The 144,179-nt window shown below is 41.2% G+C and overlaps 2 protein-coding genes across 2 annotated transcripts; one reads left to right on the top strand and one right to left on the bottom strand.

The window, feature by feature from the left end:
- Positions 1-50,223: 50,223 nt before the first annotated feature.
- Positions 50,224-66,596, top strand: LOC126344215 (small nuclear ribonucleoprotein Sm D1). Its single transcript, XM_050002003.1, has 4 exons — positions 50,224-50,461; positions 50,783-50,859; positions 65,975-66,172; positions 66,286-66,596. Exons 1-4 carry the CDS (start codon positions 50,448-50,450, stop codon positions 66,354-66,356), a joined length of 360 nt encoding a protein of 119 aa, XP_049857960.1. The 5' UTR covers positions 50,224-50,447; the 3' UTR covers positions 66,357-66,596.
- Positions 66,597-85,662: 19,066 nt separating this feature from the next.
- Positions 85,663-108,888, bottom strand: LOC126344130 (uncharacterized). Its single transcript, XM_050001996.1, has 3 exons — positions 108,685-108,888; positions 86,180-86,274; positions 85,663-85,926 (listed from the first exon to the last, which is right to left on the bottom strand). The coding sequence occupies exons 1-3, from the start codon at positions 108,727-108,729 to the stop codon at positions 85,758-85,760; spliced, it is 309 nt and encodes a 102-aa protein (XP_049857953.1). The 5' UTR covers positions 108,730-108,888; the 3' UTR covers positions 85,663-85,757.
- Positions 108,889-144,179: the final 35,291 nt, after the last annotated feature.

Below are 144,179 nucleotides of genomic sequence, written 5' to 3'. Positions count from 1 at the left end.
AGGAGATACAGGGATGATGACTAATTTCAAATACTTCAGGTTACAGTATTTTCTATTGGAAATGAGGCACCACTTGATAGTAGATTCATATGCAGGACAAAAATCCCCACGTAATCAATCTTGATGAAGATTCATACATGTCAGAAGATTTCATGAAATCGTAGGCTATCAGTCCTTTGCGGTACGTTTAGTTGATCCCACATTGCTCTGCTGGAAACATCAGGTAAGATACAGTTTTTTTCGTCATTAGAAATAGAAAGCTTGCTAGTTACAGAACTCATATTATACCAAAAGTCAGAAATTGATGACACACAGTTTTTCAGTGTCTGAGGATCCTGCCATTTTAACATTGCTTTAGAAGTAACAATGAGCGTCTACCAAATGCCAGGAGCCTGGTGTGCGTTGTTTTAGACCATAGAGAATGAACTCATCCCATATTTGGTGTTTAGTGTGGTCATACTGTTCTTCTGAAAGTGCCCTGCTGGCTAAATGAAAGGTTTTATAGATTGCACTGCGCGGTTTTTTATTCAAAAGATTCCGTAATTTGTCCACAAAATTTTTTCTTCTCTTACCTTTCACTTATTGTGTACGGCTGCTTCGAAATACTCTCCTCCACAATTAATACACCAATCCAATGCCGTTTCCACTTCCGGATGCAGTCTCAGTGGGCCTCTTGCTGGATCGCTCGGATCTCAATCTGCGAATTTTCTTCTATCTCATCTATCGTTGCAAATCTTCGTCCTTTCAACTTGGTTTTCAACTTTTCGAATAAAACAAATTCTGCAGTGGTAGAGGTTGGACAGTATGGAGCATGAGACAACACAGTGATTTTGTTTTCACTGCAACAGTCACATACTAACAGGGATGAATGTGCAGGTGTGTTATCGTGATGCAAGAGCCATGAATTGTGTCGCCACAGTTCAGACCGTTTCCTTCTCACATTTTCTTGCAGGCATCGCAACATACCCCTATAGTACCATCAATTAACAGTTTGTCCCTGTGGCACGAATTCATAATGAACTAATCCTTCAAAGTCAAAAAAGACTGTCCATATGGCTTTGAGATTTGACCTGACCTGACGAGCTTTTTCTGATCTCTGAGAACCTTTCTCGACTCATTGTGAAAACCTCACCTTGGTCTCAACATCATAACCGAAGACCCACGTCTCATGACTATTTGTGTGATCCAAAAGCTCTTCACAGACTGCGAGACGAAAGTCTTTCAGACCCTGGCTCATGAGCCGTGGCACGCACTTGGTGGCAATACGAAGCATACCAAGGTGCTGTGTCAGGAGTTCATGACATGATCTGACTGAAATGTTTCATTCTTCTGCAATCTTTCGGACAGTCAGTGTTCGATTGCCATGCACAGTTTCGTTGACGTTCCTGACGTGAGCGTCGTCGGTAGACACTGAAGTGCATCCAGAACGAGGGTCGTCTTTAGTTTCCATCTGGCCATTGTTAAACCGTGTGAATCATTAGTAACACCGAATACGACTTAAGCACTCATCACTGTAGGATTCCCTGCATCACCTACTATGTCCCTGTAAAGGTTTTCTCTAGTTTCACGCAAAGTTTAATGCAGACGCGTTTCTTCTCTAATTCGCAAACTGCGCGACACAATGTTCTACTCAATACAGCATTGAACAATAATTAAGAGACAAACAACAATGAAACTTCCGGCAGTTATGAATTAAACACAGGCGTGTGCAGGGATGCCAACAGCATTTCGCTCCAACACACCACTGGCGCGGAATCCCGAAAGTCCAAAATTTTTGAACAGACCTTGTATGTCTGTGTTGTGGGAACATTAGCTAGTAGCTTTTTATGCAGGTGCAATTTGTTCTCATTACTGCTCTAATTGCAGAATAAATAATGTAATGCTGTGTGACCTAAACCTGATATTATGAATTGCTCTAAACGTGGTAGGTAGAGAACACAATGTAAAGATTTTCAGACATTATCTTCAATCAGAAAAAAGCATATAGGTTATACATTTTTGTCTAGAAATTACTGTATCCTCCACCTCACAAATGTCTGAGATGGCTTTTTAAATATTTTTCTTATACTCGAAAACAATTGCAGAAAAGTGTGTTGTTCGAATTTTGTAGCAGTATAGGCTAAGTAAAATCGCTCCTGATGCAAATAACGGACTAATGAGTAATGTATGTATTTTACATGTAAAGTGGCAGCAGTGAATAGTCTAAATGGACAGATGAGTCAGAATAATTGACAGTTTCAGGTAACCATCTTACCATAAAAAATTATACAATAAACAGGCTATTATATGCTATTTCTCACAAAATTAATCTGAAATTGTGTGGGTTGTCACTCGCAAAGTATGTAAACTACTCACAGTAATTGTATTGTTGTTCTTACTGCATGTCAAAGATCAATCTATGCAAACATGTACAAGAAGGCCTTCACATCATAGTGCAAAATGTGCCCCCAGAGGTTCAAAGTATGAAAATAGTAAATGTTTTGTTCTCAGGGGTGAGTTTGGCATATGGAACCTATGGAAGAGCATTAGATGAACAAAGGCACACAATTCAGTAATGCTGTAGCCAGTTAAATAAATTAACAGACATTTGTTGTAAAATCACGAGATTGCTAACAGTCATAAGACGATTTGCTATATGTACAGGACTGAGGAATGGCATGTGGATATATTACTTGGTGCCTCCATATGCCCAAGAAGAAGAAAACTAGATTTCATGGTGTACATTATAACTAGATGGTTACTTGGTGTTGTAGAGCTGTATTCATATTACCCCAACAATATCTACTGTTGTACATAGTGCGTTAACAGCATTAGTTACACATTATAATTGTTGCTAAAAGTATTATATTACACTATAGAACAAGTTTATGAAAGATGCACACGTTCACTTGAAATGCGCAACTACTGCTCTTATTGTTACTGAATACACAATACGATTTACATATTCCCACAGTAATAAGTTATAGGTGAGTTTAGGAAAAACGCATGAGAGGAAGCAGGCTTCTACTTCTACTTATTCACCAAATGAAAGCAATATCATATTTGAATTTTAGACTGTGACTGAACAAACACCTTGCTAGAAGTATCTAATAAAGAATGTTTTGGAACTGCAGTAAGTGTTTGCTACATGAAATGTGTTACTATTTGACAATATTGAAAATATTGCATCGAAAAACGACTGTAAGTTCAGACATTTCTTGTATTTGCCACTGCAGCACTGTGTCATAGGAGAGAAAGGCTGTTTATTTGCATAGAAATATTCTGATTGGCAGTCAAATTTACTGATCATAGTATTTTTCAGAGGTAACAAATAAGGAAAAGCCATCTTACTTGGAAATTATGTAGTGTGCATTATTTGCACAATTCCTATAAATCAGTTTACAGGAATTCTATGAGACTTCGATCGTCAGGCTGCTGATGACCTCACTGCTGATTGCCCATCAACTCCTCTTGATTGCCATGCTTGAGAGGGCTTAATGGATAGGCACCATCATGCCTACAGAGCACATAGGGTATTTCAACCATAGCCAGCTTCATCCATATAACGTTTCCTATTTGGAAAAACAATCAGTGAGGGTAAGATAAACTTAGAGATGCAGGTGTGAAAGGACCTATATGTAAGCACAAATCTGAAACATACAAAAACATTTTTAACGCAGTATGTACAAAAGAAGATATTGTTAGGATAATATGAATACAGCTCTGTACTATATATATATATATATATATATATATATATATATATATATATATATATATATACTTTACTAGGACTTTATGCCACTGTTTATTTTTCAGAGTTCTAAAAGACTGAATGTATGAAGAGTGATAAGCACCATTCACTATTACCAATGGATCATTCTTTGTTGCAAAACATTTTCATTGGCTATGTATTATTAGTGGAACTTTATTTGCTATGTTTGCTACAGCACTCAAATCAAGTTTTGCCAAGACATCACTTTTGATTTTTAGCTCTGGGATGATTATTTCTCTACATCTGAATGAAATAAGGAGGTGCATAACGTATAATTAGCTCAAACAGAGCAATTGACCAATAGTTTGAAAACTCTTTGATCAAACAACAAACATTTATTGTCACACTCTTTACTAGGGGTATCACATTTATTACATCAATAATTGTACATACAATTATGTTACAATACATAATTTTAACCAGAAGACAGGTGAAACTTAGACTGTCCAAATCTATGAACATTTATACTTTTTCATTTCAGTTTTTCATAAACACATTTATTACATTTTTCTACATGAAACAGTGTATTGATATTACAGTTGCGTCATTATAACGTAAAACATGATACTTTTAATTTAAACTAAGTTTTTAACAAGCCTAACTACCCAGTTTTATGCAGGGAGCAATACCAACATAAAATAATCTCCAGTTTTCGTTCTTCGTTTTTTAAGATCATTAATATTTCGTGGCATAAATTAAGTCTTCACAATGGAGCGACTTGGTAACTGTGTTTCAAATAATAACATCTCAGCCTTGGGTTATCCAATACATAATAGGTGTTCTGCATACTTTGAATTAATACAAATTTTAAGTCAAGCTGTTTTTCTTGGAGATTGCCACGAATTTCTTTTGAGTTGGCTTCTGTTGCAGTAAGAGAGACGAACTTTGACACTGCTTCATCCTAGCATTCGCCCATAGTTTGCTGGGAAAATGTCGCTTAAAAAAAACGACAATAGGATGGCATCTGGCATCTGCCATGCACTTGATTTATGATACAATACAAGGTCTTGAGGACATTTTCAGGTTGATTACAGCAATGGGTCAGTATGAGCAACAAGTCACCGAGAAGCATGGAGATAGTAAAAGGAACATGGCTCTCTATACTCTTCAGATTCTTACGACTCTGATCATGTTTTACATGCGACAAATTGTAGAACACATATTAGTTTCATGCCATAGTAAAAAACAACAGGGTAACAGAAACATTCACATTCACATAAATTCATATTACACTGACTTGAAAAATGTAGACAAACGTAAATTCCGCATGACATGTCACTACCAATGAAACTATACATAGAAATAACTACTTGACTATAGTACAGAAGGTAACTGAGAGAAATACACTATGACATAAACGGAAATGATACTTTCATTAAAAAATAATAATTATGCTGAAGTCACCATCATTTATGATGGTCCTCTGGACATTACAAAAAGCAGGACATGGTTCCCAATAGGGTGTGTGATCACCAAGAATGGCAGTGCTTTCTCTGCCACATACTCCCATGTTGGTCACGAAGTTTCTAAGTTCTTGTGGTAGGGTGTTACATTTCTCCACAGCTGGATGGTCATTGATATCTGTAGCCATGCTGCAGTGTGTCTCCTCAACATGTTCAATGGGATTTAAGTCAGTGGAATAGGCAGGCCAACTCATTTGCCAAATATCCTCCCATTCCAAGAGCTCCTCCAGCTGTGGTGTTCAATGTGGTCATGCATTGTTATCCATAAAAATTAAATCATGGCCGAATGCACTCCAGAAAATCTAAACATTAGGAAGGAGTACAGTGTCAAATTATATTGATTGGTCACTGTATTCTATGCAAAGATTTGAAGGCAGTATGCCCTTGAGACATTGTGCCCCCTATGCAATGTAGACTATCAAAATTATAGGCAATTTCTTTGGTGTGAGTTAGTCTAGGTGTTATGGTGTGGAGAGCCATAGTGTTGTACAGGCATACAGTCTTCCAATCTTTGAACACAGTACACTCACAAGACAACAACCATGGGGCACTACTCCTTCCATATGCTTGTCTTTTTAAGAGTGCATTCTGCCCTGGCTTCATTTGTATGGATGATAATGCATGGCTGCATCGAACACAGCAGGTGGAAGAGCTCTAGAAACGAGAAGATATTTTATGAATGGGCTGGCCTGCCCTTCCCTGTGCCTTGATTGTCATTTAGCATAGATGAGTGTGTTGGGGAGACAAACTGCAGCACATCCACATGCAGCAACAAGCATCTTGCAATTGTCAACTGTGCTGGTGAATGGAAAACCCTACCACAAACACTACATATCAAACTTGAGGGCATTATGGGAGCACACTACAGAGCATGGTCATCGGAAGTGACATGTCCGGCCTCTTGTAATTTTCAGAGTTTGGGTTGCAACTGTAAATATGTAAATATCAACCATCCTATATTAATGGTCACTGAACAATTCTGTAAAACTGCCTTTCTTAAGAAAACATCTTTAATCCTGAACTAAAATCAATGTGATCATACCTCATAACTGAGCAAAAACTTTACACCATAATGAGAACACGAGTTTGATTCTTCAACCTAACATCTATCTCTGAGTCTAGATTTTTTGTCTATTTTTGGGGGTGGTGGGGTGGGATGGGGGTGCGCTGTCAATATCACATTGACCCACAAAAGGGGAAAAAATTTAAAACACTAAAGATTCCAGGCAATGAAATAAGCTACATGCAAGCAACAAACAGCTAATTAATGGTATCTACAAATACTGCTCTTTCCTTTCTTTTATTTTAGAAAATATGGTTAGTGTGTGATAGTGCCCACCACCATCCCACAGAATACTGGCTAAGGTGACGGACTTATCTGTAACATATCCTGTGATCTACGTTAGATTGATACGTGGCAGTCTGTTTACAAGTCTATGAATGTGTCCTAAGTAAATGATTAATTTATAGGATAGCCTGATGTCGAAGTTTTCCATTACAAAGATACAAACCGTTATGAACACAAGAAAACATACTGTAAAAAGGTTTCCTAAGAAACTAAAACATTACTGTCGTAGATACACGCACAACATTAGAGTTCATCATATTACATTGCATATTTTCTGCACCTGTACCTTTTGTTCATCTGTGTGTTTTCGTATATTCTGAGATCTGTCACAAATCATACATTGTTTTTTCTCTGCCTTGCTGTTGCTGTGGCAAATGCACATGTGTTTCCATAAGACAGGGCTGTGGACGAAAATCTTCACACATACATTGCAGAACACTACACATTTGATCTTTATTTAAACACGTGAACCAAAATAAACTACATAGTTCTCAACTCATATCAGAATGTTTTCATTAGCTGTTTGTAACCTCAGTCATCACTGGCTGCCTACGAAATGGGGCAAATATTTATTTGTTTATTTACTCTTCATGGATAAATATAAGGATTTGTTTTGGATAGTTTACATATTGATCATTTCCCCTTATAAAATTGTGGGAAGCAATTATATGCGATAGGCCTAAGATAAAAAAAATTATGTTGCTTTTTTGGTACATGTAAATACTATTTATATGCATGAAAGTATTCTACTCCTCTGAGAGGAATTCTGTAATACTATAAAAACATTTATTGCTGAGGAATTCCTTCAAGGCAATTTCAAAGCCGCTTCCACTTCAGCTTTTTAAATTTTTTTTGAAGTTTTTTTATAAAAGTTGATCCCCATGTAAATGGGGCTCTTGTCTGCACCTTTTGTATTATTTCTTTCCAAGTGATAACCAATGTCCCTCCTGGTATTGTAGATATGCACTTCTCTATTTAGATGACTGTACCTTGTATTTTAGCATCAACTGAACAGTTTTATAAATATCTAGTGATGGGGGGGGGTGTTAGTAGTTTCTTAATTTTGAAAATTGCTTTGCTGGACTCATTATGTCTATGGATTGGAATGACTTGATGTCGGGAAAATAAGCATTCGTTAACTTCACTACAGAGACATTGAACAATGCCTTCTGAAAAGCTAATGTATATCTTTGAAAGGAGCACAGCCACAGTACCTCTCCTGATGTATAAACAAATAAAGGCATGTGTGTATGTACAGAGTATCTTCAGTTCCAGAGATGAAAAACGTTAATGTTAGAATTACGAATAAAACAACAAAGATTATTTCCATGTAAATGCAATGTAAGATCAATTAATGAAGCTAAAATTGTGACATATTAACCAATGAACTACAGAGAAATTACAACAGTTGTACAATGAAGAAAATAATTGAACAATAGACTTCGCCAACATGTTCCAAAGATATGGCTGAACAAAATAATCTTGTCTTAAAGAGGTTCTAAAGTACAAAGAGACTAGATACGATAGTGATATTAAGCTGGTGGGTGAAGCAGCTGTGGTTATACAAAGTAAATAATTTTTAACATAACGAGAGAAATTTTAGTGATTAAAATAAAAGAAATGGGACATGTGAGTAAGAGAGGTATTTTACTGCATGGCCTGGATGGGACTATAAGTTGAATCAGCAATTAGAAGTGGTGATGAAGGGAATTGTGTCTGATTGTTGTTTATTAATATTTATATTATTTCTTGGCATAAATACTGCAGTAATGTATGCAATCACTGTTTTGGTGCTATCCACCCTAGAAGGTGCTATCCATTCACAAAAACTCTTTCTCCAACTCAAACAAGCAATGTTGGTCAGTCATTATGTGGTAACTAACAGTGTGACAGTGGACAGATGGGGTGGAAAAGACACAATCGATTTACTCTAATAATAAGCATCACACTTTATAGTGCAAACAATTTTAGCAATTTTACAGTAATTTCAACACGGTCCAATAATGCGACACCATGTTTCCCTATTTCAGTATCATAGCTAAACCACCCCTTCCCCACTTTGCGAGGATCGTTGCGAACGTGGATAGATGACTGTGCAGTACGCCCATTCATTGTTAATTCTCGAACACATACACCATCAAAGTATATTAGACCGTGCTCTACATATTTCTAACACCTCGAGCATAGTGCTTAATTTACGATCTATCTCTTTGTGTATGGGAGTCACAGAGCATTCTCGCTGTCTTAGGGTAAATTTAGAGAGTGAAAGACCCTCCTCACACTGTCATTGACCACTCCGCCCTGCAGCACCGTTACCGATTTAGTCTGCAACCGACCAGAAGTAGGCCACTATACTCCATGTCTCGTGAATGACTGGAGCTACTCGAGACCTCAGCCATCCAAGTACACAAGATTTCTCGAGATGCGCCCATGTCGAGGAGGTTAGCACCCCATATCCGTGTATAGTAACAGATTTGAAGGTGTCGTAATGTAACAGTAGACGGTTAAGCAGAACAAGAAATGGATGATTTTTATGGCGGTGGAGCTCAAGATGGGTGGAGTGCGACGCATTTTTACATAAATCAAGCAAGCTATCAACTCTAAAGTATTGTTCTAGAGTCTAGGATCCGTACCTGGAAGGTATTGGTAAGAGAGAACATAAACACACGCATTCCTAAGGCTTCAACGTTCTGCACTTAAAACGAGCTTTAATGTTAGATCACTTGCGTTTCCGACCTATCAGTCGAATGGAATGTAGCGCTGTTAATATTTGAATGTAAGAAATATATTTGAAGCCGATGACATACATCCTTCTTGCAGGTTTCTATACGATAAACTGTGGTAGCAAACTGTAAAACAAAAAGCTACTTTCTTAAAACAGTGGCTCTGTGTAATACATGCAAAATATAGCTTTCCAGAGTTATACTATGCCTACATCAGTCCTATATAAAATGATCGTTAGTAACGGCGAATACCTCTTACAAGGATACAGATAAACACATAGCAGCAGTGTCCAACATGTGAAAATTACAAGCCATTCGGCCACTAACTCTATAAACAGGACATCCGTCAGGCAAATGTATACACGGGGATTGCAGTGTCTCACAAGTGCCTATTGCTAACTTAGTTATGAAGCTGAGGTCTCGATTTTACACCCAAGATACGACAGGGGGATGGAGTGTATCGCATAAATCAAAGTTCATTTAGAGTAATGTGTCACGTTTCATCACACATGAGATGAAAGTCCTATGATGACCGACAGGTTTACCGTTAATGATCGCAAACAGACAGTGCTTTAAGTCACATACAGAACACGTGACTGTATACGAGTCAAACGCAGTTTATGTCACATGATTGATTTATCCTGACAGAACAGTGGAAAAATTGACCTGTAGCAACTGCCCCCTCTCTAGAATGCATCGTCAATTTACCATTAAATCGTACCTCGTTACAGCACCATCTCAATCGATCACCCCGTCCACTTTCTGTTATCCTTTAACACAGATGCAAGTAAGTTTAGAGGTGGATGGTTCTGTGTCTTCCCGAAAAGCATGAAGTACAGTAGTCAACTCACGTGTTTCACGGGTACCTCAATAGACATACAGTATAAAGCTACCTTGACGGAAAAAAATTGATCCAATTCCCTTTGCTTCCATGTCGACGTTTTCTCGGCTTCCCCTTGCTGCAGCATACTTGTTCTGATGTACAAACTGTTCTGTGCAAATCAGAAGAAGCGCAAGTGCTTCCTCAATTTCCCTGCATTTCGGTGTATATTCGGTCAATTTATATCTATACCCTGTCACGTGCGTAATTCTAATGATTTTATAGCAGTTCTATCCATTTGATAATGAAAAAATAATCCCTAAATGTGGAGTTGAGTGGATACAATCAATACAGTGCTATATTACACCCATCCGATCAGTACATTTGGGCTAGATGTTGCCAGCTGCATTACATTTAAAAGCAATTTTAGAACACAGAACGAGAGGTTATATACCTCGATTCTTAGCCGAATCACTTTCAAAATTCGATAATTTTATTACGAGGGTGCATTGTGGGCTCTGTGTAACCGCACTGCTGTTGTGATAATACACTACTGGCCATTAAAATTGATACAACAAAAAGAAATGCAGGTGATAGACGGGTATTCATTGGACAAATGTATTATACTAGAACTGACATGTGATTTCTAGCCAGTCAGAGATATGTCTCTGGATTCTGTTGGTTGAATTACTACTAAGTACAAATTTCTGCGCTCTTTTGTTTAGATATGACATGATCCTTCGGTTGGCTATACTATCAATCGCATAAAACTTCTATTTGTGTCGGAATATACTATGATTCACACAATCAAATGCCTTAGATATGTCATAGAAAATACGTACTCATGCTACTTTGTTATTTAATGAAATAGATCGGTAGTTACTGACGTCTCTCTTATCACCTTTCTTAAATAAGGCATATTTTAGTCTCTCTGGAAAAATTCCATGAGTTAGTGGTGCACTACATGTTTCGGACAATACTGGATTTATTATACAGGAATAAATCTTTAGTACTCTATTGCAAACACCATCAAAACCTGAAGATCTTTTGTTCTTGAGAGAATGTATAACCCTCTTAATTTCAGAAGCAGAAGTATGTTTAAGAACCGATTATTAAATACTTTTTCTACCTGTGACTTATCATTTATAACCATTCAATTCAATTCACAATGAATTTTATCCTCTTCTGTGGTTGGCTGTCCTGTCTCTTGCTTCACTATATTCCATACTGCCTTTACTCTATTGTTAGATTACTGATTTAAGACATTATGTGCAAGTTTATTGATTTAATAATTACCATTCTTAGTACTTTTTGGTGGTTTTTGCAGTGTGCAACTGCTGCAGGGTCTTTACTTGTTCTTGGCGAAAGATACATTTCCCTTTTCTTTTCACAACATAATTTGATGCCCTTAGTTATCAATGGTTTTTTACATGGCTGTTTAATGTGCTGCTGTTCTGCTCTCCTTATTTAATCCTGGTATTAATAAATGGTTTCTTTTCATTTTTACAACTGTGAGGAAGCCCTTGTGGGTAGAAGGTACCACTAGAAAGTATGTTAGAAATTACTGCAAAAATGTTTGTAATCTGATTGTAAACATTGTTTAATCAAAGCATCATGCAATTGTATTTATATCACTGATTAATATTATTGCGTTGTCTACTCTTTATTTTTGTTGCACACCAGATATGAGAGCTATGGACTTCCAGTTCTACATCTACATCTACATGAATACTCTGCAAATCACATTTAAGTGCCTGACTGAGGATTCATCAAATCACCTTCACTATTCTCTATTATTCCAATCTTGTACAGCGCGAACACTTATATCTTTCCGTACGAGCTCTGATTTCCCTTATTTTACCGTGGTGATCGTTCATCCCTATGTAGGTTGGTGTCAACAAAATATTTTCTCATTTGGAGGAGAAAGTTGATGATTGGAATTTCGTGAGAAGATGCAGGTATTTGTTCGTGGAGCAGATGCCTCGTGATCCAAATCGCTTCCAAGGACTACTGTAAAGTTTCGTCACCTGCACTGTAGGAGAATCATATCCCACAGACATCAATCAGAAGAGAGGGTCCCTGTGTCATTGTATAATACATCGTTGTTTCTGCTGTAACACATTAAAGCGGTGTATGACTACAGCTGCGTACGCGGCCATCATTTTATTTTTTCCACTGCAACTTCGAGGTCTCTGTCAGTTGGTAAACTGACATTAACACGTCCCAATGCATCGGCTCTCACTGAAAGCTGGACGTCATACGGTCTAAACTATGCTGCTTGCACAACACATAGCATGGTTGACATAAAAGATAAAGGTTATGTTCCTTATTGACAAAAATGTGGAATACATCGCAACATATGGAACTCGAAGAGTTGTGGCATTGTGGGCCGAGTCCAAACAGTTGATGAAACTGTGATAGTTGCTAACACATCCGGTTTTTTGAACAGTGTTTATAAAGAGCCAATTGAAATTATATGCCAATCTGCTTCCTCCCCCCCCCCCCCCCATGAACCATGAACCATGGAACTTGCCATTGGTGGGAAGGCTTGCGTGCCTCAGTGATAAAGATGGCCGTACCGTAGGTGCAACCACAACAGAGGGGTATCTGTTGAGAGGCCAGACAAACATGAGGTTTCTGAAGAGGGGCAGCAGCCTTTTCAGTAGTTGCAGGGGCAACAGTCTGGATGATTGACTGATCTGGCCTTGCAACATTAACCAAAACGGACTTGCTGTGCTGGTACTGCGAACGGTTGAAAGCAAGGGGAAACTACAGCCGTAATTTTTCCCAAGGACATGCAGCTTTACTGTATGATTAAATGATGATGGCGTCCTCTTGGGTAAAATACTCTGGAGGTAAAATAGTTCCCCATTCGGATCTCCGGGAGAGGACTACTCAGGAGGACATCGTTATCAGGAGAAAGAAAACTGGTGTATAGGTAGGTTAGAAAATTTAAAAAGGGAAACAGATAGGTTAAAGTTAGATATAGTAGGAATTAGTGAAGTTCGCTGGCAGGAGGAACAAGACTTTTGGTCAGGCGAATACAGGGTTATAAACACAAAATCAAATAGGGGTAATGGAGGAGTAGGTTTAATAATGAATAAAAAATAGGAGTGTGGGTAAACTACTACAAACAGCATAGTGAACGCATTATTGTGGCGAAGATAGACACAAAGCCCATGCCTACTACAATAGTACAAGTTTATATGCCAACTAGCACTACAGATCATGAAGAAATTGATGAAATGTATGACGAGATAAAAGAAATTATTCAGGTAGTGAAGGGAGACGAAAATTTAATAGTCATGGGTGACTGGAATGGGAAATGAAAGAGGAAGCCATCTGGTAGAATTTTGCACAGATCAGAACTTAATCATAGCTAACACTTGGTTCAAGAATCATAAAAGAAGGTTGTATACATGGAAAAATCCTGGAGATACTAAAAGGTATCAGATAGATTATATAACGGTAAGACAGAGATTTAGGAATCAGGTTTTAAATTGTATGATATTTCCAGGGGCAGATGTGGAATCTGACCACAATCTATTGGTTATGAAATGTAGATTAAAACTGAAGAAAATGCAAAAAGGTGGGAATTTAAGGAGATGGGATCTGGATAAACTGACTAAACCAGAGGTTGTACAGAGTTTCAGGGAGAGCATAAGGCAACATCTGACAGGAATGGGGGAAAGAAATACAGTAGAAGAAGAAGGGATAGCTTTGAGGGATGAAGTAGTGAAGGCAGCAGAGGATCAAGTAGGTAAAAAGACAAAGGCTAGTAGAAATCCTTTGGTAACAGAAGAAATATTGAATTTAATTGATGAAAGGAGAAAATATAAAAATGCAGTAAATGAAGCAGGCAAAAAGGAATACAAACGTCTCAAAAATGAGATGGACACGAAGTGCAAAATCGCTAAGCAGTGATGGCTAGAGAACAAATGTAAGGATATAGAAGCTTATCTCACTAGGGGTAAGATAGATACTGCCTACAGGAAAATTAAAGAAACCCTTGGAGAGAAGAGAACCACTTGTATGAATATCAAGAGCTCAGATAGCAACCCAGTTTTAAGCAAAGAAGGGAAAGCAGAAAGGTGGAAGGAGTATATAGAGGGTTTATACAAGGGCGATGTACTTGAGGACAATATTATTGAAAGGGAAGACGAAGTAGATGAAGATGAAATGGGAGTTACGATACTGTGTGGAGAGTTTGACAGAGCACTGAAAGACCTGAGTCGAAACAAGGCCCCCGGAGTAGACAACATTCCATTGGAACTACTGATGGCCTCGGGAGAGCCAGTCATCACAAAACTCTACCATCTGGTGAGCAAGATGTATGAGACAGGCGAAATACCCTCAGACTTCAAGACGAATACAATAATTCCAATGTGAAAATTACCGAACTATCAGTTTAATAAGTCACAGCTGCAAAATACTAACGCGAATTCTTTACAGACAAATGGAAAAACTGGTAGATGCGGACCTCGGGGAGGATCAGTTTGTATTCCGTCGAAATGTTGGAACACGTGAGGCAATACTGGCCTTACGACTTACCTTAGAAGAAAGATTAAGAAAAGGGAAACCTACGTTTCTAGCATTTGTAGACTTGGAGAAAGCTTTTGACAATGTTGACTGGAATACTCTCTTTCAAATTCTGAAGGTGGCAGGGGTAAAGTACAGGGAGTGAAAGGCTATTTGCAATTTGTACAGAAACCAGATGGCAGTCATAAGAGTCGAGGGGCATGAAAGGGAAACAGTGGTTGGGAAAGGAGGGTTGTAACCTCTCCCTGATGTTATTCAATCTGTATATTGAGCAAGCAGTAAAGGAAACAAAAGAAAAGTTCGGAGTAGGTATTAAAATTCATGGAGAAGAAATAAAAACTTTGAGGTTCGCCGATGACATTGTAATTCTGTCAGAGACAGCAAAGGACCTGGAAGAGCAATTGAACGGAATGGACAGTGTCTTGAAAGGAGGATATAAGATTAACATCAACAAAAGCAAAACGAGGATAATGGAATGTAGTCAAATTAAATCGGGTGATGCTGAGGGAATTTGATTAGGAAATGAGACACTTAAAGTAGTAAAGGAGTTTTGCTATTTAGGAAGTAAAATAACTCATGATGGTCGAAGTAGAGAGGATATAAAATGTAGACTGGCAATGCCAAGGAAAGCGTTTCTGAAGAAGAGAAATTTGTTAACATTGAGTATAGATTTATGTATCAGGAAGTCGTTTCTGAAAGTATTTGTATGGAGTGTAGCCATGTATGGAAGTGAAACATGGACGATAAATATTTTGGACAAGAAGAGAATAGAAGCTTTCGAAATGTGGTGTTACAGAAGAATGCTGAAGATAAGGTGGATAGATCACGTAACTAATGAGGAGGTATTGAATAGGATTGGGGAGAAGAGAAGGTTGTGGCACAACTTGACTAGAAGAAGGGATCGGTTGGTAGGACATGTCCTGAGGCATCAAGGGATCACAAATTTAGCATTGGAGGGCAGTGTGGAGGGTAAAAATCGTAGAGGGAGACCAAGAGATGAATACACTAAGCAGATTCAGAAGGATGTAGGTTGCAGTATGTACTGGGAGATGAAGAAGCTTGCAGAGGACAGAGTAGCATGGAGAGCTGCATCAAACCAGTCTCAGGACTGAAGACACAACAACAACTTGGGCTTCTCTTAGCAGGATGTAGAAGCGTGTACTATCCGACATACAAACAGAAAATTCTTCAGTGCGGCCAGTCAGAGTGTTCGAAAATCGTCTCTGAATGCGATATATCGTAGGTGTCGGTGCTCTACTAAGGGTGGCGCTACCTGCATAGTGTCCGAGGACAGCAACTGTGATGGGCGGCGTATGTACCGAGTACGGTACGGAGGCCTATATAGAACGTCGATTTGTAGCCTTGCCATGAGTGCTCAGCGGGACTCAGCAGCAGAAGAAGCGTTCCACTGAAGATGGCGAACAATGGATCGCTGATATAGTGAATCGAGTTGATTTTAGAATCTAGCAGCAAACCCGAAGAGACTTTCAACACCCATCCACTACTTTGCATGTACCATACAGTACATTGTGAATGTAGGTAGATGACTGTGCAATACGTCCATTCACGGGTAATTCTCGAAGACATACACCAAAGAAGACCAGACAGCGTCCTACAACGATGCAGTTAGGTTATCTACATATTTATAGCAATTCGATCATAGTGCGTAATTTACGATTATGATTGCCCATTTTCCCTATGCAGATAAGAGTCACAGAGCATTCTCACATTCTTAGGATGAAGCTGGAGATTGTAAAATCTCCCCACATTATCTTTGATCAACCCTCCCTGCAAAACTTTCACCGGTTTAATTTGGAGCTGCCACGAAGTAGGAGGTTACTATATTTGCTACATTCCACTTCTCGTGAAGGAACAGAGCAAGCCAAGTTCGTAAATATGGTTCAGGAAAGACTGTTCTGCACCAGTTTTATTCACAGTGCCTATACAAGTGCACAAGATCTCTTCAGATGCGCCTATGTCGAGGAGGTTAGCGACCCACCTCGGTGTATAGTAAATATGGGAGTATTGCGACGATGTAACAGACACATGGCTTATGCATGATGGAGCTCCAGATGGATGAAATTTGAAGCATTTTACTTAAACTACCTGCACTGTCAATTCTGAAGTATTGTTCTAGTGTTTGGGGTCTGTACCGAGAAGGTATTGCTAAGAGAGAATTGATCTGGAACATAAACACATGCATTCCTAAGGCTATATGGTTATGCTTTGAAAACAAGCTATAACACTAGAGTGGTGCAATCTCTGACCTAATAGTCGTTGGAATGAAGCGATGTTAATATTCCAATGTAAGTAATATATTCCTAGCCCACCCGGCTAGCTGCGAAGTCTAACGCACTGCTTTCCAAGTTAGAAGGTGTGATGGTCCCTGGCACTTATCCAACCGGCAGATTAGTGTCGAAGTCCAGTGTGCCAGCCAGCCTGTGGATGCTTTTTAAGGCGTTTTTCCATCTACATGGGCGAATGTGGGCTGGTCTCACTTATTCTACCTCAGTTACACTATGTCAGTGATTGATACGCAAACACTGTTTCCATGTATGCGTACACCATAATTACTCTACCACACAAACGTTTGGTGCTACACTAAACTGGTATGAGATGTACCATGGGGGTCCACTGGGGGCTGAACCGTACAATAACCCTTGGCTCAGTGTAGGGCGGCGGTGGGGTGGGTGGACTGCTGTGGCCTGTTGTGGGGCTGTGAACCACTGAGGGCTACAGCAGGACGAAGCCTCTACATCGTTTCTAGGTCCCCAGTTTAATACATAATACACAATATATTCCTAGCGCACGACATACATTCTCCCTGCAAGTTTCTCTATGATAAAATATGGTGGCAAACGGTTAAGTGATAAAACTACAACATTGCGCACCAAAGAGAACATCCATTCCTTGTAACACAAACACTACATAGCTTCCCAGAAGTGCATGAGGCCTGCTGTTTATGAACTTCAACCCCAAATACGGTTCGTAAAATACGATATATTCACAACAGTTCTATAAAATGATCGTTGGAAGCTGAAAATGCTTATGAAGAAACAGTGACGTCTAACGAGGAAATAAACAACGCGATCAGTAGCCAGAGGAGATGTAACAATCTTACTGCAGTTTACCAGTGCCGCTGGGAAAACCTCCTCTGGAACACAGAAGGCATAGTCCAATGTTAGACTGTACTGTTCATGTGCAGAATAATACTGCTGTTTCGCCTTGGTGCCAGGTCTCAAGATCGCCTCCTCTCTCTCCACTATATGCAGCATCAGTCCATTCTCCTCCTCTGAACAAGCAATTTCATTGATTTTGTTCATTAGTCATTTCATGGTATTTGTCTCTAATTTTATATATTCTCAGTCAGTTTCCCTAATTTACTAGGTTTTCATGATTTTATACATTTCATCGTATTTTCCTCAATTATTACTTATCTCACATAAATTTTTCCTGATTATACCAGGTCTTCCTCGAATGTTACCGACTTGATGTCATTTTTCCACAGTTTCTCATATGTATATGGTCATATTGCTGACCTACCCACGTGCTGTTTGATTTGTAATGAGAATATTTGCGCATCTTATACACCAAATGCTAAGACTCACCCTCTCCCCAATGATAAACATGCATGTATTTTGGAAAACTATAGTAACAGTCGATTGGTACCTATGTGAAACTGAAAACTCGATTTATGTCCAAGATGTGACAGAGAAATGGAGTAGTTCACATAAATCTCCGTTTGTCTAGAGGAGTGTACTGAAACAGACTTTTCCATCGATGGACATGTTTCATTGCTCATGAATTGGAAGTCCTGTGAAGACTGTGGTGTGGAGAGGTTTGCTGTTAACGATCGCAGGTAGATAGTGCTCTAAGTCATACGCAGAACACGAAGTTGTATACGAACTGATTGCAGTTTACACCATACAACTGATACACCCTGAGAGAACAACGGAAAAAAAAAATGTTTAAATGTGTGATAAATGACCTCTCTTTAGAATGAATCATCAGTCTATCATTAAATCATACATTGTTGTAAGCCCTCCCAACCGATAACTCCATCTACTTTCTATCATCCTCTAACGCAGATCCATGTCAATTTTGAGGCAGGTGGTTCTCTTACAGATTTTTATAAAGTGTCCTTAACTAAAGAACGTTGCATTAACAGTTGAAGGACTGCAATATACAACTACAGAATGGATAGCAAGTTTGGCCCTATGCAGGACCATTTAGGTGCTTTAAATCCTAATAATCAATATTTACAATGTGTTTCTCTGTACTGTCCACCAATCACAACTATGCGATGTCAGCTATCAAATACCTTACAAACAGCTGCTGTATAGTTTACATTCTACTGTATGTCTATTGAGGTAAAAGTGATACATGCAACTTGACTGCTGTCTTTGATGCATTCCTGGAAAAAAGAGAACCATTTGACTCTAAATTGACATGGGTCTGCGATAAAGGATGATAGAAAGGAGATGGAGTGATAGGTTGAGAGGGCTTATAACTAGTTATTATTTAATGGTAGATTGATGATGCATTCTAGAGAGAGGGAGATGGTGCTGCATGTCATTTATCATGCAAGTAACCACTTTCGCAGTTGTTCTCTCTCTGTCAGCCATATCTTTTAACGAAATATCAATCTCCCACATGCACAGGGAGAGACGATGATATTAATAATATCATATGTCTTACAGAATTTATAAAGTCATGCATAGTATAAATCTGGTATTTACATTTTTTGGGCTGTTACCTTAAGGGACTTCGTATCTGGCGAGGCATTTGGTTACTTTAAGGAAATTATAAAGTGAGAAGGCGGGTTTGTGAGAGGCAACTCTTCATACTCTGTCGTGAGCCAACAATGAGTTTAATATTTTAGTCCTGTGATGCATGACATAACAGGAATTAAGTTGATTACAACAGATTTATTTCTACCTGCTGAGAAAATACTTTGAGGAAATGTAGCCTATGCCATACTGTGACAGGATATCCACAACAAGTAACGATACTTCACCGATGTGAAAAAGTGTATATAGCTCGATTTCACCTGTCTTCGAAAATAACTTGTATAAAAGGGAGAAATCTACACTGCGCTTGAGGAATTCGAGGTGTATGATCAACAACGCCACTGTCTTGGATTGGGTAAAGTGGGTTTTTTAAATTGGAGGTATCTATGTCTGGATGGTATCGGTTAGAACTACTAGATAATCCAAATCTCACTGTGTGTTTCACAGAGCACTGCGGGAGGCTTCAAGGGCAGTCACGAGGAGTTGGCAATCGACAGTAATGGATCAATACTGCCTGTGATGGGCGGATACATACAAAGAATGTGCCAGCCTGCGTGCTCTTCTCTGTGGTAGCGAGGGCTACAGTCTGCGTCATGTAGAAAGGCTGTGCTGCTTTCAGCCATTCTGCATATCCCCCGCCGTTAACTGCTAGCAGCCAATAAGATTAATTCTCTCTCACAGCAGCTAGCCACGAGTTACAAACTGGATTGCGAGAATCCCTCTCCCACATACTGTGCTGTTGACGTATTTCAAGACAATGCAGTTTCATTTACAGAGCGAGTGAATTATTCATTCAGATGCCGATGCTGCTTTCCTATAACAATATAGATGTGATTGTGTATCTGTAAACGTTTTAGTGTGATTCCCAATGAACATGTCAGGTGATGGCAATAAACGTGAAAATCCCCATAAGCAACTCCAATTAAATTGCATGTCTATAGGGTATCGCTTTAGTTGTGCGACTGGATTCGTGATTTCCTGTCACAAAGGTCACACTGTGTAGTAATCGACAGAAAAATGTCGTGTAAAACACAAGTGCTATCTGGCGTTTGCAAGGAAGTGTTGTAGATCTTCTGCTGTTACTGATCTACTAAACGATTTAGAATACAATCTTTGCAGCCCTCTTAGATCAGATACATATCTGTATGGTGAGAGAAGTGGCAATTGACTCTAATTAATGACAAATCTGAAGTCTCCACATGAATACTAAAAGGAGCCCACAAAATTTCAGTTACAGGATAAAACATACAAATCTAAACACTGTAAATTGAACTATATACTTAGGTATTACAATTTCGAATAACTTAAGTTGCAAAGATCGCATATACACTACTGGCCATTAAAATTGCTACACCAAGAAGAAATGCAGATGATAAAGAGGTATTCATTGGACAAATATATTATACTAGAACTGAAATGTGATTACATTTTCACGCAATTTGGGTGCATAGATCCTGAGAAATCAGTACCGAGAACAACCACCTCAGGCCGTTCAAATGGTTCAAATGGCTCTGAGCACTATGGAACATCTATGGTCATCAGTCTCCTAGAACTTAGAACTACTTAAACCTAACTAACCTAAGGACATCACACAACACCCAGTCGTCACGAGACAGAGAAAATCTCTGACCCCGCCGGGAATCGAACCCAGGAATCCGGGCGCGGGAAGCGAGAACGCTACTGCACGACCACGAGCTGCGGACCCTCTGGCCGTAATAACGGCCTTGATACGCCTGGGCATTGAGTCAACCAAAGCTTGGATGGAGTGTATAGGTACAGCTGCCCATGCAGCTTCAACACGATACCACAGTTCATCAAGAGTAGTGACTGGCGTATTGTGACGAGCCAGTTGCTTGGCCACCACTGACCAGACGTTTTCAGTTGGTGAGAGGTCTGGAGAATGTGCTGGTCAGGGCAGCAGTCGAACATTTTCGGTATCCAGAAGGGCCTGTACAGGACCTGCAACATGCGGTTGTGTATAATCCTACTGAAATGTAGAGATTCGCAGGGATCGAATGAAGGGTAGAGCCACGGGTCGTAACACATCTGAAATGTAACGTCCACTGTTCAAAGTGTCGTCAATGGGAACAAGAGTTGACCGAAACGTGTAACCTATGGCACTCAATACCATCACGCCGGGTGATACGCCAGTATGGCAATGACGAATACACGCTTCCAACGTGCGTTCACCGCGATGTTGCGAAACATGGATGCGACCATCATGATGCTGTAAACAATACCTGGATTCATCCGAAAAAATGACGTTTTGCCATTCGTGCATCCAGGTTCGTCGTTGAGTACACCATCACAGGCGCTCCTGTCTGTGATGCAGAGTCAAAGGTAACCGTAGCCGTGGTCTCCGAGCTGATAGTCCATGCTGCTGCAAACGTCGTCGAACTGTTCGTGCAGGTGGTTGTTGTCTTGTAAACGTCCCCATCTGTTGACTCAGGGCGTGGCTGCACGATCCGTTACAGCCATGTGGGTAAGATGCCTGTCTTCTCGGCTGCTAGTGGTACGAGGGCGTTGGGATCCAGCATGGCGTTCCGTATTACCCTCCTGTACCTACCGATTCCATATTCTGCTAACAGTCATTGGATCTCGACCAACGCGAGCAGCAATGTCGCGATATGATAAACCGCAATAGCGATAGACTACAATCCGACCATTATCAAAGTCGGAAACGCATTTCTCTTTCTTACACGAAGCATCACAACAACTTTTCTCCAGGCAATGCCGGTCAACTGCTGTTCGTGTATGAGAAATCGATTGGAAACTTTCCTCATGTGAGCATTTTGTAGGTGTCGCCACCGGCGCCAACCTTGTGTGAATGCTTTGAAAAGATAATCATTTGCATATCAAAGCATCTTCTTCCTGTCGGTTAAATTTCGCGTCTGTAGCACGTCATCTTAGTGGTGTAGCAATTTTAATGGCCAGTATTGTATAATGTTGTGTGGAAAGCAAACCAACGACTGCGATTTATTGGTAGAAAACTTCGAAAATGCTACAGGTCTACTAAAGACACTCCTAAAACCGCGTTTTTCCGCCAACTTCTGAAATATTGCTTTCCAGTCTAGAATCCACAGCGGATAGGATTGATTGAAAAAGTACAAAGAAGGGTAGGTCGTTCTGTGTTATCACGAAGTAGGGGAGAAACTGGCACAGATATGATACGCAAATGGGGGTGGCAGTCATCAAAACAAAGGCGTTTTTAGTTGTTCAGGATCTTCTCATGAAATATCAGTCGCCACTTTCCTCCTCAGAGTATGAAAATACACTCCTGGAAATGGAAAAAAGAACACATTGACACCGGTGTGTCAGACCCACCATACTTGCTCCGGACACTGCGAGAGGGCTGTACAAGCAATGATCACACGCACGGCACAGCGGACACACCAGGAACCGCGGTGTTGGCCGTCGAATGGCGCTAGCTCCGCAGCATTTGTGCACCGCCGCCGTCAGTGTCAGCCAGTTTGCCGTGGCATACGGAGCCCCATCGCAGTCTTTAACACTGGTAGCATGCCGCGACAGCGTGGACGTGAACCGTATGTGCAGTTGACGGACTTTGAGCGAGGGCGTATAGTGGGCATGCGGGAGGCCGGGTGGACGTACCGCCGAATTGCTCAACACGTGGGACGTGAGGTCTCCACAGTACATCGATGTTGTCGCCAGTGGTCGGCGGAAGGTGCACGTGCCCGTCGACCTGGCACCAGACTGCAGCGACGTACGGATGCATGCCAAGACCGTAGGATCCTACGCAGTGCCGTAGGGGACCGCACCGCCACTTCCCAGCAAATTAGGGACACTGTTGCTCCTGGGGTATAGGCTAGGACCATTCGCAACCGTCTCCATGAAGCTGGGCTACGGTCCCGCACACCGTTAGGCCGTCTTCCGCTCACGCCCCAACATCGTGCAGCCCGCCTCCAGTGGTGTCGCGACAGGCGTGAATGGAGGGACGAATGGAGACGTGTCGTCTTCAGCGATGAGAGTCGCTTCTGCCTTGGTGCCAATGATGGTCGAATGCGTGTTTGGCGCCATGCTGGTGAGCGCCACAATCAGGACTGCATACAAACGGGGCACACAGGGCCAACACCCGGCATCATGGTGTGGGGAGCGATCTCCTACACTGGCCGTACACCTCTGGTGATCGTCGAGGGGACACTGAATAGTGCAGGTACATCCAAACCGTCATCGAACCCATCGTTCTACCATTCCTAGACCGGCAAGGGAACTTGCTGTTCCAACAGGACAATGCACGTCCGCATGTATCCCGTGCCACCCAACGTGCTCTAGAAGGTGTAAATCAACCACCCTGGCCAGCAAGACCTCCGGATCTGTCCCCCATTGAGCATGTTTGGGACTGGATGAAGCGTCGTCTCATGCGGTCTGCACGTCCAGCACGAACGCTGGTCCAACTGAGTCGCCAGGTGGAAATGGCGTGGCAAGCCGTTCCACAGGACTACATCCAGCATCTCTACGATCGTCTCCATGGGAGAATAGCAGCCTGCATTGCTGCGAAAGGTAGATATACACTGTACTAGTGCCGACATTGTGCATGCTCTGTTGCCTGTGTCTATGTGCCTGTGGTTCTGTCAGTGTGATCATGTGATGTATCTGACCCCAGGAATGTGTAAATAAAGTTTCCCCTTCCTGGGACAATGAATTCACGGTGTTCTTATTTCAATTTCCAGGAGTGTACTTTGTTGGCGCCAGCCTGCGTAGGGAGGAATGACCATCATAACAAAATAAGAGAAATTAGAGCTCACACTGAAAGATAAAAGTGCTCATGTTTCCAGCGCGCTGTTCGAGAGTGGAACTGTAGAGAAATAGCTTGAAAGTTGTTCGATGAACCTTTTACCAGGCAGTTAACTATGAACTACAGAGTAATCTTGTAGATGTAGATTACTTCACAAGCAGTCGAGAAGGTTTGTTTCCCGCATTTATAACTTTTTCAAATGTGAATCTGAAAGCGAGACTTCTGTTTCTGACATTTTGAAGACTGAAAACGAACTGCAGAAGCATGTTTCTGCAAGAGAACTGTACAGAGAATAGTAAACAAAGTGTTGGAGCTGTAGATACCTCAGGAAAATTTGTTTTCGAATAGCTTAGATACAAGGTTTTGACACCATGTTTTGCAGCCCTCCTTGCTTGAAATGTACATAAGAAGGGACTCCTCGACATCACACAAGCTTGTTACAGTTATACCTGAGCAAATTGGCTTCAAATGTAATGCTTCGTCAATGTAAATAATTTTAAAAGACATTGGTTTCAAAACCGCTAAGAAGAGAGTTCTTAATTGAAAGAAATAACGTAGAAGCAGTAAGAACCACGTATCTTATGAAGATGCACGATACAAGAGGAGGAGGTAGTTCTTGAGTGTATTACCTTGATGAAACATGGGTGAAACAAAATCATTCCAAGAATACCTACTGAAAAAATGAGTGATGATACTGGCAGTTTTAAAGTCCCCATAGGAAAAGGTTCTAGGATACTTATTCTACATGCGGGATCTCCTTCTGATTAGGTTCCTGAGAGTAAACTTGTATTTAGGTGTAAGAAAAACAGTAGTGACTACCTTTCGGAAATGAACGCTCTCACTTTCAAGAAGTGGTTCACTGCACAGTTCTTGCCATACCTTGCTTCGAAGTTGGTCATCGTAATTACATGCCAGTTATCATTCATCTGTTGTAGAGAAAAGACCAGGTAAGGGGTATTACGCCCTGACAAAAATAAAAATATTCCGGACAATATAAGCCGCACTCGTGCTGGAATCATGCAGCTCCTTAATTTATAAAAGTCACGCGACAGATTATACAAATATGTCTTTCTTGTATGTGAATGGCGCCACTCTGTTTTGCTTTTACTCACACATTAGTGTCAGTATAGCCCGATAGAACTGATTTGTGCACAGGTCACAAGCTATATGGAGAAAAAAAAACAGTCAATATAATAGAAATTGAAACTGCTCTGGATGAAGGAACAGACAGCATCCCAGTTCTGCGGGGGCGTAAGACTCTGACTGAGAGGTGAAGATGGATAAAAGCCTTGAACCTATGATTCTATATTTACAATCACATGGTTCAGACATGGACTCGAATAGCAGATGATATTACGATGTAGACTTTGAAACAAAGTAAAGTAGTAATCTTTCTTGGTTTTAAGGACTAATTGTTTAAAAATGTTTTTGTCAACATTCAGTTGTGTGTGTAGTACATGAGCTTTTACTGATTGGGAATATCTAGCCCATGAAATATCAACACATTGCCCAAAGAGTTATTAAGCTTCTCCCAGCATGTTGTATGCTCTAATTATTCGTGAGGATGCCGCGGGATAAATTCGTCAAACACGCTAATATTTCGACAAAGTAAACCCCTGTCATTTTCAAGATAGGAATTGGAAAATGCCTTTAAATGAAAGGGAGGGTTACCTGTCGCGATATCGACGGTCTTTGACGTTGTCGGTCAGCATTCCGTCGGGTTATTCACAGAAGATGGTTAATTTTTTTCTTGTTCAGTGGATCATAAATCCATTCTCCCACTGTAATGTCGAACGAATTAGCTTAAATTCATAATTCCTGTTGACTCCGAAAAATATGAAACATTCTGACAGTTTTGCAATAGTCTCTTGCACAACTCTTTGCTACCAATAATTCTTTTTTACGTTGAACTGCAGTTAAACACGCCCTCAAAAGCGCATTACACACATTAAAAACATATTATAACCAGTAGAAGCAGTTACCAAACCAATATAATGATTTCGGTCTGAGTTTGAAGTTTATTTTCTTGTGTATTACATTTTTTCTTATAATACAGTTCAAATGGCAATAAATGGCAATTATTGCAACCATTTTCGATGATCTTGTCGTTAGCAAATCGTCGTTTTGAGAAAAATTCGGCTTGACGTCTTCACAAAGCTGCGTCAGCTGTTCTCGCATTTCGACATCACACAGAGAATTGCTGTGCATCAGTGGACACAACCTCAAGACGTGAAGTAAGATTTCTCTTGTGTAGACGAGTAATCGAAATAGGTTTTAATATGTATTATTGAATCACAGATTTGAATGTATAATACGATGCACCGAACGCAAAAGATGCTGATTGTTGTCCACGGCAACACAGTTCGGCAAACACGGAGTTTGTTTGCTGCCATGCATGAACAGACCTCGTCTCCTCCTCGCTTCCCTATCGTCCGGCCTCTAGGTGCGGAAGCGCCGTCCTATGGGGTATAGTGAAGTGGCAGTGTCCTGGGTGAGTGGGGATAGAAGTGGACGTGTGTGTTGCATGAGAGGAGATTCAAAATGGCGGGTGATTGTGCTGGGCGTATTGATAACATTGGAATTCCCACCACTCCAGTCATCTCTGATGCCCTACGTGGCTGGGGGTGGTACTCTGTGCCGTGCACATGCTTCCATAACTATGGTTGTGGCCACATACTTCCCAGAGTTGGCGCCGGCACCTTATGAGGGGATTAGGGTGCTGCGTTTGGACCACAAAAGATGAGCATGCAGGATGTGTGAGTCTTTCAGTGACCTCTGACATCTAGTCATAACAAATACTGCTATGGACCACACCGTGGTTTAAGTGTGTCGTGTTTAGTGCTTCTCAATGCATCGCAGTGGACTCTGCCTTGTGTTGGTATTTGCTGTTGTCTCTATTCAATCACACAGTAGACCCATCCTCCTCCTTCTGAATGTAGTGGAGAGTAGTCATTTAGGAATTTTTATAGTGCTTTAAAAACCCAATCGCAACATTAAATTACCAATTGATCGATTTATTGTTTCCTACAATTGTACTGCGAGCAAACATGTGTTTGATACCGAGGGCATGGCCTTAACATGTGCAGGTCTTACCCAGCTGGAGCAGATGGGGCTACTCTGTTGTTGACAGACAGTGTGTGTCTCACAACTGATAGTTTGTGGATCAGCAGGATTTTTTTTTCACCTAATATTTTTAGTGATAACGTTGTGATGGAAGAGGATGTGTGTAGTCTGAAACGTTGGTGTGTACTACAGATATATTTAGCGCCACGATATATGTTTGGTATACATTTCATTACTTGATTTGTATAATGTTTGAGTGTGGTACTCAAATGTTGAAAATATGTTTCATTACAAAGAAAGATCATTGTAAGCTGGAGATGAGTATTTTAAGCAATCTGTTTCACTCCAGTAAATTGTTAAACAATTAATTTGATAGGGTAGTGCTAATCGATTATTTCACTCTATTTCTGGTATTGAGATTGCATCAGCTCTCCCTTTGTCTCCAGCATTAGCCAATAGGAACACTGTATTTTGAGGAGAGATGAAAACCTCTGTCTGCATGTTTTGAAATGTTGGTTCACACAAATAGGGACTGGCATCTTGAGAAAGACAGAGGCAGGAAGTGAGACTGGAATATCCTGATCAACAGAATGCTGCTGCTTGATGATTTGTTTGGGGGATGCAGGATCAAAGAGGGCCGACATGAGGTCCACGATCGACATTATTTAGTAGCGTGATTTGTAATTAGGATATTGGGCGATTTTGGCCTTCATGGCAGCGCCCTGACCATAGACACATGCGAGGGGGACCCGAAACAGTAGCTACTAAACTGCACTTCATTCCATTCATGATCAGTAGACCACATTTGCAGGGTTTACTTTCAGTGAAATATACTGCTGTATGTTTCTCGATCTATACAAGACAGCTTGCCGCTCAGATTTTGAATTCTTCCGTCTGCAGAAAGTGGTGTTGGGTTTCGAAATATGTCATGACCTTTTAGGTATGTAATTGTTCTGGTTTTCCCATCTGTGCTTAAATGCCAGTGTGCTTAAGAGAGAGAGGAAAATAAAAAATAAGATCTCTAACATTCTTTACTCTGGCAGCAAATATAAACTACGTCCACTCAGTGTTTCCATGCGGGATCAGAATAAAAAAACGCCGCAATTGTTTAAATATTCCATTCTGCATTTTCAGCCACAAATTGTTTAAATAAACAATATTCCACACACTGCAGTTAAGTCTGGCTAAATAAATAAACTATATTTCAAAAACCACTTTGTATCCTATAACTTGCTTAAATAAACAATATTCCACAATTTTTGTAATTTGCTTAAACAATATTCCATACACTGCAATCGATTTAGGCGCAAAACTGCCAGTCAACTGAGTCTTTTTCCCACCAATTTCCTGTGGGGGAGGGGAGGGGGCTGGGATTTCCCAGAGTTAGAGAGCTTAATTAATTGGTCGATTTAATTAATTATTCAATCAAATTAATATCAAAAGTTTACTTGTATCGACGTGGGAAGTTCCCAGAGCGATGGGGGTGGAGGAGGAGGAGGAGGAGGAGGAGGAGGAGGAGGAGGAGGAGGAGGAGGGAGGGGAAGTGGATGGAGAGGGTGAGTGGTGGGGTTTCTTGGAAAATCACTTAACCAAACAGTAGGTTAAATACCTGTCAATGAAAAGGACAGATTATCCCCAGATGGTCATAATCCTCTTAGCAGAACAGTAGGTCCAGGACCTGTCAATCGAAAGCACTTAATAGGTTTACCCCTGAATGTATACTTGCCCTTGAAGTAGACAACACACAGTAACAAACTGTCATTATGCCAGCTTTGTCCCCCTACTGTCGTTGTTTTCATCATCACTATTGCGGTCACTCAATGCTAACCAATCATCACTTGTGCAGCCAGCAATCATCTTACCCATCAATCATCACTTTCACTGTCAGTCATCACCTTCATTGTCAATCATTGCCTTCGCTGCCAGCCATTATCTTCATTGCCATCACCATCAGTCATCGTAAGACATTGTGTTAGCTATCAGCAGCCACTCATCACCTTCATCACCTTTTTTGTACCTTTGTATCACCACTGTCAACAAATTTCTTCCAACTTCATTGCTGCTCCCCTCATAATCTAAAATGTACCAACTCCTGACTGCAACATCCACAAACATGTACTTCCACCTGCACTCCACTCCCACCTCTACTTATTCCTTTATGCCCTATTCACCATGCCCACCTGTTCTCCCCACTGTCTCCATCTTCCTCACTACTCACATGGCCTCATCTTTCTTCCAGCTTACACACACTACATCCGGAAACTTACTAGACTATACCTTTGCACATAATATCACTCCAGCATGTGTTGCTGCTCTATTGCCACCTTCGCTGCCACTTCTAACACCACCAATGGCGTCGTCAGCACCACTGCTATTATCATTAGAACTGCAACCATCAGCAGTGTCACAACATGTATTGCTACTCATTTGCCACCTCCTTCATCACTGCATCTAGGTCCAAAAGCAGAGGCACCAACCAGAATTACTTCAGCAACAATCACACCTGCACCAACTTCATGCACAGCAGCTTTTTCTGCATAAGCCACATGCACAACATCTTCAGCTCTGTCACCTATATGAAAAAGACTACATGAAAACCTGTCCCACTCCTCAATCAATAACCTCACACAACCCATCTCCAAAAATACCTGCAAACTACAAAGCACGAACACTACATCTACCCCTGAAACCCAAAATGCCCACAGCACTCCCACATACCTGAATCTACGCACTCCACCCCCATCTGATCCCAAACATCTCCCCCAACAGATTCATTTATTGTATCACATCTGTACATCAAACTTGTCAATCTTAAAAATCTTATACTTTGAAATGCAAAAGTACTTGCAAACCTCAACACATTTCGTTCATACCCCATAAAGATTTCATAATCTTCAAGTCCACAAATACTGATTTTCAGTATACCTGCTGTATAGACCCTGCTGCACAGACTCCACATTGCCCACATTCCTCCCTCCTCCCACTTAGCCTGCCATATCCTAGACAACCTCAACCTGCTACTGCCCACCAACTTTCATTGCTGTGGTCAAAGGGTTAATCCTTAGATCACAGTAGGGAATATTGGGTGTGAGCTAAATTACAACCCCAACTCTAAAATTCGAAAATTCCTGTGAATTCACACCATTCTGGTCCAACATTTCTTGTCTGTATGTTCTCTGAAGACGCATCTACCACAGAACACCTCCTACAAAATGAAGCCTACATACACCACTGTAAAAACAAACCAGAACCTTCGAGATCAAGGGTTGACCGTTGGCCGTACTGCAGCCACAAATGCCTGCTCTACAATGACGCTTCATCTCCAGACTGTAAAAACCCACCCATGTGCTCCCACTGCTATATCAGTCACCTGTACCAAAACTGTGCTAACACTCAATCCCCAGACCAATGAAACACTTGCAACCAGACCTATCCCGCCTACTCCTATAAGTGTAAATCAATATCTTCATCAACCATAAATGATTATTAGTGGATGAAAGGTTATTTGGAAAGTGATTTGCAAAAAGAAACTGGGGGGAGTTAGTCAATGTGGAATTCTACAGTCTACTGTAAGTTTCGTATGCCACAAAATTTTGCTGGGTTGCCATCCAATTTAATTAAAATTTGGAGAATTTAATAGAGGAACTGAATTAATCACTGAATTTCTAAGCATAACTACCATGTTGACATTAATAAAATGAATATGGAATGAACATATGGGAAAAATTTAAGTACAAATGTGAAATCAATTGAAATAAGAACACCGTAAATTAATTGTCCCAGGAAGGGGAAACTTTATTTACACATTCCTGGGGTCAGATACATCACATGATCACACTGACAGAACCACAGGTACATAGACACAGGCAACAGAGCATGCACAATGTCGGCACTAGTACAGTGTATATCCACATTTCGCAGCAATGCAGGACGCTATTCACCCATGGAGACGATCGTAGAGATGCTGGATGTAGTCCTGTGGAACGGCTTGCCATGCCATTTCCATCTGGCGCCTCAGTTGGACCAGCGTTTGTGCTGGACGTGCAGACCGCATGAGACGACGCTTCATCCAGTCCCAAACATGCTCAATGGGGGACAGATCCGGAGATCTTTCTGGCCAGGGTGGTTGACTTACACCTTCTAGAGCACGTTGGGTGGCACGGGATACATGCGGAAGTGCATTGTCCTGTTGGAACAGCAAGTTCCCTTGCCGGTCTAGGAATGGTAGAACGATGGGTTCGATGACGGTTTGGATGTACCTGCACTATTCAGTGTCCCCTCGACGATCACCAGAGGTGTACGGCCAGTGTAGGAGATCACTCCCCACACCATGATGCCGGGTGTTGGCCCTGTGTGCCCCGGTTGTATGCAGTCCTGATTGTGGCGCTCACCAGCATGGCGCCAAACACGCATACGACCATCATTGGCACCAAGGCAGAAACGACTCTCATCGCTGAAGACGACACGTCTCCATTCGTCCCTCCATTCACGCCTGTCGCGACACCACTGGAGGCGGGCTGCACGATGTTGGGGCGTGAGCGGAAGACGGCCTAACGGTGTGCGGGACCGTAGCCCAGCTTCATGGAGACGGTTGCGAATCGTCCTAGCCTATACCCCAGGAGCAACAGTGTCCCTAATTTGCTGGGAAGTGGCGGTGCGGTCCCCTACGGCACTGCGTAGGATCCTACGGTCTTGGCATGCATCCGTACGTCGCTGCAGTCCGGTGCCAGGTCGACGGGAACGTGCACCTTCCGCCGACCACTGGCGACAACATCGATGTACTGTGGAGACCTCACGTCCCACGTGTTGAGCAATTCGGCGGTACGTCCACCCGGCCTCCCGCATGCCCACTATACGCCCTCGCTCAAAGTCCGTCAACTGCACATACGGTTCACGTCCACGCTGTCGCGGCATGCTACCAGTGTTAAAGACTGCGATGGGGCTCCGTATGCCACGGCAAACTGGCTGACACTGACGGCGGCGGTGCACAAATGCTGCGGAGCTAGCGCCATTCGACGGCCAACACCGCGGTTCCTGGTGTGTCCGCTGTGCCGTGCGTGTGATCATTGCTTGTACAGCCCTCTCGCAGTGTCCGGAGCAAGTATGGTGGGTCTGACATACCGGTGTCAATGTGTTCTTTTTTCTATTTCCAGGAGTGTAATTCAAAGCATCAGGAGGTTACACCTTAACACAAAGACTAAGATAACCAGACAAAAGTCTACAAATATAAGGCCTGCCTTTTGCACTTCAGAAATGGCAGATGGGATTATTAAAAATAATCTCACAAAAGGGGAGGTGTTTGTCAGAGAAACAGTCATTACAGATAACATAGTATATTAAAATGAAACATTATATTAAAAATTCATAAAGTAATTTTAAGCTATGATCTGTCGTTGCTTGCTATTTAACTAACTCACTTATATTACTATTATATTGTGTGCTAATGTACAGTTCGGTGATAAATGAAAAGGAAATCTTAGGTGTGCATGGGAAAAGTTCACACAAACATACTAGATTTACACACACAAGAACACAGATAAAAAGAATTTTGACTATCACAATAAGTCAAAGGCTCAGAGGTTCATCCTTATCGCTGGAATTGAATTATTGTGAATGCGAGTACTATGGAACACGTTTGAACAAAGAAATCTGTCTGCATCACCTTGCAAATGAAACTAAGCTACACTGGCGTGAAGCACCCTCAAATGCTATTAAAAATTCATGTTGTTGTTGTTGTTGTCTTCAGTCCTGAGACTGGTTTGATGCAGCTCTCCATGCTACTCTATCCTGTGCAAGCTGCTTCATATCCCAGTACCTACTGCAACCTACATCCTTCTGAATCTGCTTAGTGTACTCATCTCTCGGTCTCCCTCTACGATTTTTACCCTCCACGCTGCCCTCCAATGCTAAATTTGTGATCCCTTGATGCCTCAAAACATGTCCTACCAACCGATCCCTTCTTCTAGTCAAGTTGTGCCACAAACTTCTCTTCTCCCCAATCCTATTCAATACCTCCTCATTAGTTACGTGATCTATCCACCTTATCTTCAGTATTCTTCTGTAGCACCACATTTCGAAAGCTTCTATTCTCTTCTTGTCCAAACTAGTTATCGTCCATGTTTCACTTCCATACATGGCTACACTCCAAACAAATACTTTCAGAAACGACTTCCTGATACATAAATCTATATTCGATGTTAACAAATTTCTCTTCTTCAGAAACGCTTTCCTTGCCATTGCCAGTCTACATTTTATATCCTCTCTACTTCGACCATCATCAGTTATTTTACTTCCTAAATAGCAAAACTCCTTTACTACTTTAAGTGTCTCATTTCCTAATCTAATTCCCTCAGCATCACCCGATTTAATTTGACTGCATTCCATTATCCTCGTTTTGCTTTTGTTAATGTTCATCTTATATCCTCCTTTCAAGACACTGTCCATTCCGTTCAACTGCTCTTCCAAGTCCTTTGCCGTCTCTGACAGAATTACAATGTCATCGGCGAACCTCAAAGTTTTTACTTCATCTCCATGAATTTTAATACCTACTCCAAATTTTTCTTTTGTTTCCTTTACTGCTTGCTCAATATACAGATTGAATAACATCGGGGAGAGGCTACAACCCTGTCTCACTCCTTTCCCAACCACTGCTTCCCTTTCATGCCCCTCGACTCTTATTACTGCCATCTGGTTTCTGTACAAATTATAAATAGCCTTTCGCTCCCTGTATTTTACCCCTGCCACCTTTAGAATTTGAAAAAGAGTATTCCAGTCAACATTGTCAAAAGCTTTCTCTAAGTCTACAAATGCTAGAAACGTAGGTTTGCCTTTTCTTAATCTTTCTTCTAAGATAAGTCGTAAGGTCAGTATTGCCTCACGTGCTCCAACATTTCGACGGAATCCAAACTGATCCTCCCCGAGGTCTGCATCTACCAGTTTTTCCATTCGTCTGTAAAGAATTCGCGTTAGTATTTTGCAGCCGTGGCTTATTAAACTGATAGTTCGGTAATTTTCACATCTGTCAGCACCGGCTTTCTTTGGGATTGGAATTATTATATTCTTCTTGAAGTCTGAGGGTATTTCGCCTGTCTCATACATCTTGCTCACCAGCTGGTAGAGTTTTGTCATGACTGGCTCTCCCAAGGCCGTCAGTAGTTCTAATGGAATGTTGTCTACTCCGGGGGCCTTGTTTCGACTCAGGTCTTTCAGTGCTCTGTCAAACTCTTCACGCAGTATCGTATCTGCCATTTCGTCTTCATCTACATCCTCTTCCATTTCCATAATATTGTCCTCAAGTACATCGCCCTTGTATAAACCTTCTATATACTCCTTCCACCTTTCTGCCTTCCCTTCTTTGCATAGAACTGGGCTGCCACCTGAGCTCTTGATGTTCATACAAGTGGTTGTCTTATCTCCAAAGGTCTCTTTAATTTTCCTGTAGGCAGTATCTATCTTACCCCTAGTGAGATAAGCTTCTACATCCTTACATTTGTCCTCTAGCCATCCCTGTTTTGCCATTTTGCACTTCCTGTCGATCTCATTTTTGAGATGTTTGTATTCCTTTTTGCCTGCTTCATTTACTGCATTTTTATATTTTCTCCTTTCATCAATTAAATTCAATATTTCTTCTGTTACCCAAGGATTTCTAGCAGCCCTCGTCTTTGTACCTACTTTATCCTCTGCTGCCTTCACTACTACATCCCTCAGAGCTACCCATTCTTCTTCTACTGTATTTCTTTCCCCTATTCCTGTCAATTGTTCCCTTATGCTCTCTCTGAAACTCTGTACAACCTCTGGTTCTTTCAGTTTATCCAGGTCCCATCTCCTTAATTTCTCACATTTTTGCAGTTTCTTCAGTTTTAATCTACAGGTCATAACCAATAGATTGTGGTCAGAGTCCACATCTGCCCCTGAGCAAGGCAAAATTACTAAGACTTGTGAAAACTTCAGGAACACAAATGTTAACTGTATAGGCACAAATAGCAATAAAATATCATGCAGAATTAAGAATAAAACATATTGCAAATGGTACTGAAATCACCTCCATGTGTTATGAAAGAGGATACATTCTTAAAACTGAAACGAAATGAAAAGTAGAAGAAGTAAAACACATACACACTAGGAAAGTTCACACACACATTCCATTTAAAAGAGAAGTCAAATAAGTGACTTTTTACCTGTGCTAGAGTAATGAACTTTTTACACCATGTGTTCTGCTTACACAATGCAAGAACTGGAAAAAACTTACTACATACAGAAAAATATGCACTTGATCATACTCTAAGAATTCAAATACCAAAGTTGAAAATGAACTAGTAGATCAAATGTGTACATCTGTTAGAATACCTACATAACCACCACACAATAACACACTCACTAGTGCCAAGTCACTCTTAAAAATACCATCTTCACTCACCAAAGGTCCAGACTCAAGAGCCAAGAGCATTCTCTCGCTACAACGAATTTCTCCCAGGTAACCAGAAGAGTCCAGACAGGAACCTTCACCTCCAACTTAACTACTGTCGAATCACTACCGAAAGGCTACAGATCTCTTCGCCTCGACTGAGATACCTATGTTGGCTACACTGTTGCTACCACAGCAGACAGCCTGATGCTGTACTGCTACGGTATGAAAGACAAATTCAACAAACACACTCACTCAATCAGTCATACATATGATTTGGAGAGAAAGAAAATTTGAGACCAGAAAATGTAGGTAATGTACACAGGATTGGGTGCTTACTGGAAAAATTGATACTTTAATGTAATTGTGTACCACTGAATGGGAATAAACATGAAGTACAAAACTAAATTACAAATGATTGAGCATGACAGTACGAAATATAAGTTAAATAGTATGGAGTGAATCTAACAGAGAGGTTCAACCACACCTGAATTCTAAAGCCCAATCCATTGTATTGACACATCACTTAATTCACCCTGCTCGCACTAATGAAGATATTGTTCACTTCATTACCACTGTCCACTGGCATTCAAAATATCGACCCATTTGAGCATTTATATACCCTCCACCAAGTTATCCTACCTGCATGTTCCACGTTCAGTGTAAACACCAACATCACATGGGGATACCCTTCCCTAATACTTTCCCACTGGACACTGACCCCAGAGCACTCATCATCACTCCACAGTATTGCTAGATACTTCTCATCATCACAACCCTTTCAGATGACACCAACAAAACATTTTCTTTCTCTCTAACTGTAAGTTCACTCCTGATCCCCATCATCCATCTACTGCCCACCAAGATCTATTCACAATTATGCATTAACAGGAGCTACACATGATGCAATAAACGACGTCAAAATCATCTTCTTCAACTTATTGCCTCCAAGCAGCTCGCCATACTCATAGCGTTTATCACATCAGGTCATTTTTTTAAATATCACCCTTCTCTCACCATTATATATTTTAATATAAATTTTATGTTTTACATACTGTAAGCTGAAGAACAGCTCATTGCTCCTGCCAGCCCACTCCCACATGTGAAAATTAAACGATAATAAAAAATCACCTCATCTTCAGTAATGCAGTATGTTCCAAAAGTGTTGTACCAGAGGGTACAGTCTCTGTAAGTTTCACACTGCTGCAGTACTGATAATATTGTAAACATATTTTGATGTCAATACAATGATATTAGTTTTTGTGTTAGTCACTGAGTATAAATATTACATTATGGGCCAGAAGTCCCCCATTCGAGGAAGTTTGGCTGCCAAGGGCAATTCCTTATTTCATTCAACACTACATTGGGCAGCTTTCGTGTCAGAGATAGGGATGAAATGATGATGATGACAACACAACACCCAGTCCCTGAGTGGAGAAAATCTCCTGCCCCAGCCAGAATCGCTCCTGAGCCCCTTAGTGTGACATTCCACCGTACTGGCCACAGCAAATGGGGGCGGACATAAATTTTACAATGAAGTGGAAATGGAAAATTTATTTAAGGCTTTTGAGATTTGAAGCTACTCTTAGCCGAAATATAATCCCATATAATTCTAAACATGAAAACAAAGCAGAGCTATTAAAATAAGGGCATTTTCTTTATCATGTACTTTTAGGATATTGTAAGCAGCAGACAGAATTTCACTAAAAATTAGAAATCGCTCTTTAGGAATTCAGTAAGCATATTATACTTGCAATAAAATATCTGCACACACCAGGTATCTTGGTGTTATTTATAACTTAACAGAACTGCCATGTCACCAATGTGTATTTGACATCTGTATAGAGATGAAATATAGCTCAAAGGAAATTCAAAGTCAGTTTCAATTGAACGAAAAAGATTTTCGAAGGACACTCCATCCCCTTTGAGAGTACCTTTAAAAGGGTGTTTATCTCATCATCTCAAATCATTTTTAAGAAAATGCAGTACAATGCCCAATATCTGCGGGACCATTTTCTTTTTGTTAACGTCTGTGAGAGATCTTGCACTAAAAATTTGAGAAACTACATTTATGTATATATGAATTATTTCAGATACTGCCATCTTGAAACAGTTGCCAGTAAGAATTCTGATCAAATCTCTGGAAAAATTTGGTGGCCTCCAAGGTCAATGTTGGAAAAATGGGTGTACAAGTTCTTGTGTCACGTGAAAAAGCTAATTTCTTCTATCTTTATTCAAGTTTGTTGGAAAATTTATTAGTTAAATATAATTTTATGATGCAAATAATTATTCTAGATTAGTTTTCTTTTCTACATCGTTTACAATATTTACTGTGAAATCACCAGACACCATTACTGGCTGTTTTTTATTTAACAGACAACTAATAAACAAGATGCCTCAATAACAGTTCAAAGTTTTCCTGTGGAAAACTATCTACAGATACAATATCATAACAAGTTCTGTGGACAGTCTTCTTTGTTTAATATGAGTATGTAGTTTTTGATGCTTGTGGACATATAGTAGTATATATTGCTCAGCAGCATCAACAGCTACTACAACAGCAATAACATCAAAGAATATGAACTCAATAGCAGAAGACTGAAGATGCGGTGAAGTGGACAAAAGGAGAGCAGTGCATACATATCAAATTATCAATGAACAGCAGAAACAGTGTAATGGAAGCAGCAGCATTACTGCACCCAGAGGAAGAGTCGACGGCTACAACAGCAGTTATGTTAGCAGTAGCATCAACAATAGCGGAAGAAATAGAATGCAGCAGTGGGAGTAAAAGGAGGACAGTGCCTCCTTCTCATCTGAAGGATTTTTTAAGAAAGGGAAGGAAGAAGAATTGCCCAGGATAAATAACATTTTTAGCAGTGTCTCACCAGAATGTCCACTCACTAATAAACGAAGTGCAACAATTAGAAATTGAACTGGAAACTGTTGCTAGCTTTGTTACTCACATTACTGAATACTGGCGTAAAGGAACTGAATTTGAGTACATAGTTTCACTTTCTTATCAGTTAGTGTGTTACATCAGCACGTTCTTAAAGAGAGACAGAGACTTGTATATTTTTATTATGAGAGGACTTCAATTCATAGTGGGAAGTGATATGATTTTTTCCAGTAAGGATGGAGTTAAAAGAAGATGTAAGACTTGAAAACTGATTATACTTTTTTTATATATGTCTCTTAATGATGATGTCAGTATCTTTTTTCCCTAAAGTAATGCAAATGCTAGACAATATGTCTACTGATAAAGAACATGGTCTAATGTGTGGATATTTAAATACCAATTTGATGAAAGCGGATGCAGTCAGCAACGGTTTCTTGAATATACTGCAAGTTGCGGTATCTCACAGTGGGTAACAAGTATAAGAAGAATAGCCAAAAACTCACCTTCAATTATCGAACACACATATCAACCAAAAATATTGTGAGATAACTGTTAAAAACCTTGGGATGTCAGACCATTTCTGTGGCTCAACATGTGTGAGAATACATCTTTCAGATTAAGAATATTTCAACCCTAGAGTCCCTCAATATAGTGTATTGGGTCCAATACTGTTCATCATTTACATTAATGACTGACAATTGTGGGTAACGTCACACAAGGTGAAAAAGCGTTGTCTGCTGATGACAACAATATAAAATAACAGATAAGATACCAGAAATATTAGAACTAAAAGCTGGCGAGGCGCTTATAGTGGTCAACAAACAATCAGGTAGCTCTTAATATAAAAAAGACTAATAGGATGAACTTCTACACACGTAAAAAACCTATTTCAAGAAAACTTAAATTAGATTATATAACCATAGAGGGTGTAGGTAGCTCAATTTATTTTAATTCATGTTGATAAGCATTCGAAATAGGTTGAACATATCAGAGTACTTGGAAGAAGAATTAGCCCAACATGCTATGCTCTATGAATTATAACCACAGTGTGTAATAGCTCATGCCTAAGAACTACATATTTTCATACATAATTTCTATCATCAGTTATGACATAATACTCTTGGATGCAAATGCTCAGACTATGGAAAATGTGTCCAAACTACAAAATGGGTCATCAGAAAAATGAACGAGATTCACAGAAAGGCCCACTGCATTGACTTACTTGAAAGAAAAGGACATCTTGGGAGTTCCAAGTGAATACGTTTAACTACAGAACTTAAAGAGAAAAATAACTCCCTACAGATTCACTAAACCAGATGGAGTGGTCACGTGACTTGGACAGAAAGAATCAAGTCAGACTCAAGCCATTATGTTTTGGCAAGAAGACACACCAAATAATATATTACAAAAAGAAATTGCAAACATGAACAGACAGTGTAAATTTAAAACATATAATAAGTAAACTTACTAAAATATTGTTTATGCTCAGTTAAGGATTTCATACCATACAAATTATGACCTTTAATAATCAGGATGAGTAATAACAAATTGGCCAAAGAGAATGGAGTACCTGTGCCTGTAGCAACATAATAAGTGACTAATTTGTAAATTTTTTCATGTAATTTAAAAACAAACTGTAATATCAGAGGAGTTTTGTGATTTACTTCTATTGTCTTAATCAGTTATTTCGTTTCCTTTAACACTCCAGTTCCAGGTAACACACACGTGTGCAGTCTGCATTTTCTATATGATTCCATGTGGCAAGCTGTCTGTGGTGGATATAATTTCTGGGCTATTTCTATATAGGATCCTCTTCTTTTGCTCCGTGACACAAGGAATCCCATTTACATGTTCTCACGTTTCATGCTTGACAGAAACAGTCAAGTTATGACATGGTTGTTCACATAGTAAAATACACAACAGGCGCCACTTAGTTGTATGCAACACACTGTTGCTAACAATTTTTAGCAATCTTATAAAATTTACTTATAAGCAGCAAGAAAAATCTGTAAACATTGATTTTCACAATTTAAAATCAAAATGTATATTTACACCACAAATTGCATCAAACATATTATACTACTTCAATTGCTGCATAACTAATGTTATTATTTTCGAATTCTGGATGTCGCTTAAAAAGGATATGATCATCTGAAACTGATAAGGGAATAAAGTAATACAGTGTCCAAATTTTCTTCAAACATCCCTCACCAGCTACCGTATCTCAAAACATTCATTATATGGTGTCTGTTGTTTTGGACTTTTCTGGAGCTTATATAACTAATTTCCCTCCTGCTTCATAAGGTTTCCGTTTTTCTTCAATCACCAATGTAAAATCAAATTTAGATACGAATGCTGCACCACTTGATTATTTTGAAATATTTTTGGTGATATGTTGATTCATTTTGTGGTAACTGAGACAAGTAAGTATACAGACTAGGAAAATATTAAGTTGTTCAAAAATAAGAACTGAAAGTCAAAAAAGTGAATGGCTGATAGCGAAGATGAAACGAATAGTTTTCGTAATTATTTTGTTATTACAAAGTATATTCAGTTTTCCTGAACAAAGATAGTACTTGTCCGAATATGAAACAATCTGTGTTCCAGTTTTTCTGAAAGTCATACCTTAAGACAGATTCAGACTGATTATGAATTACTGACGCTTTTCAGATAGTTCTACTTTCAACCAAAAAAATTCATTCATTTCTAAAGTTAAGTAAAGTGTACAAAGTTACTGGATATTTGTGAAACAAACTCAGTTGAGCTTTGATTCTGGAGAAGTAAAGTTTGGCATGGATGAAAGCTTATTATTATTCAACAAAAAGCTCTGCTAGAAACAACATATGTCAATAAAAAGTCTCGGTGTGGTATAAAATCATTTGATTATGTTTATCCATTATGGATATTTTAGAACCTGCTAATTAAATGCAAATACATAAAACTGCAACCAGTCACTTTTTTGAATAGTTATTTATTATTCCATTTTATGTTTTTTAGTTTATATAATGAAATTATCTTTGCACTTCACACATTTATCATTGTGCTGTTGTGAAAGATGTACTAATGTTAACTCAGCACTGATGCAAGTACTGTTGGCTGTTTGATGTTCGTCTTTTACTTTTTTTGTTATTTGATTAACTTATGTTTGTGCATCTAGCTTTTTTGTTGGTCTACGGTGTAAACTGAAATAATGTTAACATGGACTTTTATAACGCCTGTTGGCTGTATGGTCTTGTATGCCCAAAGCCAAAATAAATAACTGGGAGTGTTTTCTCTACTCTAAAATTAAATATAAAGGCATGGGGTCAGTTCCAAAGTTCAAACACAGCGTGCTGCCAATCGATAGTTTGACAAAGAATGTTGTTCTATAAATTTAAGATGTAGAAGGAACCAAACAACTATTTGACATGTCTTGGACTAAAAAAAATTGTTTTGCGAAAGGTAGATTTGTAAAATTCTGCTAAACATGTCAATATACTTGAAACAAAATTTTTATTCAGTACTACTGACCAAATTTGCCTTATTAATCTTCTTCATATGAACATTTACGTATATTATTTCATATACAGAACTAACAGATCTTGTATTATGTCATAAAAGAAACAGAACATTAGAGAATACTCCAAGAGCATTGGAATTTCGTAAACCGGGCCCTAATGCATAATCCAGCTTAAAGTGCACATTTATATTGTGATGGTGCCTTAGTTATCTGCTGCTGTATAGTTGCTCTCTAATTGGTGCTCCATATGAGCAAACCAATTGAGAAATTACCTAATGTTACTCATACTTTAAATAACTGCATTATGGATATCTCTGTTTAAAAAGAAAAGGGTTGAGCTGTGCATATCTGCTTTCATACTCAGCAGCCTACATAGTGCAAATAATTAGCTTTGGTTGTGACCCTGTGGCCAAATAGCCTATGCTAGAAGATAAATGAATAATTTAATGGAAGAGGCCCTATTCTAGTGTCTGTAATTGCTGTACACAACAGAGAATTTTATTGAATAATGTTTAAACAAGAAAGTGAAATTCAAATAAACAGAAACTGGTCCTACTATAATAAAGTGTAATACAGACACAAATATTCTTCTGAATTCTTCTAAAATGCAGTAAATTTACGTTGAGAGTGTTACAAGAATGGAAACAAAATCACCCAATTAAATAGTCATCAAAGACATGCAAAAGCTTTGTCCACTGCATGATCACAACACACGAAGTATTTGCCAGCTCAAATATTTCAGAGTTCAGTATTGCGATTCACAAATCACACTTAATACAAAGAGTAGTAGCTCATACCCTGTCTGTTCTCAATTCCATAATGCAATCCTAAAAAGTTAACAGTTCCACGTATTCAGACATCATGTGAATTAGAATCCCTTCAAAAATAGGAGAATAGTAGAGGCTGTTAACTGTCCAAACTCTATCACCAACACAAATGAGTATCACACCTAACCACATGCTGGTCAGCCTTCCATCAGATCTCCATTTGAAATGTCTAGAATCGCTCTATTGATCTCTTCTACTCGAAAAATCCCAGTTTCCACTTGGTTCCCATACTGTTCTGTTACTGTCTGCTTTTCTATAGCTGAAGGCTGTCCCCAACAAAAATACATCATTCTTCAGGTATGATCTCACACAACCTGACCACGTCCTCGGCTAAAGTAATATATTGTAACAATACTTAGATAAACGAAATGTTGTAAATGTTCATTCATACTCAAATCATTTTTAATAAATTACAAATAATGGTATGTCCATAAATAAATAAACTAGTATTCTTACACAAGTGCACTCACTCTAAATGACAACAGATTATCGCTAAATATTAACTTCTTAAATTTTCATGATGTATTCCTAATTCCAATCAATAGCTAAGAAATATTTGGTAAAAATAGTTCATTAAGTTAATACACAAGTATGAAAAAATATTAAGTATTCATGCTACATTCAATTTCTTTGTTATTGCAGAGAACGTGATTTTCTGTCAAGCATTTGAATAATGAAAAGATAGAAAAAATGTAATAAATCACGAAATAAAATAGATACATATATGTAGCTTTCAGAAATTGGCTGTAGTGAAATGCTATCATCTGAGAAATCGTTTGTTGAAATCACACAAGGCATTTAAAAATTGTTAACCCAGAAGTTGATTGTGAAAATGTTCAGTCACATTTGTTGTGTTATACTGCCGTAACACTTTGTGGTATGTTGTTCAGAAACACCATGTCACTATGTACAAAGTCGTTTTTAATTTGGGAAAGTTAAGTCCAGTGTACATTTATCTGATTTCCGTTTCTGGTTTTGTAAGTATGGACATTAGCGCTGGTTTTATATATATATATATATATATATATATATATATATATATATATATATATATATATATATATATATATATATATGCATTGTCTTTGGCATTAACAAGAACATGGAGTATGTACAAACTGAGAACAGTAAGCGTGAAGTATTTTTTTTGCTTCAAATTGTTTTGTAGACCAATATTACATCTTATTACTTTGTCCTGACAGATGATGAAATTCTTATCTCCATCAGAGTTTCCTACAGTGTCAACCGATAGTGCAAGTGTGGATACAAAATGCATAATAGGCTATCAACTGGTGGTCTTGACTAACACAGCTTTTTAATTTTCTTCTCGAGTATAAAACCTTAGATAACTTATTGCAAACTTTTCTGTTGAGTGTTACAAGATAACGTGTTTTTGAGATGTATGTCTAACAGTTTTACTGACTTTTACTTGAGATTTTGCCTGTCAGTATCACGATTCCTGCTGAAGAAAAGTATCTGTTCTGTTTTATCGTGGTTTAGCTTCAATCTATTATCACTGAACCACTAATTTGCTTCATTCATCGGGAGCTCAGTCATTTGCAGTGTGACTTTTCATCTGTATGACATGTGATGCAGGTGATGTCATCTACATACAGCATTACTTTATACAGTACAAGACTCGGCCAGTCAAATCACAAACAGGAGAGGTTATACCACAGAGCCTTGTGGAACTCCATAACTTACTTTCAGAAAATAAAATTTTGTGCTTCGATTTATTATCACTATTTGTTTTCTGTCAGGTATGTATGATTTCAAAAGCGCTAGTTCATTGTAATTTATTCTGTAGTGTTCTGTTTTTTTTTAATTAAGGTATTGTAGAAATCCACTAGAGTGACATGGGTGTGTTATCTATTTTCGAAGACAAGTAATACACAGAACACAACTTCTTGAACTGTCTTAGTTGTAGATAGTCATTTCGAAACCAATACAGAGACTTGTTTAAGAGGTTTTTACTTTTTAAAAAGTCTTTCAGTTGGTTTTTTACTATGGCTTCAACGATTTGTTGGTATTGGCACTACTGCAACAGGTCTATAGTTTTCCGTTGAGTTTCTATCTTCTCTTTTCTGGAGAGTTAAGATGTTGGTTACTTCAAGCTGCCTGAAAATGCATTATTTTTTAACGTTAGAGCTATAAGGAACCTCTGGGGCTGATTGATTGTATTCACTATTATTTTAAGGATAAAGTTAGACAAACCATAGATATTCTCTCTTCTAGATACGCTCACTTTGAAGAATACATCTATTATGTACTTAGAGTAGACTGTTTTCCCCTGAAATGCTTCTAAATTGACGTTAGCTCCTTCGTTCCAAGAACTGAACACTCTGTCTGTACTTCCATAATTCCTGCTTGTCTAGACTTCATCTGTTGTAAAAAATTATCCAACATTTATGAAGGAATTATTAAACTCACCTACACTTAAGGGAATGGGCACTTTTTCTGTAGTGGACCTAGTTTCTGTTTTAATTAGATTCCAAGTTACTTTAAATTTGTTGCTGGAATTTAAAAATTAATCACATTTGGCCTTTCTCCTAGCAAGAATCAGCTCTTTTCTGTATATTTTTTAGTTTGTTATAACCAGGTGTAGAGTGAATATGTACACAGGATTTTTCATAACTTATTGTTAATCTATGGAGATAAGGTATACACAAATTGTTGGAACTTTTTTCTTCTTGTTGGTATGAAACCAATTCTATTTTGTTTTGAGTGGACAACAATCCTTAAACATATTTACAATACCATTTACAATACCAGATGCTGACATTATATTATCTCAAAGTATCTAACACAAGGTTGATGTTTAAAATTATCCATCTTTATTACTATCACCAAAGATAAGAATGTTATATCTCGTCTCTCTAAATAAAAAAAATTAACAATCTCTCTACAAGGTCCTCTGTAACTTGTGAATCAGTATTGGGAGTGAATGCTAAGGAAATCACAATAACCAAACGTTCAAGGAACTCAACAGCAACAGCTACAAATTTTAATCATTGAATTAAATGCTTAATATCTATTACACTAACCTTAAGTTTCACATAAGGTGTTATGAATATACCTACATATCCTTCACCCATATTGAATCTAAAAAAAAAAGCAGATGCTATTTTTTAGCCGTAAAGAATGTACAATTGACTTTCATCTTTTGTGAACCAGTGCTCATTGAGACAGAGAACCAGGCAACGTTTTCCATATTAACTGTATATTTTTGTGGAAGGAAGAAAGAATTTCAGTATTCATCCATAGCTAACGTAGTTCAGATTTTGCATCACTTACTAACTGATCAAGATTTTCGCATTCACAATTATTTTGGTCAGCTTCTGGGTACATTACATCATGTCTCAAAATAGATCCATCTTTAATGACCTCGATGTCATTGGACATTAAACCTGATCTTCCTTTCAATTTAAAGTCAGTATTTTGTAAATGAGCTGAGTACCCATGTACAAATTGTATGGGCCCTTTTACATGTTTCCCTGATCTTATCATGGAAGTGCTATTGTGCATATAGTGTTTACTTCTCATTTAGAGCTTAATAAGTATATACAGTCACTGGCAAATTTCTGTTCACTCAGTCTGTTCATACGCAAACTGTGAGTAGTGAAGAATATTACGACAAGAACTGCTTCCTTATTTTGCATTCCAGTCCAGAAAGGATGTGATAAAAATTTCCTTAAGTACAATAATTCCTTACAGCCCCTCTGAATAATGCACATAGTCACATTCTACCTTAATTTCCAAACAGAAATGCAATAAAAAGCATATGAGCAGTGCATATGAGCACAACTGCCTATGTCATCCTAGCAAATCATTCACGGTAAAGGCTGTTTTTTGGCGCTCTCGATCAATTGCTCAAACGAACCTAGAAATCCTTAAGGTGGGTTCACACAAGCATCAAAAGTGTCGCCACATCTGGTGGCATCCTGTAGCTGATATGCACTAGCATGTGTGAACTCCCAGTTTTAGTGGCGCAAGTTAAGAGACTCAACTTTTGTGATGTCACAAGAAGTTTATCTTGGTTGTACTTTGTTGCGACACTTTCCTACCACCACTGCTCCCTGGCGACAGTATTTCGAAACGCAAGCAGTCTGTCGCAGTAATCATGCAGTATTTCCTGCTGTACTCCATTCGATTTCAGTTTGTTTTTATTTTATTCCTGAAAAAATGAAAACAGTGGTCTACTGATACATTTTCACAGCTTCTAAACCTTCAATAACAGCAACCTATGTTTGGATTCTACAGCACTGTGTGTGTGTGTGTGTGTGTGTGTGTGTGTGTGTGTGTGTGTGTGTGTGCGTGTGTGTGTGTACCTTCAATAACAGCAACCTATGTTTGGATTCTGCAGCAGTGCGTGAGTGTGTGTGTGTGTGTGTGTGTGTGTGTGTGTGTGTGTGTGTGTGTGTGTGTGCGTATGTATGTGTGTGTGTGTGTGTGTGTGTGTGTGTGTGTGTGTGTGTGTGCATGTGTTTGTGTGTCTGTGTGTAAGCCAATGACATATCCCATGAAGGAAAAAATCATGGAGGTAAAAATAAGAGGATATTGTCATGACGTCACAAACTTGAAGCCGATCCAAGTGAAGTTCCGCCGTGTTAGCTACCCCAAAACATTAGGTTCTAGTGGTTTGATTGTGTGTAGTCGTTAAGTGTTGTCATAAAAAAATACCAGCTTCCGTCGCTTACGAGTGCACTAATCATTCTGATTGTAGTCTAAAGTTTAAACACACCACATTTCATTCGTAAGTGGACTTATTTAAGTGCTATTTTCTTATATATACTTGAAATTCTGATGCACTGTAAAGTTTTACTGTATGGTTTTATTTATGTGATTTGGCACTAGATTTCCTGTCAATCCAATGCGAAGAGCTCTCTGGAGGTGAGCAATACACTTGGTTTTCCTTGTTTGATTATTCACAAGTAACTGAAACGTCCTGGCAAGAAATATCTTGAGAATGGGGACTAATGTTTTAACACGCAATAATTTATTATAAAAGTAAGGTAACTACGTGTAGTTAATTAAATCTTCGGTAAAATGTGTGGAACACCTGTTACAGTGGCTAAATTATAAGTACTTAAAGGGTTACGTATTTGTTAAGGGAAAGTTCTGTATCTAAGTAAAGGCTATTTAGATCATTACATTGATCACTGTGTTGTCATGTTACCCTGTAAATTGCTGTTATTTGCCACACTGAATGTCACTTGATCAGTACAATTTAAAAACAAAGCAGATGTGTAAACTAAAATGGGTCTGACAATCTTAAATTCACTTCTTTTCCTTCGTAATTTAAAGAATCTTTCACTTCTTGTTTATATCATCCCTGCATACATCTATGGGACACCAAAGGAAATCAGGTAAGTTTCTTGCAAACATGAACATTTAAAATTTACATTTGACTTGAAAATGCAACGAATACAAATCAGTGCCTCTAAACTATCAATCATTGCTTTTGGAGTTCTGGCTTTATCAATTATCGACACAAACACAATGAAAGTGAATAGAAATGGAATTGAAAGCACTCTTTTCGTAGCACATACTTCTGTTCTCGATTATTCGAAGTGTATAAACAAAAAGGCATTACAGTACTGAGGCCAGAAGCGTCATATTTTCGTGTTATATTACTGTATCGAATACGCATTTAAGACCAGAAAAACGTTTGAAGTTGCGTTCCTTATGCTGTGTTTTTCACTAAAACAGTGTAGCATTTACTATATAAAACAAATATCGCGTGCACGCGACAGAAATAACGAACAAGAAGCAATTTTTAACACTTGTCTGCTAATGTTTTGGAGGATCCAGGATGGCGGCAGGCCCCGCCCACTGGCTTCAATACAACGTATAGTGGAAGTCTGTAGCGCCATCTCCCCTTATTCTACCTCCATGGAAAAAAATAAACAAACATAATCTATGTAAAGAAAAAAAGAGTGGTATAAACTTTATCATTTGTGAGACCAAGGATTGTATAAATTGCCGATTATATGCAGGAAATAGCTCCAAAGCGTAATATGGCAGTTGTTAAACTAAAATTTAGTTATTCAAAATACCTGTATCGACGAATGCAATAAGATTCAATAATCTCGAAAGATTGGCGTGTCTCCAATTGATATTTACATGGCAAGTGTCGATTAGTCTGCCGTTGTAGACAGCCTTTTTGTCTCTTATTGTTATTTCTTTTATATTTGTGTTTATTTCTTATGATTTATCCCTGTGTGAAATTTATTTTCGGATCCAGCATTTGGGTTTCACATTCCTTGTATTTAACTCTTGTCACAGCACTAAGCCCGTAACCTGCACTGTAACATTCATTCACGCTCAATTGACGCCATATTGAAAGCTGTGCAACTACGTAGAGTTTGTGGCGCTCTGTGTATTGAAGCTCACGATGTCACTAAAGCAAGCAACAAGCTGCGGCGCCACGATAGATGCTTTAAGCCGGGTTCACACAGGCAACAAAGGTATCGCCACAAGTCAAGTCATTCTGAAAAGGCGCTGTGAGCTAGCGTTCACACAGGACGCCACAAATTCTTCTTAATTGCGCAGTTTGCAAAATGGCGTCACCTGTATCAGCTGATTAAACGGCTGTACATATTGCTAAATAAGATATTTTGGAAACATAATAAATGTAAAATACTACTTACCAAAGTGTTTCTCGTCTATTTTGTCTCGACTAAATGTTTTAAGAACCGGTCTGCAGCTTCAAACCAAGAAAGGCTGGGTTTATAAATACTGTCTGTAGTCGCACCAGTCTTAAGTGATTTCAGTACTTTTTTATGTTCATTCATGTAAGCATTTCGAATGCTTCGAATTTTTAACTTTGTTGTAGCTACATCAATTCCAGGTACACATTCACGCATACTGTTTACTATTTCAATTAATGCAGCATCTCTCAAATTTCTGTCTTTGTATGATTCGCTTTTGTGGTTCCAAAGGCATTCTCGTTCTTGATACACCTATCTCATAATTGTCGCTGTTGATCACTTTTTCGACATATTAATAGCAAACGCACAAACAAAAGCACTATCTGTGAATGAAGAAGCACTAGAAAGGTTTGAATCCAGCCGCGAGGTAAGTTATTTCGAATGTGGAGAAGGCAAAATGGCGCAACAAAGTAGAATCTAGTTCAACTCTTGGTGGCGTGACAAAAGTTGCGCTTCTTAAATGGCTCCACCGAAAACTAGGAGTTCACACATGCAACTACAAAGCAACTGCAGTTTGCCATTCGCAGTGGCGATACTTTCGTTGCCTGTGTGAACCCGGCTTAAAAGCTATGCCGTACTCTATGAACTACATACAAGATCTTTGGCTCTGTTTAGTTTTGGGAAAACCGCCATATGTACTATTAAATATCTTTGAATGGAAGTGGCGTTGTTGTGTATGGGGAATTATAGGAGCGGTAGAAGCTTAGTGGAAAGGGTATTGAAGTTTCCAATTATTTTTGTGCTGTATATGTAACACGCTTATGCTGTGAAACGAGTGCGTAATAGATTGCTTTTGATACATATCTAATAACACGTGTGTATAAATATTTGACCGGCAGTCGTGGTCTCACGGCAATCATGAAATTAGTGAGGTAAGTAAATAGTTAACACAAAAGCTATGGTCGTATACTATTTCTTCTATATTTAGTAAATAGCGAAACCTGAATTTAAAGTAAACTTCAAATAGTCTATATTACTCCAATGTTGTATGTACAATTTTCATTGTAAATATAGCTAGTTTGTAGTGGAAGTTTCTTTGTTCTTATTTGAATTGTTTTTTTTCCTCTTTTTTTTTTTTTACTTGGACTGTAAACTATTTTAATTTTTGAGAGGTGTGTGTTAATCGTCTTCCAATTTGCGTTTGTTAATTAAAGACAGATTTGTATGTTTTATCGCAATTATCATTTGTGTAGGTTTCTGATGAAACTTAGCCATGAAACGGTTACCATCGAGCTCAAGAATGGGACCCAAGTGCATGGTACTATTACTGGTAAGTTTCATGTTACATAAATGTTTTGACTATCTTCAGTTGCAGTTGATTGCAATATGCGCCATCAAATGTTTCATTGTATTTCTCATTCGCGCAGAAAAGAACCGTTACAAAATTTTACTTTGTGCAGTGTAAAATACTGTTCCAGCACTTCGAATTTTGTTGTGGCGTATTTATATTTCGTAGCGTGGAATTGGGTGAACTGTGAATGGAACAGTTAACCTTCGTTACTGTTCTCAACTTATTTAATATAATTGTTAGAGGGATTTGTGTAACTCCTTATTTAATATCCTGTTATAAACTAACGTTTCATAATTTTTAGTCATAATTCTCGCATTGTCAGAAATTACAGAAATAGTATTCTCCTAATTTTGGTTATGTATAGTTCCCTTTCCCTTACATGTAGTATTTGGAACAAACTGTTCGTTCATTGTTGAAACACTTAGCAGTGTGCTCTGTGGTAGGTTGGATTTGGGGGGGGGGGGGGGGTGGCTGCCTGTAAGTTAAGACACTTCCTTTTCAGACGGAAAATAAATCTGTCCATCAGGGAAGCTTAGGTCACAACTTTACCAAGACATTAGCAGTTGAAAGTACTTACTGAATAACTGAGTTAAAATGAACTCGGGTCACCTATAACACATTTTGTATTATAATTTCAACTTGCCATATCTGTGAAAAAAGGCAGCACTACTGTGTTGGGATTTAGTAAATTGCCATTAAAATTTCTTCTTTCTCCACAAATGAATAGATGAACATCACGTTCATCTATAGCTTATAAAAGGAAGCTACCAAAATGTCAAACTAGAAATTGTGCCATTTCGTGACAACATTAAGAAATTTTGAATGGTGTGTGTGAAACCCCAGGTCACCATGAAGGGCTAAGAATGAATTTGTGCATGACAGGGCTGGGAAGAGAATGGAATACTGTTAAATTTAGTATTTAGATGAGATGGTCTGCGGAGGACAGGGTGATCTTATGAAACACACTAATCATTTATATGAAAAAATATAACACTGCAATCACATGATTGCATACTAAGCTGCAACCACTGTGCTGCTTTCTACATGGGCATGACAAGTAACAAGTTGCCTGTCGGCTTGGGTGGCCATTGCCAAACTGTGGCGAAGACAGCTGGACCACCAAGGTGCTGAACATGCTGCCCAATATGGTGTGCTTCACATCAGTGACTGCAATTGAGTCATTCCATGCCAAATAAACACACCTATTTTACATCACACTCTTCGAATTTGCTGAAAGTTGGTATACTTACAGTGGGCACTGAGACTAAGAAAAATACCAAATTTCAATTTTTTAATGGACTTTTTTTAAATTTTCCTAGGAGCTGCCCTAATTGAGCTAGAGAACTGGGAAAGGTGTCATTTTGCATGCTCTTTCCAGGGATATACAACAAAACATAGCTTCTAATTAATAACCTTTTTGAAAATACTAAATAATATTTTGATTTAATTTTAATTTTTTTTTACAAAAAGTACATAATTGAAAATTTTCGAAATATTTCCATACCTTCTTCATCTTATTGTAAATCACATGGCAAAATATAAATCTGGAATGATGATGCGTTCATTGTTAAAAAGAAAATAAATTTCCGGTCTCGTTTTTCACTAATGGCCCTAGTTTGACCAAATTGACCTTTAACAAACAGGAATTCCTTCAAAATATACTGAAAGATAAGTAAAAAAAGGATTATAAATATCAAAGCATCACATTATTAAACCAAAACTAATCCGCATATTTTATAATTAAGTTGATTGCTTATTTTAATTTCATACAACTTCACTAACAGTATATTAACCATTATAATAAAAACAAGAAATTGAGCATTTAACTACAAACTGAAATAAAGGATGAATAAGTATAAGTATTTACATAATAGTACTGGTCCATGATGTTTGAAATGGAACTATTAAAGAAACTAAATACGTAATGCTTGTTTTTAAGTAACAGGTATCTGTACATAGCTAAATGTAGCACAATAGGTACTAACAATAATTTTGAAACAACTTTCTATCAAATTTACATTAACACTAACCTGAGACAAAAATTAAGTTTTGAGTTGAAAGCAGTTTCCCAATAAATTGTCTTCGAACTTCATATATTACATTTTAATAAAGCTGACTGTGTTTGGTTGACATCACTTTCATTAAGGATGTATGTTCCCCCTGTGTGAGTAAATGGATTCACTTTTGTGAGAACGTCCACAGGACATCTGCATGTGCAGGATAAGAGAATGATGTAGCTGGTCCACATGGATGAAGAAAAGTTATTTTCACTTCATCAAGTTCTTCATTTTTTTTTCTAAAATATACCCAAGCCACCAATTTCTACCATATACAGTGGTGACATAGCCTGATACATCTTGTAACTTAAGTTTGTCTGGTGATGTAGTTACTTCTCTCTCCCAACTCTGCATATCACCTGAGAAGTATTTGATTATTAATTTTGATGTAGTGTAGGGAATGAAAGCGTGAAATTACTGTGTTCTTTTGATTGTCAATGCCTCTTCAAGTCGGCTTATTAAGAATATTTCTGAAGCAGTGTAGTCTTCTTGAGTGGAATATGCAAAATCAACATTTGCGATATTATCTACTTCCCACTCAAATAGATCTCGTGCAGTTTGGATCTGATTTTGGTATGGCCTTTGCAAACTTGGACGAGCTACCAGTCTCTTTATTGAACCCCTTACTCCATCACAAGGCCCTTTCCTATGTGCTGTAGCTGAAAAGTGCCACTCAGCGTTTATGTTGAAGTCTTCCTCATGAAGGCAAAAGTTCAGGAAGTTTTTCTTACTTAATACTGAGCAGCAGAACTATCAGAATAATAGTATATCTTTTTTGAAATATTTTGAAATTTATTTGTTAGATATGAAATAGCTTCTTTTGAAAGGTGTGAACCACAGTTGTATTGTGCTCCGGGCAATCAGAAACAATGACAAGGCTCATATGCTCAATTTTGTCTTCTTATTTGTAATATATAACAAAAGGATGAATGATAATCTTCTTCAGAAGTTTTCTGCACAATTTCCAGATTACATCGGTCAACTGACATCCACTGTCGGAACTGAACTTGTTCAATTAAGTTTTCATTATAAGAGTTTTAAAATTTTACATATGACAGTTTCTCCTGGGAAGTATTCAGTTTCACATGTTGCAATCAACTGATGATGGGTTGCAAAGCATTTTTGCAGTGCAATGCTTAAAATTGTTTGAGCTGCTGTGTGTTACTGTATTTAGTTTGGCATTTTCTATCATTACTTTTATGTTTTGGTGAGTTGTGCACACGCAGACAGTGTGTGTGCCACTCCAGCCAGCTAATACACAATGTTTTGATTTCAACTCAGCAAATTTAGAGAAACCTATGTTAAGAAACTTGTCTTTAAAATGCTTGTAAGCTTCTTTAAAGTTACACAAAATAGTCTCTTTGATATTTTTGTTTTCACTTGTTTCTGTAATTGTCACACAATTTTTAATACCTGGCATTGCCCTGATAACGTCATCATTTTCATAAAATGAATGTACAGTTTTGACCGTTTCTGTTGGTAAACAGTTCCCTGGTTTTGGGTTTGGACCTTCCATGAATCCTTTCTCTTCAAAAATTTTTTGGACTGCCGAACAATGTAATTAGGAGCATTAAATTCCCTTATTATTTTCCCAACACTCCCCTTAGCAGGTAAACTTGTAAGAATCATTAGGTGGTTTTTTTTTATTTTTATTTTTTTATTTTTTTTAATACATGATAAGTTTCTTTTTAAGATTTTCAAGAACGGGTTTGTCAGTATCTGATGAAGTTTCAGGAGCAACAAAAAGGTTACGTGTCATTGATGAGATTTTCTTCACTTTTGATTTGGCGTAATGCCTAGAAGTTGGTTTCCTCCTATCAATTGGGGCCTCACCTAGTTCAAGTGTTGTGTTATATGTTTTAACAGCTACTGAAGTTGGAGTGAAGTCAGGGTCTTGGTCTCGGATGATTATCTCTGATTCAGAAGATTCTTCTTCAACACTTTCATCACTAATGGTCTCAGGTGTATTTTTCAATTTGGTTACATCTTTCCTACATTTATCACAAATTTTGCCACCACTTGATATTTGAGGAAATAATTTGGGCATCCATCTTATGACATTTCTCACTTTTTCTGTGTCTCTAATAAAATGATTTGACTTCTTCAATGGATTACAGCACTGCACTTTTTACTTGTTTCCATATTTATACAAAAACCACTTATAAACTGTCCTTCAACTATAGATTGACTTGAAAATGAACTATTAAATATAATAGATACAGACTGGTCAACACAGAGGTAACAATTGATTTGCACTAAAACAACAGTGTACAATAATGCTGTAGGCACACAAAGCCTTAGAAGGTAACAATGCAGACTACATCATCTCAACAATGGCTCCAGTCTCTGAATTATTGTACAGAGATCAAGCCCTGTGTATACGGTCCTCTACTGACGTACTACCTTAAAGGTCAGTCTGGTCAAACTAGGGCCTTGAGTGAAAAACAAGAGTCCGCAATAATTTTTTTTTGACAATGAACCCATCATCGTCCAACATCTATATTTTGCCATGTGATTCACAACAGTATGAAGTTTGTTTTGTTGTGGTCTTCAGTCCTGAGACTGGTTTGATGCAGCTGTCCATGCGACTCTATCTTGTGCAAGCTTCTTCAACTCCCAGTACCTACCGCTACCTACATCCTTCTGAATCTGCTTAGTGTAGTCATCTCTTGGTCTCCCTCTACGATTTTTACCCTTCACCTTGCCCTCTAATACTAAATTGGTGATCCCTTGATGCCTCAGAACATGTCCTACCAACCGATCCCTTCTTCTGGTCAAGTTGTGCCACAAACTTCTCTTCTCCCCAATCCTATTCAATACTTCATCATTAGTTATGTGATCTACCCATCTAATCTTCAGCATTCTTCTGTAGCACCACATTTCGAAAGCTTCTATTCTCTTCTTGTCCAAACTATTTATCGTCCATGTTTCACTTCCATACATGGCTACACTCCATACAAATACTTTCAGAAACGACTTCCTGACACTTAAATCTATACTCGATGTTAACAAATTTTTCTTCTTCATAAACGCTTTCCTTGCCATTGCCAGTCTACATTTTATATCCTCTCTACTTTGACCATCATCAGTTATTTTACTTCCTAAATAGCAAAACTCCTTTACTACTTTAAGTGCCTCATTTCCTAATCAAATTCCCTCAGCCCCCCAGGGGGCTCGCGGTCCTTTCGTGAGTATGTGCGTGGCGAGCACGGGGCCCCGAGCTATTGCAGCCTTCCTTCTTTTTCCGGGCTGCATTTCCTTTCCCTTCCCCTCCTTTCCTGTCCTTCATCCTTCCCTCCGACCTCTCCTCTCCCTCTCTTGGTGTCCCTACTTATGGTGTCCCTCCTTATGTTGGCCCTGCTATTCTCCTGGTTCTGCTGACCTTGCAATTCGGCCTTGTTCTGTAATTCCTTCATCCTTTTGGTATTCTCTGGTCCCCTCTGGGATTTGACCTCCATCACTAAATTTTCTTCCGTAGTGTGAGCCATTTGGGGAAGAGCACCTTACCTAGTGTCTCCGGCGTGTGCCATCATCATTGATTCCATCGTTTCCTTTACGTCGTTGTTTGACGCTAGGGTCCATAGCCAGCACGGTAGCCAGCCCGTGTGGTGGGGTCGCTATGTACCCTTTTGGTTGAGCCCCCTGAAAACACAGGGATCACACGTCTGATACCTGAGCTGTGACCTCCTCATGTAAGCCTAGGAGTGGTTGCTTGTCGTCCTGGAGCATCGGAACTCCCAGCAATGGCCGCCATGCCAGACGGCCCTTGCTGTGGCTGGGTGGCGCCCATGAGGAGAGCCCCTGATCGGAGTGGGTGGTATCAGGGCGGACACTATGCTCATGAAACGCATAAGAGTCCACAACTGGCCGTTCTCCGGCCGTCTCTTTGACTGGAAAAGATTCTTCACGTGCTGCTTCCTCTGCCCCTTCCGCCTTCCCTTCCGTGGCTACCCCCTGGGAGGAGGGCCAGGCTCGTCGGCTGGGGGCGAAACCTTTCCCTCGCTATCTGGTTTGCGCCAGAACTGATGGGGATACTTTTACTCATACGAAACCTATGTTTTTTGTTGAACACATCGAAGACAAGTTTGGCGAGGTGGACTCTATCAGCAAGATGCGGTCTGGGTCGCTGTTGATTAAAACTGCTTCAGCTACCCAGTCTGCAGCTCTCCGTGCCTGTACCCATCTTGGTACGATTCCTGTGTCAATTACCCCACACCAGTCCTTGAACATGGTGCAAGGTGTAATTTTCCATAGAGACCTCCTCCTTCAATCTGATGAGGAACTTCGGGACAATCTAAGCCGGCGGGGGGTTCACTTTGTTCGGCGGATTCAGAGGGGTCCGAAGGACAACCGCGTTGACACTGGTGCCTTTATCTTGGCCTTTGAAGGGGACACCCTCCCTGAGAAGGTCAAGATTATGGTCTATCGGTGTGACGTGAAGCCATACATCCCACCACCTATGCGATGTTTCAAGTGTTTGCGTTTTGGCCACATGTCTTCGCGCTGTTCGCAGGCCCCCCTCTGTGGTGACTGTGGACATCCGTTCCATGAGGGAAGTTCCTGTGTTCCCCCTCCTGTGTGCGTAAATTGTCGTGGGAATCATTCTTCACGGTCACTGGATTGCCCAGTGTATCAGAAAGAGAAAAAGATACAGGAGTATAAGACTCTTGATCATCTCACCTATACCGAGGCCCGTAAAAAGTATACACACCTTCATCCAGTGACCCTGACAACTAGTTATGCTTCAGTAGTATCTTCACCCCCTCCTCCTCATTCCTTACCCCAGTCCCGAACCCCTTTCCTCCCCCCTCCCCCTGCGGTTCCCACACCATCCCCTCCGGGCACCGCTTCCTCTCCCCGGCTGGAGAAGTGTCCTGCTTCTTCGGCATCTGCCGGTCATGGGCGCCCCTCGCGGGATCCACCTTCCAGGCCAAAGGTCTGCTGCCACGCGGCCACCACGAGAACCACGGTCTGCGGGCCCCCAGATCGCCCGCTCTCTTTCTGTTCCCGATCTTGCTGTGGCTGGCTCCATTTTGTTGCACAGCCCTCCACGATCCCAAACAGAAAGAAAGAAGCAGCACAAGTCCCGGGACAAGGAGTCTCTGGTGTCGCCAGAGGTCTCGTCCCCATCTTCACAACCTGTCTCTGACCTGTTATTCATGGATGTCGCCCCCTCCTTGTCGGTGACGGGTGGTGACCCACCGGCATGACTGACATTAGCCTGTTCACCCCCCAATTGACTCATCGTTCTTTGGCTATCCAATGGAACTGTAATGGCTATTACCGTCACCTACCGGAGTTGCAATCCCTTCTTTCGTTTTACTCTGCGGCTTGTGTGGTTCTACAAGAAACTCATTTTACTGGTGGTCACTCACCAACCCTCCGTGGCTTCCGTGCTTTCTGTCGAAATCGGGTCGGCCCCCTACGGGCGTCTGGCGGAGTTTGCACGTTGGTCCGAACGGACATTGCCAGCACGTGGATTCCTCTCCAAACTACATTGGAAGCACTTGCTGTTAGGATCCATCTGGACTCTGGGGTCACAATTTGCAATCTGTATCTCCCTCCTGACAGAACTCCTACACCTGCCTCCTTAAGTGCCCTCCTTCAGCTACTTCCTCCTCCCTTCCTTATACTTGGCGATTTTAATGCACATCATCCCTTGTGGGGCAGTGCATTTCCATCTAGTCGGGGTCATCTCATTGACCAGTTTATTACCGACCACGACTTGTGCCTTCTAAACGATGGCTCCCCTACCCATTTCAGTGCCGGTCATGGTAGCTTTTCTGCCATTGATCTTTCTCTCTCTTCTCCCTCCCTCCTCCCTTCCCTAAAATGGTCACCGCATGACGACCTTTGCGATAGTGACCACTTCCCGTTGATTCTCTCGCTCCCTTCCCGCTCCCCCATGGACAGATCACCTCGTTGGTCCTTCCAACGTGCCAATTGGCCCCTGTATACTGCACAGGTCGTTTTTTCTCCCTCATTGTCGGATGGTATTGATGATGTCATACGTGACATGTCTGACGCGATTGTTCACGCTGCTAGCCTTGCTATCCCTCGCTCATCTGGACCATTTCGCCGCCGGCAGGTCCCTTGGTGGAGTTCGGACATTGCCGTTGCCATCCGTGATCGCCGTCGAGCTTTGCAACACCTTAAGAGGCATCCATCCGTTGCCAATCTTATTACCTTTAAACGCCTTGGCGCAAAAGCCCGTTACTTAATAAAACGGAGCAAACGGATGTGTTGGGAACGCTTTGTTTCTTCCCTCGGTTCTGCTGTCCCTCTGTCGCGGGTATGGGCTACACTTCGCTCTCTCCAAGGTTGCCATCGGCAGTCTACCCTCCCGGGTCTTCACCTCCCGGATGGCCTTTGCACGGACCCGTTGATTCTCGCGGAACACCTTGCGACCCATTTTGCAACAGCGTCGGCATCAGCCTCCTATCCGGCTGCTTTCCTTCCCCAGAAACAGCGGGCCGAAGCTTCCGCCTTATGTTTTACCCCCAGCCAGTCAGAATCATACAACGACGCTTTTACTGAATGGGAACTTCTTTCCGCACTCTCCTCTTCTCATGATACGGCCCCTGGCCCAGACTCCATTCATAACCAACTGCTTCAACATCTCAGTGCTCCACAACAGCGACATCTTCTCCGGGTATTTAACCGTATTTGGCTCCAGGGTGACTTCCCTTCTCAATGGAGGGATAGCATCGTGGTTCCCGTCATTAAGCCCGGTAAGAACCCCCTGTTCGTCGACAGCTATCAGCCAATTAGTCTGACGAACGTTGTTTGTAAGTTACTTGAACGGATGGTAGCCCGTCGGCTCACTTGGGTCCTCGAATCTCGGCGTCTGTTGTCCCCTTACCAGTGTGGCTTCCGAGAGGGACGGTCTCCGATCGATCATTTACTTCGCTTGGAATCCGCAGTTCGGCAGGCCTTTTCCCAGCGCCGCCATTTGGTTGCTGTATTTTTCGACCTTCGCAAGGCCTATGATATGGCTTGGCGCCATCATATCTTACTTACACTTCATGAGTGGGGTCTTCGGGGCCCACTCCCGATTTTTATCCGCCAGTTCTTGTTTCATCGTTCGTTTAGGGTTAGGGTTGGTACAGTTTTAAGTTCTCCGCGAACCCAGGAGAATGGCATCCCTCAGGGTTCCGTATTGAGTGTACTTCTGTTCCTCATTGCTATAGATGGACTTGTGGCCTCCGTCGGTCCTTTGGTCACTCCTGCTCTGTATGTGGATGATTTCTGCATTTGGGTTAGTTCCTCTTCGATGGCCGCTGCAGAGCGGCAGCTCCAGGGTGCTATACGGCGTGCCTCTGCATGGACCATCTCACACGGATTTCAGTTTTCTCCTTTAAAATCGCGAGTGGTCCACTTTTGTCGCCGTGTGACAGTCCACCCCGATCCAGAGCTCTATCTCAATGCACAACGATTACCTGTGGTCCCACAGTTTCGTTTCCTTGGCCTTCTTTTCGACAACAAGCTCACTTGGCTGCCTCATATCAGACGCCTGAAGATAGGATGTTTCCGTAAACTAAACGTCCTTCGCTTCCTTGCCCACACCTCTTGGGGTGCTGACCGTTCCACTCTCCTCCACCTTTATCGGGCCTTAGTGTTGTCTCGCTTGGACTATGGTTGTCAAGTTTACGGTTCAGCTGCCCCTTCTACATTGCGCCTCTTGGATCCGGTCCACCATCGTGGTATCCGTTTGGCCATCGGTGCCTTCCCGACTAGCCCTGTTGATAGTCTCCTGGTTGAGGCTGGGATCCCCCCCCCCCCCCCCCCCCCTTTCCGTTCGGCGCTCCCAGCTTCTGGTTTCGTATGCAATCGCTGTCCGTTCCTCTCCCACTCATCCTTCCTATTCTATCCTGTTCCCTGCCCAAGGAAGTCGCCCACCTGACTCCTGCCCTCGGGCGGGTTTACCGGTTGGGCTCCGCCTAGCGTCTCTTCGCCGTGATTTTCAGCTTCCTTCCTTTTCCTGTATCCCACGTTCCCTCCCCAACACACCTCCTTGGTTAGTTCCTCGGCCCCGAGTTCGGATGGATCTTTGCCGAGGTCCGAAAGATTCCGTTCCCCTGATGGTGTTCCGTTGTTTTTTCCGCCGCATTTTATCTGAGTTTCGGGATGCTGTTGTTTTTTACACTGATGGCTCTAAATCTGCTGATCGTGTGGGCTATGCCTTCACCTCCTCTGTAGGCATGGAAAATCATCTCCTGCCAAATGCATGTGGGGTGTTCACTGCGGAATTGATGGCGGTCTCCCGGGCCCTGGCCTTTATTAAACAGTCCAAGCTCAATCGCGTTTTGTTATGTACAGACTCAATGAGTGGCCTTCAGGCACTTGACCAGTGTTTCTCCCGTCATCCCTTGGTCTCCTCCATCCATGACCATCTCGCTGATCTCCACCATGCTGCTTGTTCTGTTAGCTTCCTTTGGGTCCCTGGCCATGTGGGCATCCAAGGAAATGAGCTTGCTGATCGTTTGGCTGGGGGAGCAGTCACTTATCCCCCATTCCCTGTCACCCCTCCTGTGGCGGATTTACGGCTTCATCTCAAATCCCACTTTGCGCAATCATGGGGCCACATCCTGGGATGCTACCTCCTTGTCTAATAAACTTCGTGCGATTAAGGTGACACCTGTCCCATGGCGTTCTTCCTTACGCCTCTCGCGAAAGGACTCAACCACCCTCTGTCGTCTTCGCATCGGCCATACCAGGCTGACCCATGGTTTTCTTTTGCGTGGTGAGCCACCCCCACTTTGTGGTTGTGGAGCTTTCCAGTCAGTGGCCCACATTTTGGTGGAATGCCCCCTTCTTTTAGCTTTGCGTACTAAGTACAGACTTCCCTGCACTTTACCCTTAATGTTAGCAGACGATTCCCGGATGGTTGAACTGGTTCTCAGTTTCCTCCGTGAAAGTGGTTTTTATTCTCAGTTTTAAGGATTTTCATCTCCCTCTGGAGTAGGGGCAGGGCGGTGAGGGTTGGGATGTCTCCCACTGTAGGCTGTGCTTGGAGATTCCTGACTCCCCTCCCTGGCCATGTTCCTTCTTTTTTCCCTTTTACTGTTTTTATCGCCTTTTAGGTTTGTTTAATCCCTTCTACAGTCCGCCCTTTTACACTCTGGCGGTTGAACGCTTTTAAATAGCATGTGGTCTTGCTTGTACTGCATCACAGGTGGGATATTTCCTCTCTTGAGGTTGCCCATTTACTGACTTCCCTCCTTGTGTTTTTATCATTGACGACACAACTGCACTTTTTTAGCCTTTTACCTTTTATCTTTTATCGTTTTTGACTCTTCTGAGCTGTCCCTCTGTCGGAACTGACCGCCTTTGTAACAAGGGACTGATGACCTTGCTGTTTGGTCCCTTCAACCCCAATCAACCAACCAACCAACCAACCAAATTCCCTCAGCATCACCCGACTTAATTTGAGTACATTCGATTATCCTCATTTTGCTTTTGTTGGTGTTCATCTGATATCCTCCTTTCAAGACACTATCCATTCCCTTCGACTACTCTTCCAAGTCCTTTGCTGTCTCTGACAGAATTACGGTGTCATCGGCGAACCTCAACATTTTTATTTCTTCTCCATGGATTTTAATACCTACTCTGAATTTTTCTTTTGTTTCCTTCACTGCTTGCTCAATATACAGATTGAATAACATTGAGGAGAGACTACAACCCTGTCTCACTCCCTTCCCAACTACTGCTTCCCTTTCATGTCCCTTGGCTCTTATAACTGCCATCTGGTTTCTGTACAAATTGTAAATAGCCTTTCGCTCCCTGTATTTTATCCCATTCACCTTTAGAATTTGAAAGAGAGTATTCCAGTCAACATTGTCAAAAGCTTTCGCTAAGTCTAGAAATGCTAGAAACGTAGGTTTGCCCTTCCTTAATCTATTTTCTAAGGTAAGTCGTGGGGTCAGTATTGCCTCACGTGTTCCAACATTTCTACGGAATTCAAACTGATCTTCCCCGAGGTGGGCTTCTACTAGTTTTTCCATTGGTCTGTAAAGAATTCACGTTAGTGTTTTGCAGCTGTGACTTATTAAACTGATAGTTCGGTAATTTTCACATCTGTCAACACCTGCTTTCTTTGGGATTGGAATTATTATATTCTTCTAGAAGTCTGAGGGTATTTCGCCTGTCTCATACATCTTGCTCACCAGATGGTAGAGTTTTGTCAGGACTGGCTCTCCCAAGGCCGTCAGTAGTTCCTATGGAATGTTGTCTACTCCGGGGGCCTCGTTTCAACTCAGATCTTTCAGTGCTCTGTCAAACTCTTCTCGCAGTATCGTATCTCCTATGTCATCTTCATCTATGTCCTCTTCCATTTCCAGAATATTGTCCTCAAGTACATCGCCCTTGTATAGACCCTCTATATACTCCTTCCACCTTTCTGCTTTCACTTCTTTGCTTAGAACTGGTTTTCCATCTGAGCTCTTGATGTTCATACAAGTGGTTCTCTTATCTCCAAAGGTCTCTTTAATTGTCCTGTAGACAATATCTATCTTACCCCTAGTGAGATAAGCCTCTACATCCTTACATTTGTCCTCTAGCCATGACTGCTTAGCCATTTTGCACTTCCTGTCGATCTCATTTTTGAGACGTTTGTATCCTTTTTGCCTGATTCATTTACAGCATTTTTATATTTTATCCTTTTGTCAATTAAATTCAATATTTCTTCTGTTACCCAAGGATTTCTACTAGCCTTTGTCTTTTTACCTACTTGATCCTTTGCTGCCTTCACTACTTCATCCCTCAAAGCTACCCATTCTTCTTCTACTCTATTTCTTTCCCCTATTGCTGTCAATTGCTCCCTTATGCTCTCCCCGAAACTCTCTACAACCTCTGGTTTAGTCAGTGGTTTAGTCAGTTTATCCAGATCCCATCTCCTTAAATTTCCACCTTTTTGCAGTTTCTTTAGTTTTAATCTACAGGTTATAACCAATAGATTGTGGTCAGATTCCACATCTGCCCCTGGAAATGTCTTACAATTTAAAACCTGATTCCTAAAGCTCTGTCTTACCATTATATAATCTATCTGAAACCTGTCAGTATCTCCAGGCTTCTTCCATGTATACAACCTTCTTTTATGACTCTTGAACCATGTGTTAGCTATGATTAAGTTGTGCTCTGTGCAAAATTCTACCAGACGGCTTCCTCTTTAATTTCTTAGCCCCAGTCCATAATCACCTACTACGTTTCCTTCTCTCCCTTTTCCTACTACCGAATTCCAGTCACCCATGGCTATTAAATTTTTGTCACCCTTCACTATCTGAATAATTTCTTTTATTTCATCATGCATTTCTTCAATTTCTTCGCCATCTGCAGAGTTAGTTGGCATATAAACTTGTACTACTGTAGTAGGTGTGGGCTTCGTATCTATCTTGGCCACAATAATGCGTTCACTATGCTGGTTGTAGTAGCTTACCCGCATTCCTATTTTCCTATTCATTATTAAACCTACTCCTGCATTATCCCCTATTTGATTTTGTGTTTATAACCCTGTAGTCACCTGACCAGAAGTCTTGTTCCTCCTGCCACCGAACTTCACTGATTCCCGCTATATCTAACATTAACCTATCCATTTCCCTTTTTAAATTTTCTAACCTACCTGCCCGATTAAGGGATCTGACATTCCACGCTCCGATCCGTAGAACACCAGTTTTCTTTCTCCTGATAACGACATCCCTCTGAGTAGCCCCCACCCGGAGATCTGAATGGGGGACTATTTTACCCAAGAGGACGCCATCATTTAATCATACAGTAAAGCTGCATGCCCTCGGGAAAGATTAAGTAGTTACGGAAATATTTTAAAAATTTTCAATTATGTACTTTTGTAAAAAATTAAATCAAAATATTAATTACCATTTTGAAAAAGGTTATTAATTAGAAGCTGTTTTTTCTGTAACTGGAAAGAGCATGAAAAATGCTGGAAGATGACACCTTTCCCAGTTCTCTAGTTCAATTAGGCCAGCTCCTAGGGCAGTTTAAAAAAAAAAGTCCGTTCACACAGTTTTGGCCAGTTTTTCTAAAGTTTACATGACCATATTTCAAGAATGGTTTGAGGTAAAAAATTGAAATTTGGTATTTTTCTTAGTTTTAGCACCAACTTTCAGCAAAATCTAAGAGGATGAGGTAAAATTTTTATTTCAAGTGTGTTGATTTGACATGGAATGACTCTGTTAACAACCTGCAATATATCCTACATCCTTGTAAGCCCCGCGGACCTCAGTCTTTGCTACCCCATTTGCTGCTTCCACTCCAGCACTATACAGCCTTGTATTCCAACAAACCCACTAGTCTTCTTTCCCACTCTGCTCCTCTCTCCTCTTTCCCCCACTCCCTCTGCCGCAACCAAAAACTTCTGACTGCACCTACAAGTCCTACACGGTCCCCACCATGTCACTGCATGCTCTCGCAAGCACCCCCTCCCGAGCTATCCCTCCCCAACCTGTGCCACATTCTTAATCACACGACAGTGATGCTCCCTTCAGGTGCAGTTGCAGCCCAGCCACGTAACCGGAGACAATGGTCATATCAGAATTGTGAATGTGTGAGTCTTCTATTTCGAAAGAAGGCCTCTTGGCCAAAAAGTTAAACTTATAGCAGTGTTTTTGTTCTACCCATCTGCAACTCAACACACCAGCATATATGGTGAGTTGCATTCTGTCCTCTTGGTAATATTGTCGTTTTCCATATTTTAATAAAAAGTTGACTTGAACATGAAATAATGAATGATCGCAGAGTAAATGTGCTTTCTTGCACATTATTGTATGCAAAATCTGGTTGCGGCAGATGATGATTACTTACTGGTGTTTTTACTCCCTTCCTGTATCCATTTGTTTATGTGGATGATTAGTAATGATTACTCAGTGTATCATTTTACAGTCTGCGTAGATGATGTTCTCAAGGTAAGCTTTTTAATTAATTTGGTTTAGGGTTTAAGTTAAAACTTGTCACTAAATTATAAAATGTGTTCTTCCTTTGTAATGATGTATATTTTACGTACACATTTACTTTTTTGCTTGAAGGTGTCGATGTTGCTATGAACACTCACTTAAAGGCTGTGAAGATGACAATAAAAAACAGAGACCCAGTGCAGTTGGAGACACTGAGCATACGTGGAAATAATATTCGGTATTATATTTTGCCAGACTCGCTACCTCTTGAAACACTGTTAATAGATGATACGCCTAAAGCCAAAGCAAAGAAGAAGGAAGCTGCAAGAGGTAATATATTCTGTTTTAGTTATAATCATTCTTTTGTGGCATGGCAGATTATATTACACTGCTTGGAGAGAAGTGAAAAATATGTACAGCTGTAACTTATTCTCTTTATATAGGTGCCAGCAGAGGCCGAGGACGCGGCAGAGCAAGGGGACGTGGGCGTGGAAGGGGTAGAGGAAGAAGATAATTATTACCAAGAAAGAAATTGTTTCGTATGTGTTCTGATCAATTTCACAGACTTGAGTATTGTGACACTTCAGTTAGATATGAATCTTTGTGTGTTTGTGTGTAACTGTATACACACCGTTGGTGTGAGGAGTGTGGTTGTGTTCTTTCCTTAATATGCATAAATTTCATTTACTGTGAAAGTTTGTATGTCAAGCATTTTTATTTGTAATATGTAATAAAGATCCATAAAGAAGTGTAATCACATTGCACATTTTTGTGTGTCACTACATTGCTGCTATGCAGTGCAGAAATTTATTTTAAGAGGAGGCTTGAGTGTTCTGTTGCAGTGGGTAGTTTTGTGTGTCAGTCCTACAGTCACTCGATCTCAAATGAAACTTAATTTCACGTGGAAACATAGTAACTGCATTTTGCCTCCACTGACAGTATGTGGAAGGTTTATTTTTACCATTTTGAAGACAATCTATTCCTTTGAAAACTGTCACACTTCCTCAGAACAGGATGATGATACAAGGAAAAATTATAGGCAAACCTAAATTATCTGTTTCTGGGAACTAGACTCAGTTCATGAATGTTCACACAAGGGACTGATAAAGCTTGGAATCTAATTACTTGAATTTTGTCAGTTGTAAGAAAAGATGAAATTGTTTTCCTCTGTAAAAAAATACTGGCAAGACCAAAGTTTGCACTGGAAGAGCCCCGAGTTACGAAAAACTAGAAGTCTTCGTACAGAAGTGTTCATGGAAACATTTTCACATTGATTTCTTTGATGCAGAAGGCATTGACACGCTTTCCGAAGGTAAGTGTACCTCTTGCAAGGGTGTGTGGACATGTAATGAATCACACTGTACTAGGCACTCATAGCAGGTTGAATCCTGAACTTAGTAGTCTATGAGCTTTTATACCATTATTCACAAATTCTTCCTGTTTCGTGAGAGAGACTGGAATGAACTAATGCTTATCCATTTTTTACAGGTATGACATAAAGAAAAAATATTCAGAACAATTCTTGAATACCAACAGCTTTTTGTTTTACTGATTTACGAATATTTCAATGATAGTTGCGTATCGACTTGCATAAGTTTTCCGTAGCTTTGTAAATAACAATAATAAAATTAGTTTAATATGGTGTGACAGGGATAGTATGATTTTTTGCCCATCAAATTAAGTGCTTGATTTCCATGAATCCTTTCATTCTAAGGAATTTATTAAAAGTTTTCTAAGTTTACTTGGGGTGTCACCTCCTATGGTGCTTGGAACTGTTACCAGTAATAATAAAATTATATGATATATCTACTTTTAGTTAATGGTTATGGGGCCACATGCAAAAAGTTAGTCTCAGAACAGTGAAAGTTCATTTTCAGTGACTTTGAAAGTGTCTCCTTTTACATTTTATTTGAAAGTCATGTATTGCGTATTGTTCAGAACTGTTGGTTCTTTTAATTCGGGTATAACTTAATGCTGCAAGTTTCAGGGTAACACATCAGAATGTGTATCTGGTTTTCCAAGTGTCTTCAGGTATTTCAGGTGAAATGAATCATTTTACATGGCCTTGATCTGAGAACTGTTTCCAATGTTATCTTTAAATAAATCTGGAACAGCCATTGTTCCATGTGATGCGTTCTGGTCATTACCAGTCATTGTTATCACAGTGAAGAACTTGTTGTCAGAAACAGATTTAACACAATTGATGTTGGGTGAATGACTTGAAGTATAGATTGTTTGTTACCTTCTCAGATTTCCATTATTCATTTACCACAGTTCTGCATATTTGTTTCTTCCTTAGGTATAAAAATTACGTTCTTAGTCACTTGACTAGCACATTCAACAAGTGCATTACCATCCTTTACTTTAAATTTTTGTGTAAGCACATTGTTCCATGCACTTCGCTTAACAATGGTGCCTACTTCTACAGTACCTTTACTGTGCAAGGATGCAAGGAATTACATTTCTTTAATGTCAGTGGAATCCTTGGTTACTTCAAACTATTCCTTTCCCACCCTCCACCACCCCCCCTCTTTTTTTAAGGAAAAAATGCCCTATAGATGTTGGCAGTTTTACAATATAACTCAAGTCTGACAAATACTCAGCTTCTGCAGTTGTGTTCATATCAGGATATATAATAGAAAGAAACTTCCACATGGGAAAAATATATTAAAAACAAAGATTCCAAGACTTACCAAGCGGGAAAGCGCCGGTAGATAGGCACAATGAATAAAACACACACACAGAATTTGAGCTTTCTCAACCGGCGGCTGCTTCGTCAGGAAAGAGGGAAGGAAAAGGAAAGATGAAAGGATGTGGGTTTTAAGGTAGAGGGTAAGGAGTCATTCCAATCCCGGGAGCGGAAAGACTTACCTTAGGGGGAAAAAGGATAGGTATATACTCATGCGCGCGCGCTCGTGCACACATCCATCCATCCGTACATACACAGACACAAGCAGACATATTTAAAGGCAAAGAGTATGGGCAGAGATGTAAGTCAAGGCGGAAGTGTGGAGGCAAAGATGATGTTGAATGACAGGTGAGGTATGAGTGGCGGCAACTTGAAATTAGCGGAGATTGAGGCCTGGTGGATAACGAGAAGAGAGGATATATTGAAGGGCAAGTTCCCATCTCCGGAGTTCGGATAGGTTGGTGTTGGTGGGAAGTATCCAGATAACCCGGACGGTGTAACACTGTGCCAAGATGTCCTGGCCGTGCACCAAGGCATGTTTAGCCACAGGGTGATCCTCATTACCAACAAACACTGTCTGCCTGTGTGTTCATGCAAATGGACAGTTTGTTGCTGGTCATTCCCACATACAAAGCGTCACAGTGTAGGCAGGTCAGTTGGTAAATCACGTGGGTGCTTTCACACGTGGCTCTGCCTTTAATCGTGTACACCTTCCGGGTTGCAGGACTGGAGTAGGTGGTGGTGGGAGGGTGCATAGGACAGGTTTTACACCGGGAGCAGTTGCAAGGGTAGGAGCCAGAGGGTAGGGAAGGTGCTTTGGGGATTTCATAGGGATGAACCAAGAGGTTACGAAGGTTAGGTGGACGGCAGAAAGACACTCTTGGTGGAGTGGGGAGGATTTCATGAAGGATGGATCTCATTTCGGGGCAGGATTTTAGGAAGTCGTATCCCTGCTGGAGAGCCACATTCAGAGTCTGATCCAGTCCCAGGAAGTATCCTGTCACAAGTGGGGCACTTTTGGGGTACTTCTGTGAGAGGTTCTGGGTTTGAGGGGATGAGGAAGTGGCTCTGATTATCTGCTTCTGTACCAGGTCGGGAGGGTAGTTGCGGGATGCGAAAGCTGTTTTCAGGTTGTTGGTGTAATGGTCCAGGGATTCAGGACTGGAGCAGATTCGTTTGCCACGAAGGCCTAGGCTGTAGGGAAGGGACCGTTTGATATGGAATGGGTGGCAGCTGTCATAATGGAGGTACTGTTGCTTGTTGGTGGGTTTGATGTGGAGGGATGTGTGAAGCTGGCCATTGGACAGATGGAGGTCAACGTCAAGGAAAGTGGCATGGGATTTGGAGTAGGACCAGGTGAATCTGATGGAACCAAAGGAGTTGAGGTTGGAGAGGAAATTCTGGAGTTGTTCTTCACTGTGAGTCCAGATCATGAAGATGTCATCAATAAATCTGTACCAAACTTAGGGTTGGCAGGCTTGGGTAACCAAGAAGGCTTCCTCTAGGCGACCCATAAATAGGTTGGCATACGAGGGGGCATCCTGGTACCCATGGCTGTTTGCTTTAATTGTTGGTATGTCTGGGCTTCAAAAGTGAAGAAATTGTGGGTCAGGATGAAGCTGGCTAAGGTGACGAAGAAAGAGGTTTTGGGTAGGGTGGCAGGTGATCGGCGTGAAAGGAAGTGCTCCATTGCAGCGAGGCCCTGGACGTGCGGGATATTTGTGTACAGGGAAGTGGCATCAATGGTCACAAGGATGGTTTCCGGGGGTAAAGACTGGGTACGGATTCCAGGCGTTCCAGAAAGTGGTTGGTGTCTTTGATGAGGGATGGGAGACTGCATGTAATGGGTTGAAGGTGTCGATCTACGTAGGCAGAGATACATTCTGTGGGGCTTGGTAACCAGCTACAATGGGGCGGCCAGGATTTTTGGGTTTGTGAATTTTAGGAAGTAGGTAGAAGGTAGGAGTGCGAGGTGTCGGTGGGGTCAGGAGTTTGATGGAGTCAGGTGAAAGATTTTGTAGGGGGCCTAAGGTTCTGAGGATTCCTTGAAGCTCCGCCTGGACATCAGGAATGGGATTACCTTGGCAAACTTTGTATGTAGAGTTGTCTGAAAGCTGACGCAGTCCCTCAGCCACATACTCCCGACGATCAAGTACCACGGTCTTGGAACCCTTGTCAGCCGGAAGAATGATGATGGATCGGTCAGCTTTCAGATCACGGATAGCCTGGGCTTTGGCTGTGGTGATGTTGGGAGTAGGATTAAGGTTTTTCAAGAAAGATTGAGAGGCAAGGCTGGAAGTGAGAAATTCCTGGAAGGTTTGGAGAGGGTGATTTTAAGGAAGAGGAGGTGGGTCCCGCTGTGATGGAGTACGGAACTGTTCCAGGCAGGGTTCAATTTGGGTAGTGTTACACCATCCGAGTTATCTGGATACTTCCCACCAACGCCAACCTATCCGAACTCCGGAGATGGGAACTTGCCCTTCAATATATCCTCTCTTCTCGTTATCCACCAGGCCCCAATCTCCACTAATTTCAAGCTGCCACCACTTATACTTCACCTGTCATTCAACATCATCTTTGCCTCCACACTTCCACTTTGACTTACATCTCTGCCCATACTCTTTGCTTTTAAATATGTGTGTGTGTGTGTGTGTGTGTGTGTGTGTACCTATCCTTTTTTCCCCCTAAGTTAAGTCTTTCCGGTCCCGGGATTGGAATGACTCTTTACCCTCTCCCTTAAAACTCACATCTTTTCTTTTCCTTCCCTCTTTCCTGACGAAGCAGCCGCCGGTTGCGAAAGCTCAAATTCTGTGTGTGTGTTGGTGTGTTTTATTCATTGTGCCTATGTACTGGCGCTTTCCCGCTTGGTTAGTCTTGGAATCTTTGTTTTATACACAGAAAGTATGTCATTGCTGAAACCTTCATGAGTGGTTATAATTCGTCGGTGTGCTTTCCACTATTCCCAGGTCATTATTTCTTTATTCCCAGCGTTGCAGCTAAGTCTCATTCCATTCATTCACTACTATCGTTTGCCCCCCTCCCTCCACGTTGCTACTTCCATCCCACATGATACTTGCATTCTGGCCAGAGTTGGCAGTTGTGTATGCTAGGTGTGTATTAATGGTAGGCTTTCTCTTTTGCTGATGAAGGCTGTGGCTGAAAGCATTTTGTATTTTAATTGTGCCTGTTTGCAACTTAATGTGTGTTCTTTTTTTCAAGTTGTTTTGTTAGGGAAACAGATGTATAACAGTTATCTGTTCAGCCCTTCGAAATAGTTGTTCAAAAGCTATAGCATTATACTTTTTGCAAAGTTTGTGAATACAACATTTGTGTCCTATTTAAGTCAAAACATGTAGAATAAATCAACACTTTTGCACAATTTGACAACCTGAATACCACATTTATTACTGAATATACAGTAAAAATGAAAAGTGTCCTCTAAGTGGATACCATGGTTTCATCTATGGCAACAAAACTTTCTTCGCAACACATCCTGTATCTCTGTTAACTTCTGAGTTTTAACACATTCTTTGGCTGATTTAATGTCTGTGAAATGGATGCAGTTTGAGGATAACCTAAAAGAAATTTCTGCTGATTATTTTAGGCAAAATGTCATTCTTGAACACAGGACTTGTGCTGCAATAATTTGTTGGAGGCATTATTGGTCCATTGTACATGATAATGTCAAAAAATTTATGTATACCTTCTCGATTCATTTCTTTCAAACACTTCATCCATGCATTTTTCTTACAAGTTTGCTATTTAAAATCTGCGCAGCATTTCAATTGGACTCAGTTACAATCAAATTAATCACTTTCTGGTCAAAAAATACATGTAGTTTTAAAGTATTCCTATTTGTAGTATACATCTACATTTATACTCTGCAAGCCACCCAACGGTGTGTGGCGGAGGGCACTTTACGTGCAACTGTCATTACCTCCCTTTCCTGTTCCAGCCGCGTATGATTTGCGGGAAGGACAACTGCCAGAAAGCCTCCGTGTGCGCTCGAATCTTTCTAATTTTACTCTCGTGATCTCCTCGGGAGGTATAAGTAGGGGGAAACAATATATTCGATACCTCTTCCAGAAACGCTCCCCCTCGAAACCTGGACAGCAAGCTACACTGCATTGCAGAGCGCCTCTCTTGCAGAGTCTGCCATTTGAGTTTGTTAAAGATCTCCGTAACGCTATCACGCTTACCAAATAAACCTGTGAAGAAACACGCTGCTCTTTTTAGGATATTCTCTATCTCCTCTGTCAACCCGACCTGGTACGGATCCCACACTGATCAGAAATACTCAAGTATAGGTTGAACGAGTGTTTTGTAAGCCATCTCCTTAGTTGATGGATTACATTTTCTAAGGTCTCCCCCCAATGAATCTCAACCTGGCACCCGCATTACCAACAATTAATTTTATATGGTCATTCCACTTCAAATCATTCCATGCGCATACTCCCAGATATTTTACAGAAGTAACTGCTACCAGTATTTGTTCCGCTATCATATAATCATACAGTAAAGGATCCTTCTTTCTATGTATTCGCAATACATTACATTTGTCTATGTTAAGGGTCAGTTGCCACTCACTGCACCAAGTGCCTATCTGTTGCAGATCTTCCTGCATTTTGCTGCAATTTTCTAATGCTGCAACTTCTCTGTATACTACAGCAACATCCAAGAAAAGCCTCATGGAACTTCCGACACTATCTACTACCTCATAACACTACCCTGTGGCACGCCAGAGGTTACTTTAACGTCTGTAGACATCTCTCCATTGAGAATAACGTGTTCTGTTCGCTAAAAACTCTTCAATCCAGCCACACAGCTGGTCTAATATTCCGTAGGCTCTTACTTGGTTTATCAGGTGACAGTGCGGAACTGTATGGAACGCCTTCCAGAAGTCAAGGGAAATGGCATCTACCTGGGAGCCTGTATCTAATATTTTCTGGGTCTCATGAACAAATAAAGCGAGTTGGCTCTTACACGGTCGCTGTTTCCAGAATCGGTGTTGATTCGTACAGAGTATATTCTGGGTTTCCAGAAGTGACATGATACATGAGTAAAAAACTTGTTCTAAAATTCTATACCAGGATATAGGTCTATTTTTTTGCGCATCTGCTCAACGACCCTTCTTCAAAACTGGAACTATCTGTGCTCTTTTCCAATCACTTGGAACCTTCCATTCCTCTAGAGACTTGGGTTACATGGCTGTTAGAGGGGGGGGGGGGGGGCATTTCTTTAGCATACTGTGTGCAGAATCGAATTGGTATCCCGTCAGGTCCAGTGGACTTCTCTCTTTTGAGTGATTTCAGTTGCCTTTGTATTCCTTGGACACTTATTTCGTTGTCAACCATTTATTCGTTCGTACAAGGATTTAGAAAAGGAAGTGGAGTGTGGTCTTCCTCTGTGAAACAGCGTTGGAAAAAGGTGTTCAGTATTTCAGCTTTACACATGTCATCCCCTGTTTCAATGCCATTATCATCCTAGAGTGTTTGGATATGCTGTTTCGATCCACTTACTGATTTAACGTAAGACCAGAACTTCCTAGGATGTTCTGTCAAGTTGGTACATAGAATTTTACTTCAGACTTGGCTGCGTTTAAATTTGCAGTGAAGCTCTCTTTGCTTTCGCAGTAGTTTCCTAACTTTGTTGTCGAACCATGGTGGGTTTTTCCCGTCCCTCACAGTTTTACTTGGCATGTACCTGTCTAAAATACAGTTTGTGATTGCCTTGAACTTTTTCCATAAATACTTAACACTGTCAGTGTTGGAACAGAAATTTTTGTTTTGATCTGTTAGGTAGTCTGAAATCTGCCTCCTATTACTCTTGCTAAACAGATAAACCTTCCTCCCTTTTTTTTATATTCCTATTTACTTCCATATTCAGGGATGCTGCAACGGCTTTATGATCACTGATTCCATTTTCTGCGCTTACAGTGACGAAAAGTTCGGGTCTGTTTGTTATCAGTAGGTCCTAAATGTTATCTCCACGAGTCTGTTCTCTGTTTAATTGTTCGAGGTAATTTTTGGATTGTGCACACAGTGTATGTCACTGAATGCTCTGTCCCTACCACCTGTCCTAAACATCTGAGTGTTCCAGTCTCTATCTAGTAAATTGAAATCTCCACCTAAAACTATAACATGCTGAGGAAATTTATGTGAAATGTATTCCAGATTTTCTCTCAGTTGTTATGCCACTAATGCTGGTGAGTCGGTAAAAGGAGCCAATTATTAACCTAGCTTGGTTGGTAAGTATATCCTCCACCCATAATAATTCACAGGAACTATCCACTTCTATTTCACTATAGGATAAACTACTACTAGCAGCGACAAACACGCCACCACCAGTTACATGCAATCTATCCTTTCTAAACACCGTCTGTGTCTTTGTAAAAATTTCAGCAGAATTTATCTCTGGCTTCAGCGAGCTTTCTGTACCTATAACGATTTCAGCTTCGGTGGTTTCTATCAGCACTTGAAGTTCTGGTACTTTACCAACGCAGCCTCGACAGTTTACAATTACAATACTGATTGGTCCCCACATGTCCTGTCTTTCCCTGCACCCTTAGAGACTGTTGCCCTTTCTGTACTTGCCCAAGGAATTATTATTTATTTCTATTCATCTGTAAGTGCAGTGACTGCAGACTGACTGACATTTTAAAACAAGACCACAAATTGGGCCATATGAATAAAACTGAAGCACAAGCTGGGAGCCAAAGGTAGAAGTAAGGGCATTACTTGGAAGCAAAAGGAGGTAAAAGCAGAAGCATTAGCTTCTGATTGTAAGAATAACCTTTTTCTTTTACTCTCTACCTTTTACTTCTAACACAGTAGCAAAATCTCCTAGCCACCTGCTTGGTATGCATTGTCAGTGAACCATTGTTGAGCAAGAGCAGGCTCATCACTGTTTTCTTTGCCGTGCGACTGCGTTTCGCTTCATTTATTTTCAGTGAGTACTGTCACTTATCAACTGACGATGTCTGATTGAGATGAAAGCTCGGTATGTGCAGAAAGTACGATGGTTTTAGTCACGGCTTTAGAAAATCATCCTGAGTTATTAGAGAAGTCACAACTTCCAGAACGAAAAAAGAAAGAAAGAAGCAATCCTACATTCATTTGAAACTAATATCAAATTGACAGGAAACTTGCTAAAAAAGTCATTTACATGAAAACGAGACAGAAGGAAGACAGATAAGAACAGAAAGGGAACCGATTGTTTTAAATGTTTGGGAGAAAAAGTTTTACAGCTTGCTACAAGGAGATGGGAATTCTACAATGAACCAGATACCAGGTAAGATAAATTATAAGCTTGTGTGATGTTAATAATTTATTTATATTCGGTTAAAAAATTACACAGTCTAGGAGTTTTTCAAATTGTTAACTTTTAGGGGCAGTGACACTAGGGGTTGCACCGTCCATATCTACACTATCGCCAGTAGAGCAATCGAAGTCATCTGGTAAGATTCAGTTCTAGTTTGTCAAACAAAATTAATTATTGCTACTTATAAAGATACTAGTGGAAATTTGTTTTTTGCCAGAGTAGCTAAATGTTCTTATTACAGTATCATAAGTACTACTACCATTATTAGTGATGCTAGCAGTAACATGATATGTAAGAGCCATGTTTGCTATTTTGTTTCATTAAGTGCCATGGCTAGAGTTAACGTGGGCCACCAACATTTCATAACACTTTGCAAAGGAAAGTTTCGGCTGTTATCTGTGTAAAGTAAATCTTCATAAAAATGCAAACACGCATTAAGTTCTACCATTGTATACATCGCTGGCATACATATGTGTTTCTGAGAACAGATCTCTCAGCTCGTGCTGGCCCACCATCCTCTTCGTCTAGAGCAAGTCCATATGCCAGGCCACCACCCTTGAGGAAAGGAGCATTGCCAGAAACAGACGAGATGAAGATGCTCAGTACCGCAGAATTACATAGGCTGGTGCTGCTGGAGCAACTGAAGCTCACCACTGCAAATAGAAAAAGAAGTTATGTTAATGAACTTCCTTAATATAAAGATGAATAATGTAAACAATTTGCAACACGAGGAAAATGAAAATAGTTCTAATGTATATACCGTTCTGTAGACTGTTATTCATTTTCTTGTAGACAATTAGTAGTTTTGTATCTTCTTGTAAATAAAAAATTCCGAATCCAGTATTTTGTATTAGAGCTGCAATTTCTTGTCTTCTTTTATGTCCTCTTCGAAGAATATCTGCTTCAGTTAAAGGCTCCTCCTCCTCGTTATCACCATCTTCATGTAAATCCCGTGCTGTCTCTTCAAAATCTTCATCTTGTAGATGTTTTGCAACATTATGCAGTACAAAGCAGCAAGCTATTATTGTTGGAACATTTGATTAGGCAACTCTACACATGTACTGCAAAATAGGAAACTGCCTCTTCAGCTGACCAAAGCAACACTATCACAACTCCTTTTTTAAAAAGGTTATTGAATAATTTGTGACTGTCCTCAGCTGGATTACAAAACGGGGTTATCAGCCAGTGCTCCTAGCCTTACCCTTCATCACCCAAAATAACAGTGCTCTTGCATTCACTAAGCACTTTCCAGTAACTTGAATTTCTCCATATGATTGTCATCTACCGTCCAGGGCCAGCTAGCCTCAACACTAGTGAATTGTTACTTCATGTTGCATGCAGCCTGCACATTTATACTAGCAAAACCCTTTATGTTGATATATTAGTCGCCACATTGTACAGGTTTTGGAATTATCACATGTATACAGTCAATTACACCAATAGCACTTGGAAATTTGTATTTTTGTAGCCATTCATTTTTAGCCACAGTAATATCATGCGTTGGCGACGGAAACTTGATCTGCAAATGAGCTTTTTCCATTATCTTTTTACATTACTGGCCATTAAAATTGCGACACCAAGAAGAAATGCAGATTATAAACGGGTATTCATTGGCCAAATATCCTCAGAAATCAGTACCCAGAACAACCTTCTCTGGCTGTAATAACGGCCTTGATACGCCTTGGCATTGAGTCAAACAGAGCTTGGATGGCGTGTACAAGTACAGCTGCCCATGCAGCTTCAACACAATACCACAGTTCATCAAGAGTAATGACTGACGTATTGTGATGAGCCAGTTGCTCGGCCACCATTGACCAGACGTTTTCAATTTATGAGAGATCTGGAGAATGTGTTGGCCAGGGCAGCAGTCGAACATTTTCTGTATCCAAAAAGGCCTGTACAGAACCAACATGTGATTGTGCATTATCCAGCTGAAATGTAGGGTTTCGCAGGGATCAAATGAAGGGTAGAGCCATGGGTCGTGACACGTCTGAAATGTAACATCCACTGTTCAAAGGGCCGTCAATGCGAACAAGAGGTGACAGGTATGTAACCAATGGCATCCCATACCATCATGCCGGGTGATACGCTAGTATGGCAATGACGAATACACACTTCCAATGTGTGTTCACCGCGATGTCGCCAAACACGGATGCGACTACCACGACGCTGTAAACAGAACCTGGATTCATCCGAGAAAATGACGTTTTGCCATTTGCGCATCCAGGTTCATCATTGAGTACACCATCGCAGGTGATCCTGTCTGTGATGCAGTGTCGAGGGTAACTGCAGCCATGGTCTCCGAGCTGATAGTCCATACTGCTGCAAATGTTGCCAAACTGTTCGTGCAGATGGTTGTCGTCTTGAAATATCCCCATCTGTTGACTCAGGGATCGAGATGTGGCTGCACGATCCATTACAGCCATGTGGATAAGATGCCTGTCATCTCGACTGCTAGTGATATGACGCTATCGGGATCCAGCATGGAGTTCCGTATTACCTTCCTGAATCCACCGATTCCATATTCTGCTGACAGTCATTGGATATCGACCAACGCGAGCAGCAATGTCGCGATACGATAAACCACAATCGCGATAGGCTACAATCTGACCTTTATTAGTGATTATACACATTTCTCCTCCTTACACAAGCCATCACAACATTTCACCAGGCAACGCCAGCTGCTGTTTGTGTATGAGAAATCGGTTGGAAACTTTCCTCATGTCAGCACGTTGTAGGTGTCGCATTCAGCGTCAACCTTGCGTGAATGCTCTGAAAAGCTAATCATTCGCGTATCACAGCATCTTCTTCCTGTCGGTTAAATTTCGTGTCTAGCACGCCATCTTCGTGATGTAGCAATTGTAATGGCCAGTAATGTAGAAACACTACTCACTGTAGTTTGATGAATTCCTATTTCTTCTGCTATTCCAGACTGGAATCCTGGATCAGCTACGAACTGAAGGAAAATCTTCGCCTTCTGTTCCGACGATAGTGCTCCACCTCTTCTTTCCCCTGTCTGTCAGACAATGCTTTGCATTCACTTAACATTTCCTTCCTTGAAAGGATACTAGAGTTTTACAATGCTCTCCAGGTGGACATAAAACGGGGTCTGTAGCATTTTTCGCGACGTAAACATGCTGCTATTTGAACCATATCTGCACTCTGCAAATGTGAGCCTGCTACTGACCAGCCTTCAAGTTTCACAAGCAATTGCTTCCAGAATGAAGTCAGAGCTTCTGTTTATTCTTACAGTTAATCTAATACCGAAGCAAGAGCTTTTTGTTCTTTTTGGTCCTGCAAGCAAACACTCTTGCTACACATTTTATTAATAAATTCCGAAGTTTTAGCTTCGAAATTCAAAGGAAAAGCATTTGCTTCACTTTATCCTTATGGCTCATTGTCATCACTACTACTAGCAAAACTGGAGATATCACCATCTATGTCCATACTCTGGGAGCTACTGTAAAGTGTATGGCAGAGGTTACTTCCCATTGTACCAGTTGCTAGGGCTGCTTCTTGTTCCATTCGTACACGAAGCGTAAGAAGAATTTTTAACCTAATCTTGTCCACATGATCCCTTCGAGAGTGACAGGAAGGGGGTTGTACTTTATGGCAAGAGTCATCACTTAAAATTTTGTAAGTATTTCTTCTTGGGATATTTTGCAACTATCTTCAAGTGTCTGCCAGTTCAGTGTCTTCAGCGTCTCTGACACTCCCACGAGTCAAACAAAACTGTGACCATTCACGCTGCACTTTTCTGTATATGTTCAGTATACCCTTTGAGTCCTGTTTGGTATTTGAGCAACATTCTAGGATGGGTTGCGTAAGTTTAAGCAGTCTCTGTACCAGACCAATTGCATTTCCCTAGTATTTAACCGATAAACAGAAGTCTGCCACCTGCTTTATCTACAACTGAGTGTATGTCATCATTCAATGTCACACTTACAAAGTGTTACATCCAGGTATTTGTATGCTTTCACCCATTCCATCGGTGACTTGATAATCTTGTTTAGGATACTATATTTTTGATTTTGTAAAGCGCACAGCATTTTTTAACATTGAAAGCAAGTTTCCAATCTTTGCTCTGTTTTGAAATCATATCAAGATCTTTCTGAATATTTGTGCCTTTTTTCAGACAGTGATTCTTCCAATTACTGGGTACAGTTTTTTGTTTCAGGAATCTGCAACAGACTGTAGGTAAGAGGGGGCTAACTCTGTCACAAATTCAGTATCAAATCTCATACACATTCCTTGGCCATGCATCTTTGTTCTGTTTTAGCAATTTCTGCTGTTTCTCATCACCGCTAAAGTCCACATCACTCATCTTTGCAGTGGTGCCAGAATTAAATTGTTGCAATACCCCTGGATTTTAATTTCCAGAGCACCATTTGGAAACAGCTCATTGTTTATGCTTTTACTTTACTAACCTGTCTCAATCCCTGTCCCATCCATTACTGTTTTGGTACCAACTTAGGTACTTTTACATATCAACAGAACTTCTTTGGGTTTTGTGTGTGTTTCTGTGATAAAATTTTGCTACTGTAGTTGCTGAAAGCTTCACACATTGCCCTCATCACCGCCAAACTCGCTTAATTCAGTGTTTCGGTATCTGTTCTATACATTTGCTATCAATTGTATCTGCAGGTGCATCTTATTGGTCAGAAAATTCTGAATCATCTGTATCAAAATTAGATTCTTCCAATATCCTCAGTAATTCATCTGTGAAACTATTCCTATATTGATGTTTACAGTATCCTGACACCTGACTGGTTTGAACTAAAACCATTTATGCTTGTACCATATAACAAAGCAAAACTAACTGTTCAAACAAAACATAATTAGCAGTCAACTTCATATTGTGTACAAACTCACTGTACACTGGTGTCAACTCAACAAGGAATAAAAATTAATGTAGAATACAGCAAGATGAACTGTAAGAAATTACAACTGCCACCAGGGTGTAACTGACAATACCTCGCCAATCCAAGATTGCACGTATAGGCGACAGTCATCTTCAGTGTGTTCCATCAGCAAGGCGTAAGTGACTGAATGTATTACATGTTACAAACACACCATCCGAGGACAAACAAGAGTGGAACTTCGTGCCGCCATTGTGCACAAGGTGTCAGATGTCAGGGCTCTACTATGTCTACGAGCAGCAAAGCAGTTAATGTGTTAATCTAGTGAGTATGAAAGAAGTTGGAGGTGGTATGTTGACTGGTGCATCTTTTCCAATCCAGTGGTCTGATCTTGTAATCTTTTTAAGTGCAATTGCACTGATGAGCCAAACCCTACGACCATTGCTCACCCTGCAATTGAAAGATATCTGGCAACACTGTGGGCACGTGACGTGGCGAGGAAAGTATGTAATTGGAACCGCAAGAAATTTGGAATCATTCTGGCGATGAGGAGGGCTTGCCATTGTATCATTGGAGATTGGTGAAAATACTGTTAGGTAAGAAGTTGTTGGATGTCCAAACTGCACCTGAGAATATAGGTATCTGAGGCTTTCCTACTATGGAGAGAAGGGTAGGTGGCGCCCTGTGGCAGATATGAGAGTACAGTGCTGTTGGTGGTACAAGTGTTTTCACAGCAAACTTCAATACACACTGTGGAATGTGAGGCCCCACAGTAGACAATCCTACTTGTTACCATGTCAACCTGTTGACATCACAAATTATGATTGCAGTGGACACAGTATCACAAGATTGACCTGTGGAAATCGGGCGGCATAGGTATGTTTTTTGAAAGTTGACAAGTGTGTGTGGATTCTCCATCGACTAGGTGAACAGCTGCTTGAGACTTGCACTGCGCCATGGGTTCAGGCGGAAGGGGGCCAGCATTACTCTATGAGGGACATTCACCTGGCCTTCCATGGGACATGTGGTAGTTGTTGATAGCACAATGACAACTGTGGAACATGAACATTATTGCAGATAACCTGCATCCTTTCATGTTTGATGTCCAATGATGATGGCGTATTCCCATAGGGAATTGTACTGCAGTGATTTGTGGAGCATGGTAGTGAACTCACATTGATGTCTTGTTCACCACATTTCCTGATCTGAACACTATGGAGCACATCTGGTAGTGTATCAGGCACAAACTTTGCACCTACAAACCACCAGCCAATAATTTATGGCAAGTGCATGATCTGTGTATAGACATCTTTTGCCACATACGTTTAGAAATGTATCAAGGATTTGTTGAATCCATACCACACAGAATTGCTTTTAAATTTTTTTTGTTCTATGTATCGTGAAACTAAACTGACAATTCACATCAGGCGTAGAGACTAAAGTTGTATTGAATTCTGCACAACTATATGGTTTCAGTTAGGAATTAGAAATTCCAGTCTTTCATTCTCATTCTATTCAGTAAGTTTCCACAAATGTGGGGTTGTGGGCAATTTTTCTGAACTCTAACCCGTTTCCTAAACCTCACTGGTCATTTTCCTTCCCCTTCTGCCAGAACACGCCACTGGCTCGAAAAGCTTGCATATTTTAATACCTTTTATATGTGTATTCTCCTGCCACCACATGGTGAGTAGATTTTCTTATCTGTACAATTACATTATATTTTCAAAAAAATTGTGAAAAGGGTTATGGTTCAAATGGCTCTGAGTACTATGGGACTTAACCTCTGGGGTCATCAGTCCCCTAGAACTACTTAAACCTAACTAACCTAAGGACATCACACACATCCATGTCTGAGGCAGGATTCGAACCTGCGACCGTAGTGGTCGCGCGGTTCCAGACTTTAGCGCCTAGAACCGCTTGGCCACCCTGGCCGGCAAAAAAAGGGTTATGCAACTAGAATTTTCTTATGCTTTCAGACTAAGGGGGCAGTAAAGTTTAAGGTTAAATTAATAACTGATGAGGGCTTATACGTACATTACATTTGGGCATAGCTGTAACATTTTATCTTGGTTTAATTTTGTTAGAAAAATTGTTGATATATATTCTGCTATAGTTTGTATTAAGCTGAAAAGATCTTAAATTTTGAAATATACTGCCACTGACTTTCAACAGAAGGAAAATGTGTGTTCATTTAGGCTGTTGTAGGCAAGTACAGAACAAGTCGTGCAAAATCAATATCCTTAATAAATGATGCAAAGAAATGTTTCAATAATAATATACAATCTGCAAAATTGGTCACACACTTTCCTATTCTGTTGTTGTTACACTGGAATAAAATAGCTCCCATCTACTTGGACATAAAATGTAAACAGGGTGGAAGACTATACATAAAGTGAGGTTTAGTTTTTTGTACCATGTAGCAATAAAATATGGAAACTTTGGATTGCATTATGTTTCATCAATATCTATACTTATTTGCTAAATTCTGCTGGAAGACCTGGACTATCTTTAGTAGCATACCTCGATTGGCGAAAAATAGCTCTACTACAAGCTTTCTCACAAAATGGTAATGTCGTCTATGGATATTTGTCTGTGTAAGTATGGGGGTAAACAATAGGTATATTTATCATCAATCCAAAGACTGGTTTGAACACTACAGTGCTTTACTATGTAGGGTCCTATTCGTCGTACACTATTGCCTTCCCTTTATTTACGAAATGATTTACCCAGCATGTTATAGAGGGAGCTACAGAGTAACATGGACTTCAAACCATAGTGAACTCAGTATTTCTAACAACAAACATTGCCAGAAAACGTAGGGTACTGAGATTCATAGTAATTGTTTACATTGTGTACTGTTGTCTGAGAGTGTCGTCGTTTTCACAGGAAGAGAACAAAATGATATGTCTTGTATCTCACCATAAGATATCGATGTTATTGAGTCAAAGACGTGAGAAATGGCACTTGTGGCAACTCAACCTTAAGAAATCAAAATGCCTTTATGAGCAGCGGCCAGGACCTCCACTGACAAATCGTTCGCTGAATGAAGACTGTTGGCATAATCCTTGTGGCACGGTACTGGAACCTGGTAGATCTTTCTGCATTGGCCTACAGGTTGCTATACGGGCTATTAATCACTGCACTGATAATGACTTTGCAGGGACTTACAAGACTTCCTGGTATTCTCCCACCAAGTCTGTTCACTCGTGCCAGCCTAGCTTATTCAGGTTTTGTGGACTAACTTTGTTCCCTGCTTATTTAACTGTAAATTAGTAAAAGCCATGCATGTTGACAAACAGGAAACAAATGTGTACAAAAGTAAGTTAAATTTTCATGAACAAATGAAGAGAGTATGAAAAGTGCTCTGCATGCAGGCATCTTATTTAGTGGTATGACCAAATACAACAAATTCTAATTTATCATATACTACACTCACTAGAAACTCAAGAATGATCAGCCATTTACAACACTAGCCACTCCTTGCCGTGCTCATCAAAATCAAGACAAAGGTTTATGTCCAGATTATTATGATTTCATTAAATACAAGCTTTGATAATAAAAAAGGATGACAAAGGGAACAAGCCATGTCCAGTTTTTATCTAACAATTTTGGAAATTATGTAAACTGTTTTAGGAAAAAAATGTAAGACCTACATTAGGATGGATGTGTGAAATATCTGGGTGTAACGATTAGTGGCGGGCATAGAACAATGATTCTTACAAGCTCAGTCATAGGTAAAGCAGCTGGTAAACCTGAGTTTATTGGAATGATGCTGAGAAAATCCATTCAGTTCACAACTGAGACTGCTTACAAGACTCATGCAACCAATACTAGAACACTGCTCAAGCATGTGGAACTCATACAAAACAGGTCTAATAGGGGATACTCAATGTGTACAACAAAAGGCATCATGAATAGCAACAGGTTTCTTTGGCCCATATGAGTGTCTCACTAAAGTGCTGGAAAACCTGAAGTGACAGTCAGACACCAATTATCGCACAAAAGCCAACTTATAAATGAAATTGCTGAGGTCTCCATGACCACTTCTTGTCCTTTTTTTTTTTTTTTTTTGTTGGTGCCCACCTAAGGATTCATATGGTTACTCAAATTGGGGGAAAAAATACTCTGAGAATTCCAGGTGTGAGGAGGAAGATGATGTCAAGAAACTCATGATAAATTAATTGTGAGGGGCATGCCATAATGGTAACTATTCTTTTCTCGCAGCTGAGATGTACTACCCATAAGCAGCAGTTCAACTGCAGTTTTGAAACATCAGTGATTTAAATGGAATAATATTAATATAGTTAGCACATTTTGAAATATCAAGCATTTTGAAATTTGTGATTTATAGAATTCAATAAAGTTAAATTTCAATGCTAGGTTAAAAACAGATTTCCCTGAGATTTTATGAAATTCCTGAAATTTTTCCATGTAAAATATAATTCACTGAGAATTCCAGGGTTTTCAGAAGAATTGCCAACCTGGGATTCTGGCTGACAGTTGTTTAGCAGCACCAGCAATGGAGAGGGTAATCTTTGACAATGCTAGCCACTCAAAGTTATGAAAAGTCAGAAAAACCTCCAAAAATCAGTTGGTCTAAGACCTGAGATGAGTGCCAACAGCCTACTTAATAAAATTTCAAGAACAGTTTCAGTGAGACTCTAGGAATGTACTACTACTACTACTACTACTACTACTACTACTACTACACTGCCTCCTACACATCACTGCCATAGGGTTTGCAAAGACATAGTTAGAAAAATTACTGTGCATCTACAGGCATTTAAGCAGTCGTTTCAGGAGACTGAATGTTGCTATAGATTTGAACTGTGTTCTTCCAAGTCCGGTGTGGTGTATTTTGAGACTGGTTTCTTAATTTGTTGCTCCATAATATAAGATGATAAATTTTGTCACCATCACATACAAGAACATAATGAATAAGTAAATATCGCTGTCTGAAATATTAGTTTATACACTGTAGTATTTGAGATCAGTAATAAAAATATTAAAACTGAAAATTCTATTCTTGAACAATGTGTGTTATCTATTACTTATTCTGTAACATTTTGTATACACCAAATACTAAGAAACAAAGGAACATTAAAATTGCAGCCATAGCAAATGATTTGGTATTTTCTTTCTGAAGATGCTTTAATTCATGCTGATTCCTTTTTAGTTCTTCTATCACTTCTTCAAGCTCCCCTTCAATACGCTGCCTGCAACAAAAGGGTTTCACCTGTTATGAGTAGATAATATTACGGAAACACACTAGCATTAATTGTATTTTGTCACAAAATCACAGTAGAAAGGTACATGAGGGGTAATATGTAGAACTGATAACCTGAAAAAGTAACCAGAGTGCAGCAAAACTATACAAACATGGCCTTTGTGTCAAAGTATTTTTAAGAAACATTCTACTGTCTAGAAACATGCAAACATATGAACTATGACAATGTAAAAACCAAGTACCTTTCATCAGATGAAAGATGCCTGCTTCTGAGGTTCCTTTCCAGAGCTTCTATTCTATAAAAACCATACTTTATAGAGTCTTCTGCACTTCTGATCTGTAAAAGATTATATATGGACTTTAGAATGGAACTCGCATTAAAATATACAAGGAAATACATCAAAGGAATTGAAAATTCTCGTTGGCCTTTAAAAATGTGCAGTTCTCAAAGGGTAACATTCACATATCCTGTATTTATAGGTTACAGCAAGGGCTACTGAAAGGAAAGACTGGAGGAAAAAGTGCTTACCATAACAGTTTGACAAAAAGTTCAGTTCGGTGTTGAGAGTAGTAAAATTTGAAGTTGAGAATAGATGCCAAGATCAAAATATAATTCTCAAAGGTATAAAAACTTAGTTGAGGACAAAGAGTGGCCAAGTTATGTAAATAATTAATATTAAAAATGCATAACACATTTTATATTTGAACTTAAATAAGAAAATTTTAAATGTTTAAGCTTACTAATGACATTAAAACAGTTCCAACAAACTAACATGTGGTGTTACAGGTATTAGGACACATATCCATAATCTCAGTATGTACAAATCAAACACTTAGAACCAACTGTAATTGAAAACTGCACCACATACACGAATGCACTTGGAGGGCAATATTAAAATATCATTCAGTGAAGAAGTGTTTCTCAAAAGTGTAAAGTATTCAAAAGTAATACCTTTGTTTAAAAGCTGTTGATTTGCCAACTACAAATATGAGACGGAGGGGTGGGAAGTGTACAGGCTAGGCATGAGATGAATGGTTGTCGGAGCTAGAGTGGAGCAGCAGGTAACATAGGGACATGAATAGAGAGGGGGTAACACAGCAGGACAATTACGGCAGTGAAGGGTGTGTTGCAAAGACAACTCTTATCTGCATAGTTCAGAGAAGTTGGTGGTGACGGGAAAGATCCACATGGCCTGGGGTGTGAAGAAGCCATTAAAATTTAGCATGTTATGCTCAGCCACATGTTGTGCTACTGGGTGGTCAACTTTTTCCTTGGAAACAGCTTGGCGGTGGCCATTCGTCCTGGTCAGCAGCTGGTTAGTAGCCATACTAACATAGATAGCTGTACAGTGTCTGCAGCAGAGTTAGTATATCATATGGCTTATTTCACAGGTGGCCCAGCATCTGATGGGGAAGGGTAAGGGTTTGACAGCATGGGAGTGAGTACAAGGTGTTGGATAGGAGGATTGGGCAGGTCTTGGACCTTGGTCTTGTAAAGGGATCCTCGTCGCAACAGGTTGGGAGAGGGAGTGGTAGTGGGATGGATTAGGATGTTGTGTATGTTGGGCGGACAATGGAATACCACTTCAGGAATGGTATTTGGTAAGATGTCCCACATTTCAGGACATGATTAGAGATAAACAGTCCTGATGAAGGATATGGTTCAGTTGTTCCAGTCCAGGAAGATATTGGATGATGAAGGGGTGCTCCTTTTGTAGGTGTTTCTTGGTGGAGGTTGGAGGATTGATGTTGTGTGAGGATATGGCTTGGGAAATCTGTTTGCGGAGTTGGTCTGTGGGACAGTACCCATCTGAGAAGGCCTTCATGAGACCTTCAGCGTACTGGACAAGGGATTTTTCGTCACTCCAGATACATTGTCCACAAGTGGCCAGGCTATATAGGAGGGATTTTTGTGTAGAGATGGCGCTGTCGAAATGTAGGTACTATTGGTGTTTAGTGGCTTCAATGTGGACAGAGATATTGAAGGAGCCATCAGAGAGGTGGAGCTCAACTTCTAGGATAGTGGCACATTGGTTGAGACATGCCAGGTGCAGTGGATGGGAGAGATGGTGTTGAGAGTGTGAAGGAATGGAAATAGGCTGTCTGGGCTCCGAGGTCTGATCGTGAAGATATCATCAATGAACCTGAACCGAACTATATGTTGGGAGTTTTAGGAGGTTAGGAAGGTTTCCTTTAGATTGCTTGCAAACAGACTGGCATAGAGGTGGCATGCGGGTGACCATGGCTGTGCTGCAGATTTGTTTGTATATCTTCCCTTCACAGGAAAAGTAGTTATGTGTAATTATATAGCTGTTTAAGGAATGAGATAGTCGGTTTGGAGTCTGAAGGAGATTGGGAGAGATAGTGTTTGATAGTAACAAAGCCACTGGCATGAGGGGTGTTTCGATATATGGAGATGGAATCAAAAGAGAAGATCAGGGATCCAGGAGATAAGGGGTTGGGATGCTGTTGAGTCAGTGAATGAATGTGGGAGGCTATTTTTGGGAAACTGGTTGGAGGTGTTTGTCAACAAGAGGAGATGTTATTTCAGTGGTAGTACAATAGCCAACTGCAACAGGGCATCCAGGATCATTAGGTTTGTGGATTTTGTCGAGCACATAGGAGGTGGGTATTCAGGGTGTCACTGGGATGAGGAGGGAGATGGGATCTGGGGAGGAGAGAGGTTCTAGGAATGGCCTACAGATTTCAGTAGGGATTTTAGGTTATGGTGGACTTCTGTGATGGGATCACTATGACAAAGCATTTAGTCGGAGACGTCAAACAATTGGCAGAGGCATTCTACCAGGTAGTCACTGTGACATCATGACACTGGTGGAGCCTGCAGGTAGGATGATTAGGTCAGGGTGTTTGAATGTTGTGTATGGCTGGCCTTTTTTCTGCTGAAAGGTTAGTGTTCTTAGGAAGGGATATTGGGAAGAATGGTTTGACTAAGTTGAAGGTAAGGAAATCCTGCAAGATGACCACAGAGGGTGGTTAGTTGGGAGGAGGATGAGGGTCACAGTTGGATGGTGGTACATACTGAGAGAGGCAAGGTTCAATCTTGGAATTAGGCTGGCTTTGGTTGGAAGGACTGGTGACAAAGAAGTGTTTCTACTGTATGTTACAGGAGGAGGAGAGTAAGTCTTTAACAAAATCAACATGGTTAAACTACAGGTGGGGCTGAAGGTGAGGCCTTAAGAGTGGACTGAAACTTCTGTGGGACTGAGGTTTGTGTTTGCAAGATAACCAACAGTGTTTTGGGTTTGACTGGGCTCTGGATTTTGCGGACTGTTGGAATGGAAGTTTGGAGGATGTTATAAATTAAAAAAGTCAGTTAGGCAGTTTCTGGGCACTATAAGGGGTTGACAAGGTGGGTTACATCTCCGAAACTGAAACCCTTGTACTCCAACACCTGTAGAGCTTTCCAGATATCACCTCCATAAACCATCCAACCTGTTGACATCCTACTCTCATCTTGGGACACCACTATCCAACACACAGCCTATCCACAGTGAACCCTCTCATCAATGCCTCAAAGCATACCCACCTTGAACATGCTCTTCAGGCTCAAAACCCACTACCTCATTCGTTACACTCCTTGCCAAGTCAACGATCCACTATCTTAGACGTTGACCTCCACACCTCTGTTCACATTGAACTCAGTAAACACCAACATTACTACATTTCAATAGTTGTCATATGTACCACACCTGAAAATTCCTCCTATACAGCTTGGCCACCTGTGGGCAATGTGATGACATATCTGCAGGGACAAGAACTCTCTTGCCCGGTATGCTGCAGGTCTTATGACAGCCTTCATAGACAGGTACTCCCCAGACCTTGTCCACAAACAGTTTTTCCGTGCCATATCCTCACACACCCTGAATCCTCCCACCAACCCCCAAGAATAAGCTACAAAAGGAGCATCCCCCTCATCGCCCAGTATCTTCCTTGACTGCCCTGAAATGAGAAACATTAGGATCCACCATAACCCTCCTGATGTGGGGTTCCATCACCCTCCCAACTAATACAACATCTTATCTATCCCTATGCCACTGCTACTCTCAATCTGCTGTAGACCAAGGTGCAAGACCTGCCAAATCCACCAACTCAGTACTTCCTATTCCAGTCCTGTCACAAGCTTATCGTACCCCTTAAGAGGCTGGCCCACCTGTGAAAGCAGACATGTTGTATACCAACTCTGCTGCAAACACCGTACTGATTTTTAAGTCAGTATGGCTACCAACCAGCTGCTGACCAGGATGAATGGCCACTGCCAAATTGTTTCCAAGTAAATAGTTGACCATCCAGCATTATGTGTCTGGATTGCTCTGAAAGCTAGCAAGTTTTCTTTCTTTTTTTATGTGTCTGTCAGTGATTTGGCACTTCTGCTTTTCAGTGAGTGGCCTCCTTTACTTTTGAAGTATTTACATTAAGGTCACAAGACAGCCAAAATCATGTTGTCAGATGAAATTGGTGAATAATCAGTGATATATAGTTTTAGGTAGAACTATTGCTGAAACCTGCAAAAACACACATTCATAGTCCAATACCGACAAGTTGACCATGTAAATACAAATTATTTGATTTGGAAAAATGAGACAAAAATAAGTATTCATATTCAAAGATACATGATCCATGTTGAAATCATACTTTTTATTGCAAGCTTACATCAAGGAGAGGGACTTAGTTGGAAACACAGATACACATAAGAAAAGCTTCTGCCCTTCAGGTGTGTATATTGTCTGAAAGAACTTCTAAGTGTTCAATATAATAATAGAATGCAATTACACAGTCCAGTCACACAAATGTGACCACTGGACAAAAGCCTGAATAATTACCTTTTGCAGCACAGACTGCTATGAGCATGCAGGTAGAGAGACAATGAGGTTCTGGAAGGTATCGACAGGGATGTGGAACCACACTGATTCCAGTGCTGTGGCCAATTGCACTAGATTTCTCAGCTGAATATCCATGGAGCGAAAAGCCCTATCAGTGTGGTCCTAAACTCACCCTGGTGCTCTTCGGTTCCTAAACTCATACTGGTGCTCTTCGATCCATGCACATACACTGTGAGCTGTGTGACACGGTGCACTGTCCTGCTGGTATACGTTATCATGTTGAAAAACAAACTGTGTGTGGGGGTGGACATGATTCCCAAGGATATGTGCATACTTGTGTTGATCATTATGCCTTCCAGAATGATGAGATCACCCAGGGGATGCCACAAAAACATTTCTCAGGCCCTAATACTCCCTCCTTCAGCCTAGACCCTTCCAATGATTCTTGTATGATATTTGCTTCCAATCATTTTATGAGATACACACCAATGGCCAGCTGTGCAATGGAGCATAAAAAGAGATTCATCAGAAAATATTCCCTGCCGTTACTCGGTGGATGTCCAGTTGCTGTACTGGTGTACAAATTCCAGCCTTTGTTGTCAATGAACAGAAATCAGCATGGATGCACGAACCAGGAGCCTGCAACAGAGACCCCTATGCAGCAATGTTCACTGAACAGTCATTGAAAATACACTGTTTGCAGCCCCGTTGTTCATCTGGACAGTCAGTTGCATATCTGTTTGCCCGTACATACCTCCGCAGCCTTCGTTCAGCTGTCATCTATGGCTAATGGTACACAACAGTTGCCTTGATGCCAGTTCTGGACAGCACCATTTTCGCATGCATGGTACACTTTAACCATGGCAGCATGTGAACATTTTACAAACTTAACCATTTCGAAAATGCTTCCAACCTTGGCCCGAAAGCCCAATGATCATGCCCTTTTCATCTTCAGATAAATTTCCATGTTTCCGGATTACAACCACACATTTTTCTGCATCCCCCGACACGCTTCATATACCCTCCACTGCTACTGGTGCCACATGCCACCTTTGAGTAGTTACTGCATGTTGGCATCAAACATAGGTGGTGGTCACATTAATATCACTGCACCATGTATAAACAGATAATAAGGTACTGCTTTTCTTGTATATGTTTCCACCAGAATGTTTTTGTTGTTACTCTCTTTCGTATTTTAGATACAATTGTACTTCCAGTAACTTAATGAAGAGAGCCTAACAGATAATGGATAGTGAAGTTTTGTGAATGCAGAAAGGCTTGGAAAGGTGGTGTAGGTTTGTTAAGAGTTAGAGCGAACCAAGTTCCAATGTAACTCTAACATTATTGTTTACATAATTGGTTTATTATGTTAAGTTATTCATACCATATAAATGTGTGTCCCCTATGAACAATGGACCTTGCCAAAGTGGGATGATTTGCATGCCTGAACAATACAGATAGGCATTAGGTGCAACCACAATGGAGGGGTATTTGTGGAGAAGCCAGACAAACATGTGGTTCCTAAAGATAAACAGCAGTAACCTTTTCAATAGTTTCAGGGGCAACAGTCTGGGTTATTAACTGATCTGGCCTTATAATATCAGCTAAATGGCAGTGCTGTGCTGTTACTCTTTTTGAAGGCATGCAGCTCTCCTGTATGATTTAATGATGTTGGAATCCCTTTGGGTATAATATTCTGGAGGTAAAATAGTCCCACATCCGGAACCCCAGGTGGGAACAACTCAGGAAGATGTCACGAGGAAAAAAAAACACTGGCATTATGAGATTTTCACTCTGCAGCGGAGCATGCACTCATACGAAACTTGCTGGCAGGTTAAAACTTTATGCCAAAACGAGACTCAAACTTGGGACCTTTGCCTTTCATGGGCAAGTGCTCTACCATCTGAGCTTTTCACTCTGAAGTGAAAATCTCATTCTGGAAACATCCCCCAGGCTGTGGCTGAGTCATGTCTCCGCAATATCCTTTCTTTCAGGAGTGCTAGTTCTGCAAGGTTCCCAGGAGAGCTTCTGTAAAGTTTGGAAGGTAGGAGACGAGATACTGGCAGAAGTACAGCTGTGAGGACGGAGTGAGAGACGTGCTTCGGTAGCTCAGATGGTAGAGCACTTGCCTACGAAAGGCACAGGTCCTTAGTCCGAGTCTCGGTCCAGCACACAGTTTCAATCTGCTAGGAAGTTTCAAGACTGGCATTGTTTGGCGTGAAGTGTGGAATGTTAGATCCCTTTATCACATATTTAGGTTAGAACATTTAAAAAGGGAAATAGATAATTTGAAGTTAGATATAATGCGAATTTCTATAGTTTTGTGGCAGGGTGAACAGGATTTTATGGATAACTTATAAACACAAAATTAAATAAGGATAATGTAAGAGTATATCTAATAATGACTAAAAAATGGGAATGGAGGTCAGCTACAATGAACAGCATAGTGAATTCACAGTCAAGATGGACAAAAGCCATCACCCACCACAGGAGTACAATTTTATACGCCAGCTAGCTCAGCAATTGAAGAGATTGAAAGAATGTATGATGAGATAAAAGAAATTATTCAGGATATGAAAATTTAATTGTAATGGTGAACTGGAATCTGATAGCATGAAAAGGAAGAGAAGGAAAAACAGTAGGAAAATATGGACTGGGGGAAATGAAATAAAAAGCCACCTGGTAGAATTTGGTACAGAGCATAATTTATTCATTGCTCACACTTAGATTACAAATAACGAAAGAAGGTTGTATATGCGGAAGGGACCTGGAGATACTGAAAGTTTTCAGACTGATTATATAATGGTAAGATGGAGATTATGCACTAAGATATTTCCAGCGGCAGATATGGATTCTGACCACAATTTATTGTTTATGAAATGTAGATCAAAACTGAAGAAATGGCAAAAAGGTGGTAAATTAAGGAAATGGTGCATTGATAATTTGAAAGACCCAGAGTTTGATGAGAGTTTGAAAGAGAACATTAGCCAGTAAGTCACTGAAATCAAAAGAGAATACAGAAGACAAATGGGTAGTATTAAAAGGTAAAATAGTGAAGGCAGCACAGAATCAAATAGGTAAAAAAATAAGACCTATTAGAAACCCTTGGATATCACAGGAGATACTGAATTCAACTGATGAAAAGACATAATATAAAAATGAACCACATTAAGCAGGTGAAAAGGAACAGAGACATCTAAAAATGAGATTAACAGATAGTACAAAATAGCTGAACAGGAATGGTGGAAGACAAATGCTAGTCTACAGAAGCATGTACAGGGTGTTTCCATAAGAGCGTGCAAAAATATAACAAGACATAGTAAATGCTCCACTGACCAATTTTTGTAAGGAACATGGGGTTGGAATGCCAACTTAAGGAGATATGAAGTAAACTCTTTTAAGGGTTTGTCTAGTATTACTGTTTTCCAGCTTAATTATAATAACAGGCATAAAAATTTACATGTACTGTGCTGTTTATTTACATATATACTCTTTATTTCCTGCAAGGAAACAAAGAGGACGAGCCTGATTAGTAGGAAGTTGTGATGCAAGGTTTTATTTACTTTACATGAGGTTGGCACAAAGAGTTCTACCTGAGTTGTTTGAGATCATACCCTTGGCTATTCGTGAGAGGAAGTGGATACAATATTATGGTGCAACACCTCACTTCAGTGTGTGTGTCCGCGACCATCTCAGTGCGTTATTTCCTGGTTGTTGGATTGGAAGGGGAGGTCCTATTCTATTGCATGCTAGGTCACCTGACCTGAATGCCCTTGATTATTTCTTATGGGGATATCGAGTCACTTGTGTATTAGACCCCAGTGGATATGGAGGTGTAATTAGTTGCCAGAATTGCAGCTGCCTGTTATGTGATTTGAAACACACCATGGATATTTGTCAAGATGTGTCAGAATCTTGTTTGCCAATGTCATGCTTGCAGCGAGGTTGATGGCCACCAGTTTCAGTACATTTTGTAAGATACAGTACAAATGGTGCATTCACTGTATCAATGGTGGTATTTGCAGTTAACTGTAACAAACGTAAATAAAAAAGTACACAATAATGTGATTCTGCTAATATCTTCTTAATCTGGCTTCTCCAATCCCAGGTTCCCCACCTCAAATTGTTCAGTGGAGCATCCTCTATGTTTCGTTAAATTTTTGCATGCTTCTACAGAAAAACCCTGTATAACAAGGGAAAAGACAAATACCACCCACAGGAAAATGAAAGAGGCTTTTGGAGGAAAGATCAATGTTAAATGCCTCATTAACATTGAGGTCATTACAGACAGAGCACAAGTTCGGATTGTTTCAAGGATGAAGGAGGAAATTAGCGATGTCCTTTCAAAGAAACCATCTCACCATTTGCCTGGAGTCATTCGGGGAAATGTATCATGGGACATGGATGTGAACTGTCGTCTTCCAAAATGCAGGTCTAGTGTGCTGCAAACTGAGCCCCTTTGCTTGGTTTGGAGAAAAGACAAATACCCATATGAATACTGAGACCTTGTGGAAAACTAGTTCTAAGCAAAGGAGAGAAAGCTGAAAGATGGAAGGAGTATATAATATGTCTACACAAGGGAAATGAATTTGAAAGCAGTATTACAGAAAGGGAAGAGGGCGTAGATGAAGATGAGACACGATACTGCGAGAAGAATTTGACAGAGCACTGAAAAACTCAAGTCAAAACAAGGTCCCTGGAGTAGTAGACATTCCATCAGGATTACTGATGTTCTTAACACAACCAGCCATAACCAAATAATTCCACTTCATGTGCAAAATGCGAGACGGGGGACATACACTGAGACTTTCAAAATAATGTAGTAATTCCAATTCCAAAGAAAGCAGTAGCTGACAGGTGTGAATATTACCAAACATTATTTTAATACACTACAGCTGCGAAATACTGACATGAATATGTTATAATGTCAAGTTTAACAAATATATTTCAAGGATGACACAATACACGTAAGTCACAGATCAAGTAAACAAAGTAAGACGTGTGTGCACTGTAACAGTCAAATCAGCACTGAGTCCAAGACTAGAGGCGACTGGCTGGCTGGCCCCTTAGGTGGCGCGGCTGCTGCATGGCTGGCAGACGGCGCCGCATATAGACAACGCGCGTAACTGCACGGCGGCACTTTGAAAGCTCGGGCGAGTCACAACACTTTTCCCGCCTTTGAATTTTTTGCACTGGTCTTGATGGAGGTGGCCTGTAGATTGCTAACGTCCATAGGTGTTGTTTGACTGGTCGTAAAATCTCGAGGAGGAGGCTTCCCGTACGGACGGAAGTGTCCACGATGATAACGGGTTGAAATGACAGGAGACGTGGGGGTCAAAACTGCTGGGGCCCCGTGCCCCAATCTGCTCGTTGCGACAAGTCCGGTTGTTATAACAGGAAACATGGGCGATGCAACGGCGTCCCTGGGAGAAGGAGGCCATCTGCTTCCTGCATGGGCACATCTCCTGGTGGTGTCAGTTCTTGTGCTGGCACCGAGATGATAGTGAGAGGACTGTGTTGTGAGTAATGAGAGATTCCAAGATCCCGAGCATCAGGTAGAGCCAAAGGTGGTGTAGCGGCATTCTGAACAGGCATTGCTGGCACACAAGGCCGAAGCTGGTCTGAATGACGCACTGCAACACCCGTGTCCACCTGGATTTTTTACAGGCGTCGGCACAGTGTCAAAAGATGCGGCCAGGACTCCGTTTTGGCCGCCTGCCATATCCCCGTACCCATACAAGGTCGCCGGTGGTGAACCAGCCAAGCGAAGGCACCCGCGGCAGTGAGGTGGAAGGCCGCAGAAGAGGAAGTAGCGTGCGGTGCTGTCGGCCATGTAAGAGCTCAGCCAGGCTGTGGTTGCCCATGGGGGTGAAACAGTAAGAAACCAGAAATTGGATAAGCACATCATCAGCAGCAGAAGAAGTCAGGAGTTTCCCCATCTGAGCCTTAAATGTGCAAACAAGTCGTTCAGCCTCACTGTTTGACTGTGGATAAAACAGAGGGGCCGTGACATGCATGACGCCATGACTGGCACAAAAATCTGCAAAATCAGAAGAGGCAAATTGTGGACCATTATCAGTAACGAGTAGAGGGACGGCCTCCCAAAGAGAAAATGCGAGCCAGATCATTGGTGGTTGCCGCGGTGGTAGGCGACATGCAATGGACAATGAAAGGAAAGTTAGAGTAGGCGTCAATAACGAGGAGCCAATAAGTACCTAAAAAAGGTCCCGCAAAGTCATCATGAATACGCTCCCAGGGCTTCTCAGGCGAAGGCCACGGCGACAAAGATGACTTCGGGGGCAGCGGCTTGTGACGCACAAGGGCCACAGGCAGCGACCATGTGTGCGATTTCAGAGCCAATGCTGGGCCAGTACACACGACGGCGTGCCAGAGATTTTGTGCGAGAGACACCCCAGTGCCCTCGGTGAAGGAGGTGCAAGACAGAAGCACGCAAAGACGCAGGTACCTCAACACACGGCAAAGCATTTTTGGTGGAAAGGTTGATAACACCATCCCTAGCCATGAGGCGGTAATGCAAAGCCTAGTAGTTCCGCAAAGGATCAGAAGTCTTAGCGGACGGACGATCTGGCCAACCCTTCTGAATACAGCATAAAACCCGGGAGAGGGTAGGATCAGAACCTGTAGCCGTCACCAGCTGGTCCCCGGTGATGGGGAACCCGTCCACAACCCGCTGCTCGGCAACATCCAGGTGGAAACACAAAAGTTTGTCCCTATCGAATGGCAGATCAGGACCCATGAGAAGGCAACACAGTGCATCAGCATTCGCATGTTGAGATGTCGGCCGGAAATGAATCTCATAATTGAAACGAGACAAGTAAAGAGCCCAACACTGGAGACGGTGTGCAGCCTTGTCGGGAAGTGACGTTGATGGATGAAACAAGGAAACAAGTGGTTTGTTATCTGTAACAAGATGAAATTTGGATCCATAGAGAAAAACACCAAACTTATGAAGAGTATAAATAATGGCCAAAGCTTCTTTTTCAATTTGAGAATATTTTCCTTGGGCATCCATGAGCATTTTGGAGGCATAAGCAATGGGTTGTTGAGAACCGTCAGAAAAACGGTGCGCAAGGACTGCACCAACCCCGTATTGAGAGGTGTCCGTGGCAAGAATAAGATGTTGGCCAGGTCGATAAGTAGCCAGGCACGGGGCCTGTTTCAGCATAGTCTTCAATTTCTGGAAAGCCACATCGCATGATGCAGTCCAGTGAAAGGGCACGTTTTTATGCAACAGCTGAGCCACCGAAGCTGCAAACGGTAAAAACCTGTGATAGTATGCTATTTTCCGCAAGAAGGCCTGCAGTTCCTTAACAAATGTAGGGCAAGAAAGGGCATCGATCGCAGCAACAGTTTGCTGAAGTGGACGAATACCATGCCGAGAGAGCTGAAACCCCAAGTATGTGATAAGATGCCTGAAAAATTTTGATTTCTGAAGATTACTCTTAAAACCAGCAGTCTGTAAGACATGAAAAAGATTGCGGAGATTCTAAAGATGTTCTTCAGTGGTGGAGCCAGTGACAACAATGCCGTCCATGTAATTTATATGCCTCGGGACAGGGAGCAGTAATTATTCCAAGAATCACTGAAAGAGAGCATGGCGCTGGCAACCTCGAATGGCAATCGTTGGTATTGATAGAGGCCGAAAGGCGTGTTAAGGACCAGGAACTGCCGGGAAGCAGCATCAAGAGGAAGTTGATGATAAGCTTCTGACAGGTCAAGTTTAGAAAAATACTGGCCTCCAGCGAGTTTAGTGAACAATTCTTCATGTCGGGGCATAGGGTAAGTGTCGATGAGGCATTGAGCTTGTACAGAGGCTTTGAAATCACCACAGAGATGAATGTCACCATTGGCCTTAGCAACGACAATAACAGGAGAGGACCACTCACTGGAAGTGACAGGAAGCAAGACCCCCGAAGCAGTCAGACGAACCAATCACGAAGGGCCACGGGAATGGGCCGAGCCCAAAAAAACTTAGGTCGAGCACTGGGTTTGAGCGTGATATGAGTTTCAAAGTCGTTTGCACGACCTAACCCAGGAGAAAAAAGTCATGAAAATGTTGTTGACAAGGTATCCTATTGAGCATAAGGAATAGCATGAGAGACGATATTGAGAGTGTCATCTATGGAGAAACCAAAAACGAAAGATTCTCCGGGTTACTATGGTCGACCACAAAGATGGGAACAGTGCGAACAAAGGATTTGTAAGATACCTCAGCATTAAATTGTCCCATGAGAGAAATCTTCTGCTTGTTGTACGTCCGTAATTGCCTAGTGACAGGTGATAGGATTGGAGAACCCAACCGAAGATACGTCTGAGAATTGATGATATTGGCAGCAGAATCAGTATCCACCTGCATGCGAACATCCCGACCAAGGATTTGGACAGTGAGGAACAATTTCCCTGAAAGGGAAGAAGTACCATTGACAGACAACACAGAAGCATTATCAGTGTCACATTCATAAACATCAGGTATGCGGTCGGATTTGCAAATGGATGACACATGACCCTTCTTTTTGCATTTGTAACACACGGCCCAACACTGGGGACAATCCTCCCGTGAATGTTTGTTAAACACCGCGGACATGAAGGAAGTTGCCGTGGATTTTGTTGCAGTTTCTTAGAGGTTTGTTTATGGGTAGGCCGAGGCTGCGCTTGGGAGCGTACTGCGCCCACGTTGGCTGGCGGGGACACGCCACAAGCTTCGTCAACAGTGCAAAGAGGTTGTACGTCACCGACGTCACCCCCTGCCTTTATACAGCAGGGCAAAAAAATTCAAAAGACTGAGCGATCTAGAGTCGGATTTGCCAACTGGAGGGCACGTTGCCTAACGTCTTTGCCGGGCGCCAACCGGATAATAGCATACCGTACCATGGAATTGGCGTAGGATTCTTTGTGAACGGCAGTAACAAATTGACACTTTCGACTGAGGCCATGAAGTTCAGCAGCTCAAGTGCGATAGGATTAATTCGGTTGTTTTTGACAACGATAAAAGTAACACGAGAGGCTACCACATGCATATGCTTTTGAAAATATACAGACAGAAGTGAGAACATTTCAGCAAAGGACAAAGCCGCAACATGAAATGCCAAGAAGTGCTGTCGAAGACGTTTTTCTTAAGCAGACTATTCTTCCGCCGTCTCGTCATAAGGAGGAAAAGGAGGTATAGTCAACGACAAGAGATGGCCCTCATTGGATGCCGCGGCGAAATCACGAATCACAGATGTGAGAAGCGTTTGCTGTTCAATGAGACCTTGCAATAGTTGCTCTAAAGTAGGCATGGAAACCTGTGGGTCAACAATGAAAAAGAAAAATTCACTACCTTGTCGCCAACTGTAATAACGTCAAGTTTAACAAATATATTTCAAGGATGACACAATACATCTAAGTCACAGATCAAGTAAACAAAGTAAGACCTGTGTACTCTGTAACAGTCAAATCAGCACCGAGTCCAAGTCTAGCGGCCGCTGGCAATACTGACCCTATAATTAGTCGAAGAAGATAGCATATGTAGACTTACAGAAAGCATTTGATAGTGGGAGACATTCTTTGAAATTCTAAAGGTAGCAGGGGTAAAATACAGGAAGTGAAAGGTTACATACAATGTGTATAGAATGGTTGAAGAGAGGGTGTGACAGATTTGTAGCCAACCCTTGATTTTATTCAATCTGTACACAGAACAGTAGTGAAGGAAGCCAAAGAAAAATTTAGATAATGAATTAAAGTTCAGGGAAAGAAATAAAAACTGAATTTGATTACATTTCAATTCAGTCAGGGACACCAAAGAACTTGGAAGAGTAGCCTAACAGAATGGACAGTGTCTTGAAAGGAGGACACAAGACAAACACTAACAAAAGCAAAGCAAGGATTATGGAATGTAGTCAAATTAAATCAGGCGAGACAGAGTTAGATTCAGAAAGTAGATGCTACAAGTTATAGATGAGTTTTGCTCTTTGGGAAGTAAATTAAATGATGATGGCAGAAATAGAGAGGATATCAAATGCAGACTGGCAGTAGCAAGAAAATGATTTCTAAAAGAGAGAAAGTTGTTTACACTGAATATAAATTTAAGTGTTGGTAACTCTCTTCTGGAGGTATTTATCTGAAGTGTACCCATGTATAGAGGTGAAATGTGGGTTAAGTAGTTCAGGCAAGAGGAGAATATAAGCTTTTGAAATGTGGTGCTACTGAAGATGGGCAGATATCATAACTAATGAGGAAGTATTGAATAAAATTGTGGAGTAAACAAACTTTTGTCATGGCTTGACTTTAAGAATGGATTGACAGGTAGCAGATATTGAGAGATGTCAAAGAATCATCAATGTAGTATTGGAGGGAAGTGCAGGGAGTAAAAATTGTTGGAAGAGACCAAGAGAAAAGGGCAGAACTAAAATCAAATTGATCGTCGGTTTCAGCAGTTATTCGGAGGTGATGAGCCTTGCACAATATAGCAGCATCAGAGCTGCATCAAACCAGTCTTCAGACTGAAGACCACACAACAACTAATATACAGGGTGTCTCACCAAAGGGTTGTCAGGTGCATTTTCTCTGGTGTTGCAGCAGATATTTGCAGTTTCGTTTTCGCCAAGTGTAGATGAGTCAGCCCAAACAAGTACTGCTCATCGCATCTTTCTTGCTATACCCCACATTGACAGAGTGATTCGATTTGGTTCCTGTTACAAAGAAAATGTTTTCCAAAGCAGAATTTCACATGACCATTTGACAGAGTGGTCCCAAATTAGTCCAGTATGTTATTCATTTTATCAATATGTATTAACAGAGACAGTAAAACATGACGAATAACCACTATACCAGCAGCGACATCACTGCTACAGCCCATGCTGATTGCTACCATTTTGCAGCAGTACTCCTCTGTCACTCCTGGAGTAACAATTCTTCTTCATGTTTTACTTTCCTGGTTAATAGATATTGATAAAACAAATATTGCACTACAGTAATCTGGGACAGCTCTATCGAATGGTCATGTAAAATTCAAAAAACATTTACTCTGTAATAGGAAAGAAACTTACACTTTCCATCAAAACTGGATGTCACAAGAGAGACTTAAAAGCAACACACTGAAAGAACAAAATCACAACTATCTGCTGAAAAACTAAAGACAATGCACCTCAAGACTCATAGAAGAGGGCACTCGGCACCGTATGACACTGCAGTTCAACAAAAGACACAGTGTTATAGATGGTGTTAGGGAGTGGACCCCATTTTGGGAGAAAAGGTCTTCAAAATCACAGTTCTTCAGGTAATTGCAGAGTTGATCCATTGACAAATTCACAACCAATTTTTTGCCCCCTCCTTGTTCAACCCGATTTAATCTACTTTCCTTGAGTGTGCATACACATCCTGTTGTTCTGTGCAAAAAGTGAATGATGTAAAGGAATCTTTGTGTACAAGTACTGGTGAAACCTGCAAAAGTGCACTTTTCAGTCCAATGTCAACGAGCTGACCAAGTAAATACCAATTTAATATGATTTGGAAAAATGAGAAAATTAAGGACGCATATTCAAAAGCATGTGATCTACACTGAAATTATATTTTTCTCACCAGCTTTCATCGACTTAGAAGAGAAAAAGAAATTTAGTGTCTCAGAGTTCTAAGCAGATAAAGAAGGTAGCAGAGTTCATTTATTTACTGATAATATTTAGTGCAGTGTACACTACATACGTTTTTGCAATAATACATGTAATGACTTGGATATTACAAAACATTAGAACTGACAATGTAGTCATCTTCACATAGAATCATCAGACTGGAATTTCCTACACTCATAAGCTGACAACTTCCAACAAACTAAACTTTTCCTTCATAATAAATTTTGTACTGACTCTGAAATGTATAACTGGATATTCTGCACAGGTGATTTTGCTATATATATATATATATATATATATATATATATATATATATATATATATATATATATATATATATATATAAACTTCCACATGGGAAAAATATATTAAAAACAAAGATTCCAAGACTTACCAAGCGGGAAAGCGCCGGCAGACAGGCACATGAACAAAACACACAAACACACACACAGAATTACGAGCTTTCGCAACTGGCAGTTGCTTCGTCAGGAAAGAGGGAAAGAGAGGGAAAAATGAAAGGATGTGGGTTTTAAGGGAGAGGGTAAGGAGTCATTCCAATCCCGGGAGTGGAAAGACTTCCCTTAGGGGAAAAAAAGGACAGGTGTACACTCGCACACACACACAAACACACATATCCATCCGCACATACACAGACACAAGCAGACATGATGTCTGCTTGTGTCTGTGTATGTGCGGATGGATATGTGTGTTTGTGTGTGTGTGTACACCTGTCCTTTTTTTCCCCTAAGGGAAGTCTTTCCACTCCCGGGATTGGAATGACTCCTTACCCTCTCCCTTAAAACCCACATCCTTTCATTTTTCCCTCTCCTTCCCTCTTTCCTGACGAAGCAACTGCCAGTTGCGAAAGCTCGTAATTCTGTGTGTGTGTGTTTGTGTGTTTTGTTCATGTGCCTGTCTGCCGGCACTTTCCCGCTTGGTAAGTCTTGGAAGAGAGAGAGAGAGAGAGAGAGAGAGAGAGAGAGAGAGAGAGAGAGAGAGAGAGAGAGAGAGAGAGAGAGAGAGAGAGACCTGTGATAACTATTGTGGAATGAATAAGCCTTTTAATTACTTCTCACAAACTCTACACATGAATGACTAACAACAGAATGAGAAGGATAGTCGACACCCTTCTAATGGAGCAATGGCTTTAGAGAGGCAGTATGTTGTAATGACAATGTAACTACTGTATGCCAATTTGCTGAAAAACAACAAGAATACAATCTGGATACTCTCACCGCATTCACACATTACGAAAGGGGCTTTCAATAGAATAAGCAAAAGCAAGCTTTGGAATAACAGGGAAGAAATGAACCCATCCAAGGCATTTAGTACATGTATATCTACTATGGAGTTTGTATCAGCACACAGAAGTTATAATACATCCAGGGAAAGAGAAGACAATATCAATGAAGATCAATAGAGGAGTGCAAAAATGGTGTAGCCTTTCACCTACTATGTTCAGTATATATCTAAATGACATTTCTAGATAATGGTACTGGGAAGTTAAACACTTACTGTTAAGAAAATATCTCCACGTATTAAGCATCTCCATGTATTGTATTTCATTGTTTTCAAAACAATCTATGACTGAGAATAAAATGGTAATGCCAAAAAACATGCAAACTTCAATTAATACACACTATTAAATTTAACAGGTTACAGCCTAGTTTCATTTAACTGTTGTTGGAGAATCTACTTCTGAACTGTTGTAGTGTAATTAACTGTTGAAAAGAGAAATTTTAAGCATGCTACCTAATACACTAGGAAATTGAGGTTAACATGTCGTTAACTCAGTTTAGAATACAGTCCTCTGAGTTTTAGGGTTAGAAAAATTGCCAGCTGAGTTTTGGATTAATAAATTTGTATTCAACACACTATATACCGAGATAAAATTCTGCAGAAAAGAACATGCCAAAGAATACTGTACTTTTGTTGCTAATTGGAGAAACTGACTACACTGCATGGAATAGGAAAGTAAAGAGACTACTTGGATTACCTCGAATGCGCTTTGGGTCACTGACAACAAATAAGTGGAACTCCAGCCACTGGAAGAAGATAAACACAAGTCAAAATATACAAGAAACAATTGGATTCATATAATAAGGTAAATGGTTGTCCAAAGTCATTGAGTAACACAAAGACACAATAACGAGAATACTAGAAATACTTCAGCTCTTGGGCAAAGTCTTTCTTCAGAAGTAGGAAACCATATATGTTCATATGACTGACACATAGAAGGCCATTGTCACCTGGCACTGTGTGTGACATGTTCCACACTCACAAGAATCATCTCATTTTTGAGTCTATGGAACGAAAACTGAGTCTCTAATTTAATATAATCCAAGCAGCAATCTAGCTGAGTTGTGGGGGTAAGGAAAATGCTTGCGGTGGGGAGGAGAACAATGATGTGCTGCCAGTGGGAGAACACAGGGATGTGGCAAGGACAGGGTAGCACTGCTAGGGACAGATCTGGAGGCTATCTGGGATCGGGAGGGGTGGAGGGAAAAAGGGGTGGTGCGAGATGGGAGATAAAGAAGAGGAAAGGACTATGTACGTGGGTGGCTGGGATAGAAGGCATGTGTAGTACTGGAGTGAGAGCAGAGGAGGGTATAGCAGATGGAGGATAGGGAGAAATGAGGATTAAGGGCAGGGGTTTACAGGAACGAAGGATATGTTGTACGGAGAGTTCTCAACTACACAGTTCAGGAAAGCTGGTGTTGGTGGGAAGAACGCAGATGGAACAGGCTGTAAAACCAGTCATTAAAATGAAGCACATCATGTTGGATGGTCATTCAGCAACTGGGTGTTTCAACTCTCTCTTGGCTACCGTCTGGCAAAAGCCATTCATGGACAGCTTGCTAGTTATCATGTCCATGTAGAATGCAGCACAATGGTTGTGGCTAAGTCGGTAGTCCATAAGGCTGCTATCACAGGTGGCCCTGCTCTTGATGGGAAGAAGATGCCAGTGACAGGACTGAAGTATGTGGTAGTGGGTGGATGTATAGGAAGGGTCTTGCATCTGGGTCTATTGCAAGGCATGAGCTATGAGGCAAGGGGAGGAAGCAGAGGGAGAGTAGGAATGAACAAGTATATTGTATAGATTGGGTTGGCAGCATAATACCACTGTGGGTTGGATGAGGAGGACATTAATTTCAGCATAGGTTGAGTGATAGTTGAAACTCTGGTGGAGAATGTCACAAAATAAGTGCATCTTTGTGGCTGGACAGTGAGTATGTGAGGAATAATGGATGACTGGTGAGGCAAGGCATGGAAGATCTGTTTCTGGGCAAGACTGGGATGGTAATTTCAACCTGTGAAGGCCTCAGTAAGACCCTTGGCATATTTGCAGAGGGACTTACTGTTCTTATTCCAGCCTGGACTTTCTATTGTTTGATTTAGTTTTGCAAAGTGTATAGTAACAATTGCAATTAGTGATCACATATATCAAAAGGCCATAAACAAACAGCTAGTAATACACAGGATGCCTTAAAGCTGCAGTTTGAAGCCACATCCAAAGATAATTTTGTTTGTAACTTCTACAAACTTTCTCTGTTTTGGTTGCACACAAGGTGAAGATGTTTCAATTCATACAGAAAAACTAAAAAGTTTGTTTAATGAACTGAACAATGGACTTGCACATAAACTGTGAATATTTTTTCCGATTTCATGTTTGTTTGCATATTTTGACAAGAGAGTTCAAAATGTTTCTGTCATTTGGATGTTACTAACAAAGGATGAAAAGAGAACATTCAATGAATTAACAGTCCATTTATGTATGTTTGAGGGGAATTTTATGAAGAATTCCAACAGTGACAAAAAATGTCAGAAGAAGTGCTAATGGTAACCACGATGAAGCAAAAACATGATGGCCAAAAACAAACTTTTTATGGGTTAATCAAGGAAAAGCACCATTTGCAATTATTGCAAAACAAAGAGCTACGAGCAAAGGACTGTAAAAAGTGGAAACAAGAAGAAGTCTTAACTGAAGCAATGATAGTACTGAAGGTGCTAAAACTGTTCTGAAAACAGCCTGTGAAGAGGTCTATTTTGTTGAAGCACATACAACATGGTGGGTTGACAACAGAGCTACAAGACGTCCAGTCAACAGCTCAGATTAATTTACAGACTTTAAAGAAATTTTTTATAGCCAAGATCAAGTTCAAAACTGGTGTTTAGTACCGGATTTGACAGGTAAGACTGTCATCTTCGGATCTTTAGAAACTTTTTTGGTTCTATGTCATGTTCTATCGTGTGCTCATTACTCATAACACATTACCCAGGTCTCGCATCTAGGTCTATTGTAAGGATGTGAGTCATAAGGCAAGGAGCTGGGAAAAGGGATGGTGAAGGTACAAACAAGGAATTGCGTAGGTTGGGTAGGCAGTGAAATACCATTGAGGATGGACTGGGGAGGATATTCCTCACTCCAGAGCATGATGAGAGATAGTCGAAACCCTGGCAAAACATCCCAAGATTAATGAACACACAATGGAATAACATGTACAACCAAAGAAGTTAGATCTGAAGATAACAATCGAAAAAACAGTTCTGAATGCAATCTTGGGTACAAAACATTTCCATAACGCGCAGACTTTCTAAAATTTGACAGTCTATGTGGTGTAAAGGCAGTCCGAGCATTCATCACCTCAGTGTATATGCAACAAACAGAAGGGTGCACTGATGGCAGAGAGACAGGCAGTCGATTAGTTGTGGCAAAGATCAGCAGGATGCCAGAAATTTCACTGAGTTGAAAGCCGAATTCGTGATTGCAACGAGTCTGGCATCATACTGTATTCCCTTGGACTGATCTGATGATAGTGCAGTCAAGATAAGTCACCAAGCTTATAAGAGAAAGATTCTGGAGCATTTCAATTTTCAGGAGTGAAAATCTGTTTCAACCTACTGCAAAGGAAACAGATACGTCACAAGCAAAAACAAGGAATGCAAGAAAGTGTGATTTTCTTTAGACTGATGCTTGGAGCAAGACCTGCTTTGAATTATAGTGTGATCTTTTTGTTTTGAAGACTTGACTCACCATTGAAAGAAGATGTAGTGAGGCTAAAATGAGTATTCCAGTATACTGTATGCATATGTGAATTATTGTTAAGATTCATCCAATGGCATATTAAATTCCCACAGTGATGGAGACTTTGGAGGATCCAACTTAACAGATCAACATCCGATATCCTTTATTACACTTATAGCGGAGCTACCTGCCAGCTCAGCCAAAGACAGGTAATGAATCTCCTGCTGCCTCTGAAGCAAAGTAAGTCACTGCAAAAGGCATTGTTGAGGCAATAATTTAACTGTACAGACTTAAGGATGGTGAAAATTGACTGTAGTTCCTGTCCTCAAGGTTGATAATAGAGCAACAGTGAGACCCACACAGAACCCTGAATTCCATCACAGCACAAAACATATAAACGTAAGGCATTTTTTATAGGAGAAAAGTGACAGGGCAGTTAGATGTCCAGAACTTAAGGTCAGCCAGCGTATCATTGACAAAGCCCCTGGAAAAACCATAACTGTCTATTTTGTCAGAAAAGGGTCTTTCATGTTGAGGTGTACCATCTTCATTTATTAAGGATTTCCAGGTACTGTATTCAACTTATTACAACAAAGTACAAAGAGCGTACGCAACAGCCAATCACCAATATGAATATGCAAATGATGTCACGACTAAATTACATGGCTTTCTAATGCTACATGCTGCAATACACAGAACACTATATGGTAAGACATGGTAGGAGACAAAATTAACTCCTATTATAACACATGGAAACTTATCTTTGACATTAAGTAAAGAAGACAAAAAGCATATAGTCGCCAGAGTTAAATTTTTGGTGAAAGTTGTAGGACGTGTCCTCCGAGACCATAAATAAAACCCACAGTACGAGAACAACTTCATAAATCACTATATAAATAAAAAAAAAAGATGAACACAGCGAGGATGCATAAAATACAAACATGTGAACAGAATGGGAGAATACGGGTTAGTTAAACAAGTGACCAATCATAAATAACCAGCTGAGAGAGATTCAGGGGGACCGAGAAACATATGGTCTTAGTGAAGACGGAAAAGGCTGTAAACCTCCGCCACGAAGAGAAGACAGTTCGGATATTGTCTACAGTTTGTACAAGTAACTGTGACCATTTATATGGTTACCAGTGTAGGCTTCTCACATTTACACTACTTCGACGTGCACTAGATATAAGCGTTTTGTCGGGGAACTGTAGCATTATACGTAACAGCGAATAAAATTACATATGTATTTTTACCCCAGAAAGAATGGAACGCGGTTCAGAAGTATTTCCCATATCCATCTTCTCTGCTATCCAAGTACATATATTTACTCTAATCTCATTATCTTGAGAGCGCTACAAGCTTTCAGTTTCAAACCTGTCAGTAACAGGTGGCAAAATCAGTGTCTTTCGTTACTGAAGATAAAACACAATATGTTTACGTCTCTCCTGCCACAGATTGTGGCTTGCTGTAGTGGCATCGTGAGCTACCGTTCATAAAGGATGTCACAAACTCTACATAGTTTCACAGCTTTCATTTGAAATCATATGGGCTGGTATGAATGTTATAGTGCAGGTCACGGCCTTTAAACTGTGACAAGAGTTAAATATAAGGTAAACTAAATCCAGATGTTGGATCCGAAAATAGATTTCGCACAAGGATAAATCAGGGAAACAAATACATTTATAAAAGGAATAACATCAGGAGACGAAAATGGTGTCTGCAATTGCAAACTAAACAACAGCAAGCATGTAAACATAATCGACAGACACGCCATTCTTCCAACCAACCAGAATTTCAGAATATTATTATGTTTGAGCTCGCAAGTTTCCCCTTGTTGGAGCGGTTCCGTCAGCCTCTGCCGTGTAGAAAGGGCCACTTGCGCAAATTTAACGCGTACAATCGCTGTTAAGCCCGTTCTACACGGAACCACGGGAGCGCAAATGGCCAAATGCGGACTCCCACTCTTTTCTCCGCCAAGACGAATCTCGAGCAGTGACGTCATCTGGCAGCTACTGCAGTTTGTTTACTACTGTGTCGCTCAGTGTTCCTATCAAAGGCGTGCATGTGAGTTCGTGTTACACATTAGTTTGTGTGTATTTCTTGCCCTGCCGAGTGTTCAGTTGGAAAGGAGTTTGTTTCGTGTGTCTTGTAGCTTCGTTTTTGGAATTATGCCTACAAATACATCGTATTGTGCAGTTGTTGAATGTAGTAATAGCGGACGTAAGACTGAAGGCATAATTTACCATCTTTTCCATGAAATGTTGAACTACAGCGTAAGTGTATTGCTCGTTGTAAACGAGAGGACAAAATTAATGTTTTAATAATGCAAGAATATGTTCTGAACACTTTTGTGAAAGCGATTACAAACGAGACTTGCAGAATGAATTGTTAGGTCTACCTGCACGGAAATTGCTACAGGATAATGGTGTTCCGTCTCAAAAAATACCAAAATATATTCCAAGTTCCAGGTCCTAGTACCCCGAATGTTACCGGTAGCGTTCTAACAGAGAGAGAACGTCCCTGTGACATACACAAAAGTGGTGCTCAGAGGACATTGCAAATGCTCTTACACTGAAGCTTTGTCTCCTAAAGCATATGCGTATCTGAGAAGGAAGAATTACCCTTTTCCCAGCAGGTCAGCACTCCAGATATGGACGAAACAGTTCAAGTGCCACCTAGGTATTTTGAAACCAGTTTCGGACTTAATTAAAGGTAGGTCAGAAACGTTCACATCATTAGAAGCGGTTGGTGTCCTAAGCTTCGATGAGATGAGCATTGAAGGTCGTGTGACTTAAGATTCGTCCAACGATATAGTACTGGGAGCACACAACGATGTTCAAGTCGTCATGGTTCGCAGCTTGTTTTCGAAGTGGAAGCAGTCAGTGTATTATGACTTTGATGTTGCAATGTCTAGTGATTTGTTCCAGAATGTCATAAAAGAAGTTAAAACAGCTGGAATCCATATCGTAACTTTTACATGTGACATGGGTCCAAAAAATATGAATGTGTGGAAGCAACTTGGTGTGTCTACATCCCAGACATTTTTTTCAAATCCTGTTGATGATAGCAGATAATTCTGGTGTTTTCGTGTTCCACATTTGCTTAAATGATTAATACATCATTTTCTTGATGACAATCACTTTGCCTGGTGGTACTGTGATTACAATTTTTTTTATAGATGACCTTCTTCGACATCAGAAAGGCGATCTTTCGAACAATCTTCACATATCGGAGGTTCATCTTGACGTTAGTGGACGTGAAGGGCTGCACAGCTATTTTCGAGTCGCACTGCATAATCTGTGAGACAAGTTCTGCATAAAGATTGGGAAGGGGGCTGCATTGAGCTGGTGGATGATGTTTTCAATGTGCTGAACTTGAGATACCCTCAAGATGAGAAAGCTCCCCTTAGAAGTGGTTATGGGTTTAATATCAGAAGTCAGGAAACTCTCTAAAAAGATTTCTTGAAATGTGTTCTAATACGCGAGTAGGAAAAAGAAACAATCTTCTGCCCTTACAGGACAGATTCATTATATCAATAAATTCACTTTTTGGACTTTACAATTATATGAAAAATTCCGGAGTTAGTTATATATTGACAGCCAGACTTAATCAAGATTATCTGGAAAATTTCTTTTTCAGAATTCGTGGGCTTCGTGTTTCCTACAACAATCCCACACCTTTCGAGGTGAAGAACAGAATTCGTTTATTGAAGCTAACTGGAAGTGCAAGTCTTCTGGTGCTTCGACTTCAGATGACAGAAATGAGAATTCTGCTTCTGAAAAGTAACCGACACCTGCTGTTTAAACTGAGGGAGATTTTGCACGTTTTCTCTCGAGTGATTTATGTATCAGAGTAACTGATAAATCATTTGACGAAAACTTGCTCTTAGATTTCGAGCTCAGTGGTTCAGTGTGTACAAGTGAAGATGTGAATGATGATGCTTTAAAATATCTAGCAGGACATATAGTATGCAAGAGCAAAAACGTTGACAGTTGTTTAGGAAATACAGCAGAGCAGTGTGTTGTTGATACAGAATTCAGTCTGAAGCAAGACTGGATTACTATTATTTCAAAAGGGGGCCTCATTTCTCCCTCTACTGACTGGTTTGCTAAAATACGTGAGTTAGAAATTATATTTGTTGCTTTTCATGGATCAAATATTTCTCATAGTAGCACAGTGATGACAACCTAAGCAAATCATATACGTGCGAAATTTCCCGAATTTAATAGCAAAATAGTTCAATTATATGTCAGAACAAGAACTTTTGTATGGATTAGGTATCCAAACAGAAGTGCCAAAATTGATGCAATGAAACGTAATTTGGCAAGGAAGAAACGGCTCTGGTCAGCGTCGCCTTCAGCATCTTCGATGTAGCTTCCGTATCAGCTTTGTAAGGTAAGTTTGGAGATTATTGTCTTTTATTTACAAAGCAATGTGCGAAATAGGCAGCACCCAATTGTAAAACATTTGCCATAGTCAGATGCCTAAAACACGAGCATTAATGTGGATGCGAACATCAGCCAATAGTTTTGTGTGGCGATATATCATCATTGCTGCTAATATTTAATGCACTTGTTTCGAAAACCTTGTATATAATATTAACATGAAATGTGTTCAACCCTGTGAACTCGAAACTTTAAGTTATATGAGAAGAAAAGAGACGTGAAAACAATTATTTTGCAATTCTCCCATACTCTACAAACGGAGACTGCTGCCGTCTGGTTGCCGGGTGACGTAGCAAGTCGCTGACCAATGAGAGCGCACTGAGCCAATCTGGCATACATTTCTTATTCTATGTTCCTTGCACAGGATGTATGAGCTTGGAAGATTACCCAATGCACGTTCATGTCTACGATTGCTAGGCGGCGGAACAGGATGGTTCCTATTCTCACGCATATGTAGGTGCTTCACGCATGCGCAGACAATGAAGTGTGGAGCACAGCTGACAAATGGCGCAAACTGCTTTGTGAATTACGTACATTGCTCCTGCTGAGCGAAACGTAATACAGCAGGTTGTTCATCTCACAAAAGTTAACACATGAAATATCTGCAATTTTTGGTAAGTGTTATTTGAAGCTCTATCTCGGTTATACAATTTATCAAAATCTGGTGTTATTCTAAGCCATTATTCCTCTTCAGTTGTTGGAGCCCATAAGAAAGTAGAAATGAAGTGAAAGTTCTCACTTCTTTTGTTATTCAGTAATACAGGAAACAAGTACTTTCAAATACTTATCCCTCCAAGAGTTACGGATTTCACATGGTACATCTATATCGGTTTTGGCAGACTCTAAATGAAACACGATGTGCAAACGACAAGCTTTTGTAAGGCTCGTCAGTCGCCAGAAATCGCAATGTAACTATTAACCTCGAAAGGAATAAAATATGACAGTTTTCAGCTATTATAGTTGAACAAACAATCGCATGAAAGAATATACACACAAAATTAAAGTCGTGCTTTCTGCTTGGTAAAACTGCTTCTCTCAGGCGAATATTGGGCTCAGTGAACGATGACAGCTTGTCGAAACAAGCAGCATCCATTCTCACAAAATTTTGAACTGTAGTGGATCCTACAGCCTCAACTCTTTCATTGATAAGGAATAACAGTCCTCTTCCTGGCCCCTGCTTTGAAGCCATGGCTGAACCCAGCAGCTTCTATTTTTTCCGCGTATTTCTTCCGATTTTTTTCTTTCCATCCTTCTAAGCCTTGTCGTCTGAAAGTATTTAAACGTCTTTTATAACGAGGGTGTTTACACATTTGAGCGACTTACAGTTTTATATAAACTGTGTGAAAACAATTAAATGCAGTATCATATTGACCATCTAAAGTACAAATAAATGTAGGCCAATGCCCTTGGAAAAAGAGATAAAATACCGAAAGTCTTGAAAGTGAACCAAAGCCGTCGATTCACATTCAGGAAGCTGACAACAAACACAGCAAACATGTAAAGCAGACGACATGACAGACAGATGCCATATAAAAGCTTTTTTGTAGTTGGACATTCTACCGCACGGAGCACTGCCATAGACAGAGTCTTTATTGTGACAGTCGAATGTCTAATGTAAAATGGGCTTTAGATGGAATAGGATGGATTCTATTCACACATGTATGAAAGTGCTTCATACACGCACAAATGACTGAGGGGGTAGCGAAACTGACAAACAGCACGAAGTTAATTTTGAATTGTATCTCCTGCTCAATGAGATATTTTGTTTCGTTTATCTAATAAACGGTTAATGAATGGAACATCCGTTATTAGTATTCTCTGGAATTTAAACAATAAGACGCTTGTATGAGGAAGTTGATGTAAATCAGTGCTCTGGATCTATCTGGAACTGCTCTTAAAAATATGTTCTTGTTCACTCACACATGAGCCTTAATGTGTATTCTCACGAAAGGAAAAACATGAGTCAATATAGTAAAACAATATTGCCTACACAAAAGCAACATTTCTATTGATTTGTCCAGCTTTTACAATGAGGTCGTTTACTCATAAACTGCACCAAAACAACTAAATACAGCGGCACAGTGTCCTCCTAAAATGCAACTAAATATAGTAATCATCACAAAAGGACATAAAATACTTGATAGTCACAGAAAGTAAATTTAAGCCATCGGTGTTCTGGCTGGAAGTTGACAACAAAAACAGTACACATATAGAGCAGACGACTAGGTAGCACTGTGTAAACGCTTTTTAATAGTTGGACCATCTGTAGTGTGGAGTGCTGCTGTAAATGACGACTTTCTTTTTCGTGTTGTATGAACCCTGTAAAATGGGATTTAGTTTAATAGCTGCCACATCACACTCTGCAACTTTTTCTGGCGTATAATCCACAGTTTATACAATGCTTCATCTCACAAATTATGAAGTTTGTATGGCTCGCTTTTTTGGTTAAATATATTAAGTTTCTTTATTCATCCAAAAATCCTTTAAGACTGTGTGGGCACACACACACACACACACACACACACACACACACGCACACGCACACACGCACACACACACACACACACACACTGCTGTAGAAAATCAAACACAGTTTGCTGTTGCTCGTCCAAACTGTGCCCCTGAGGCGCTAGCTCCTGCGAACGCCTGTGGCTAGCGCCCCGGGCGAATTCGTATGTTGCAGCAGTGTCCGATCCGTGTCGCTTAGCTGGCCATGCGGACTGCCGGCCAAGCCTTGCCAAGCTGCTGTACGTGCACTTCGTACGGACGACAGACTGCCACGCCAGCAGCGGTCAAAAGTGACACAAAGCTGTTAGTCAACAGACACAAGGCTACAGTGGATTGAGATAGATGTTCAACAGCAGCAGACAAAAAGAGAGAGGAGCGGCGCGTCCGCACTAGTTAAACCCGACTGGGAAATTAATTTCCTTTGTATTGCTGTCGAAAATCGTGCCAAATGTTTAGTATGTTATCGGAACCTCATGTATTTAAAAACGTACTCGTTTAAACGACACTTTAATACTTGTCACAAAGATCAGTTCGAAAATTTGTTGCAAGAGGAACGCCAGTCAAAGCTTGAAGAACTGAAAGAAAATTTCAAGCAGTATTACAGTGAAGTAAGTGTTTCCTATCGTTTGACTCTTAATTATTTATAAAGATGATAAATAAAACTATATTTTATAATCTGGTATGTTACTTAGCAATGTGCCAGTTATTGAATATCAGATTGTCACCAACAAGGAATATTTCTTTTATGTTAATTTTTATATTTGCGTTGCATTAAATTGCGATGCACAGACATAAAAAGTTTCAGGTGCGTTATTTTTTGCCACTTTCTGAAAAGTCGTCACAAACACTCTCTCAGGCAGCAAGGTGTCATTAAGAGTCATTCTTTGTTTTTGTGTTTTTATGGATGGGAAAACATATGTTGTAGTTTGATCTATCTTTTCAATTAATTAAAACGCAAATATTCCAATAGATAAAATTTTATTTTGCAACCACATTTCGCTCTCCTTTCCAGAGGAACGGGGGGAAAACGCACCTAAAACCAATCTTTTTTTGTTAGTATTTTATTTGAGTTTCAATGAATGGAACAATTAACTGTTAAAGTGCTAAAAGTGCTTTAAAACAGGATTGTACAAAATTAATTGTATGTTCTATTTTGCTGTGGTAGGAGCAGGAAACAGGTGGACAAAGTTTGCGCGCAAGTTACAAATGCTCGCTGAGAGTTGCGAAAGCAGGCAAACCTTTGCGGCTGGGAATCTCATCAAGGAATGCCTGGTCGACTCGGCGGCTTGTATTTGTCCAGCAGACCTCACGGAAAAATTTGAAAAAATAGCTCTTTCGCCTCAAACTGTTGCTCACTGAGTCGAAGATATGGCCTCAGGTATGGAGCAGGAATTAATGGAGAGAGCTGCAATCTTAATTTCGTTTTCTATCGCTCTTGAAGAGTCCGCTGACGTTGTGGACATATCTCAGCTCGTCATATTCATTCGAGGTGTCGACGAAAAACTGCGTGTCATTGAAGAATTTCTCGACCTTATACCATTAAAAGACACAGCTACGAGTTTGGATGTTTTTCTAGCCATGGAAAACGTGTTAATGTCAATGGTTTTAAAATGGGAAGGCCTGACGAGTGTAAGAACTGATGGAGCCCTTGCGCTTCGAGCGATACACTCTGGATTCCTGGGTTGTCAGGTCAGAAATGGCTGAAGTCGGCTGTTCCTTATTCGCGGCAGTCCATTGTTTGATACACTAGGAGGCATTTTGTGCAAAGATTGTCAATATAAAAAATGTTATGGACACAGTTCTTCAAACGGTTAATTATCTTTGCTCGCATGAACTCACACATCGCCAATTTAAAGAATTTCTGGCTGATATCGAAGCGGAATGCCCGTACATCCCCTACCACGCCGAAGTCAGATGGCTGAGCAGAGAAAAGGTGCTTCATAGGTTTTTCTCCTTGAAGGGCGAAAAAAATACCTTTTTGGAAAAGAAAGGACGTCCAGAAGAATTACGTTGTGATCCTAAGTGGATGGCGTATTTGGCTTTTTTGAGTGAACTTACTGGGCATTTAAATACTTTGAACATTTCACTCCAAGGCGAAAATCACTCTGTTGTTGATGTAGTGCAGGCGATTCAAACATTTAAAAAAAAACTTATTTTGTGGGAAAAACAGTTGCATGAGTGGACAGTTTCATGCACTAGACAGCATTAAAGAAGATGTGGATTTTTCAGATTATGTTCAAATCATTTGCAAATTACAAGAACAGTTTGAAAACAGCTTTTTGGAGATAAGTTAGCTACATATAGCATTAGATATATTTCTTCGCTCGTTTTCCCTTCAGGCCGAGGACGCCTCACAAGTGCTTCAACTAGAGCTGATTGATCTGCAGTGTGATGTCCACCTGAAGAACCGCTTGTTTATGTGTAAACCTTTGGATGACTTTTACAGCTGTCTTCCATGAGAGAAATGTCCTCTTTTGCATAAGCATGTAGCCAAAGTTCTCTCAATGTTTGGTTCCATGTATATTTGTGAGCCCTTTCTCTCTCTTTTAAAGTTTGCTAAAACTAAGAACCGTTCATTACTTGGCAATAAAAATTTGGCTAATTCTTTGAGGTTATTAGGCTCACAGAATAATGTACCAAACCTAGACGAAATCGTTTCCCCGAAAAAGGAAAAAGTGTAAAATGTTAATTGTCTTCTTTAACAATGTTGACTGTAAGAATTAAAGAGCTTTATAAATTTAATTCTGTTTTTTAATAAGTTTTCAACATTGGTCAGTTAAAATTACTATGTACAAAACAGCAAGCTAAGGATCCGATTTCTAAACTCTGAAAAGGGATAGAAAAAGCTGTAACACGAAGTGTAACAAATATTATTTACTTGTAACTACTAACCGTAAGAATGAGACTCTATATCCCTTACATGAAATTATTTCTAAAATAGAATATTTAAGAAACTGATATATTTTTCAGAGAACGCCTATTGTACATATGATGAGTGTGCATGTGCAGTACTAATAGAATCAATCTGTAGGTCACAAAACTACTAAGTTGTTCTTCGATTCTTGTTTTGGATATTGTTTTCTAAAGCTTTATGTAGAAATTCTGCCAAACGAACACTAGTTGTTGCCTAAACAGTAAATGGTTTACTTGTTTTACCACTCAATGACCTCTTTCACAGAGCTGCATTTCCTCTGTTATTTTGTTTACATTCGATCTGACTGCAGGACAGTCCAGCGCAGAGCAGTGCTGTTGCGGTCTCACTCGCCCTGCAGCAGACTCTCTCACTCCTATGCCGACACTAGCAACACACAGTCGCGGATGGGGATCTGAACTACTACACCGCCTTGCGCCCGCGGGGCGCGGCAGCACCCACCAGGCGCAATTCTTGGCTTAGCCTGTCTAGAAGATGCAAAAGTGTAGCTGCCGACCACTGTTTTCACTTTTTTCAGAAATAAAATAAAAAAAGACACTGAAATCGAATGATGTAAAGCAGCAATTACATCACGATATCTGCGATGGAATACTCTTGTTTAGAAATACTACCACAAGGGAGCTGTGGTGATAGGAAAGTGGCGCAACAAAGTAAAGTACAAGCAAGCTTAACATTATGAGTGGTAACAAAAGTTGCTTCTCTGAAGTTGCGCCACTAAAAACTGGGAGTTCATACATGCAACTACAATGCAACAATAGTATGCCACTAGCTGTAGTAACATTTTTGTTGCGTGGCTTAAGTGTTCTGACTTCTTAAATAAAGTAAGACGAAACCCAAATGTTGCATCCAAAAATAGATATTGCACAGGGATAAATCAGGGGAAATAAACACATTTATAAAAGAAATAACACTAGGAGGAGAAAATGCTCTCTGAAATGGCAAACTAACCAACAGTTGGCATGTAAATATCATTGGCAGGATAGTCACTCTTCCAAGATTTTAGAATCTTATTATATTCATTGGTATAGGCATATTGCATAACTGATCTATAGTTTAACAGCTGCCACATCACAGTCTGGATCTATTTCCTGTATATAATGCATAGTTTATACGATGCTTAGTCTCACAAATTACAAATTTTACAGAATTCGCTTTTCTGATTACATATCTTAAGTTTATTTATTCACTCAAAAATCTTTTAAGACAGTGAATTATGTCGTTGGTTTGCAAATATTATGTGCGCCACCCTCCCCCCCCCCCCCCCCACACACACACACACACTTTCACAACACACAGATGCAGAAAATCAAACATAGTTTGCTGTTATTGTAGTTATAAAAGCTGCGAGAGTGTACCCGCCGAACATTGTTTTCACTTTTTTCAGAAATAACTTTTAAAAAAAACACTTAAATCGAATGCAGCAGAGCAGCAATTACTTCACGATAACTGCGACAGAATGCTCGTGTTTCGAATTGCTGCCGCCAGATGGCAGTGGTGGTAGGAAAGTGCGCAACAAAATACAGCCATTAAACTTCCTGGCAGATTAAAAGTGTGTGCCCCACCGAGATTCGAACGCGGGACCTTTGACTTTCGCATGCAAGTGCTCTACCATTTTTTTTTTTTTTTTTAGTTAGTATGAACAAGGTGTAGGGAAAAAAACTAATAATACTGTTGGAAGCTAAGAGGTGTAAAGCAATTTACAGTGGAGTGAGGGAAAAACCAGTGTTTATCTAGTGTAGTGCATAAAAGAAAGGAGGCGTGTGTCCATGCGCCTACTCCACTATGGGTTACAATGTAGAAAGCAGCGCGAGGGGTTTCAGATGTCAGCAGGGGGGGGGGGGGGGGGGGGCGGGAGTGCTGTCGGCGTGTGGTACCATCCAACTGAGCGGGGGTGACGTAAAGATCGCGTGTAGGTAATTAGCGAAGAAGGCGCGGTAGCGCGGTCGCTGTTCGACTTCGCTGTGGGCGGTTTGTAAGTACTGCCAGAAATCAATCCGTGATTTGTCGCCATCATTATACATGTAGGTGATGGTCCATCCCTTGACCCATACAATCGCATGATTTTTGGTGGCGGGGAAATAAGTATTCTCAGGATGGATAAAAGTCCATGGGTCAATCGAGTCCGGCGGAACACGGAGGTAACAGGCAACGAACTGTCGGGCAAGTTTCCAGACGTCACTAGTGGCAGCACAAGTCAGTTGATGGACATCGTCATCCATGAGGTGGCACATGGAGCAGAGTGGAGAGTCCTTTAGTCCTATGGCGTGAAGACGATGATTTGTGGCGAATTTTTCATTTGCGACCTGGTACCATGTTGTCCGGACTTTGGAGGGAAGAAAAGGTTGGTGGATGTGACGCCAAACCGTGGGCCACCGCGTGGACGGATGTCGCAGTTCGATATTGTTGCTGGATATGGAACGAAGGAGTGGGGTGTAAAAATCTTTAGGTCGAGGAGAATGCGTGGTCGGTAAGTGTGTGTGAGCATAACTGAAGTCGACGATGAAATCAGAAATATGCGTCAGATGGTGCTTGATGTGTCCGACTGGTACTGGTGGTGTTATGGTCGCGGGCACAAGAATTTCCAGCAAGCTGCGCGTAAGGGAGGTGCCCCCGTGCCACTGCTTGTGCATGGTGGACATGTACAAGGACGCCGCGCGGAGTCGCACATTGACAAGACCGAGGCCACCCGCTCGCGGGGGAAGGGTGAGCGTGTCGTAGCGGACCTTAAAGAGCGTACCAGCCGTAAGGAAGTATCCGAAGGCAGCCTGGAGGCTACGTCCAATAGTTGATGGCAGCGGGAGTACCTGTGCAATGTGGACCATTCTGGACGCCACATGTTGATTGAGGTATTGGACACGTTGTAAAGAATCGAGTCGTCGGAGAAGATTTTGTCGCACCGTCGTGCGGATGGTTTGAAGAGCACGCCGAAAATTGATGGCAGCGGAGCGGCGCACGGTGGAGGTGAAAATGATACCAAGGTATCGTAGTTTCTGTACACACGGGAGAGGTGCTAAGTCGTCGTGTGAGAGGCCGCGTCCAATGGGCATCGCCGCGGATTTAGCCACATTCATGTTACTGCCCGCTGCAGTGCCGTACGTTGATATCAAATCAAATACCGTGTGTGTTTCACTTCGTGAGCGGATCAAGAGGAGGAGGTCGTCCGCATACGCACGACATCGAAAACTGTGCTGTCGCAAAGTGAGACCAGAAAGGTGGCTCGTCAGACTCCCGATGAGTGGCTCCAGGCTGATTGCATAGAGTAGGGTCGAAAGTGGGCAGCCTTGCCGTACGGAACGTCGGATCGCCACTGGTCCCGCCACACGGCCATTAACCTGAATCAGCGATTCGGCGGTGCCGTCGATAAAGGCTGGTGGAAAACCCATGCGGTTCATCACGGAGAACAGAAAAGGATGCCGCACTTTGTCGAATGCGCTGTCAAAATCAATGGCAACCACTGCGGCGCGGAGTCTGCACGCCGCTGCCAGTGAAATTAAATCGCGACATTCTCCTGTGGCCGTTTGTATATTAACTGAGCCGCCCGGAGTTGTCTGTTCCGGGGATAGAATGCTAGGCAGGACCTTGCGGCATCGCGTTGCCAGGAGGCGTGTAAAAATTTTACAGTCTGCGTTAAGCAGAGTCAGGGGACGGTAATGTGCTGTCGTCACACCTGGTGTCGGTTTGTGGATGGGTATAATAATTCCCGTGACGAAGGACGGTGGTACGGCGTTCCCCATCGTCAGCAGTTCATGAAACATCGTTGTCCACCGTGACGCCATTAGTGTGAAGAAAGCACGATAAAATTCTATCGGCAATCCGTCGACACCAGGTGACTTGTTCAGAGCACCTTTTTTGATTGCATCGTGGATTTCGTCACGCGTAATGGGTTCCATCAGCTCATCCGCTTCGTTGCTGGTGAGGGTGCGAGTTACGTGTGGTAACACAGACTCCTCAGCGTGGTTGTCGGTAGTCTCCTCCTGGTACATTGTGCGGTAGTGCTCGACAAAGGCACTGACGATTTCGGCCTGGCAAGTGACGTGCTGGCCGCGACAGGTTGTGATCTCGGTGATGAGTTGTTGTCGCCGATGTTTCCTATCGGAGGCGATATGATGCATGGTCGGATGTTCCTGTTCCGCCGAATCTTGATATCGGGTTCGCACCATAGCCCCCTGCAGTCGACGGCGTGTCAAAGTTACAATTTGGGCCTTAATCCTGCTGCGTTCCCTCTGGGTGTCGGGTGTGGGTGGTTGGGCGTCCAGGTCGCGGAGAACGGCGTAGAAATAGTCGGTAGTGTGCCGGCGCCACATAGCAACTTCTTTTCCATACTGAATCAAAGTACGTCGAATGGCAGGTTTGGCACATTCCAGCCACCAGGTCAAGGTCGTGCAGTATTTAGGTAAGCGACGTTCACAGGTGGTCCATGTCTCGGTAACACGTTGAAGACATTCGGGATCATGAAGATGGGAGGTGTTTAGCTTCCACAGTGCACGACTACGCCAGACCACTTGCTTGGGGAAGAGAATGTTGCAGATGTAGGCACAGTGGTCCGAAAAGGCCAAGGGCCAAAGTTCTGCACCTTGGACTGCAGGTGTGAGTTCCCGAGAGACGTAAATTCTGTCCAGGCGGCTCGCGGAGTGACTCGTCTGGTAAGTATGTCCAGGGGCGTCGCCGTGCTGAACTTCCCAAGTGTCGCGGAGCAACAGATCTCGGACGACAAGACGCAGTTCTTGACATGTGTTGTAGTGGGGCACTTGATCTTTAGGGTGCAAGACACAATTAAAATCACCCCCAAACAAGTAATGGTCGCAGCGTCCAAGAAACAAAGGAGCTATTTCTTCTGAATAGAAGAGGGCCCTGTCGCGTCTGCGGGTGGAGCCTGACGGAGCGTAAATGTTGACGATACGCGTCCCCATGATGGTGACGGCCATGCCTCTGGCAGATGGAAGGTATGTGATATCGGTCACTGGAATGCCTTCTCTGGCGTAGATGGCTACGCCGCGTCCCAGGTGATCACCAGAAGAAGGATAAGTGTTATATCCCGCGACGTCTGGAAGTGTGGCCATATCATCTCTCGCAGCAGTTGAAGTTTCACGGGTGAGCTGATGGTGTTAGTGTTTATCGTTGCTATGCGGTAGGTTTGGAGCCGTCCCCCGCCGTGAAGGGGAACTCCATCGGCGGAGGATGAAGAGGGGCGAGGCAACGGCGAGTCGTGCCGTGCGCCACCTGACGGCGTTATCAGCGGCGTAACGATGCTTCCGTCTGGGGTAACTCTGTCCCCAGCGTGTGGTCCGGGTCCTCATCGACGTCCTCACTCCACACCATTGAGGGCGCTGTCGTTGTGATGGTCGTACGTTCCACTTCGGTCGTAGGGGCGGAGGACGTCTCGGTGGCAGTCGCATCGGCGGAGTCCATTGGTTCAGGAGCACCTGAGCGAGCCCGTAGAGTTGTTGGCATCGAAACATCCACACTCGGCGTCATGTTGTCGTCATTCGTATCGTCGTGTAGGTTCTCTGAGGCCTCGTCGTGTCGGACGGCCTCTGGAGCATCAGGGGGAGGTGATCCGTCTCGTTCCGAGACCGTACGACGCCTCCTCTTGCGCCTCTTAGGTGAACGTTGTTTGCGGGTTCGTCCCTCTGTGTCGGAAGACGGAAGGGAGTCGCGTCGCTCTGAGAGGAAGGCCGTCGCGGGAACGTCAAATGAAGGGGTGTCCATATGTTCAGGCTGGTGGGTGTCGGAAGTCGTCGCTGTTGGTAGTGGCGCCGTAGTAGCGTCTGGCTTTGAGCGCGACGTGTCGGCCCCGGCGGTATCCATAGCAGCTGGAAGGGTCACCGGTACGTGGTCCGATGAGCGGCGGCCGGTGGGAGGAGAAGAGAGTGCCGATGCGTAGGTGATCGGTAAAATCGTCGTCGGAGCCGTAGGTGCCACGGTAGCGCCTGGCAATTGGGTGATCCGTCGCTGAAGACACTCAGATCTGAGGTGGCCTTCTTTTCCGCACCCGGAACAGGTCTTGGGTTGGCCGTCGTATATGACAACCGCTCGGCACCCGCTAATTTGCAGGTAAGATGGCACGTGGCGATGGAGGTCGATGGTGATCTGCCGTACACCGTTAAGAACGGGGTACGTTTGGAATTGCGCCCAGCGTTCGGCAGTGTGGCCATGTACAGTGCCATAGGGGCGGAAAGCCGCGATAACGTCTTCCGCCGGTAGCTCGAACGGGAGTTCGAAAACTCGTATGGTGCGCATTCCTAAGCCGGCATGGTCGACAGTGACCGCTCCGACATTGCCGTCGGCGTGGCAAAAGCGTAATCCATGGTTGGTGTCACGAAGTATTCTTTCACACACCGCGTCGTTGACAACTTTCACGTACACAGTACTGCTTAATATGGACAAGTGGATGCCCAAGATGTCGGAAGATGGGATCTTAGCAACGTCGCGTAGGAAGCGTTCCACTTCCAAGGCCTTTGGTCGTGCGTATTCGTTGCAGAAGTTGAATCGTAAAGTTGATTTTCGAAAACGATTGGCCATGGCTCTATTGCACGTAAGCGTCACGTAAGTGACGGCCGCTGAAATGTAAACAACAGCGAGCGCGCGCGCTCCGCAGGCAGAAACAAACAACACGTCCGCACTGCACGGCGGCGTAGCCGGACTTGTACTTCTGCCAGTATCTCGTCTCATACAGAAGCTCTCCTGCAAACCTTGCAGAACTAGCACTCCTGAAAGAAAGGATACTGCGGAGACATGGCTTAGCCACAGCCTGGGGGACGTTTCCAGAATGATATTTTCACTCTGCAGTGGAGTGTGCGCTGATATGAAACTTCCTGGCAGACTAAAACTGTGTCCCCGACCGAGACTCGACCTCGGGACCTTTGCCTTTCTGGAAACGTCCCCAGGCTGTGGCTAAGCCATGTCTCCGCAGTATCCTTTCTTTCAGGAGTGCTAGTTCTGCAAGGTTTGCAGGAGAGCTTCTGTATGAGACGAGATACTGGCAGAAGTAAAGCTGTGAGTACCGGGCGGGAGTCGTGCTTCGGTAGCTCATATGGTAGAGCACTTTCCTTCGAAAGGCAAAGGTCCCGAGTTCGAGTCTCGGTCGGGCACACATTTTTAATCTGCCAGGAAGTTTCATATCAGCGCACACTCCGCTGCAGAGTGAAAATATAATTCTGGAAAGTACAGCCAAGCTGAACTTCGTGTGTCTCTTAAGTTGCACCACTAAAAACTGTGATTTCTCAAATGTAACTGCAATGCAAACTGCAGTACGCCAAAAGCTGTGGCGAGACTTTTGTTGTGTGTGAGAAACCAAGCTTTATCTGTTTGTGCACACCGAACTCAAAAATGGTTAGTATGTGTCAGTTCATTGTTAAATTTATTGTAATATGTAGCAGTCACTCACGTGTGCTGAAAGTAAAGTACAAGGAATACAACGATCTGGATAAGGATGCACATGCTAATAATTATGATTGGTTTGAAGTTAATCTGGTATCTCTGTTGTGTAGGTGCAAGGCCTCCTGCGGCGGAAATGCAAGGACAAAAAACGACACAGTAATAGTGTGCCATATTTCTATCTGGAAAGCGTCAGAAATCTACCTTCATAGTAAAAATGTCGACGCTCGTGGATGTAGAACTCGCGTGCACTGCAGTTGTGTAGCTTGATTGCCTTACAAAACACAAGTATAACGGGCGAAAAATTTCTGGAAAGCTTCCAGCGAACATTTAAGTGGAGCAGGATCTGATTCAAGGCAGCACAAATTTGTTAATTACAACAACTGATTACAAATCAAACAAGTGAAATGTGTAATTTGTTGAGTACACGTTTTGTATTTCTCGTGGAGGTAATGGAATTTCTTTGCCATAACAACTGTTCCAAACGAAATAAAACAAATTATTATTTACTAACCAGTAGCTGAAATACACTTCTGGAAATGGAAAAAAAGAACACATTGACACCGGTGTGTCAGACCCACCATACTTGCTCCGGACACTGCGAGAGGGCTGTACAAGCAATGATCACACACACGGCACAGCGGACACACCAGGAACCGCGGTGTTGGCCGTCGAATGGCGCTAGCTGCGCAGCATTTGTGCACCGCCACCGTCAGTGTCAGCCAGTTTGCCGTGGCATACGGAGCTCCATCGCACTCTTTAACACTGGTAGCATGCCGCGACAGCGTGGACGTGAACCGTATGTGCAGTTGACGGACTTTGAGCGAGGGTGTATAGTGGGCATGCGGGAGGCCGGGTGGACGTACCGCCGAATTGCTCAACACGTGGGGCGTGAAGTCTCCACAGTAAATCGATGTTGTCGCCAGTGGTCGGCGGAAGGTGCACGTGCCCGTCGACATGGGACCGGACCGCAGCGACTCACGGATGCACGCCAAGACCCTAGGATCCTACGCGGTGCCGTAGGGGACCGCACCGCCACTTCCCAGCAAATTAGGGACACTGTTGCTCCTGGGGTATCGGCGAGGACCATTCGCAACCGTCTCCATGAAGCTGGGCTATGGTCCCGCACACCGTTAGGCCGTCTTCCGCTCACGCCCCAACATCGTGCAGCCCGCCTCCAGTGGTGTCGCGACAGGCGTGAATGGAGGGACGAATGGAGACGTGTCGTCTTCAGCGATGAGAGCCGCTTCTGCCTTGGTGCCAATGATGGTCGTATGCGTGTTTGGCGCCGTGCAGGTGAGCGCTACAATCAGGACTGCATACTACCGAGGCACACAGGGCCAACACCCGGCATCATGGTGTGGGGAGCGATCTCCTACACTGGCCGTACACCTCTGGTGATCGTCGAGGGGACACTGAATAGTGCACGGTACATCCAAACCGTCATCGAACCCATCGTTCTACCATTCCTAGACCGGCAAGGGAACTTGCTGTTCCAACAGGACAATGCACGTCCGCATGTATCCCGTGCCACCCAACATGCTCTAGAGGGTGTAAGTCAACTGCCCTGGCCAGCAAGATCTCCGGATCTGTCCCCCATTGAGCATGTTTGGGACTGGATGAAGCGTCGTCTCACGCGGTCTGCACGTTAGCACGAACGCTGGTTCAACTGAGGCGCCAGGTGGAAATGGCATGGCAAGCCGTTCCACAGGACTACATCCAGCATCTCTACGATCGTCTCCATGGGAGAATAGCAGCCTGCATTGCTGCGAAAGGTGGATATACACTGTACTAGTGCCGACATTGTGCATGCTCTGTTGCCTGTGTCTATGTGGCTGTGGTTCTGTCAGTGTGATCATGTGATGTATCTGACCCAGGAATGTGTCAATAAAGTTTCCCTTTCCTGGGACAATGAATTCACGGTGTTCTTATTTCAATTTCCAGGAGTGTATTTCATGACCTTATGTCTGTGCTGTGAAACTGTTGCAAAAGATAAACATTTATGCACACTGGGTGGCTGACCTCACCTCTTGTGTCGCTTCTTGGAACAGCTTTTTTTTTCATCAGTCTTCTGACTGTCTGCAGCTCGTGGTCTCGAAGTAGCGTTCTCGCTTCCTTAGCACAGGGTCCCAGGTTCGATTCCCGGTGGGTTCATGGATTTTCATCTGCCTCGAGATGACTGGGTGTTTTTGTGTCGTCTTCATCATCATTATTCATCCCTATTATGGTCGAAGAAAGGCAATGGCAAACCACCTCCACTCGGACCTTGCCTAGTACGTTGGTTCAGGTCTCTTGCATCATTCCCTATGCTCTGTCATGGAATATGGGACTTCATCAGTCTTCTGACTGGCCTGATGTCGCCCACCACCATCTCTAAGTACGTCCTCAATTATTTTCTGGATGTATTCCAATCCTTGTCTTCCTCTACAGTTTTTTCCCCTCTTCAGCTCCCTCTAGTACCATGGAAGTCATTCCCTCATGTTTTAACAGATGTTCTATCGTCCTGTCCCTTCTCCTTATCAGTGTTTTCCACATGTTCCTTTCCTCTAAGATTCTGTGCAGAACCACCTCATTCCTTACCTTTTCAGTCCACCTAATTTTCAATCGTCTGTAGCATCACGTCTCAAATGGTTTGATTCTCTTCTGTTCCGGTTTTCCCACAGTCCATGTTACACTAGCGTACAATGCTGTACTCCACATGTACATTCCTAGAAATTTCTTCATCAAATTAAGGCCGATATTTGATAAGAGTAGGTTTCTTTTGGCAAGGAATGCACGTTTTGCCATTGCTAGCTTGCTTTTGGTGTCCTCCTTCCTCCGCCCATCATCGGTTATTTTACTGCCTAGGTAGCAGAATTCCTTAACTTCATCTACTTCATGACCATCAACCCTAATGTTAAGTTTCTTGCTGTTCTCGTTTCTACTACTTCTCATTACCTTCATCCTTCTTCGATTTACTATCAATCCATAATCTGTACTCATTAAACTGTTCATTCCATTCAGCAGATCATGTAATTCTACTTCACTTTCACTCAAGATAGCAATGTCATCAGCGGATTGTATCATTGATATCCTTGCACCTTGAATTTTAATTCTACTCCTGATCCTTTCTTTTCTTTCTATCATTGCTTCTTCGATGTACAGATTGAACAGTACACCCTTTTTAATCTGAGCACTTCGTTCTTGGTCATCCACTCTTATTATTCCCTCCTGTCTGTTGTACATACTGTTTATGACCCATCTCTTCCTATAGCTTACCCCTACTTTCCCAGAACATTTTTGTACTTCCTTCTTTCATCTATCAGCTGTAGTATTTCTTTTGTTACTTATGGTTTCTTCGCAGTTACCTTCTTTGTACCTATATTTTGCACTATTTTACACTGTCGAATGCTTTTTCCAGGTCGATAAATCCTGTGAACGAGTCTTGATTTTTCTTGAGTCTTGCTTCCATTATTAACCACAGTGTCAGAATTGCCTCTCTCATGCCGTTCCTTTCCTAAAGCCAAACTGATCGTCATCTAGCGCTTTCTCCATTTTCTTTTCCATTATTCTGTATATTATTCTTGTAAGCAACTTGGATGAATGAGCTGTTAAGCTGATTGTGCGATAATTCTCGCACTTGTCAGCTCATGCTGTCTTCGCAATTGTGTGGATGATGCTTTCCCAAAAGTCAGATGGTATGTCACCAGACTCATACATTCTACACACCATCGTGAATAGTCGTTTTGTTGCCACTTCTCCCAATGATTTTAGAAATTCTGATGGAATGTTATCTGTTCCTTCTGCCTTATTTGACCTTAACTCCTCCAAAGCTCTTTTAAATTCTAATTCTAACGCTGGATCCTCTGTCTCTTCTAAATCGACTCTTGTTTCCTCTTCTATCACACCAGACAAATCTTCCACCACAAAGAGGCTTTCAATGTATTCTTTCCACCAATCCGCCATCTTCTCTGCATTTAACAGTGGAATTCCCATTGCACTCTTAATGTTATCACCCTTGCTTTTAAAGTCACCAAAGGTTGTTTTGACTTTCCTGTAAGCTGAGTCTGTCCTTCAGGCCATCTTTTCTTTTCCAATGTCTTCACATTTTTCCTGCAGCCATTTCGTCTTAGCTTCCCTGCACTTCCTACTTACTTCATTCCTCAGTGACTTGTATTTCTCCATTCCTGAGTTTCCCGGAACATTTTTGTACTTCCTTCTTTCATCGATCAGCTGTAGTATTTCTTCTGTTACTCATGGTTTCTTCGCAGTTATCTTCTTTGTACCTATATTTTTCTTTACAGCTTCTGTGATTGCTCTTTTTAGAGACGTCCATTCCTCTTCAACTGTACTTCCTACTGCACTATTATTTATCGCCGTATCTATAGCCTTAGAGAATTTCAACCATATCTCGCATTTCTTAGTACTTCTGTATCCTATGTCTTTGTGATTGATTTGTCCTGTCTAGTGTCTCTAACTTCAGCCTTCTCTCCACACTATTATACTGTGATCTGAGTCTATATCTTCTCCTGGGTACACCTTACAATCCAGTATCTGATTTCGTAATTTCTGTCTGACCATGATGTAATCTAACTGAAATCTTCCCATACCACCCAGCCTTTTCCAAGTATACCTCCTCCTCTTGTGATTCTTGAACAGACTATTCGCTATTACTAGCTGAAACTTGTTTCAGAACTCAATTAGTTTTTTTCTATGACTATTAGATTTACACATTCATTTTATGTACTGTATTACCCTTTCAATATTCTCATACACTTTCTCTATCTCATCATCTTCAGCTTGCGACATCGGCATGTATACTTGAAGTATCTTTGTCGATGTTGGTATGCTGTCGATTCTGATAAGAACAACCCTGTCGATGAACTGTTCATGGTAACACACTCTCTGCCCTACCTTACTTTTCATAACAAATCCTACTCCCGTTATACCATTTTCTGCTGCTGTTGATATTACCCTATACTCATCTGACCAGAAGTACTTGTCTTCTTTCCACTTTACTTCACTGAATCCTACTATATTTAAATTGAGACTTACCATTTCCCTTTTCAGATTTTCTAGTTTCCCTACCTCGTTCAAGCTTCTGACATTCCACATCCCGACTCGTACAATGTTACCCTTCTGTAGATTATTCAATATTTTTTTCATGGTAACCTTTCCCTTGGCAGTCCTCTTCTGGAGATCTGAAGGGGGGCTATTCCAGAATGTTTTGCGGCTGGAGAGATCATCATGACACTTCTTCAATTACAGGCGACAAGTCCTTTGGACATACATTACGTGTCTTTAATGCATTGGTTTCCATTGCTTTCGGCATCCTCATGCTGTTGATCATTACTGATTCTCCTGCCTCTAGGAGCAGTTTCCCACTCCAAGGACAAGAAAGTGCCCTGAACCTCTGTCCACTCCTCCACTCTCTTTGACAAAGCCTTTGGCAGAATGAGGGGTGACTTCTTACACTGGAAGCCTTTGACCGCCAATGCTCATTACTAACCAAAATTTAAGCAGCGGCAGGATTCGAACCTGGGATCGAAAACGTTTCCATTGTTAATCAAAGACAGTACCCCCCCTTTTTTTTGCATTTTGTTCGTTAGTGTTCGTTGTGGTAGACGACACATGACGTACGTTGAAGTTCTTTGTGGATCCTTTCACTGAGTTTTTTTTATTGCAGAGACCACTCAGCTATCTGAACGAACACACTGAGCTACTGTGCCGGCACCCCTAGACCACGGGTGTTCGACTTGGAACAGATACAAGCAGAATAAACAATCCTGCTTAATGTCATGACACAGTGATTTTCAGTTTCCTTTCCTGTGGACAAAGACATATCTGTCATTTCCTGATCAATCACCTATTTCATTTCTCAAAGCACCACAAGCTGCTTTTATGTACATCTTCCAGGCCACTTACTGATCTTTTGTTATTTACTTTTCTCAACTCTTTTTAGAAATTTGTTTGGATTGAACTGACTTTCTGTCAATCTCAGCAGAAACTGTCATGCATTGCTCGATACAACTCTTACATGGTACAGTATGCTGCATAGTATTTTTAAAGCTCTGCACTCTTCATCAATATGTTCCACAAACCGTCAATACCTACCTCATCCCATCAACAATTTTGTGCAGTACCATTTACATGTGCATCCCTCACCACCAGTCAAAAGTCATCGGCACACGGCACGGATTATCTAACATTGATGTGGCGCTCTAAGAGTTTTCTAGAGTCATTTCCCACTATTTCTCGTTGAGTAGAGATTTCGTCATGTGAAACACAAAATGTAAATATCACATAACATTACAGTTAAATAATGCGTGCTTTTAAAGCACAATTTTTTTATTGTTTCCTATTTTTTAAATAAAAAACGAAATGGTAGTCCGCTTATAGGCACTTACCCCTTCATATCTCACTGCTGCTGGTTGGCTCACAGCAATTAAGCTTGTTGTCTAACCACACCCACAGAAATCGCGACATAATCCAGAAAAACAATCAAATACAGTATTTATAACAAGTAAGAATATAACTATTACTGCTGGTCGCAGAATCCATCATACACGCGAAGATAAAGAAATAAGAAACAGTTTAGTTACAACAAGCTTTGAAACTGTGACCTTCGACACGGTAATCTGATGCTTCTAATCACACGACCAAACGGAATGATGGACACACTGGAGTAAAGTTTTTTTCATATTTAGATCTCCTGCTGACTTTGTTGTTAGTTGATATTTAATTATAAGAAATCCAACCAAGGGTAGCACGGTTGTGATAAAACTTCAGTGCGCCCAAAACAATTTTAGTAAGAAAACAGATATCACCTGCTTGTAAGGGAAACAATGCGCTTGCCAATTGATCTTCTGGTTCTGCCTTTCATTGGTCACTTGGTTAGAACTGGGAAGATGTGTTGTGAATAGTGGTGTTTCTATTCTCACCAACAACTACGTTATTCCCTGCCTCCTGACGTGTTTCATGCACGACTCAACGCAAACAAGAACAAAATTTCGACATATTAAAGTGGGTTAGTATGCGCAAAAGTGTCGCCACAGATAGTGGCATACTGCAATAGCATTGGAGTTGCATATGAAAATTCCCAGGTTTAATGGTGCAACTTAAGAGATACAAGTTTTGTCACCCCAAACAAAGTTCAGCTTGGTTGTACTTTGTTGTGCCACTTCCCTATCACCACTGCTCCCTGGCGGAAATATTGTGAAACACGAGCTTTGTGTCGTGGTTATCACTCAGTAATTTCTGCTGTACAACATTCAATTTCAGTGCGATTTTATTTCATTTCTAAAAAAAATGAAAACAGTGGCCAGTAACTACACTGCCTCTAGAACTAGAATAGGAGCAGATGTGTGTGTGTGTGTGTGTGTGTGTGTGTGTGTGTGTGTGTGTGTGTGGAGTATCATTCCAAGAAGGAATAAATAAGTAAACGTAATATATGTAATCAAAAAAGCGAGTTGTAAAAAGTGCATGATTTGTGAGATCAAGAATTGTATAAATTGTTGATTATATGCAGGAAAAAGCTCCAGAGTGTGATGTAGTAGCTGTTAAACTGAAAATTATTTGCTGAAAATGCCTAAATCAACGAATATAATCAGATTCTAAAATCTTGGAAGAGTGGCACGTCTGCTGATGATATTTAAATGCCAGCTGTTGGTTAGTTTGCCACTGCAGACAGCATTTTCGTCTCTGAGTTTTCTTTCTTTTATAAATGTGTTTGCTTCTCTTGATTTATTCCTTTGCGAAATCTATTTTTGGGTCCAGCATTTGGGTCTCGCCTTCCTTGTATTTAACTCTTGTCACATCTCTAAGGCCATAGCCTGGATTATATTATTCATATTCTCCCGTATGATCTTAACTGATGCCATACTGAAAGCTGTGCAACTTTGTAGAATCAATGGCGTCTTGTGTGAAGGTAGCTCCTGATGCCATTACAGCAAGCCACAAGCCGTGGCACCACATTCGATGTGAATGTTTGAAAGTGGCTTAAGTCTTTCAATATTTTAGCAACATGCCATGTAAAGTAGAACCCATGTTGTTGTTGTTGTTGTTGTCTTCAGTCCTGAGACTGGTTTGATGCAGCTCTCCATGCTACTCTATCCTGTGCAAGCTTCTTCATCTCCCAGTACCTACTGCAACCTACATCCTTCTGAATCTGCTTAGTGTACTCATCTCTCGGTCTCCCTCTACGATTTTTACCCTCCACGCTGCCCTCCAATGGTAAATTTGTGATCCCTTGATGCCTCAAAACATGTCCTACCAACTGATCCCTTCTTCTAGTCAAGTTGTGCCACAAACTTCTCTTCTCCCCAATCCTATTCAACACCTCCTCATTAGCTATGTGATCTATCCACATTATCTTCAGTATTCTTCTGTAGCACCACATTTCGAAAGCTTCTATTCTCTTCTTGTCCAAACTAGTTATCGTCCATGTTTCACTTCCATACATGGCTACACTCCAAACAAATACTTTCAGAAACGACTTCCTGATACATAAATCTATATTCGATGTTAACAAATTTCTCTTCTTCAAAAACGCTTTCCTTGCCATTGACAGTCTACATTTTATATCCTCTCTACTTCGACCATCATCAGTTATTTTACTTCCTAAATAGCAAAACTCCTTTACTACTTTCAGTGTCTCATTTCCTAATCTAATTCCTTCAGCATCGCCCGATTTAATTTGACTACATTCCATTATCCTCGTTTGGCTTTTGTTGATGTTCATCTGATATCCTCCTTTCAAGACACTCTCCATTCCGTTCAACTGCTCTTCCAAGTCCTTTGCCGTCTCTGACAGAATTACAATGTCATCGGCGAACCTCAAAGTTTTTACTTCTTCTCCATGAATTTTAATACCTACTCCGAATTTTTTCTTTTGTTTCCTTTACTACTTGCTCAATATATAGATTGAATAACATCGGGGACAGGCTACAACCCTGTCTCACTCCTTTCCCAACCACTGCTTCCCTTTCATGCCCCTCGACTCTTATGACCGCCATCTGGTTTCTGTACAAATTGTAAATAGCCTTTCGCTCCCTGTATTTTACCCCTGCCACCTTTAGAAAACGAGAATGCTCTTTGTGTCATAAGTAGAAAACAAGGCGCCAAACTGTTTTTGTCATGTTCAGTAGAAGGCCGTATTCAGCGAGTTTTATGTTATATGTTAAACACTATGAATAAAAGCTGTTTCTAACACCAAAACCTCCAGATGTCATACACTCAGATCGGTACCAAACGTTGTACGAGGTTCACTCCAAAAGAAATGCACACTATTTTTGTAAAAATACAGTTTTCATTCTTCATGTGTAAAGTTGTACAATGTGTAGACACATCCTTCCCGCTTGTTTTCAAACTTAGTTCAACCTGTTCCCGTGAGTGGCGCCTTCACAGCGTGCCTTCAAGATGGTTGCTACACTTGGCGTTCGTCACAAGCAATGTGCTGTCATAGAATTCCTGTGCTGTGGAAACGAGACAGTGGGAAAAATCCAAAAGAGGTTGAAAAAGGTGTATGGAGATGCTGTTGTCGATCACAGTACAGTTAGTCGGTGTGCAAGCAGGTTATGTATGAAAGCGGGCAAGGCAATATTGAGGATTGTCCTCGCAGCGGCAGGCCTCGTATCGCACACACGCCAGACAGTATGCAGAGAGTTAACGAATTGGTGACTGCTGACAGACGCATCACAGAGAACGAATTGTCTCGCTACATTGTGATAGGGGAAGGAAGTGTTTGCAGAATACTGAAAGTAATGGCGTTAAAAAAGGTTTTTGCGAGGTGGGTTCCCAGGATGTTGACAGTGGCTCCCAAAGAAACAAGAAAAACGTTATGCAGCGAACTTTTGAAACAGTACGAGAATGGTGGAGATGAATTTGTTTGAAGAATTGTGACTGGTGATGAAACATGGCTCCATCATTTTCCACCAGAGACGAAGGGGCAATCAATGGAGTGGCATCATGCAAATTCACCCAAGAAAAAAAAATTCAAATTTCAGTCAAAAAACCATGGAAGCGACCACAAAACTCGGATGGACAACACTGAAACACCCGCCTTACAGTCCTGACCTGGCTCTGTGTGACTATCATCTCTTTGGGAAACTGAAAGACTCTCTTCATGGTACAAGGTTTGAAGATGATGACTCCCTTGTGCATGTTGCCAAACAGTGGCTCCAACAGGTTGGTCCAGAATTTTACCTCGCAGGTATACAGACGCTGGTTCCAAGATGGCGTAAGGCAGTTAAGAGAAATGGAAATTATGTGGAGAAATGAAAATATTGTTCCTAAATGATGTATCTACACAGTGCAAAACTTTCAAACATGTAGAATAAAAGATGGATTAAAAAAATAGTGTGCATTTCTTTTGGAGTGACCCTCGTATGTTGATGGAATATTAACCAAAACAGCGATTTAGTTCGTGCTGTGTATTTTCGTCCAGTAGAAAATGCGTAAATGCTAATTAAAATACCATCAGGACTACAGAGTACGGGAACGGCATATCTGCGGGTAATTGTTTCGAAAACCTCCCTTGCAGAGTTGGTACAATGTGAGATGGTTGTACAAAAGGTGATGTGTTCAAACCCTGCCGACGGCAATTTCTTTTTAAGTGTGTATGCATGAAACTGTTATGTAGAAGAACAATTTTATGACATGTAAAAGGGCTTTTCGGAGTTTGTAGCAATGTTCTATTGGCAGTCTGCTTTCACTTCTGAAGTTGAAAGTAGCAAACCTATAGAGTACATTTGTATAAATGGGTGTGGTGTTCTGTTGGACATGTGCAACAGAACACCACACCTGTCTAAAAAAAAAAAAATACTCTGTAGGTTTGCTACTTTGAAACTAACGAAGCTAAAGCAGACTGGCAAAAGAACATTGCTACTGACGAAGCAATAGCAGACTGCCAGAATGAGATTGCTACAAACTACGAAAAGTTCTTTTACATGCAAAAATATGTCGCCCAAACCGCCGTCTGCTTCACGTCTGCTGTGCAGCTAGTTACCTTAATTTAAGTATTAACTGTATTTTTCTTACTTGTCACTTCTTCCATGTGTTTTTGCTTTTAGGAAGCTTTAATTGTCGAGTGCTAGTAATAGTGTTCCATAGATTTCGTGTTTGTTTTGAATACAGTCAGAGAGTCCCTTTAGTCAACTGCAGTCCCAGTAGTGCTAGTGTTTGTTTTGAATACAGTCCAGAGACAGGTAGTGCTATTTTCATTGTTTTCTACAAGAAGTGGTTAGCAATCACAGTTTAGTCAATAATCAGCCGCCTTTGGTGAATTAGCAGTCTAGTTAAAAGTTGATTAAGCCACTTCAGTAAATTGATTCCTTAGGATGGATAGGATGTGTGACTGCTGTGTACGGACGCAGGAGGAGCTGGTCACTCTTCGCGAACAGCTGAGCGTATTGATGGCCGCGGTCAGCCATCTTCGGGCTGCTGCCTCGGAGTGTAGCGGCAGTGGGGAGTCTGGTGCGTCGCAAGGTACACCCCAGGTGTTACATGCTTCACCCACTGTCCCTGCTGTCGACACATCTTCGCGGGTACCGGGCGCGGTTGGGCCACCCTCTCCCCAAGGGGAGTGGCGGGTTCAGCGGCGTTCACGGCGCATGAGGCGGAGGGTCAATGTGGAGGCTGGCCGTGTGGCGTCGCCCGCTCTGCCTGTGAGTGGACATGTGGCCGTTCCTTCAGAAAGGTCCGAGCAGGCACACGGGGGGAGGGGTTTATTAGTTATTGGGAGCTCCAACGTTAGGCGGGTGATGGAGCCTATAACATTTCAGCTCCTCACCACCAAATTACAACATTTCAGCTCCTCAACACCAAATTAAAACGTTCCACTTCAATTTGTTTGCACTTATAGCGATCCCAGCTTCCTCAACCAAAGTATAACGTTGCATTAGGAGGTGTCTGCTTCGTGCAAAAGGTCTTGAGTTCATATCGACGACAACAAGTAATTCTTCATTACAGACGTTTATTTACAAACAGAGCTGACAGACTTCACAGACTCAACAACTGACTCTCCGAGCTAACCGCACTGCATATCCGAACTGGCAACTGACAACTCCTAGGTGTATTAATATCTTTCTAAACAATGAGAGTCTTTGACAATGTTTTGTTTACAATACGATAGCAATTCACGACTTAAAACTAAATTAGACATTACAGAATTTTAGTACAGATTAAAGTAAGTAAAAGGATCAGTACATATAAATTCTTACAAGCATAATTTCCAAATAGATTTTATAACATTTTTCTACCAGCTTCTGGATAACCTTCACCAGATTTGTACCGATGTTTCCAGAAATATCTTGACATTTGATTCTGGATATTTCTTGAGTGATTTAGAACAACTATTTATATGTAAAATGATTTAAATCGTGTTTCAAAACGTAAATAAGTCTTTTTAGCAATATTTCTTGATACAAATCGTCTTTCGAAATTAGGTTATGAAACAGTTTTCACAAGTTTTCGTATTTTTGCGATCATAATATAGAATTTCTCCATAGAAAGTTCCAGAAGTGTGCATTAAATGTTCATTTACAGACTTTCTCTTTAGCTGGTGAGTTTTTAAAAATATCTTGTCCATATTATACGTAATAATTTAGCTCAAAACTGATAATTTATACAATTAATCAGAGCTACAGCAAACAGTGAGTCTTTCTTTTACAAAATGAAATATAATTATAAAATTGAATGAAAATAGGTTACTAACACTAATATATATTTACATTAATTCTATTTTTGTTCTTTCTGTGCAAAATGTCCTAATATTGACACAGTACAATATTTAAACATCACCAATGTTTCCCTTTACATTTTGCATATCTGTATCGACATCCCCTAAAAGTCTACAGTATCAAATACTTCAATATGTCCCAATATGTCCTGTAATGTTACAAGCCCCTTAGGGAAATAGCGGAAAGGTCACTCTGTCACTCTGTCTGCTTGCCGGGGGGTCTCATCCGAGATGTGGAGGAGGCCCTACCGGCAGCGATAGAGAGCACTGGGTGCACCCGACTGCAAATTGTTGCTCATGTCAGCACCAATGACTCCTGCCGTCTGGGTTCAGATGTCATCCTCAGTTCGTACAGGCAGTTGGCGGAGTTGGTGAAGGCGGAAAGCCTCACTCGCGGGGTGGAATCAGAGCTAACTATTTATAGTATCGTTCCCAGAACCGATCGCGGTCCTCTGGTTTGGAGCCGAGTGGAACGCTTAAACCAGAGGCTCAGACGATTCTGCGGAGAGCTGGGGTGCAAATTTCTCGACCTCCGCTATCGGGTGGAGAAATGTAGGGTCCCCCTGAATAGGTCAGGCGTGCACTACATGCCGGAAGCGGCTACGAGGGTAGCAGAGTACGTGTGGAGTGCACATGGGGTTTTTTTAGGTTAGAGAATTCCCTCCCTGGGCCCGACAAGACGCCTCCTGAGACGCGGCAAGGCAGGAGTAGGCAAAATGCAACAGGGAATAACAATATTAATGTGCTAATAGTAAACTGCAGGAGCGTCTATAGAAAGGTCCCAGAACTGCTCTCATTAATAAACAGTCACAACGCCCATATAGTACTAGGGACAGAAAGTTGGCTGAAACCACATGTAAACAGTAATGAAATCCTAAACTCAGATTGGAATGTATACCGCAGAGACAGGCTGGACAGTGAAGGGGGAGGCGTGTTTATAGCGATAAGAAGTGCAATAGTATCGAAGGAAATTGACGGAGATTCGAATTGTGAAATGATTTGGGTGAAGGTCACGGTTAAAGCAGGCTCAGACATGGTAATTGGATGTCTCTATAGGCCCCCGGGCTCAGCAGCTGTTGTGGCTCAGCACCTGAAGAATAATTTGGAAAATATTTCGAGTAGATTTCCCCACCATGTTATAGTTCTGGGTGGAGATTTTAATTTGCCGGATATAGACTGGGAGACTCAAACGTTCATAACGGGTGGCAGGGACAAAGAATCCAGTGAAATATTTTTCAGTGCTTTATCTGAAAACTACCTTGAGCAGTTAAACAGAGAACCGACTCGTGGCGACAACATATTAGACCTTCTGGTGACAAACAGACCCGAACTATTTGAATCAGTTAATGCAGAACAGGAAATCAGCGATCATAAAGCGGTTACTGCATCGACCATTTCAGCCGTAAATAGAAATATTAAAAAAGGTAGGAAGATTTTTCTGTTTAGCAAAAGTGACAAAAAGCAGATTTCAGAGTACTTGGTGGCTCAACACAAAAGTTTTGTCTCAAGTACAGATAGTGTTGAGGATCAGTGGACAAAGTTCAAAACCATAGTACAATATGCGTTAGTTGAGTATGTGCCAAGCAAGATCGTAAGAGATGGAAAAGAGCCACCGTGGTACAACAACCGAGTTAGAAAACTGCTGCGGAAGCAAAGGGAACTTCACAGCAAACATAAACATAGTCAAAGCCTTGCAAACAAACAAAAATTACACGAAGCGAAATGTAGTGTGAGGACGGCTATGCGAGAGGCTTTCAATGAATTCGAAAGTAAAGTTCTATGTACGGACTTGGCAGAAAATCCTAAGAAATTTTGGTCCTATGTCAAAGCGGTAGGTGGATCAAAACGAAATGTCCAGACACTCTGTGACCAAAATGGTACTGAAACAGAGGATGACAGACTAAAGGCCGAAATACTAAATGTCTTCTTCCAAAGCTGTTTCACAGAGGAAGACTGCACTGTAGTTCCTTCTCTAGATTGTCGCACAGATGACAAAATGGTATATATCGAAATAGACGACAGGGGGATAGAGAAACAATTAAAATAGCTCAAAAGAGGAAAGGCCGCTGGACCTGATGGGATACCAGTTCGATTTTATACAGAGTACGTGAAGGAACTTGCCCCTTTCTTGCAGCAGTATACTGTAGGTCTCTAGAAGAGCGAAGCGTTCCAAAGGATTGGAAAAGGGCACAGGTCCTCCCCGTTTTCAAGAAGGGACGTCGAACAGATGTGCAGAACTATAGATCTATATCTCTAACGTCGATCAGTTGTAGAATTTTGGAACACGTATTATGTCCGAGTATAATGTCTTTTCTGGAGACTAGAAATCTACTCTGTAGGAATCAGCATGGGTTTCGAAAAAGACGGTCGTGTGAAACCCAGCTCGCGCTATTCGTCCACGAGACTCAAGAGGGCCTTAGACACGGGTTCACAGGTAGATGCCGTGTTTCTTGACTTCCGCAAGGCGTTCGATACATTTCCCCAGAGTCGTTTAATGAACAAAGTAAGAGCATATGGACTGTCAGACCAATTGTGTGACTGGATTGAGGAGTTTGTAGATAACAGAATGCAGCATGTCATTCTCAATGGAGAGAAGTCTTCCGAAGTAAGAGTGATTTCAGGTGTGCCACAGGGGAGTGTCATAGGACCGTTGCTATTCACAGTATACATAAATGATCTGGTGGATGACATCGGAAGTTCACTGAGGCTTTTTGCAGATGATGCTCTGGTGTATCGAGAGGTTGCAACAAAGGAAAATTGTACTGAAATGCAGGAGGATCTGCAGCGAATTGACGCATGGTGCAGGGAATGGCAATTGAATCTCAATGTAGACAAGTGTAATGTGATGCGAATACATAGAAAGATAGATCCCTTATCATTTAGCTACAAAATAGCAGGTCAGCAACTGGAAGCAGTTAATTCCATAAATTATCTGGGAGTACGCATTAGGAGTGATTTAAAATGGAATGATCATATAAAGTTGATCGTCGGTAAAGCAGATGCCAGACTGAGATTCATTGGAAGAATCCTAAGGAAATGCAATCCGACAACAAAGGAAGTAGGTTACAGTACGCTTGTTCGCCCTCTGCTTGAATACTGCTCAGCAGTGTGGGATCCGCACCAGATAAGGTTGATAGAAGAGATAGAGAAGATCCAACTGAGAGCAGCGCGCTTCGTTACAGGATCATTTAGTAATCGCGAAAGCGTTACGGAGATGATAGATAAACTCCAGTGGAAGACTCTGCAGGAGAGAGGCTCAGTAGCTCGGTACGGGCTTTTGTTAAAGCTCCAAGAACATACCCTCACCGAAGAATCAAGCAGTATATTGCTCCCTCCTACGTATATCTCGCGAAGAGACCATGAGGATAAAATCAGAGAGATTAGAGCCCACACAGAAGCATACCGACAATCCTTCTTTCCACGTACAATACGAGACTGGAATAGAAGGGAGAACCGATAGAGGTACTCAGGGTACCCTCCGCCACACACCGTCAGGTGGCTTGCGGAGTATGGATGTAGATGTAGATGTAGATGTTCACCCATATAACAGTTTCATGTATAAACAGTTGTCATCAGTGGGGTTTTAACACATGACCTTTTGTAGACGACATTGCGCTCTACCAACTCATCTACAGGAGATCTGCAAATCAATTACACACAAAAATGCTTTTCTTGTGCTTTGTAGTTCTTGCGTCACTTTTAATTACCGTTTACAGATGTTCTACTGCACGAGCACAAAATAAATCGGTGTTTTCGTTTATACTCTGTCAAAATACAACGTTTGGTACATGTGTGTGTGCGACATCTTGGAGGTTTGAATGTAAGCGCCAGCACATTGAATGTCACTAGAACAGATCTCTTTAGACTAATTGATTGATTGAGGGGGTCATGGGAAATCGTTATTCGTACGATTTGTTGTAATAAAACGATGGGAAACGTCGTATAGGTGGTTGAAGAATTTTCGTAGTTACTTATTTTCGCGTTATAACTCTCATGTTATGGGAGAAATCCCGTTTTAAGGCAACCACCCATTGACAGAGAGTTAATGAAAACGTCTCATTCGTTCAAGGATTTGTTATAATGAAATATCAACAACATTTCGCCTTTACAACATTGAACACAAAATGCGAGGAGGCTCGAGGCTGACGTTTAGCATAGCGTAGTTGGTGGAAGTGCTACCATCTGAAACCAAGGTGTGGGTGACTATTCGGTTCGTGCCTCTTTTCTACTTTTGCGTATTCTATAAGGTTGTGGGAGTTTCCTATGAAATTAATAGAATTAATTTCTTTAATTCTTGATGTTATGCAAATGTAAATGCGCACCCTGTTAGGGGTGAGTTTGTTCGATTTGGTAAACTTTTTTAAGCTGATGTCCTTCCTGAGTGGCCATGTACGTTACATTTTCGTCTTATTACACGTTCAGGGATGTTGGAATTTTTTATTTATGTGTATCACAGACAACAATATGACAAGCATTAGGAATTCTATGAATATCCATTTTTGTTGAACTAATTGTATGGTTTTGAGAGCCAAATGAAACTGACATCTGGCGCTGGGTAGTGCTAAGAGCGTAGAATCACATTAACAAGTTCGTCGTGTGTGCCGATGTCGTTGTATGTCTGCATGCATGCCAATGTTAGCTTTCTCGTCCTGTTTGATGATGGTTTTAGGGTTCATAGCTGGCGCATCACATCTTGCTGCTAGTAGGGAGTTTTGTTGCACTTACCCACAGCCTGACACGTTCCACATCATTACGAAGTGTCATATTCATGATCTATGGAACAAGTATTAATCTAATCTAATCTAATCTAATCTAATCTCGCTGTTAGCACATCACTACTTCAGTGGATTACTTGCAGTGTATTTCCTATGCCTCATCTGACGACAGTAATATAGTTTCATTGGCGCCCACAGTTTGATTACTGAAAACGAGAAAACAGAAATGTTATGGATGCAGCCTTTGAATGCAGATCGTCCACAAAGCAGATAGTTTCATGCGTTCTAACAACAGCTCAAAAATATCTAGAACATTTTTTCAGCTAGTTACACATGCTGTAACACATTTTCCAGTAAATTTTAAATATTATGGATCAAGAATAATTTAAGATCTGAAGATTAGAATTAAAATTATTAGCATAATTTCTGTTGAAGAGCGATTCGTGGGCCTACTCGCTCTGCAGTAGTAATTCGTCAGTTTTTATCCACATCTGCTTCGTACACCACATCTGCCACTTTTAGATTTTTGGGTCCGTATTCTAACGAAAAAAAGACGACAAATTAAGTCAAACAGGGGCACCAATTATAAAAAACTACTACATCTAATATTATCCATCGTGAAGTAGTTATGATGATCTGTATGCCTCTCATCCCAAATAGATCTATGTCCAAAAGCAGCTGAAATAAGTTCCTGCTTAAAAAACCTTACTTATAGTTCTCACAACATTACTGTATATGTATGTTGGATGCATTGGTAGGACACTGAAAAGTTACACACAAGCTCTCTCTTAATATAATACTTATAACGTTTCAAGTGCCAGTATTAAATGAGGAAAGTAGGAATATACAACAGCTTCCTACAACTCTATCAGTGATGGCAAAGGTAAGATTAATCTAATAACAACTTGCAAGGTGACATTTCAGAAGTCCTTTCTCCCATGGTGCATAACCTAATGTAAGGTATGCACGCTCTGCTGTGCACTTCACTTTCATTTTCAGAGTACACATGTAGATGGAGATGTAAAAATAGATGTTTGATGTATGAGACCTCCTCAGGGTTACACTGTCCATGCACAAGGAGGTTTGCACGCTCTGGATCCAGAGGGCTCTGCTGATGACAGCTTAGCTAGCAGAAGGGTCACTCAGGTTGGACAGGCCAAAGGGGAGGAGCCAGATAAAGTTTGTCCCACAATTGCCTATCGCTCCCCCTTTCCTATCCAAGACATGTCCTCAACATGTCCTTTTCCTGTCATTTCTCGTTAAATGTTCAAGACCTCAACAGCAGTGACAGCAGAGAAAGAGTCTTTCGGAATGGTGAAACTAGTGGAAGAGGCACCTTTTCTCTAGTGTACAAAAAGAGTACAAATAGCGACTGTACCCCAGAGGGGCAGCTACAGACAGCGTCTCAAAGTGAGTGGCTCATTTTAGGCTGGGCAATCTACTGCCTTTGTGGTCAGTAATGGGAAACTACCGCATTACATTCCCAAGCAGTACATGGTATGTCTCTCCATGTGAAAGATTCCGGAGTTAAAACTTCCCCTCATTTGGATCTCCTGGAGGGGAACACATTGAGAGTAGACACATTTGAAAGGAAGAAAGGGACAATAAAGGAAGGAAAGATTGTAACATGGGATGTGAGGACACCACTGCAAGCAGGAAAGCTAGAGAATGAAAAACACGAGATTAACAGGATCAGATTAGATGCCTTTGGTTGGCGTCAAATGAGATGGGAAGAGAATGGGGACATAGTAGGTGGAGATTATAATCTCTTTTACTAAGGGGAAATCAAGAGTGGTGAAAACAGAGTAGGAATATTGATAGGGCAAAAGCTGAAAAATAAGGTAATGAAGGTACAATATATTGATGGAAGACTGATGATGATATGGCTGAAGGGTAGTCCAAAAGATTTGATGTTAATACAGATATGTATGCCAACCAGCCAGTATAGAGATGAGGAAGTGGAAGAATTTTATGATAAAATACAAGAACTCATCATGAAAGGAAATAGATGCCTGCATTATCATCATGGGAGACTGGAGTGCAGTGGTGGGTGAAG

Source organism: Schistocerca gregaria, chromosome 1 (assembly GCF_023897955.1).
Source record: "Schistocerca gregaria isolate iqSchGreg1 chromosome 1, iqSchGreg1.2, whole genome shotgun sequence".
Classification (NCBI taxonomy): Eukaryota; Metazoa; Arthropoda; class Insecta; order Orthoptera; family Acrididae; genus Schistocerca; species Schistocerca gregaria.
This window is presented reverse-complemented; position numbering and strand designations above follow the sequence as displayed.

What these genes read in the sequence shown, in the direction of transcription:
- LOC126344215 (XM_050002003.1), top strand. An exon ending in AGTGCATGGTACTATTACTG is followed by an intron (nt 50,860 to 65,974) that starts GTAAGTTTCATG and finishes TTTTGCTTGAAG; the next exon opens with GTGTCGATGTTGCTATGAAC. An exon ending in GAAGAAGGAAGCTGCAAGAG is followed by an intron (nt 66,173 to 66,285) that starts GTAATATATTCT and finishes CTCTTTATATAG; the next exon opens with GTGCCAGCAGAGGCCGAGGA.
- LOC126344130 (XM_050001996.1), bottom strand. Translation starts at nt 108,729, where the DNA reads ATGGATATGGGAAATACTTCTGAACCGCGTTCCATTCTTTCTGGG. An exon ending in CGCGTTCCATTCTTTCTGGG is followed by an intron (nt 86,275 to 108,684) that starts GTAAAAATACAT and finishes AATCTTTTACAG; the next exon opens with ATCAGAAGTGCAGAAGACTC. An exon ending in CATCTTTCATCTGATGAAAG is followed by an intron (nt 85,927 to 86,179) that starts GTACTTGGTTTT and finishes CTTTTGTTGCAG; the next exon opens with GCAGCGTATTGAAGGGGAGC.